The sequence below is a fragment of the Erpetoichthys calabaricus genome, chromosome 1 (assembly GCF_900747795.2).
Source record: "Erpetoichthys calabaricus chromosome 1, fErpCal1.3, whole genome shotgun sequence".
Taxonomy (NCBI): Eukaryota; Metazoa; Chordata; class Cladistia; order Polypteriformes; family Polypteridae; genus Erpetoichthys; species Erpetoichthys calabaricus.
This window is the reverse complement of record NC_041394.2, coordinates 241,974,294-242,118,472: the sequence shown is the minus strand read 5'-3', so window position 1 is coordinate 242,118,472 and position 144,179 is coordinate 241,974,294.

Here is a 144,179-nt window from a genome sequence, read left to right as displayed (position 1 = left end):
AAGAGAAGACCATATACCCCTATTTACAATATGCATGAAATTTGATAGTTTTGTTCTTTTTTTAGCCTCTCTTTATCTTTCAACTGTTTAATTCTAAGGGTACAAAACCTCTTATATTACATTATTTACATTCCACATTCTAGGGGCCTCGTGTACAAAATTTAGTAATGCATGGAAATGTGCATAAGCCATTTCTTATTTTAAAGTTGGGATTTATTTGAAACAGAAACTCGATGTGAAAATTAGTATAACATTACAGAAAGTTTCAACCATCTGTAAATCATACACTTACACTTTTTGAGTACTGCCATTTTAGTGACAGCAGGTGGCAAGATAATTGAATGAACAAAGAAATCTCATTTTGCTGAGCATTTCAGTGAGGAGTAGCTCTGAATCTGGTGTTCTTGAACTAATTGTATCAGTTAACTGACATGTTCTTTCAATGCAGCTCTCTTCAATGTTGACAAAAATTCCTAATGTATACACTTAATAGTTATCTCCATAGTGTTAAGCCTGTTTTGTTTATAAAAAGGGCGCACTGTGTGTTGTAGATCATAACCAATAATAGCAGCATTTGCTCTTTTGGAGGATATTGCCAATGGCAGGATATGCAAGGAATGAATTTTCAGAGATTGCAATGATTTTTTTGGCTCATGGTGATGTTCTGGAGCATTTATTACAGGGACCATCACACAGAAATAATGTGATCACTGTTCAATTTCCAGTCATTGTCATGTCATGCTAAGTCCTCTATGCAATAATAGTTCTTTAATGCCACTTTATGGTTGTTTAATGTGTCGTGTGATTCCTTGTTAAACTTTCCTTTTACAAAGCACCATTTCATTCTGGGAAGGTTCTTTGTGCTTTGAAAAATGTTATAATATTTAGAACAAAAGTTTTAATGTATGGTAGGCTACCTAACAGGACATTGTCAGATTAAAAAAAAAACCTTATATGGCCTGTGTTATTGTATGCAATGAATGTTCTTTTAATACTATATCTCATTGATATTATACAAATTTATTAAAATCTATTCATGGCTATTTATTGTATAGAGTCTATTACCAAAGTAAATAAATAAACGTTCTCTCTGGAACCTTTATGTAGATGGGTCTGTTAGGAATCAGTATGAGCAAGCTAAGATCAGAAAGCAATTTGCAGCAATTGATGATTTTCCTAATGTATTTAGCACAGTTGACTGCAGACATGTTGTGATAAAAGTTCCATTACAGAATGAAGTTGTTTTTGTAAAAAAAAGAAAGCACTTTCATTTTATTAATATCCAACTTATATGCTCAAATGTATCTGATTAATGTTGCTGCAGGGTGGCCTGCCTTGTGCAGTGCTGTACAACATAGCGCAGAAACATGGACTGCCTCTGCCACCTGAGTTGGGCCAGGATGGGCACATGAATGACCCAGACCTTGTCCCTCAGGACATCAAGGCAATAGCAATTCAAAGAATTTTGGATGTTGTATGTTGGATGTAAAAAAAATAAAGTATGAATCGCAACATTGACATTTACTTGGTAAAATTATTACCTTTTTTTAGAAGTTCAAGAAGAATGTTCCTAATATCTTACACTTCTGTGCATATATCCTGTATGATTACAATAAAATCAGTGCACCTGTGTTTGACACAAAGCATAAATAACGTGTATCAACACTTGTTGTGTCAGCAGCACCTCGTCAGTCAACACGCTTGTAAGTCTCATGGCACTGTTAGAGGTTAGAGCACTGGATGATGGCACATTGCTATTGCTCTCTCCATTTGGCAAATTGAACAAAATTTGACAAAATGATAAACAAATATGTAGAGGCACATGTTGGCCATGTGTGTCATCATTGGAAACTTGTACAATTGTGCTGTGGTCCATTTGACCATGATTGGTGTAGTAACCTACAGAACTGTGATATTAAACATTTTTAAATTAATGTACTCAACCACATCAACTTGAGTCCTTGCATTGTCTGGCTGTTTCTCCTATGACCGCTGCAACTTGCAGGTAAAAGGAATTGTATTCAGGTGTACCAGTTCCCCCACCAGTAGCATGTTCACTCTTCAATGTTCTGTAAGTTTCTTTATCACTCCAACTTTTTTTTCATTTCTGCAACAGAACACTATTCATATGTTGTAGCATTTACTGCTGTTGTTACTTACACCCACCCTTGATTTTTTTCTTTTGTTTGTGATTCCCACAGAGGGACTAGAAAAACAAATATTTTTGCAGTTATCCAGTTTGGTCAGTAATACTTCATTAAATGCACACTTGAAGTTTATTTTTACCTTTTTTTTTAAATTAATTTTATTGTAATCATTTGTACAAATCAATCAATTTTTACAAATAATAGGATTGAAGAAAAAAAAACAAAACAAAAAACAAGTCGACCCCCGCCCCAGAGAGAGAGAGAGCATGGCCAACAGAGTAAAACTTAAGGCTTGTAGACATACCTAAATTTATGAGTTTAACAGACCAGTAGAGATGCATGGAGAGGAAAAAGAAATGCAGAGATAATTGCTTCCTCTGTGCTTTAAGAGCTTATTCTAAAATTTTACTGATTACTAGTCATTAAGCCCGTTACAATAACGGGCGCTAGAACAGTAGTACATAAACATTAGTAGGAACAGTCTATATTAAATGGCAAGAGACCTTGACCTCATTCTGTCTGTTGTTCGTATTTTTCTTTGTCTTTCAGCCTTTCTTTTGTTGATGTTTAGTTGCTGAGTTGACCCTTCTTCGTGGGCTGCCGCCGTGTATTGTGTGTCTTTAATTTTCTGTGACAGTAATACTGTCTTGTACGTCCGTAATACACCTTTAATTTTCTCTGGCGGTAATACAGGCGTGCGCGTCGGTAATATGCCTTTAATTTTCTCTGACAGTAATACTGGCTTGTATGTGGCTGTAATATGCGTCACTGTATTGTGTACCTTTAATTTCCTCTCGCAGTAATATTGATTTGTATTTCTGTAAAATGTCTGTAATTTTCTCTGACAGTAATATCGTGCATCGCACCGTGCCCCGCACATACGCACCTCACCAGAAGACACACACACACGGACACCTGGACGCACACAGGGATTTTATTAAAGAGGATATCCTGCCAGGTTTTAAAAAAATTCTGTACAGAACCTCTAACTGTATATTTGATTTTTTTCCAATTTCAAATAGCATGAAACATCGGTTACCCACTGACGTAAAAGAGGAGAGTTAGGATTCTTCCAGTTTAGCAAAATAAGTTTGTGTGCGAAAAGTGTAGTGAATGCAATCACAGTTTGTTTATCCTTCTCCACTTTAAACCCATCTGGAAGAACACCAAACACAGCTGTTAATGGGTTAGGAGGGATTATGACACCAAGGCTGTCTGAAAGGCACTTAAAAATTTTGGTCCAAAATGATGTTAATTTGGTGCAGGCCTGAAACATGTGACCCAGTGAGGCTTGACTGCAGCATTCACAGGTTGGATCTTGCCCTGGAAACATTTTGGAGGGTTTTAGGTGAGACCGATGTGCTTGATATATAATTTTGAGTTGAAAAATTGTATGCTTTGCACATATGGAGCTAGAGTGAAGTCCCTGCATTGCTGTTTTCCACTCCTTTTCTGATATATTGATTCAGAGATCTTTTTCCCATTGTCCTCTTGGATCTTTGAAAGGGAGGGACTGTAAAATAATTTTATATATTGCAGAGATGGTGTCTAAGTCCTTGAAATTGAGCAATATTTTTTCCAGCATGGACGAGGGTTCAAGATGAGGAAAATCGGGCAGGTTCTGTTTAACAAAGTTCCTAATTTGAAGATAGTGAAAGAAATGTGTAGCTGGAAAGTTAAATTTGGAATGTAATTGTTCGTAGGATGCAAAGATGTTGTCTATATAAAGATCTCTGAGCAATTTAATCCCAAATCTTTTCTAGATATTAAAAACTGCATATGTTTGCGAGGGTTGAAAGAGGTGGTTCTCTTACAGAGGTTCCACAGATAAAAGCTTCTCCATCTTAAAGTGCTTTCTACATTAGTTCCATATTCTGAGTGAGTGAAGCACAATTGGGTTATTAGTATATTGCCGATACTTTGCATTTATTGGGGCACAAAGCAGGGAACATAAAGAAGTACTGCAGGATTTTACTTCTATTGCGGACCAGGCCTGTGTATGTTCATCTATTTGTGTCCAGGTTTTAATAGCTTGTATGTTTGCTGCCCAGTAATAAAACTGAAAGTTAGGTAGAGCCATGCCACCTTCTGCCTTAGGTCTTTGTAGGGGCGCTCTTTTGATATGTGGATGTTTTGAGTTCCAAATAAATGAGGTTATTGTTGAATCTAACTGTTTACAAAATGATTTATTGATGTATATTGGAATGTTTTGAAATAAAAAAAGAAGCTTAGGAGGAATATTCATCTTAACAACGTTAATTCTTCCAGCTAGAGTGAGATGAAGGGTTGACCATCTATGCAAGTCTTGCTTAATTTTTTCCATACAGATGCCGAAATTTTGTTGATAAAGAGCTTTGTGTTTACTTGTGATGTTTACCCCTAGGTATTTAAACTGATCTGCAATGATAAAAGGGAAGGTGTCCAATCTAATATTGTGTGCTTGAGAATTCACTGGAAATTTATTCAAATTAATTCTGAGACCAGAGATCTTTTGAAATTCTGTAAGTGCTGTTAAGACTGCAGGCACAAAATTTTGTGGGTCTGATATATACAGTACCATATCATCTGCATATAGAGAAATTTTTTGTTCCAGTACTTCTCTGATAATCCCATTTATCTGATCAGCATTTCGACAGTGAACTGCGAGTGGTTCAATGGCGATTGCAAGTAGCAGTGGTGACAAGGGGCATCCTTGTCTGGTACCACGTTCTAATTTAAAGTAGTCTGAACAAATGTTGTTAATACAAACTGAAGATTCTGGATTGGTATACAGTAGTTTGATCCATGCACAAATGTTCGGGCCAAACCCAAATTTCTCTAATGTAGTGAAAAGGTATTTCCATTCTATCATGTCAAATGCTTTTTCTGCATCCAATGATAATAATATTTCTGGGGTGTTTGACTTTGTTGGTGAATATATTACATTAAGCAGGTGTCGAAGATTGGAGGATAAGTATCGACCCTTGATAAATCCAGTTTGATCTTGTGATATTACCGAAGGCAGCACTTTCTCCATCCTTCCAGCTATGATTTTTGAGAGTATCTTAACATCATTATTCAGAAGTGAAATTGTTCTGTATGATGCACATTATAATAAGTCCTTATTTTGTTTAGGGAAGATGATGATTAATGCTTGGCGAAAAGTTTGAGGTAGAATTTGATTGTCTCTACCTTCTGTAAATGTTACTAATAGGAGGGGAGCTAGCTGAGTGGAGAATTGACTGAAGTGACTTTATAGCATCTAGTAATTCTGATAGCGCCAGAGGTTTATCAAGTTCCTCCACATTAAAAGTATCTATTTGTGGTAACTGTAATGTATCCAGAAATGCATTATATGATGTGTTGTCTTCTTTGAATTCAGTAGAATATAAGGATTTATAGTAGTCTCTAAATGTGTGCATTATATTTTTATGGTCTATGATTTCATCTCTGTTCGTGTTGGTGATTACTGGGATTGCATTGCGAACTTCTCGCTTGTGGATTTGTTGAGCTAAAAGCTTACTAGCTTTCTCTCCGTGTTCATGGTAATGATGTCTGGATTTATAAATTAGTTGTTCAGTTTCTTTAGTTGTCAAGAGATTGAGTTCTAAATGCAGAGCCTGCCTTTTCTTATGTAGAGCCTTGCTTGGAAGCCTGGCATGTTCTTCATCTATTCTAGTAATTCCACTTTTTAGTTCTGATACTTTCTTGGATTCTAATTTATTCCTGTGGGAAAGATATGAAATAATCTGTCCTCTTAAGAAGGCCTTTAGAGTATCCCAGAGTATTCCTGCAGAGATCTCTGAGGATGTGTTTGTCTCTAGGAAGAAACTGATTTGTTTGGATATAAATTCTGTACAGTTCTTGTCTGTCAATAGAAGTGGGTTAAGATGCCATCTACGAGGTGTGTGGGGCATAGTGATTTTAGCTCCAAGATCAGAGGTGCATGGTCAGAAATAACAATAGCATTGTACTTGCAAGATTTAATCGTAGGCAAGAAATTATTTTCTATAAAGAAATAATCTGTTCTTGAGTAGCAATGATGTACTGGTGAGTAGAAAAAATATGTTCTTGAGTTTTGGTTTAGAAACCTCCAGGGGTCTGAAAAGTTGTGGTCAGTTACAAACTGTGTAATTATCTTTGCAGTGTTATATATCATCCCCCCTGTGGCAGGAGTCCTATCTAAGAGTGGATTTAAAACACAATTAAAGTCTCTGGCCATTATAATTTTATGAGTGTTCACATTGGGGATGGATGCAAATACGTTTTGTATGAATTCCTTATCATTGACATTAGGTACATAAACATTTATCAAAATCATTTTACACTTAAATAAGTTGCCCATGACCATCACATATCTCCCTTCCGGATCAGATACTACATCTGATGCTACAAATGGAACTGTTCTATGTATGAGAATTCCTACCCCTCTAGTTTTCTTTGTAAAGCTAGAATGGAACATTTGGCCAGTCTAGTCCTTTTGCAGATGGAACTGATCCTTGCTTAGTAAATGGGTCTCCTGTAAAAATACTATTTTAGCGTTTAAACCTATTAGGTGAGAGAGTACTTTCTTTCTTATTAATTCGTGATTCCGGCCTTTAACATTCCAGCTCACAAAGTTGACTGTCCCATCATGGAGATATTGATTCTGAGTTTTTGATGTCATTTTATAGTCTTAACTGGAAGTGAGACAGTTTTAACCATAATTTACTATATCCCCAAGAGTTATTGCCATGCAGCCTGTTGTTACGTTGGTAGTTATAATTATAAGGATTAAAAGGATAGATTAGATATAGCCTGCTCTCTTTCTTCACAAAGTCTCGGTCCTCTGACATACCTAGAGATAGAACACATCCCAAGCAAAACAAGCCCCCATGCAGCGGTGTTTTAGGATTAAAAAGATAGAGATATCTATTGCCAATATAGTCTAAATATTATATGTGTAAAATATAATCATTAACAAACTATGATTAAATATAATCATTAACAAACTATAATCTTAAAATATATAAAGTTCAGCAATCTTAAAGTAATAAGATAATAAACCCAGGGGATGGTGTTAGAAAGTGGTCCAGGATAAGCATAGTAAGTCTTAATGCAATAATAACAATAAACCAAGGGTATGATGTTAAACAGTCTCCTTTAGAGTAGTAAGAAAAAAAAAAGGGTTAATTTCTTCCCCACACACGTCTATAACTGTAATTAAAACATAAATAGAAAGCGTCCAAGTAATGAAAAGGATGTATAATTACAATACCCGTATCATTACAAGTGGATCAGATAGCAGGTGATATCTCCTTGCCATGCCATGACAGCATGCGACTCACTATTGTGTTTCAGAATAGTGTCGGGATCAGCTTTCTTAATTCCTTTTCTGCTTCCTCCTTGCTTGAAAAGACGTGGTATTGGCCTTGAACATCCACTTTCAGTTTGGCAGGGTACAAGAGGCTGTATTTGATACAGCCGTAAACACTGTTTAATGTTGTAGAAGGCTGCACGTTTAGCAGCTGTTGCGGGAGAGAAATCAGGGAAAATACGAATGTGGTTATTTTCAAATATAATCTCTTGCTTGTGTCTGAGGAGTGCCATCACATCTATCATACATAATAATCTCCCGAGGCGGATAATAAAAGACCTAGGTCTAAAGGTATTTGATCCGTGTATGCGATAAGCTGCTGCTATCTCAGTATCTGATTTAAAGTCCTCTCCAATTATTTTAGAAAAAAGTTCAGCTGCGAATTTCACTGGGTTTGGACTTTCACGATTCTCAGGTAGACCTTCGATTCTAATATTATTCCTTCTGTTTTCATCTTCCAGAGCAGCAAGTCTGTCTCCGAGTTTTTTGCATTCGGAACTGGCAGCTGTTGCTTTTCCATCAGCGGTGGATGCTAGATTTTCGGCTATTTCAATTCGTGTCATGAATGCCTGCTTAACATCCTCCAGTTGATTGGCAAGTGTGCTCAGTTTAGACACGCTTTCCTGAATGTGTTCCACACATTTTATCCAGCATAGCATTAAAGGCCGTCTCAAAGCGGATATATGCGCGTTTCTCCGAGTCTTTGTTATCCTGCCGCAGCTCTTGCAGCTCCCGCCGTAGCAGCTTCTCACTTGCCTTCTCGCTTTTCTTTATATCATTCTTTATCTCTTGCTTTAGCGCAGCGATCTTCACCTTCAGTTCGGACAGGTCATTTCTGCTTTTGAACACTTCGAAGCAGCAGGCTCTATTATAGCCGATATTCCCGGCTTGCGTGGAGTAGGTGAAAGCGCGGACTGCAAGGCCTTTTCTAGTTTCAAATGATCTTCTCCAATCGGCAAGCTATTGTGACCTGCGTCACTTGCACATTCACTCCCCATTTCGCTCTCAACTAGAGACGATGCAGCGGACCATGGTCCTGAGGAGTCAGGGCTTTCGCCCATCTGTTCCAGGTCAGTCTCTGAAAGGTCGTACCTTGAATTTGAACTTGGACTTGCTGCTCTGGGTTTGGATGTAGCTTTAGTTTTCTTTTCCATTTTTTTCTGAGCCCCTTTCTTACCGACCATGTTTATATATGCTTGCATATACTGCAGTAGAACCCTCGGGTTGGATAAATACAGGATATCTCAGGATAATAAAGAAATAATATTAAAAAATAACACCACTGCTAACAGAGCTCCGCTTCAGACGTCCATCTCTCGCAACGGACGAGACCAACTCTATTTTTACCTTTATTCCTGTGTTCTTCCATGGTTTGTGTTACAGATGTCACTCAGGAACCTGGCCAAGTTTATATGGTGATTTGATCATGAATATTCAGAAGAGGTGTTTTTCATGCCACACATTGTTATTGGTGAGAGGTGGTGGGTAGGGGCTAAAGGTGTGTGCATAGTTTTAAGCAGATGTGAGATCTAGGAGCTTGGCATGGCACATGACATATTGACAGTTTTATAATTTCAATTTTTTTGTGCATACACCATTTTCACCTTTCGAGTATAAGCAAAACTTTAGTATGGAATCTACTCAAGGTTTTATAAATGAGGCCCCTGGAGTCTGTTATTAAAGAGGATAAGCATAATCACTAGGAATTTTCATTCATACACACTTCCTAGAAAAATTAGCTTGGAAAAGAAGGGAGAAATGATCACTTGTTAATTAATAGACCTATTTAATTTCATCAAATGTATAATCCATCCCTTTTAAACAGTTGGTACAACTGTGCAATATTGAGCACTGCTACCCCACAATTCTAAGAAGAACCGAAGGTTTGAGTTCTGAGCTTGGTTACTGCATGAGGTTTATGTGATTTTTTCCCTTCTTCTTCTTTAGAAACTGTTTTTTCCCTTCTTCCCTTTAAGGTATGAATGTTAAGCTGATGACAACTCTAAACTGGTTCTATAGGGTTGAGTGAAAGTGTGCTTTAATTGTGCAATATGATGTACAGTACTAATGTCTAATTCAAGGTTGGATTTAGCCTTGCTTATGATGCTGTTACAATAGGCTCCAGCTCACTATGACCCTGGAAAATGAATATGTTGGTTTGGAAAATGGATGTAAGGATAGACTATTCATTTGGCTATGTAAATCAAATTTACTCTATGATTTCACATCAGTGCTATAATTGCAAATTTTCAAAGCATTGAGCAAATGGAAATACACTGCTTAAAACACAGAAGGAATAACTAAAAGTCTGCACTGTGGCACAATTTCTGAAATTCTGCTTGTTTAAAGCTGGCATTCCTCTTCCTGTTAGATATGCAGTGTAATTACTTAGGTTTGTGGAGGATTATAGCTGCAGTCCAATCATTTGCCTTCAATATTACATTTAACTGGGCAATATTTATAGTGGTATTTAATTAAGATACTCACAGCCACTGTAACTGTTTGTAACAAGCTATATAACTCTTCATGAATAGTAATCAATCGCTGCTGGACCCCCCTGTTGGAACAGGAGGTGACAGCCAAAAGAAGTATTTACAAAGCCCATTGTTAATACTTTTAGAAAAGAAGTGACAAGAGAGCCAAAAACATTCAACCCAAGATACAATAGTGGTAAATATTCTTTTATTGGTTACAATGTATAAAAAATACTTAAATGTTTTGAAAATACATGTGAGCATGTGTATAGTTCATAAAATCATGGGTATATATGATAATTTGACGATACTGGTACTTTGGGACCACTATGGCTGCATGTTTTCAGTATTTCTTTCATTACAGGAGAAATGGCAGGCAAAGTGTTCCTCTTTATTGGAAGTTTAATTAAGATATAGAAGATTGTGTCTTGTAGTATCTACTGCTTAGAACTTCAGACCTGAAGGTTGCTGGCTCCATCTCCATATTTAACATAGTGTACTTTGACCCTGAGCAAATCCCTTAATCTGCCTGGGCAGTGAGTGTAAAAAATAAATAAATAAACAAGCAAAAAAAAAAAACAAAACCTAAATAATCCTGATTTTGATAAGTCCCCTTAGTGTAGGGTGCATACTGTATATAGTTTAATGATAACTTTTGTATTATGAAGAAGAGTGAATTCGCTTAAAATATTTTGCTCTCACTTTTCTTTTTAGATATTTTGTTACATAATTATTTGGTGATGAGCACACGCATGGATAAATAATATGGAATTTGCACCACTCTGGTAAAATAAATTATTGTTTGCACCTGTGCCTGAGCTCAAATAATTAAAATTAAATGAAGCAGAAATATAAAAAAATGTGAAATATTTTCTAACTATGATAGTATTATAAATATGTTTAAATTCTTTGAAAAGTAAAACAAAAGGATATTTTTCAAATTTTGCTAATTAAATGTAGTTTAAAAATACCCAATTTAATTACACAGGATTTTTTTATTGCTAATACAGGTTAAACTGAATAGCAGCAGCCCAAGTGTGGATATAAAAATATTGGCTAACATCATTGTTTAGTACATTCAATGACATGACTATTATTTTAATGGATACAGGTGCTTCAGTCATTTCTTTATTTAGATTTATTAATATTTAACATGGGTGGCACGGTGGCACAGTGGTAGCACTGCTGCCTCGCAGTAAGGAGACCCGGGTTCGCTTTCTGGGCCCTCCCTGCGTGGAGTTTGCATGTTCTCCCCGTGTCTGCGTGAGTTTCCTCCAGGTGCTCCGGTTTCCTCCCACAGTCCAAGGACATGCAGGTTAGGTGCATTGGCGATCCTAAATTCTCCCTAGTGTGTGCTTGGTGTGTGTGTGTGTGTGTGCCCTGCAGTGGGCTGGTGCTCTGCCCGGGGTTTGTTTCCTACCTTGCGCCCTGTGTTGGCTGGGATTGGGTCCAGCGGACCCCCGTGACACTATTAGGATATAGCTGTTTGGATAATGGATGGATGGAATATTTAACACAGCTTAGCAGGGATAGATTTCAAGTAATGGTAATATTATGTAATTCCACAATATCAAAATGATAAACGGCCTTATCACTAGAATCCCTCAAGCCTACGAAAAAATGTGTAATGCCGGGCCACCTTAAAGTCCCTCACACCTCCTCATCGGCTTCTTTTGTTTTGCAAATGTGTTGATCAGCACGGACATCAGCTAGCCTGCTGCCCCATTACCCACCGACGCAGCTTTAGTCCTAACAAAGTTCTCCCAGCTGAAGTATTTTTATCTGGGTGTGAGGTGCCTTGAATTGTATAGGGTAAGTAATTTATCGTTGTATGGACACAGACATGCTGACAAAGTACATGTGCAATGCTACTTCTTATTCAGGAAAAGATCCCAGTCATCCCACGGGAGAAAGTCTTTCTAAGACTAATTTCAGAAAGCTTATGGCACGACTGGGATCTTTGTCAGCATGTCCGTGTCGAACAAACAAGGAAGCTCTGCCGTCCAGTTGTGACTTTAAGCTGTAGGAAGATAAGTAAATAAATCATGGTAAATAGGTAAATAACATTCAATCTTGCTTTTGTATAAGTAAGATATAAATGTTTTTTATATAAAGACACTGCACTGCACTCAAGGTCATGTAAAGAGAAATAAATAACAGAAAAAATGAGCACAAAATCCTTAATTTTTGTATTAGATCACCACAAGAATCACATTTTCTCACTCAGAGCAGACAGCTCATTTATTTATACTCAATGAGCAATCCATGGAAACAAACACATATTAGCTGTATTATTGATGGGGGCATGGGCTTCATCTTTTAGTAGCATCACAAAATAAGAGCAGTTTTAAACAACATACATGTTAAATACCCAGAATTCTTATGGAAATCTATTCTGCTCAGCAAGCTAAATTTTACATCAGATTCATAATTAACTGAAAGTGCTCCTCAAATATTGTGGTGGTTGTAAGAGCCGTAATAATCCTCTGATTAACACCTGCTACCAACACTAGTCTCTATATAAACTACACTAAACTAAACTAGGCACTTTAACTTAGCTTTTCTTAGGTAACTCAGGATCCTGGTAACAATAAGCATTTTTTCAACTTTTTGTGCACACCGTTTTTTAAACTTTTTAAAAGTTTTTTTTACAATTAAAACATTTCTTTCACAATTTTTTACCACTTTTTCTCAGTTTTTTCACCTTTACACTTTTTTACAATACACCATTGATCCAACCTGTTAAAAAGAAAAAAATACTTACCTATATATTACCTCTGCTTACCTTAGATCCTGGTCAGTTGCTCCTACATCCTGAGATCCTTTGGCTTGGTGAGTAGTGTCCTTTCATCATTTTATTCTTTCTATAGTGTTGGTAGCGCTCAACTGTGACCTGGGTCTGCTCATTTTAATCTTTTATCTTTTTAGTTTCCTCTTTAGTACTTAGCATGCCACAGTCAGCACAGAACTTTATTATAAACTTCTTCAAGCCAAACATCATGCAAGCATGTTGAATAAACCTAAACCGCCTAAAGGTATGCTAAACTATTTTAATAGGACTGCTCAATTTTTTAAACCTTCTTCCCCAACTCTGAGATCACCCAAAAATTAAAAGAATTGACTCAGAGTTGGAGGGAACAAGAAATTGAGGTTCTAAAGCAGCATTATATGGAGGTTATAAGTAAAATTATTGATGATTTACCACCTTTGGATGAAGCAGCGCTACATAGGGCTGTGTTGTATGTTAAGAGAAGATATAAAAAAACTAACTTCCTCTGTTTTATATGCTTTTAGGGAATTGGTGGCAATTTATGCAGGAGTTGCAGATGATAATTCAGAAACAGATACATCTCTGAATACTGCCGAAGGTTCTTTGGACACTTCTCAAACCATAAATGTGCCAAATGCACCAAAAATGAATGTACTTCTTTCTTCTCAGCAGCCTAACTCATTTTTACAATCTTCAGTGGTTAGTGCATCTTCTGCTTTGAAGGACAAGACTGGTAATGAGAATTAATTTTTCCGGGGCTCCTGACATTCAAGTGAGTAAGCCAAAGAAATATATAAAAAAAAACTGTGGTTTTGAGGACAATACAAAACCTTTTATTCTTCTGGAATCGAGGCAGTTCCAGACAAGTGGTGCTAGTGCATTGAGCAGGGTAGAGACCACATTGAGAAATGACATTATCAGTTTTGTTAAGATTTGTTCCATTTTCTAATATATGTGCCACTGTATGCAAGTAATGCCAAAAACTCACCTCATTTAAAAGTTAATTGGCCATTATGGAAATTATGTCTGCAATGGAGTGGCTGTTAATGTCTTCCATTCTGCAGAGGGAGGAGAAGAGAAGGCATTAGAACAGAGTCTCAACTCCTGGGGCTTCATGTATAAATGGTGTGTACGCACAAAAAATTTTGTATACACCCGTTTCCATATTGCGATGTATTAAAACTTAACTTGGCGTAAAGTCACGCACATTCTCATGCCAGTTCAAACCGTTGTTTATGCAAGTTTTCGGCTGGGTTTTGCAAACTGGCAGAACCCAGCGTCAAAGCAGTGCTACTGTTCTTGTGTGGTTCCCCCCACTTTTTTTTTTTTTTAAATTTACATCCCTGATGCAGCTTTATCAAATATACTGAAATTAACCACATATTGTTTACTAGCAAAATACCCGCGCTTCGCAGCGGAGAAGTAGTATGTTAAAGAGGTTATGTAAACATATATATACATATACATATATACATATATATACATATCTACATATACACATATCTTTGGTTTCCTCCCACAGTCCAAAGACATGCAGGTTAGGTGCATTGGCGATTCTAAATTGTCTCTGGTGTGTGGGTGTGTGTGGGTGTGTGCGCCCTGCAGTGGGCTGGCACCTTGTCCGGGGTTTGTTTCCTGCCTTGTGCCCTGTGTTGGCAGGGATTGGCTCATGTATTTAGGATATAGCAGGTTGGATAATGGATGGATGGACATTTGTATGCATAGCCCTATTTGCCCGTTTTCATTTTTTTTCATTCTTCAGTAATATTTCAGCAAACCCGGAGCTTGTCAGTTCAAATCCTGGTACTGACACCACTGTGTGACCCTGAGGAAGTCACTTCACCTGCCTGTGCTGCAAAAAACAAAAGTAATGTAACAAATTGTACCTCAGATGTTTCAAGTTGCTGGAATAAAGGCATAAGTCAAATAGATAAATATGTATTATACACATAGGAACTATTCATTTATTTTCAGTTAAGTCATCTGCAGCAAACCTTTATAAATGAGGGTTTCTCCTTTTTAGATAGTGCAAACTGTTTCTTCTTCATTGACATTTTCTCTTGGAGAGCTTTTTTCATTTAATTGAAAATTAAAGCAGCAGCTGCCAAAATATGTAGCTTTCTTATTAATTTTTCAACATTGTGTAAAATAAATTTATAAAGTAACATAAAAGGTTTAAATACTGGTTATCCTTTTACACTAAAATATTACTAAAGAGATACAAAAAAAGTAAAATGGATATGTTCTTTTTCTTTAAGGAGATCAAATATTACTGAAGAAAGAAAAAAAAAAATAAAACAGCCAAATGGGGCTATGCATACGAACTTAAAAGGTTTAAATAAAAAGAAATATATATTTTATTTTTACTTGCTTAACTTGTGGAGGGTGTATCCTGTAGCAAAGCCCTAACTTTTTTCGTGAAAGCCCGTTTTAGTCAATAAGTCTTAAAAAAAGGTGTAAAGATATTGACAATGAGCTAAGCAAACCCAGGAAGACATGGAATTGTTTAAATCAAGTATCATTACATCTTCCTTTCTTAAAGAGAAGTAAGGCAGTACTTATAAGCTTACATATTTATATATAGACATACATACATACTGTATATATATATCTATATCTGAAGCCGTGCAAGCACACTCTTGAGAATGCAACGTATAGTTGTACAGAAGAAAAGCAATCTTGCCTCAAATGAATGGCAACCTTTTGTAGGTCTATGAACTTAATTTAAACTTTAGGTTTACACGGTGCTTTCTTTCCGAAGTACCTGCACTCATGAATATGTCTGTATGTGTCAGTCGGTCAAATCCACACGCTTCGCACCGGCGAAGTACCGCTTTAAAATTTTTATTAAGAAGAAAAGAAAACCTTTTTAAATTGAGGGAAAATATACTAATAACAGTTTGTTAAGGATCTGTTTTTTTGTGAAGAAGCCTTCACTCGAGTGATCACTTCGAGCTGACTTGCTGGCCAACTATAAGCATTACCTGGTAGGTAACCACCCATACAATCAGATTGTGAATCAGACTACGAATGCTGTGAATGTAATTACCCCGATCTACATGTTGTCAAATAAACGAACCACACACTGTGGCGCAATTTTAGGGGCTTCGCCTGTAGCGCTGACGTCCGAGGTTCGATTCCCGTAAGGGAGTGAAGTGAGTGGCTGGTTACCTACCAGGTAACGCTTATGGTTGGCCAGCAAGTGAGGTAACATCAGCCACGGTGCCTTCAGTTGTGAGAAGCAGATCATAGAATGGTTGAAAATAGTTTACTGTCAAATAATGCAAAGAGTACACGACACGTCTTTCCCCCTTATTCTTGGCTCATCAGGCGTACACACTCACTGCACTCGCTTACGGTAATCGAACCTCGGACGTCAGCGCTAGACGGGCTTCGCAGCGGTGAAGTATTGCTTTTAAATTTTAATTAAGAAGAAAAGAAAACCTTTTTAAATTAAGTCTTAAAAAGAGGTGTAAAGATATTGACAATAAGCTACGCAAACCCACCAAGAAATGCAATCGTTTAAATCAAGGCGCGAGTCGAAAAACACCATCCCATAATATTAGTTAACGATTAACACATTTCTATATGTATTGTAAGCATACAATACAACTGATAACATGTTGCGCTAATTTATCTGGTGTACCGACATTTTTGCGCGTTTAACGTCTGAAATCTAACGTGGTTTGTGCCCTTCAGAATGAAAACAGTTTGCATTTACCTTTTTAATAAAAGGCGAGCTTTTAGGCCTGAGAAATCACCCCGTAAATGCACACGTTTAATTGCACATGTGTTAATATGTATGCTTACACAGTATTAAAAGACACTCAAAAATTAACGTCGTTTACCTTCGTTCCCGCATTTGACTCGTGCTGTAAATCTCTTCCTTGTTTTTAGTTCACGTGATTATGTAGGAGGCGTGATGACGCGATACGTGACTCCGCCTCCTCCATTAGAGTATATGGACAAAAAACAGGTTCCAGTTATGACCATTACGTGTAGAATTTCGAAATGAAACCTGCCTAACTTTTGTAAGTAAGCTGTAAGGAATGAGCCTGCCAAATTTCAGCCTTCCACCTACACGGGAAGTTCGAGAATTAGTGATGAGTGAGTCAGTCAGTCAGTCAGTCAGTCAGTCAGTGAGGGCTTTGCCTTTTATTAATATGTATAGATTAGTTTAAGGCATCTGATTGCAACCTGTAACAATATAATGGTCCACGGAGTGGCCAAACCATTCCAAATACCACAGCTGCTTTAGAGTTGTTACTCTCAGTGCACCATTCAGAATATTTTAACCCACTGTATTGGATCACAACTCTACAGCAGAAGATTGGAAAGAGGATTATCAAGATACAGTATCTAGCACACGCTGCCTCAGCCCTGCACACAATATATTTGAAATGCTCCCATTCTGCAAATGCTTCTGAGCCTTTCCTGTAAAGCCCTTACTGTTCAGAAACAGTTTCATCCCAAGAGCTCTAAGTGCACTCAATCATTCCATCTAGTGCTCCTGGTAGAATTGTTTGTATTTATAAGTACAATTACCTCAGTGTAAACCTGAACTAATGTTTGTAATATTGCACAACCTGAGCCACTTTATAAACCATATCGCTGTCTGCACTATATGTACATGTATATTGTACTTATGCTTTCATATTGTATATTTTTCATTGTTTTTTTATCTTATTGTTATTGTTATTTCATTATTTTATAATAAAATAAGTTTATGGAGGATTTTCATATTGAAACTCATTGTACCATACAATAACAATAAAGGAATTCAATTCAATAGAACAGAGCGCATATCTTAATACATAATTCGCCTGCCTCCTCACTCACTCACTCACTCATGTCCGTCCGAAGCCGAATGCGCAGTCGCCTTCTGCGCACGTCCAAAGCCGAATGCGCAGTGGCCTTCTGCGCAGCTGCCCGAAAAACCTTATGAGACCGACATCCAACCCCAACATCATGGCAGGCGGCAGATTTATGGCCGCAAAAATTCAAAGAGAAAGGCGACTTCGATAAAAGCTCTAGAGGCCTGAAAGGCGATTTCGACTACAGCTCGAGGCCTAATTACGCATTCTGATTCAATTACGCATTCATTCAATACACCTATATCAGGTTTGTGGTGCTTATACTTATTACTGTTCCATATTGTACTGGAACATTCATCATTCAATATTATACTATAGGCCTGGAAAATTCATCAACTAACAGTACAAGCCTGTACAGTAATGAGTAAAGCGGACTATAATCATTACAAAACAACTTCTTCGTTACTTATCATTTGTTCTTCATACACTGCTGACACAAACTCGTGCCCGTTTCATCTTACGTTATCGAAACAGGCTCTTTGTCTAGTTTACAGATAATGACGACTGGCTTCTAAGTTAGATTTCCAAGCGCTGTCTTCTTGGAGCTCTTGATATCATTTTTAAGATGAAATGCAGTAAAGTATGTAAATTACATTATACAGATACATTTTTAACTTCATTCAATAATGTATACTGTAAATAATTAAACATGTGTGTACGGTGAGCAGCGGTAGCGATGAGCTAGCGTACCATTCAGGGATTGTTCCTGCCTTGCGCTGTATGCTTGCTGGGACTGGAGTGACCCTGAACGGATAGATGGATGGAATAATTAAACATATACTACAAGGATATTTCAATGTTTCTTAAAAGTTTTGAAGAATCAGCTTTCTAAGCTTACAGATGGTTTTACATTTATTAAAGAACTTATTGTGTGGTGATTGGTTACTTGGAGAAATAAAAAGGAAGGACAGGAACTGGGGGTTAGTACATTTGAAAGAGACATTGCTGCTGCAGTAAATGATTTCATCGAGGGTCGTGCAAGGTGCAGCAAGCATCTTGCAGGAGGCAGGAACAATCTCCGGACAGGTGCCAGCTCATCGCTACCACTGCGCCACCATGCCCCTATGTTTAATACATGCTTTAATTCCTAACATCATGAAAATGATATCAAGTATACATCTTAGTATTTAAATTGCTCAGAGAGCTGTGATATCATGAATGGAATGTTTTCTGTGTCCTGTCAGCATAATAGAAAGCCCATTTAAGAAGCACATAGTGATTAACACACATAGAGTACATAGAACAACACATAGAATACAAAGCATTTAATGTACTGCTTTAGTTATGATGGGATTTGAGAAACTAGTAAATTAAACAATTTAAAGATGAAGTTTATGACGTTCTACTTTCATGACAAAATAAACTATATGATTAAAGTGGAAATTTCAAGATTAAAGTTGACATTTCAACGTTTTTCTCCCACCATGTCCCTATTTTGTTTTTCTTTTCTCTGCACCCTAAAACGCTTCCATATAACACTCAGATGGTGTGCTACGACTCGCCTTTTCACGGTGACTTTGATATCTGACCACTTCTTTTTTATTTTGGCCACTGTGCGACTTTCTGAACTTGAACTTTTGAGTTTCTCCACCACTCTCTGTCACTAGATCAACTTCCTTTTGTTGTTTATACCACTGCTTAAACCAACAAATAGTACTTTTTCCTTGCATCTACTTGGTATTTGCTGAAATTCTTTTTTCCCTGTGCTTTTGCTATTGTCTTTTTATAGAACACAAAACATAAGAGGCTATTTATATTGATTTGCATATTCAAAGGGGCGTAATTATGGGAGGAGTCTGGCATTTTCTTTTTTCAGTCCTAGAAATTAACAGAATATACAGTTAGGTACCATCAGTTATTGCCAACGTCAGTATTCTTTTGTACTGTAAGTGGTGTTTTCTCTCCTTTTTCTGCAATTACAGTATGTACTTTGACTGTGCAGGTTAAGGATATGATCAGTCAGACTCTTTAATTATATCATCATGCATTTTGTGCATATTTTTGAACAGCTGCTCTGGCCACCCTGCTGACATGGCATATTTGTATGTCTTCTTCTAAAGACACTTGGCCATAAACAAATGCAATGGGAACACAAATCAAGTTTTAGTTCAGAAAATCTGTGTCTCTTTTTTTTTTCTTCAAGTTCTTCTAAGTCTTTTTTTGGTGTTAAGTGTGCTGGCAGAACATTTTATTGGCCTTATTATTGTTCCAAGAACATTGTGCATCACATTTCTTTAATATCACATTACATTTTTCAGGTTGTCATTTGGATCATCAATGTCAAATGTATGGAATAGTTTGATAGCCCATAGGCTTGTTGTTATTAGGTAGCATTACTTTTTTGGTACTGTTTTACACCCAACATTTTTTTCTATAACATGCAATAGCAACATACTATTACATCCTTCCGTATTTTGTTCATTTAATGTAAAACAAGCCTGTGAAAGTTAAGTACGTTTTTTACTTCTGTCAAAAGTTTTAACATAATATAACCTAATGCCATTACCACCTGTCATATTTTGTTTAATATTAATAGCAAGAATCCATGGAAAAAATAAAAGTAATCATAATACTATTAAGGAAATCTTTTAAGGGTTAAAGGGCATAACACAGGGTATTCAAGTTTATATATTAGATAAGACTATCCTTAAATCAATCCATTTGTATCCTTGTCTGCAATTGGTGCTGTTCTCTCATGAATGCAATACAACTAGAGCGTTTTTGCTTTTGCTTATTGTGCTTTTACACTCATGAATTAGCAGTATTCCATTGCTAGTACTTATTTGTTTATCTGTATGGCAGATACATCACACTGTACACTAACAATCAGGCCCTTACAATTCTACTGATCACCAGTCAAACTTTTCAAATGTTTTGATGGGAAGAGCACCTGCACCACTACAACTTTGTTGTCTAGTTCACTCAAGGAAGACAGAATGCAGTGTCTGACATGTGGTCACACTCACTGCACAAGACAGTAATATAATTTAATCTGGACATGGAATGAGAGATCTGGTACACTCACCGCTTGAGAATATTGTGTCCCCACAGGAACTGCATAAGGTTTCCTACAGTGACACATTTTCATGACTATTTGCATCTATATCATTAATGATTGTCCTTCTATAATCTACTCTAGAGCTCTACTCTACATTAAAGAATGATCTGTCCATCTGGAATAATTTGTGTATTGAGAAAGGAAAGGAAATGTCATTATCATCCTTGAAACACTTGAAGGTTGTGTTTTGTAAATGGTGTACAAGGGTCATTTTAGGATTGTCAACTTTGGGATTTTTCTTCAACACAGAACTTCCAGAGACTCTTTTTCACTAACAAATAACCCCACACTCTATACCACAGGTGTTTTCACAACATCTCTGATGCTAAGATAAGATCTACAGCTTCTCTATAACATAATAAAGTCTAAGTGTATGATCAAACTTATCTCACCCTTATAGACCTGAGTCAAGGGTAAGCAAACCGAAATGATAGAACAGTTGACAAAATTCACCAGTGCTCATTGTCATCAGATACAGCTACATGACTGGGTACGAAAAAGAAGAAATATAGTCAGGTCCATAAGTATTTGGACAGTGACACAATTTTCATAATTTTGGCTCTGTACATCACCACAATGGATTTGAAACAAGGCAATCATTACATGGGACACTTGGAATCAATTCCAGACCTTCCACCTGCTTAATAGTTAATGAATTAATGAGGGAACTATTCCCACCTGGCTATGGAACAGCTTATCAGTCAACTGTCCAAATATTCTTTACACAGACCATATATAAAACTATCTGTCTTTTCTAAACAGCTCATGCAAATTTTTGTTAAACCCCTTGAATTAAAGCTGAAAGTCTAACCCTTCAATCACATCTTGATTGCTTTGTTTCAAATCCATTGTGGTGGTGTCCAGAGCCAAAATTATGAAAATTGTGTCACTGTGCAAATACTTATGGACATGACTGTAGCTGTTACCTTTCTGGTTATTATCACTGCATACTTTACACTATCTAGGACCTGTAACTCTTTTATTAGAGGACAGTTCAAGCATGCTAACTACTGTACCTCAGGGAAGGCTCAGTTTATGTGTCACAGGAAATTACTTCAGTTTTAAGTCGCAACTGGAATGCAGGTCAGGTCAGGTCAGGTTGGGGACCATGCACTGGTACAGCATGTTGCTGCACCCACCACAAGATGAAACAGCTTGGGATCCCGGTTGGCAACTCCCAGGGAGACATGAGGTCCAGTCCCCCACCTCGGAAATGACCATCTATTTGCCACAGCCAGGTGTTACATCGGTGTCCTCTTGGCCTGGTTCAGCCGCTCGGGTCCTCAACAATGAGGATCCTATGAGCCGGATCAACCTCGGAGAATCGCGCCACATGCTCCTAGTGTTGTAACTAATGCTCCCTCACAATGCAGGTAATGTGGCTAATTTGGGAATCCATGAGCAATTGCTCATTCGCGACAAAGTCAAACCAGCGATACCCAAGGATTCTCCGAAGAGACACAGTACCTTAGGAGTCCAGTCTTTGTCTCAAGTCACTGGATAGCGCCCATGTCTTGTAACCATATAGCAAAACTGGAAGCACCAGGACTATAAAGACCACGGGGGTATTTTTCGTATGTGGATTACTCGTTTAGCCGGATGTAATTGTTGACGATTTGGCCTGATCCTGGATCTGTTGGTTTTTCAAAACTCTTGGTGGATGTGTTGTCATAGCAGCATATCCAAATCCTCAAACCTGCTCAGAGCAGGTTTGTTCTTTGTAAACAAGGATTAGCTCACACACTTAATTAGTGTCCGCGTGTGGAATTTATTCAGTCTTGGCTTCACCGTTCATGAATGAGCGACCAATTGATATCGGTGCGCAAATTATAAGAAGAGAATTTCACATAGAGAGGGTTTTGCGTGATCGGCAAGATCCTTTATTGCTCCCAGAGGAAATTCTTTTCGAAAGATACCGCTTTAGCCGAGGGGGAATATTATACCTCAAAAATTTATTAGGACCTTATATTCGAAGTCAAACTCGGCGAAGTCGGGCTCTCACAATCACACAGACAGTATGCATTGCTTTGAGGTTTTTTGCAAGCGGCACTTTTTTTTATATACTGTAGGCGATGCGGAAAGTCCATCTAAAAGTGCAGTTTGCCAGGCAATTTGTAAAGTCTGTTTGGCTCTGAAATATTTCCTTCGAGTTTTCATAGTGTTTCCTGGACACCTGCGTGTGCAGAAAATAAAAGAGGCGTTTCATGCCATTGCAGGTAGGTAATACACAGGTAAAAACACCCACAGTTCCATAAAGAATCTCACAATCAACCTAACATTCTCATTACCCAGGATTTCCAAATGTGATTGGGGCACATGGGACTGATCACTGTGGAGTTTGATTTGGAAAATGTACCTCTCCTCCTTATGAATAATCGGACACAGTGTCTTCATCAAATATTTGACCTTCGTCAATATCTCTTTCGTCAGACACACAAATATATGCAATGACCATCCTTTACCTGAAATGAAGTGACCACTGCATGAGCTTCCCCCTGGAATGCCCTCAGAAACAGGGCGATGGGCATTTTGCTGGAGAGCCAACTCTTCTGCAGGGGTTAGGTCTGGATCGCGTGGACCTCCACCTGTTTTTTGCTTGTCTGCCTTCTTATTAGCTTTAAAATGAATGTTCTTTACATTATATATGATTCTTTATGTCAACAATTCTTTAAATAGTTATATACCAATTTTTACCAGTTTGAAGTATATCCTTGTACTTCACTTTAACCTGTTCCCGTGTTCTCCTTGTTTGATCTGGAATTATGACATATTAAATAATTAATCTGACACATAGGAAATGAAACGCCGCTTTCAGTAAGTACAATGCACACACGTTTAACACTAGAATTACCAGAGTCTACAAAAAAACTCGTAGATCCGGCCCACCTTAAAACCGTTCTCACCTCTCTTTTGTCTTCTAAATGTGCCGATTAAGAGGAGCAGCGAGCAGCCGACTATTCCATCCCCCACAGTCGCAGAACGTTCACTAAGTTTTCCCAGCTCAAGCCTTGTTTGATTACCTGGGAGTGACTGAATTGCTGGAGTTTTAGAATAGAAATAATAGATCGCCATTTGGAATACATGCATTTCACGCGTGTTCCGTTTCTACAGTAATCTGTGTAAACACATTGCTAAAACAGAAAATTTTTAATATTTTAGTAATAAATGTTACAAAATGTAGGCATAAACTATAGAATGTGTAAAGCCTGAGTTCCTAAGATCAAATAAACACTTCCACAAAAGCTTCACACACCATATAACAGCTTCTGTGGCGTAGCGCGCAAAGATTTGCCTCTCAGACCGAGTAGCTTTTCTCTGCCTCACAAACATGAGTTCAATTCCCCGCTGGGGATAAAGTGTTACTTCTTTTTTTTCTTTTTAACCTGAAACGGACATAAAATTTGTAAATTGGTATGCACTGTCAGTTAATGAGATCGTTATATTTTCATGTGGGATGCTCCTTTTAAAATATTGTTTTAACAATTGAGACTGCAATTAACATGAACAACTGTCCTTATAACTTATTTTTTTCAAGATCCATAACACACATACAGACAGAGCACTGCGTAATACAGAGACAGACAGGCAGAGATATACAAACAAACAGGGAAGGCACATGTACTGAAAGAAAAAAAAATCAACATGCGCGTTGTTTCTGCAGCACTGAATAAGCTCACCCGCTCTAACATCACCCCTCCCCCGATCTGACTCTCTAAGTAACAGCGCAAGTACAGACGCAAACCAAGTGTAATCAAGAGTCCTGGTTCGATCCCCACTCACTCCTATATTTGCCGTTTTCAGTAGTAAGCTGCTCTTTTTGTTAATATTATACAGTACACACATGCACTTGATTTGTGTCTGTACTTGCGCTGTTACTTAGAGAGTCAGAAGCAGTGATAGTTAAGTCATGTCAATGTCTCACACTAAGACGGGTTTTTTTGGCGGTGGCTTTTTTTTGTACCTTTTGTGAAAGTGTTTCTTTGATATTTGGACTTCAGGCTTCATACATTATATAGTTTATGCCTACATTTTGTCATTTGCTACTAGAATATTGTAAACCGTTTCTGTTTTAACAATGTGTTTACACAGATTACTGTAGAAATGCAACACATATGAAATTCGTGTGTTCCAAATAACAATCTTATTATTTCTACTCTAAAACTCCACTTCACTCCCAGATAATCAATCAAGGCATTAGCTGGGAAAAGCTTGTTTACGTTCTAAGTCATTGGGGGGATGGAATAGCCGGCTGCTGGCAGCTTGTCTTTATCAGTACATTTAGATGACAAAAGACGCTGGCGGAGAGGTGAGAAAGGTTTTAAGAAGCGATTTACGGTGGGCCGGATCTACGAGTTTTTTCGTAGGCTCTGGTAATTCTAGTGTTAATTTGTCGGACACTTTTTGCCAGCCGTCTTTTCTGGTTTGGTCTGCTTTTGCAGTGTTAACCCTTGTGCATATTAAATCTTGAAATCCTTGAAGTAACTAACTAACTAACACCCACCCACACACACACACACAGCCTGTGTGAAAAAAATGCGCCCATTCTTTCGTCATTTTGTTGCAGCCAAAGACTTGCTGATCATGTTTTCTAGACTCAGTATATATGGGCTTTTCACTCAGCACGGGCGCGCACATTCATCTCGGATCACTAGATCCAGCTAGACTAATCTACTACGCGGCTGCATTTGAAAAACCGACTTATCCCAGATTAGTTTCACTGGCATTAACTCATCCCAGATCAGGCATCTGATCTGGGATGATTTAAGCGACGTACGGAAAATACCCCCTTGGACCTTTGTCCTTTTATAAATATACCGGGAGTACCACACACCCCTTTCCAGTGACCTCATGACCCCTCATGCTCTCCCAATCTGTCCACTGACTTCAAAGGAAGAGTCACCAGAGACATAAATGTCACTGCTGAGGTAAGTAAACGTCTCAACAAGGTTGACACTCGCTCCGCAAACAGACACTCTGCTGATGGCTATGACCAAGAGGCCATTAAAGGTCTGGATCTTGGTTTTTATCTAGGATGCTTGCACGCCTAGGCACTCCGACTCCTCTCTCAGTCTCTCGAGATCCCTGATCAGTGACTCCATTGACTCTTCGAAGATCACAGCATCATTAGAAAAGTCAAGATCAGTGAATCTTTCTTTAACAACAGATGCCCCACAGCCGCTGGACACCACAACCCTGCCCAACACCCATCCAAGCAAGGACTGAAGAGAGCAGGAGCAAGAAGACCCCTGATGTGTGTATGACAATATACTGATGCAAATACCCAAATTTATCTGAGCCTCAGAGCCCAGGCCTTCTTGAGCCATCTCTCTATTGTGCTTTTCACCTGAAAGGCTTTTTCTATTGCCTGCTGATACATTGACCAACTCGGAAGGGACTGTTTACCAGTTAAGTCCAGAGAAGTTAGCCTATTTGAAAGACTATATGCCTACATTTTGTATATAGTTATTGTATAAAGTTTTGAGGGGAGGTAAGATGCTGGCAGGGCCCCTAAAATATGCAAACAGGAGACTGAATGTGTTGTATGCTTGTAAGTCCCTGGACATGCTCTGTAAGAAAGGAAGCAGTACAATTTTGAGTTTGAAGAAGTAACATGTCATCTTTCTTCATAGTCGACATGACAGATTAATACTCCGTGTGTCAGTCTACTTAAATATTTAACTAAAGCATTAACAGTCAATTAATAATAACATTTTAGAATGGTAGATATCTACAAAATAAAATTAGAACATTCCTATTTTTAGGAAAACTGAATGTGAGAAAAAAGTAACATTAGCAAATTACTAGCTGCTAAATTTAAAAATACAGAGAATAATAAAATTCCAAATGCCTTTCCTGTTGTCATCTGTCATTCTTCTAAACCAACGAACTTATTCCTTCCAACATGTAATCTTCACATTTGAAGAGTTATTTGGCTTGAAAAAAACTGACTCCAATCAAAAATTATAAATGCTGGAAATCCTGTTCAAACTCCAAGCATGATCAGACAATGCAGAATATGGCATAGTTAATTTTATTTATATTTGAAAGAGCAATATATCAAGTTTAAAGGACTGTAATTAGTTGTGTCTCAAGGGGCTTTTATCAATGATTGAGATACAATTTTTTTTAATTATTGGCTTTGTGATAAAGCCCACAGACAAATTCTTTTCACAAGATCAGTCAATTTTGTTATGGTTTTTTATTTTGTATGCTCATGCAACAGAATGCTTCACAATAAACTAGTACTTCTAGAAATGCAGAAACAACAATGAATTAGAGAATACAGGATTTGCATTGCAGCTAGATTATGCCATAGTGCAGTGAGTAGTTTAATAGGGATAAACCTGTCTTGGCATTCTTGGCATTGCAATGGTAATTATATCATGTAAACTTCTTCACTGTTTTTAAAAGAGCACTAATGATAACCTAAAACTAAAGTCAGACATGTTCTACAAAATAGATGTGCTGTTAACAATCCATTTATTTATTTCTTCCATCTAAAGTCGATGTCACATTACACAACTTCTAGTCAGGTGTGATTTCAAACTAAATGGCTGAAGTTGCTGTTCAATGTCAGTTTACATAATTAGATATCACTGGGCATGACAAATTATGCAACTGCATCACAATTTCCCAGCACAATTTCACACTTCCAAAGAACTGTGAGATTGCCCCTTTTTTGACAGCCAATAACATGCTGCCTGACAGAGCAGGTGCCATATGAAGGATTCACAGGTGTGACAAGTTTAGACACAATCTTTTCTTTTCTTTTTCCATTCCATCGAGGTGTGTAAAACACAAGACACCAGACAAGCGAGACTGTCTTCTGTTATTTTAGTCCAAAACACCCGCATTCCTTATTCCTCATCACTGCATTATATGCATTGTTTTTTCGAATGATTGCTCATTGGTTGTCAGCTTTTCACACATACACAAGCTCATCCCTACAACCGTCTGGTTTTATCAGGGCAAGTCGTGGAATAGGCTTTTGGTGTGAGGTAATTAGGAAGTTGTTTATAGACTATATGTTTGTTAAAGTTTTTCTTTTCTAATTTATCTTGTTTGTTTTAAAGCATTGCTGGGTTGGCCACCCGTAAGGTATGACAGGGTGCCTGCATGAAGTGTAGCTCCAAGAGAAGTGCGCATTTGAAAAGAAAAGAGAAAGTAAACTCGTGGCAGATATAAAGAGAAAAGGCTGAATGAGCTGTCAACCCAGAGAATTTGTGCAGGAAAGGGGTTACTTATACGATGTTCAAGAAAGTGAATAAATGGGAGCACCATGTGGGTGCATGAGCATGCATATGTAGTAAAATCTCCTAAAATAGAAGTGTGCGCCTGCTTGAGGTATGCATCATTGCTAGTGTGGTGACGTCTATTTCGATTGGCAGGGACTAATGGGAAATCTGCTGGGATTAGCAGCAGAAATCCCAAGGGTGTTTAAAACGGAGTTACAGATGCTAGGTAGGTATCTTCATAATCATCTTCCGAAGTTGCTTTGCTGTCTGTGTTGCAGTTTCCCTTTGAATATTTTAAGTGAGTGGGACGTTGTGAAGTTGTTGACCATACGTGTCAGCCTCCTGACGTACCTTAAATAGAGAAGATGGTGCAGTGCTGGGAGCCGAGGAGACCTCAGAGAAAGGGAGGTGTGAAGTGGAACAGGCAAAGTGAGCTAGAGAGCTGAAGCAGCCTTCTGAATGAGAGTAGGTGGTGTTGAGTGGAGAGAGAAGACCTCCAATTTATCATAAGAGTGGAGCTGGAGCTTTTGCATTAAGTGTAGTGAAGTGCAAGTTAGTGACTTTATTTTAAGCTTGGATTTTTATCCACAAGATGCCTGTTCTAGGAAACCTTTAGAATACAAAGGAGGAAAAAGGATTGGAGGCTTTAAGTTTCCTTTTCTCTTTCTTTATTCCTTTATGATTTTTTTTAAACCTTTGAGTTTGAACTGAGTGATCTACTGTGCCAGCATTGACACAAGACTGTGTGACTTTCGCACCGTTTGTTTTTTAAAAATCTGTTTGTATTTTTGTGTATCAGATGTCTGTGTCCTTCTCTGCCATCCTGGTTTTTCTTTCGTCTTATGAACTACAAGAGGTTCAAATTCCATATGTGCTGCTGTCTTGTAGTGTGGAGTCACACAGCTCAGTATGGCAGACAACTTGAGTAGATGTCATGGGACCACAAAGTGACTGCCTCTAACTCGCTAAGGTTGTGTAAATGAAATCTACAGCTGAAATTTGCTGGAAAAGTGGTGTAATGTGACATAACTTTAACCATCAAATTATGACATAACAGGAAATTGTGGCTTACATTCTCAGCAACATAAAGTTCAGGATACGAAGCCGACCATTATTTGGAAAGCAGGTCATTATAAGGACACACTCATATGAGACACATCTTCAAATATGAAACAGACTTGAAATATCGGCCACCCATACCCACTCATGATTTAATGCCATGTACTTTATGATATATTATTTGTGGTATAATTTTAAACTCCATGCTATTACCTACTTGACTTCTAAGGTATTAGGAGCCCTAGATCATTGCAAAGTCTCAAAAGTTGTACAAGTTAACAAAATATTCTACAGGAAATAATCCATTTGTTTGTGTAAAGGTTTTGCTATATGTTTAACATTTAAATTTCAAGTATTCTATTGGTTAGGAATTAATTGACCTGTTTTTGTGTTTTTGTGCAATTAACCGGTTAATCAATTTATGTTTATTTTGCATAACACCCTTCACAGAGCACAGAATCAGAAGACACTTTACAAAAAGCAGCACGGTATAAAGTAAGACAAACGATAGTACAGTACAAGATCATTTAGTACATGATAAACTACAAGGAAGCAAAAGGAACATAAACTGACAGTAGTACATGGGTGTTGATTAACAGCATGAGTTAGCAGATCTAATAGAATGTGGATCAGTACAGTAGGGCCATAATCAGAGTATAATTAATTATATTTTAATTAAGATAGTTGCTGAAATGCAGAAATTTGGGCAAGAGAGCATCATGGCGTGTACTACCTTATTATAACAACCTCGTTTCTAAAAGCTATGAGAACAACAAAAAAAGAACACACATTTGCTCTTTACCAAGAAGTTCCTTATTGCTACAATATATAACAGCTCTGTCATTTCACTCTTATTTTTTAAAGTGTTTTCCAGAAGGTGCTTCCAGTTTCATAGATAACTGTTGGTGATGAATTGCTTCCTGGTAAAATAAAGTACAGTGACTTGTGCAGACTTACTGGCTGGAAATCTTCCCATTGTTATTTTAAAGAGATTGATATTCTTTTCACTGAACTTATTAAATTGTGCCATTTTGAAAAAATAATTGTCTTATGTTGAAAATATATTAGTTGCTTACAGTTGACAAGATTGCCAACGTGTGTAGTTTTCTCTTCTGAGACAAAGTAGAAAGAGATCTTGTGGACACTCTAGAAACAGAAGTTTATCTTTAAAATATTGGTTTAATTTTATTTGATAAAGTTACTATTTTGAAACACGTCAACTTTTAGCTTGACCAGTTTTTATGATTGCATGTGCTGAGTGAGCGTGCATGATTGTGTCCAGAGAAATAGTGGTGGACCATCCAGGTCTGCGCTGCTCTGAGCCCCAAGCTGCAGACACCAGTTTTACAGTTTTACATTATTTCCAAGGAAAACTTTCTTGTATATGTTCATCCAATACAGTCATGAGCACCTGAATTAATGCCCTTCTGCCATTGCATCGATATATCTGATGCCCTTTTACTAGTACAGTGCACTGTATTATTAGCAACAGTTTATTCTGTATTACTTTTAATCTCATAGTTCAAACACTAATTTTAACAGTTTTAAATTGAAACAACAGAATTACACATTCTGTACAAAGTGTATAAAAATACACTTGGGAGGTCTGTAGACTGGATGAACGTTCACTATTATTGCCGGCATGAACAAATCACAAAATCATGTAAACATATAAGATAACAATGCCTCATGGACTTTAAAGACTTATTTAGTTGTTTACAGCAGTGTGGAGGCTAGGTCCTATTTAAGAATAGTACTCAGTTGCCTAACAGCAAATGTCGACCCTCTCAAACCAAAGTGCAACTTTATAAAACTAAAATGAAGAATTGTACTTGCATTGTTCATTGCTTAAACTTTCCAGTAAGATCAGAATAAGCTTACTGGACAGCCAGTGTCCTGAGTTATTTAATCAGGAGTTTAGACCAGTGAGAAACTGACCGCTGATTTCCTGCACTGCATGATGACTAATTCCATTGCACTCTCCATTACTCAACAGGAACATTTTATTTTTCTGGTTTAGCCAGAGTCTTTGCTCTAGCTCATGTTATTTGATTTGTTTATATCATTTTGTAAATGTCATTGACTTTGTTTTTGTTGTTATATGCATTAATGGTTTTTATATTATTTTGTATTTTGTCCTTTAAATCATATTCCTTGTGTTCTATATGCAGTTGTAGAATCTCCCCAGTACCATTTAAGAAGATGCAGCCCATGCAATGGCTGCTGTGACCATTCAGGTTGTCCTCCTCTTTTTTGGGATTGTGTATTGCATTTTGTTATTTAACTCCCTGATTTTCTGGCTTTCTTAATAAGGTACTGTTTTTGAATTCTGCACTGGATGTTTTCACTATCAAATATGCCTACCTTTTTCATTACATCTGTCTATATTCTATATATTCTGTCTTGGTATAATTTTTGAGTTTAAACCTTCAAATATTAAATTGTCTTTGTTCTGTTTCCTTGTGACAGAGTTTTTTTTTAATGGTTTTCTTATCTTTCTTCAATTTTAATGCCTTTGCCCCACTTTTGGACCTGTGTAGTCTATAAGCTTGCTTTTTAAGTTTGGGGCTAGGCTGCTTGGAGTGGTGAGGCCTAAACTTTTGGTTTAGCTCTGTGATGAAGTGCAGATCTGTCTTTTGTTTTTAAGGCCTGTCACCCTTTTTAAATTTATTTAATTGACACAACTATGACAGATAAACTAAAACTAGAAAAAATAAAAATGTCTTAGCTTGGTACTGTGCAGAGTTTTTTTTTATATAATTTGGCTAGAATTCATTAATGTTATTCAAAGACAACTTTGCTGGGCTTCTTCTAGAGTCCCTGCTAAACTCTTATTGTTTTAATTATTATGAGGTTGTATGACACAATGGGCTCTTTTTATTAATAATTATCCCACTGTTCTGGGTGAGGGTGGTGGTTTTATTATGGATTATGATTATATATCTTAAATGCTTGATTGAACAGTCTTAGATTTTTTTAATCTTCATTCACTGAAATGTACAATTTGTTTGTGTTTTTGTTACATTGTAATATTTCTGTACTGCATATCTTTGGAACAAATATAAAAAAAAGCATATTGGAGAAAAAAACCTGATATTCATAAAAAGTCTCTTTTAATCTCTTCAAATGAATAATAACACTGCACAACAATTTTTTTGAAAAATTTTGCTTCCTGAAAAGCTTTTGTGGATTGTGACAGGTACCTACTGGGAATGCACTAATATAGTTTTGGTTTTACTGCATCACATAGGAACTCTGGAAAATAGACATTTATATGTTTACTGACAATAACGTTTATACAGTAATCCCTCGCTATATCGCGCTTCGCCTTTCGCGCTTCACTCCATCGCGAATTTTATATGTAAGCATATTTAAATATATATCGCAGATTTTTTGCTCGTTCGCGGATTTCTGATCCTGACGTAGGGGGATTGAGCAGGGGGGCTGTTCGCACACTTAGACGATACGGACACTCGTCTAAAAATGCTGAAAGATTATCTTCACGTTGCTATCTTTTGTGCAGCTGCTTCCTGAAACGACATGCTGCTCGGTGCTTCGCATACTTAAAAGCTCGAAGGGCACGTATTGATTTTTGCTTGAAAAACAAACTCTCTCTATCTCTGTCTCTCTTTGTCTGCTCCTGACGGAGGGGGTGTGAGCTGCCGCCTTCAACAGCTTTGTGCCGCGGTGCTTCGCATACTTAAGCCAAACAGCCCTATTGATTTGTTTGCTTTTCTCTATCTCTGTGACTTTATATGCTCCTGACGGGCACTCCTTTGAAGAGGAAGATATGTTTGCATTCTTTTAATTGTGAGACGGAACTGTCATCTCTGTCTTGTCATGGAGCACAGTTTAAACTTTTGAAAAAGAGACAAATGTTTGTTTGCAGTGTTTGAATAACGTTCCTGTCTCTCTACAACCTCCTGTGTTTGTGCGTAAATCCGTGACCCAAACATGACAATATAAAAATAACCATATAAACATATGGTTTCTACTTCGCGGATTTTCTTATTTCACGGGTGGCTCTGGAACGCAACCCCCGCGATGGAGGAGGGATTACTGTAGTCACATTTATGTTTCGCATAAGCTATTAAATTCAGCAGAATTAAAAGTGTTTTGCTCCTGATTTTCTTTTGTATTCAATGTCTGGTGCATCACCTTGCTGTGTCCAACAGTAGTCAGCAAGCATTGATGGATTCCAGTTGCCCTGGTATCATTTCTCCATCGTAGCAATGTCTTGGTGAAACCTTTCACCGTGATCGTCACTGACAGCACCAAGATTTGCAGGGAAGAAGTCCAAGTGTGAGTGGAGGAAATGTATCTTGAGTGACATGTTGCACTTCATTGTCTTGTATGCTTTGAGAAGTTTGTCTACCAGCTGAATGTAGTTTGGGGCTCTGTAATTGCCCAGAAAATTGTCAACAACATCTTTGAAGGCTTTCCAGGCATTTTTTTCCGGCCCAACTAACAGATCTTCAAACCGCTTGTCACTAATAACATGTCTGATATGGTGTGACAGGAGTCTGGTCACACTCACAGGAAATCTAACTTAGACACCATTAACATATCCGACAATGCCATCCAGTTTTATTAAGAGACTGGGAACTCTTGAAATTTACTGATAATAGCACACAGGTTTCTTTAAATTGGGCGGTGAGTAAACACACAATGAAAGACACAACAGTAATTTCAGAAAAAAAGCAACAGTAAGTTCTATTACACAAGACAATATAAAATACATTAAAAAGATAAACGAACATAACAAAATCTAAACATATCAGGAATGAATTTCCTTTTTTTAAAAGGAAAACACATAGTCCACACTCTAAATGTCCGTTAAAAACAAGAATTGGAGGATACAACCTTTAGTGGTGCAGAGTTCAGTTTGCGCACTGTGTTACCCCAACACTTAATTGTTCAACTGTCCACGGATGCACTCTGTTCACCGGACACTCATTTCCCAACAGAAGTTGTGTCAAATCGTTGAATCCCTGACATCATCTCTTCGTCGTTTCTTTTTTTTCCACTCTGGGCTCCTTGTGTTGCTGTGACCTAGGCACGCCTCATTTCTTGCCTGCCAGCTTTGCTTGGTCCTTTCATGCGGCTTCCCTCTCTCACTGGACCCACAACTGCCGTTTCCTTGTGGAGCTGTCTCTTCCTCCCTGGAAGTAAGTGTTGCCGTCCTTGTGCCTCACGTCGTGCCAGCCAGGTACCCTTATCTGCCTACGAGCCCCTGTGCTCTGTCCGAGTGTCTTGGCAGCGTTCTCAATGGACCGTCCCTCCTCTCTGCCTTCTCCTGCCCAGGAGTTTAAATCTCCTTTAGTCCCTGCCGTTGTCAGTCCTGGACAATCAGTATAATCAAAGGCACATCTAAATTTCCTGGGTTTAACAATTAATGAAAACACAAGTTAACAAAATGTATTGTTACTAACCATTAATGAGTACAGATCTGCTGATTAGAAACCAATATTTTCAAACATGTTAATTTCAGGTAAATACAGACGTCCTCCAAGGAAGGAGCAGTTCTGTTATCACAATTTGGTATTGTTTGTGATCCTGTAGACAGCCTTTTAACTTCTCACCCCCAGTCCTAACAATGGGTGCCTAATGGAACCACCCAGTGCACAAAAAAATTTCCCCCTCTGACATGGGGGCCAACAAAAATGCCCTCTTTGATCTTGGCGTCAGTTATTCTTGGGAACATCTGTCTTGAATAACGAAAACCTTTGCCTTCCTTGTTCAGTGCTTTCACGAAATTCTTCAAGTCCCAGTTTTATGTGAAGAGGAGGTAAAAATATCTTTGCCTGGTTGACAAGCAATTCAAGTGCCACATTTTTCTGTCCTGGAACTAACTTTTTACAGACTGGCCAGTTCTGTTGAGAATAGTGTGACTCTTTGGCATGGCTGTCCCATTCACAGATGAAACAGCAGTACTTTGTATAGCTGAGCTGCACTCCTAGTAACAGAGCAACGACTTTAAGATCTCCACAGATATTCCAGTTGTACCTGCTATACTGGACGTGCTTCAGCAACAGTTCCATATTCTCATATGTTTCTTTCATGTGTGCTGCATAGCCAAAAGGTACTGAAGGATAAATGTTGCCATTGTGTAGCAGAGCAGCTTTCAGGCTTAACATTGACGAATCAATGAAGAGACGCCACTCTTCCAGGTTGTGATCACAACCCAAGGCCGAGAACAATCCTTCAATGTCACAACAGAAACCGAGACTGTCGACTTGTGCAAAAAATGTGGTTATATCATGATGTCGGCCTCGAAACACAGAAATTTTCATACCTGATGACAGCAAACACCATTCTTGCAGTCTCGAACCCAGCAGCTCGGCTTTTGCTTTTGACAGACCCAAATCTCTGACCAAATCGTTCAATTTGGACTGTGTTATCAGATGTGGATCACCTGATGAGCACAGTTCAAAATCCAGGTCAGTGTCACTGTCAGTACCCTGCATTGCAGTTTCTTCATCTGGTTCGTCTAAGGTCCAATCCTCTGGTGGTTTTGGAATTGGAAAACTGTCGTCATGTGGCACAGGTCTCATTGCTGAAGGCAGATTAGGATATTCAATTGACTTCTTGTTTTTGGCAGAGAAATCAGACACATTAGTCAAACAGAAGTAACAGTCCGTCACATGGTCTTTCTGTTCTCGTCATATCATCGGAACAGCAAATGGCAATGTCTTTTGAGTGCCTGTGAGCCAGGTTCTCAGACTGACAGCACATGTCGCATAGCAAATGTGAGGTGCCCATTCCTTGTCTTGATCACCAATTTTGCAGCTGAAATACAGATGATAAGTTTTCTTTACAAGAGCAGTCATCCACCGTCTCTGAGGCGCAAGTGTATATTCGCCACAGATATAGCAGAATGTATCGTGGCTGTTATGACATTGACGAGACATATCGCCCGACACCAGAAAACGTCTATAGCGTCAAGCTTACTTACTGTTATATTGATACAGATACTACACTTTACTATGTTGATACTATACATACACACTGACTATCTATATTAACCAAATGAGCAGGATCGGTGTATGCAAGCCACCTTTATAGCATGCCGAGACAGCGTCAAGCTTGTTCAGACTTGCCCAGGCATGCCCAGGATGTCAACTTCCACAGAACAGCTTCCAACCTGGCCCGATTCCATGCCTAGACATGCCCAGGCTGCACAAACCATTGTTGATAAATTACTTACGGGACTGAAACGGTATGTGATGGGTAAATTTTGATGTGATATTCGTGATCAGCACCCAAAAATCTATAAGAAACACTCAACAGTGTTCAAGAAGCGAAAACTTTGTTGTGCAGTGTAATGGAGCAAATGCTATTATGTGGTAATGTGAAACAAGGTGAGAAAATGTTATATTTTGTCTTGATGAATTGGTCGTCTTCTTTTCTTCAAGTGGGCAATTTTCTTCTTCACATGTTTTAGGGCCTTTACAGTTATTATACCCTTTTTAGAATCCTGCATCTACACTCTCATGTAAATGTATCTGTTATCTTTTTGGTAGCACAGTCCATTTAACAGTTTATATATCCTGTTTCTAAAGGCTTTCTAGAAAGTATAGAACTTACTGAAGATGACAACATTTTTGCATCCAATGTTAATAATACATTGAAACAATAACTGCCAACAGATAATACAAAGTTGATTTTGTCATCATAACATATCAAACATTGCTCCAGCATCCATATAATGCACTGACATATACAACCAAAACTGTTGTAACTGTGGTAACAGTGACAGCGCACCAAAACTGGAGGACAACAGTAGTGCAATATAACTTTGCAAGTAAAAGAATGGAAATTTCATTAATTAATTTACCACTGTAATAGTTTATTAGAGCTGATGCCTACCAGTTTCAAAATAGTTACTTTTTTAATTCTAGCCCAATCCAACTCTGTGTGAAGCTTTATGTTCTTTCTGTGGCTGCATGTTTCTTTCCTTCCAACAGCTGGATTTTCCTCCCAGTTCCCAAAAGTATACATATCAGGCACATCCCACTCCTTATTTTTGAAACTTGCATATCTATTCCAGGATTGTGAGAAAGCAGGTGCTTATCTTGGCAGCATTGAGTAAGAATCAGTCCTGGACAGAGTGCAAGGAAACTGGCAACTGTAAATCGGTCAGTGAATGTGTGCTGTGATGGTGTGAATTTGAGTACTGCTAGAATACTGCAGGGTTTTGGCTGTGGATTATCCACTACATACAGTATTCCTTAAGCCCTTTATATTTGTTCTAGATATATAACAGACTACATGCATCAACAAGAAAGCAACATAATTTGTGAAATAACACACTTTTTTGTTTGAGTGGTGGGTATAAGCTTCTGTACTATACAGCATGTAAGTTGTATTTAAAATTTTTACATTATGATGTATTAGGCATTCCAAACTGACCTCCAGCTTTTTACCAACTGTATTTATCACTGTGTTTAAAGCTCAAAGTAGTACATTTTTAGCATATACATCATAATTTAAGTGTTACTTTCTTAATTTCAGATAATGTTGTGTGTTATTGTGGAAAGTATGATAGTTTACTGGTTAGCACTGCTGCTTCATGCATCCAGTGTCCAGGATTCTGTCTCTGAAACAAATTAATGTTTGTGTGAAAATTGCACATAGACATTACTCCAGGTACTCCAGTTTTCCTCACACATCTCAAAGTCGTGTACCTTAGGTTAGTTCGGAACTCTAATTTGTCGCCAAGTGGATTTGTGAATGAATGAGCTGACATCCTATTGGAATAGATTCCTGCCTTGTGCCTACTGCAGCCTGTGACCCTTAATTGAATTAATGGAGTTTGAGAATATAAAGTTCTGTGCTGAGGGGCTTAATCAATTAACAGACAGATTCTATATTGGTGAAGTGGACTTAGACAGCTCACTTAAGAACACCACACCAACATTAACTCAGTCACTTCTGTTTTCTAAAAACTCAACACCTTGGTATATGACATTTAATAGTTCAAAGCAGTCTTCTTACAACATCTGTAAACAATGTCTGGATGCAAAATGAAAATCCAGAACCTTTGATTTGTGAAGTGACAGTTCCACCCACTGCACCAACATGCCACAATCATGTAATACAACACATTTCCAACAGAAGAGAAAAAGAAACACATATCAAAGGACACAGGTCTTTTCAAGGTCTTTAGCTTCACAGTCAAAACACCATTCATTTATACATTACTACAATCACCAAGGCTACACCAAGTGGCATTTGAATCCTTTTGTTCTTACTCATGGCCCATCAGCTCTGGATGCTCTATACATTTCCCTACTGCCCTTCCCCCCAAAAACATAGATAACCTAAAACAGCTTGACTGAACAAAAAATAGTAATTTCATGGCACACAGCTTCTTGTTTGCCTAAATTTATACACACTTACGCAAAATAGTCCACATTAGCAGTCAGCACAGATTGGGACTCTGTGATACAAGCAGCTTTCCAATGCCTCTCTGCTGGTTGGCTAAAAACCAATTCAGTACATATTCATAAAAAGGAAACCACTTTTCAATTACACGGAAAAATAAAGTAAAAAATGAAGTAGAAACTAATTTTGCTATATAAATAGTTTATCTGCAGTTTATCAGCATCTGCTTGCTTGACCATCTCTTGCCTTGTGTTGCCTTTCACAATGCAATGGCAACTCCCATCTCATTTTGCTTACAGTCCAGTATGGTGTGGCAAAGAGATTTAAGAGTTCTGTGGCAGTGTGAGATTTTAGATAAAAACAGTGTGCTAAGGCTTGGGGGTGTTGGTGCATGCAGTAGCAAAGCTCAGGTGGACCCTATGGTGTTGATTGATTGAAACTGGCTGATTGTGCATTCACATTTAGACACATTCAGTTCAGACAATTTCCTCATTAGCTCTCTGGGGGTTGTAATTAACGCACCTACATCCACAATAGTATAAAGGAGCATGGTTAAGACAATGAAAGGAGATTGGAGAGAAGAGTGAGAAATGAGAAAGAAAGAGAGAAAAAGGTGAAATCAAAAGAGAAAAAAAGAAAGAGAAGGAAAGAAAGGATCTTGACAGAGCTTATGCACTGGTGTGGAGGCTTGGTGGCCGAGGGCAAATGCCCTGGATGTAGGGTCATTCTTTCTGAACTTTGCAGAAGGGCAAGATTGTCCAACCACTCAGAGAATCCTATGGACATCAAGGAACAGCGGTGGGAGAAGGAAGCAGGGCTGGCAGGGTCCCCACAGACACCAGGGTTAGTGTGGGTCCCCTTCTTGCCTCCAGAACAGCTCTAACCTGTCGATGCATGGACTTACTGAAAAACCTCTGAAGGTGTCCTATGGTATCTGGCACCATGGCGCCAGCAGCAGATCCTTTAAGTCCCGTAAATTGCGAGGTGGGGCCTTCATGCATCTGATTTGTTTTTCCAGCACATCCCACAGATGCTTGCTAAAATTAAGATCTGCAGAATTTAGAGGCCAAATCAAAATATTGAACTATTGTTCCTAAAACCATTCCTAAACAATTTTTGCAGTGTGGCAGGGCGCATAATCCTAAAGAAAGAGTCCACAGCCATCTGGGAATAAATTGTCATGAAAGGGTGTATGTGGTCTGCAATAATCTTTAGGTAGGTGTTACATGTGAAAGTAACATCCATCTGAATGCCAGAATTCAAGATTTGTCGAACGGAACATTTCCTGGAGCATTACAATGCCTCTGCTGGCTTGCATTCCTCCAAAAGTGCATCCTGCTGCCACCTCTTCTCTAGGTAAAAAGCAATCATGAACAAGGCTATCCACAGGATCTAAAAGAAAATGTGATTCATCACACTAGGACACCTCTTTCCATTGCTCTATGGTCCAGTTACGACATTAATGTCCCCATTATAGGTAGCTTTGGTATTGGACAGGGGTCAGTATGGGTACTCTGACCATTTTGTGGCTATCCAGCCCCATAAACAGCAAGCTGAGTTATACTGTGTGTTCAGACACCTTTCTGTTATGTCCAGAATAAAGTTTTTCCGCAATTTGTACAACAGTAGTTTTATTGTGGAACTGGAACAGATTGGGCTAGCATTTGCTCTTTCCATATGTTGCATGTATCACGCATAAAACAACAGAACATCACCTTTTACAAAGAATATTTAACAATATCAGTAACATTATTTTTAGAGAATTCATAAAATATGAAATGAAAGACAGTACTAGGACATTCTCAACTTTAATAAGCAAGAATGGTAACTTAATATATTATTTGAATATTAGATAACTGAATAACATACAGTAACTAGGGCAAAATACTATTTAACTCTGTTCTAACTGCTTAATATTTTAATACCTGGTTTATACAACACTTTTAAAAACATGCATCATCATATTGTGCTTTACAGAGCTAACCAGAACAAAAAAAACAAAAAAAAAACAGCAAATATAAATAAAAAATACAGCACTGACTGCAGGTATGAGCTGGGAATTGTACCTCAAAAATATATGTAACAATATGAGGAAAACATATTAATTTTGGGTGTAGTTTTCAAAGTTATCAGTCCAGTTTAAATACAATCATTTTAAATATAGAAGAAATGAAAGAATGAGGTGGATGCAAAAAAGGCTATTAAAACATGTTTCTTTAATGCAACAGAAATTAAAAGACTAGTCATTTCCATGTTTAGTTTAAAAAAAAATATGTCACAAACATCAATAAAAAAAAAATCATGAGACAACTTGGGTAATAAAATATTGAAAGAAAAAACACATCTCAAGATCTCTTGGGAATAGAAATTATCTTAACTGAGCAATAATTTATAAGCAAAAGCATTTTGTTTTTACAGCCAGAAATAACTGGGGTTAATGACAAAAGACTTTCTATATTTAAACCTCACATCCTCGTCATTGCTCTGTTATGAAGTATAACCTACAGATGCAGCTGCTTAAATCAGATTTGATTCAGACAGCATGTCTGTACTTTGGTGTCTTCTTTATGACTTAATTTCAACTTCTTACACTGTAGAGCATTCCCACGAGATACACACATCTTCCTTATCATAATTCATATTAAACTTAATAAATAAACTTAATAAAAATATTTTTTATGATGTGCTGATATTGTTTTAAATTTAAAATACTATTTTGTTCATTTATTGAACTATTTGTGTGTAACAAGACCCCTCAGATTGATTTTACGTACAAAAATCCAAAGTAAAGAATATTATACTTTATTTCTCTATAGCAAAAGGCAGAGTCAGTTATTAATCACTATGATGATAAAATCTGTTAAAAAAATGTTAGGAGAACAAGTAAACCTTAATCAGAGGGCAGAAAAAATGTTGCAACCATTAAAATCAAAAACTAACAATACAAAATGATACAATTTTTTTTTCTTTCAGGAATGTAATTTTGGACTAAACTCCCAGCAATGTGATCTTGCATTCTAGCAACGAGTCTCAAAGTCATATATACAGTATGTATATATATATATATATATATATATATATATATATATATATACAGCATATACAAGTAGGCCCTGACAACAATTACCTGTACAATATGTGCCATTGCATCCCCTACACAGTTGTCTAGCCCTTTCCTTAAAAATGGGCCAACTATGTCTGACCTGCAGGTGCTTCAGAGAAGACCGGAAGTGACCTTTGACTTAAATGAGGCTAGTGGGCATTACTATGGCTAACTTAGTGTCAAATGGAGAGTGGATGAGAGTTCAACTGGCAGGAGAAGGAAGAGAGGTGCAAGGAACAAAGGTAGAAGATGTAGACAGGGTTGTAAATGATCTTGTTATTTTACTTTAGTGATATATATAAAGTATAACTTTACAAAGACTTTAATCTTTTTTTCAAAAATTGAAAATTAAACCTTTGCTGAGAGGCTCCTTAGTCATGAGAATTTTCTTATCTCATACAATATGTTTTACATTTTTGTAACTCCACTGTGAAATGACAAATGTTATAAAGTGTGCTTTATGTGTGCTGTCTAGACATAACAAAGGATAGTCTCTCAAGGCTATTAATTTGTGTAAGGCCATCAGGTGCTACTACAGGGAGAACTAGTCTGGTTATCTGTTAGCCACTGAAAGCCATCCCTAACCATAACCAGTGAATCCATATCTTAACCAGGAAATGGCATTAAGATGGGGATTAATTTGTTGCTTGTGCATATGTTAAAAAGACCAGAATAGAGCTGCAATGAAGGCTCATAAGTGGTAGACTATAGCTCACAGGAGTGAGACTGGAGAGAAGAGAAAGTGCATTTGCTTGGTGTTAGAAAACAGAATAGAAGCCATTTGAGAAAGCCCAGTTTGGAATTCCTTTCTTCTTTTTGATTTCAAATACTTTATTTTCTTTGTTTACCCCTCTCTTGCATATGTATATCAATAATTATTAAATAAAACATTATTTTTTTAGTTCACTTCTGTCTTCAGTAGTTTCAGTGTTCTCAGTATGAAGGGTATAATGCAATAATAGATAATATAATGTGATTCCCAGTGTGAAGCAATAACTCTTCTTTATATGGTTGTGTGATTCCCTTTTACAATTGCACATACCTGTTTTCCATAAGGAAGATTTTGATCTTTGCAGAATGTTCAAAATATTCTATGGCATTGATAGGCGTAGACATAAGGGTTTAAACTCTTAAATTGTTTCTTAAAATGACACACATACTATTTAAATAAAGCTGGTTTCAAATTAAAATCACGCCTTAACAGAAAATATAAACAAATAGATATTACCTTAGAATCATCTTGTGGCCTTTCCTTCAACCTTCATTCAAAGAATGTCAGTTTAGTGCCGTGGATTTTAAAGTTTGTTTTTTTTTTAATTGTATCAAATGAAAACATATTTTGGCCAAATGGACAGGATAAACTTAACAGTTAAAGAGGCAGGACATCAAAGCATTATGTTTTCCTGAATTGTACCAGTATCAATCACAGTAACATTTTTTTAAACGAAGCAGAAACCCAGGAGATGCTTCAAGGAGTATTGATGATTTTCTTGCCTGTGAAGAGATGAGCACATAGAACTAAATTGGTTTACAGCTTGGGAAAGGAAGACATGCCGATGCGTCAAGCTGTATCCGATTACTTTATAATTTGTGAACAGAAGGAGATGCAGTGGGACTAGAAATTGCCAAAACAGTTTACAGCTTGGGATAGGAAGGCTCTTAAAATATCAAAAACTTTATTGTTTGGAAATTGGTCGTACTGAAACAGATTAAAGAGTTTGAGCAAATTCATCCATCATATTGACAGCCTGCCAATCAGGTCTATGTAACAATCATGTGTTGTGAAATTTTCACAGAATTTTAAAATAAATACGATGGACTAAACAACAAGAAGAGGGAGACATTAGAAGAGGGCAAGAGCGACGTCAAGAGGAGAAGACAGAGCGACATCAGGAGAGGGCACCAGGGACATGCAACATTTTTCATCTGATCATCAGCTAAAGCATTCCATGAATATCAAATGCTAAATCAACGCCACCCTGGGACATTCATCTTAGACATCCTTACCTTTTTGTAAGCTTTTTCTAAATAACTATATATATATATATATATATATATATATATATATATATATATATATATATATATATATATATATATATATCCATGCTATCCACATTTTCTTTTATGCTTTTCTCTACTGGTATTATTGTTCTTTAATAAATACCATGGCTTTTAACTTTCTATACTTTGTCTTCATATCTAGAGTGACTGAAGTAATAAGGTGAATTTTTAAGCAATAAGATTAATATTTTGCTATATGATGCAAGCTGCAAGGTTTATTGAGCTGAGGACGAAGAGCTCTGTCTAATAATGAACAGTGCATTAAAGTAAAACATTCACTGGTTAATAAATGGCCTATAGCCAGGGATGTTGAACCTTTGTATGTTCGAATATATTCTTGTAGGCCAACATTAATATTTAGTTCTGAGATATATCTAAGACAGCATACGTTGTTCGTGCCTATTATAAATAAGTCTCTTGGAGTATAAGGAAAAGCGGACTGCACATGTGTTTTTTTATACGGAAGTTGTGTGGATTAAAGTGCTAGGGAATAACATGCATGTGCATACGTCTTTCATATAGTACTTTTATGGTTAGGGTCTCTATGTATGTGTATATCTATGTACAGTATGTGTGTGTTAATCTTAAGGTGCGACAGTAGAAACACGATGAGTACACTTACCCTTAAGAAAATAGGTAAAGGATGAGGAGAGGAAAATATCACAATAATACAGCTAGGTATTAAAGAGAGGCTGGCAGAATGCACCAAGGTGTGGATGCAAGTCTGCACAAGCAAACAGGACTGAAGCCGTAAGAAACAGGTATAGATTTGATATTTGTTAACAGATTAGGTAGACCTTTATTTGCCCCAGGGGGAGGTTTGTTTTTATAGTAACTCTTTTAATAAATAAATACATAAATAGATAAATATACGCACACACAACAAGATGTTCTCAACACACACCAGAATGAAAAATTTTAAAGTAAAGAAAATCTCTCACTTGGCAGTCAGTCACAGAGAGGCATTGCACAAGCATACTGCTGTTTCTTGACAGACTTCTTCCGAATAATTTGTTGGCTGAAAGTATTCAGTGTTAGTGTGTCAGAGAGGGGATGTACTACAACATTATTACTACCTCCAGTGTGTACAGAGTGTGTCCCATAACTGAGCCTGCCCTTTTAATTAGCTTGTAATTCTTGAAGTGATGTTACCAGCCTAGCACACCACAGAGTTGAAATCGCAATGGCCATTAGAGAGTTGTGGACGATGTGAAGGATGTCACTTCCCACATTAAAAGAATGCAGTCTTCTAAGGAAAATGAGCCTGCTCTACCCCTTCTTAACACTAGAATTACCAGAGCCTACGAAAAAACTCGTAGATCTGTCCCACCTTAAATCGCTTCTTAAATCCGTTCGCACCTCTCCGCCATCGTCTTTTGTCTTCTAAATGTGCAGATAAAGACAAGCTGCAAACAGCCGACTATTCCATCCCCCCACTGACTTAGAACATGCATGAACTTCTCCCAGCCCATGCCTTGATTGATTATCTGGGAGTGAAGTGGAGTTTTAGAGTGGAAATAATAGATCATTATTTGGAACACACGCATTTCATGTGTGTTCCATTTCTACAGTAATCTGTGTAAACACATTTTTAAAACAGAAACGTTTTTTCATATTCTAGTAGTAAATGACAAAATGTAGGCATAAACTATAAAATGAATGAAGCCTGAAGGCCAAATATCAAAGAAACACTTTCACAAAAGGTTCAAATATAACAAAACAAGTGCCCTTTTATTCAAAAATATAGCTCTGAGTCAGCAAATCTCAGCGTTACACCACGGAAGGTGTTGTGACATCCTTGAACCTTTTGTGAAAGTGTTTATTTGATGTTTGGCTGTCAGGCTTCACACATTCTATAGTTTATGCCTACATTTTGTATCATTTATTACTAAAATATTAAAAAGTTTCTGTTTTAACAATGTGTTTACACAGATTACTGTAGAAATTGAACACACATGAAATGTGTGTGTTCCAAATAAAGATCTATTATTTCCACTCTAAAACTCCAGTTCAGTCACTCCCAGATAATCAAACAAGGCATGAGCTGGGAAAACTTAGTGAACGTTTTGCGATGGTGGGGGATGGAATAGCCGGCTTTTTGCTGCTCGTCTTAATCAGCACATTTAGAAGACAAAAGAGAGGTGAGAACGGTTTTAAGGTGGGCCGGATCTATGAGTTTTTTCGTAGACTCTGGTAATTCTAGTGTTAAAAAAATGCCAAATGAGAGACAGTAAAATGGAGTTCAAGCACACCATGTTTGATGTGCATATACACATGCATCAAAATAAAATAACAATACAAATACAATAAATCAACCAAAAGGCCAAAAACCAAAATTGAGTGTAAAATCCATGAAATTGTTCTCAAAACATACATGTTTCTGTTCTGAGCCCTTTATTGTTCTGAAAATTATGGTGTGAACCATGACCATATGGACGTGGTTCTGGTATTCCTCTAATAGAGACATCCCATTCATTTGTAAATATTTCCAGTTTGATGTGTCCTTTTGATATTTAGCAAGGAATTTAGGTTTTCCCTTTAATAAGGCTTGAAATAAAGACAGCCTTTATTGTTGACAGTGATTCCATGTAGCACTCTAGAACTTACACTCAGTCACATAAAATATATATATATATATATATATATATATATATATATATATATATATATATATATATATACAACCTGGAATGTATTAAGGAAAAAATAGTGCTTTTTGTTCCAGTAACCAGTGATTGACTGTGGCTCAAACATCTATGGGAAACTGTAGTCAGCCAGTGGATACTGGAAGAACATGGAAGCTCCATGCAGACTGGGTTAATTATCAGTTAATCTTTTATCTTTATTTTGTAAAGCACCTTTCATTCATGCTCTTGCATCAAAAACCACATTTTCAGCCACCACAACAAACATAAATAAACATTCTAATGCAAAACTTCAGCAGCAGTAAAAAAGTGAAAAGAGTAACGCTTCAAGTACAGTAAGAATAAAACAAACATTACTATTTTCATTTTAGACCAATATTGTTATTTGGAAAAGTAAATTTACAGATTTTAGAAAAAAACAAAACACCTATTGAGTTGCACAGTTCACAGCTGGTATCAATAAAACAGACCCTCACAAAAATGACCCTCTTACCAAAAATGCTTGTGTGATAGGCCAGTGGAAATAGTCAGAAGCAGCATGCTGTAAGATCTATCTAGTATCTTAATAGTCAAAATACAATCCTAAACTTATATGATGTTGATTGGTTTGAAGAGCCTAAACACATGCAGAACACAGTAGGGATGTGAGAAGTGGCTGCTTATTCAATTGGTCCAAAACTAAATTGCAATAAGATACATTGCTTGTGGAACTGGAAAAATAGTTTGAAATTTTATATGGCAAAGTATTCCCCCATATAAATAGCAGTTCCCCTTTAATTATTGCCCTGAGATACACAGTGATTAATTTTCACTATACATTTAGTACATTTCTGTTATCTTTATTAAAACAGTCAAGGATCACATTTATGAGTTCTTATTAAAAGGTAGTGCAAAAGTAGTGTTCAAATACATGTTCTTAAATCGAGAAAAAAAGCAGACACTCCTCCAACAGATTTTCTTTCTTTGTAGGCCATGATTTACTGCTTTATAAATTTAATATACACATCTGTCTTCAGATATCATTGTAAGTCACCTCTTAAAAAACAATACAAATGTCACAATGTAACAAGCATTCTAATATAAAATTGTAAGATATTAAAAAATAAATGGTAATTATATACAACTAGCTGTGTAAGCCGGTGCTGTAAAAAGTCTGGGGTCCTAGAAACTACTGAAATCGTCAGAAAAAAACTGAAATGTAGAGATGTCAGGTAATTGAAAGGAACTACTCTGGGCGTCTCTCTCCTAGGAGGATTTGTTTTGCCGATGTGCTCGTATTGCTTGTGCATTAGCGGCAATAGGAAAAGTAAAAGGGATACTGTTTTGACGATGTTAGTGGCTAAGCCACTTTGCCTTTCTTCTGAGGGTTTATTTTGCTGATGTGCTCCCCTTGTTTGTGTTATTAGCGGCTAAGAGAGCTTTCTGTTTCCTCAGAGGTGGAACTCTTACCCTGACTCCATCTCTCACTTCCGGGCCGGACATCACACACACTTCCACACGTAGACATTTATATATGAGATATTCTGAAACTTGGTTCTTACATTCTAATTTCACTCCTTTGAATACCATTGAAAAAGATCCTAAATTTATTGTTTACTCACTGGTTTTGTATGCAAATTCAGTGTCCCAGGGTGTATTCTGGGATCTTAGGAAAAAAAGGAGAAGCTAATTGCGAACATGGTGCGAGTCCACCAAATGGCATGCTCACTTATACTGGGCCAGTTTAGAGACACCAGTCATCCTAACATGCATGTCTGTGTTATGAAATTTGAAGTTCTAGTAAAAGTGCTTGTGGACACTTGGTGAACACGCAAACTCCACACAAATAGTGAACTGGAGTTCCTGAAACTGTGAAAAAAAATTATTAATCACTCTACCATCATGTCACCCTGTATGACTTTTTTTTGAGTATTACCATGTACAGCTGGCACAGTGGGATGGTTTGTAAGGAGTCTGTACATTGACCACTTGTAGCTGTGTGTTAAGAGTGTGTACTGCAATGAGCTAGTGTCCCAAAAAAACATTGATTCACCATGACCATCTAATAGGCCAAGCAGGCTCTAAAGATACATGAATAAAATTATTATAACTAATTGAAGTTAGCTAACACAAACATATTCAGAATCCTATAAATAGAGAAAACCATGAACTCTGGAATTATAAACTTAAATCTAATTGGACACTCCAGCTTTAAATATCATAGTGAAACAGAGTTTATTTGTGTTGTTTTCTAAGGCTTTAAATAAAAATACTTTCATTTACATTCGCTGTTTTTTCTGGGCTATGGAGCTCTAAGAAAGTAACACATAAAAGATAGGGTACCAGCTTCTAATAAGGTATGTTAGCCCCTTACAGGCCACATTTAAACATCCAAGCATGGCCTTCTAAAAGAGGAAACCTGAGTATATGGAGGAAACCCCTGACAGTGATAGGAAGATCCACACAGCTAGGATCAAATCAGCATCAAGTGATCATATTACCTATTAAATTGGTGGTCTTTTTACCATCTTTATATAAAAGTACGGTATGTAAACAAAATTAACAAACTAACAAATTTGTCTTTTGGACATAGCGAAACCAGATAAAGAAGAAACTGTCATTTTAACTGTTGCTTATATATGGAACTCTTTCTTGTTTTTGTCATTTTTCATCGATTGCCCTCCGAGATGTTCATACTGGATATATTCTAGGGTTATTACATGAATTGCCATTCTGAACTGGATTAACAAGAAAGATAAAAGGAAGGATGAAGGTATTGACTATTAGGCAATTCTTATTGCAACTAAAGTAAATAAAACATGGCCAGCATATCAGATTTCTAAGGTCTTCAGTTCTGATTGGTCATATTCTTTTGCATTAATTCACGTGTTCTATATTAACATCTTGCCTGAAGAAGGGCCTGAGTTGCCTCGAAAGCTTGCATATTGTAATCTTTTTAGTTAGCCAATAAAAGGTGTCATTTTGCTTGGCTTTTCTCTGTGTTCTATATTGTAATGCATATTTTTTTAGAATGGTATTTGATTCAGAGTGACTTCTACCTTGCATCCTCATTGCTACTGGATAAAGCCAAAGCTTCTGTGACCCCAAATGAGAGACATGACTGAAGTAAAAGAACGAATTGCTAATAACATTTAATATAATACATTGTTCAATGTTAATAAAAGAACAATTTATTCATCCATTTTCCAGATCATTTTTCCCATTCAGGGTCATGAGGTGCAATTTTGTATATAGCACAGATTTTGAAAATAATTTGACTTAATTGCATAAATATATTTTAATTCAAGCACATCTTCATTAAATTTATTCCCTGTAGAATTTATTGGCAATAGGTGGATTTAATGAGTATCTATTAAATACAACACTAATAGAATCCTAATGATAAGTGAAACTATCTTGGAGTTAGATTGTATTTTTCCTCTGTGGGTTTTCACTAAGTGTGGCTATTTTTCATTAAGTTTCCACATGATGGAGAAAGGCCGATTTGAAACTGATGCATGCGCCACTGTATTGTCATTTGGTATCCAGGTACCAACCTAAAATTGAATGTTTGTCCTCTTTCTACTCCTAATAATTGTTTATTGCATTTACCTTGATGGTTGGTGAATTACAATTCAGGTAAAGATGTATCAGCAAGTCATCTTGTTACTTTAGAATAACTGAGTACGTAAAGTGGTTAATTCTGCCATTTGAGATCATCACTGGAAAGGCAAATGCCATATGCTGGTATATTTTTTTGTATATAGGTGAGGGTCTCAAAAACACATTATACTCCTTAATCAAGAGGGCATCTAGACAAAGCCACTTGGGTACCTCCCACAGCACGTATACTGGACATGGCCCTTCAGCAAAAGATACAAGACATATTGGAGAGATTGCTCTGTATTTTTTACTTAGTTTTGGAGTGACTAAGAATTCCCCAGTAGGAGTTTCAGATTATTGCCCTGGTTTAAAAGTCTGGTCAACTTAGTCTTGCCACAGTAGTGATAATATGAAAGTGAAATAAGATTGAGGGAAATACTGTATATTCATCTTAACAATGTTAAATTTCCAATCTAAGGAGAATTGAAAAGATGGACAGCTATTAGCATCTTGTTTGATACTTTCCTCCATATTGCCCAGATTAAATATAAACAGATATTTAGGTTATCCTATTGACTAAAACTATAGGTATTTATAAGATACCAAAAAGTCAGGGTAAAGTAATCTAATTTTGTTTGACTTGCAAGACAATTCACTGCGAAAAGTACATTTGTATTCAAGATAACTTTGAACCCAGAGGTTTTAAGAAATTTGTTAGATAGATTAAATAAGAGTGGCATTGATAAACATTGATCAGCACTGAACAGAACCATTTTATTACTACAGAGGGCTATTACTTGTTCAGGTCCTTCGCTTATTATCCCCTTTATCTCCCAAATAACAACAGAGACCAAATAAACAGAAATTGCAATAAATATTAGTATCTTTTTCAACATTCTAGTTTGAAACATTTGGAACAGAAACTTCTTTGGTCATGTAGCAAGTAACAGACATATTGAATGTAAACATCTAAAGACTGTTACAGGAATATTACAAAACAAACATAAAAAATGAAACACAGCACACTTTTGTTTTAAGTTGATACTGAAACTATTATCTTTCAGCTTACAAAATGTATATGATTACATGATTTTTTTGTACTTTAGGGTTCAAAACGTAGTATGCAATTCAGAGTAAAGTGCATTAATTCCAGTAAATGAATTGCATTTTTCTGCATATGATGTGTGTTCTGGGCAGCACGGTGGCGCAGTGGTAGCGCTGCTGCCTCGCAGTTAAGAGACCCGGGTTCGCTTCCCGGGTCCTCCCTGTGTGGAGTTTGCATATTCTCCCCGTGTCTGCATGGGTTTCCTCCGGGCGCTCCGGTTTCCTCCCACAGTCCAAAGACATGAAGGTTAGGTGGATTGGTGATTCTAAATTGGCCCTAGCTTGGTGTGTGGGTGTGTTTGTGTGTGTCCTGCGGTGGGTTGGAACTTTGCCCAGGATTGGTTCCCTGCCTTGTGCCCTGTGTTGGCTGGGATTGGCTCCAGCAGACCCCTGTGACCCTGTGTTCGGATTCAGCGGGTTGGAAAATGGATGGATGGATGATGTGTGTTCTGTGGTGTGTGCATTTCAACACAGTGTGTACCTACTATCGAGTGGCAATTATTTCTGTATCTACATCTTACAGCAAATCAGCTGTCCTTTATTTAAAGTAAACAAATAATGTTTTTCTCATCATTGAGACTGACTTCTTTCCAAGTTTCACAAATAAAGAAAGCATGGTTCTTTTCTTAATAAAAAAAGCACTTTCTGTTACAGTATGTGCAGAAAGATACAGTATATTTTGATATCTCTAAACCACATCTATAACAATTTTGCAATGAATGATGTGTGTCTCTGTGGCCATGTACCTGTGTGTCTTTGGTAAAAAAAATTGTGGACACTGTAATTTGAGAATGAATAGACCGATTCTTGGGATATTTTGTGAACAAATTGCACTTGTTGGTTTTAAGAGCTGATTAGGTTTTGGTTGAATTCTAACTATTCAGCTTCAAGCTTTTAAGTTATCATGTTTAAAGCAGATACCAAGAAGGAGCTAACCACTGCTAACAAGTTCACAAAACTTGAAAAACACATTTTTAAAGAAAGACATTTGTGAATTTAGAGTTCAATCCAAAGCTGGCCTTTCATTAAATTATAAATTACTTGTTCAAATTTATGCCAAAAATGTCAAAATTTGCATATTTTTATTAAAAAAATAATTTGACAGATTTTCCTTTAAAACTAAGTAAAATGTTAAAATGTGAAAAAGTCAGTGGTGTTGCACCTTGCATATCTCATCTTTCCTTCTGCTTTCCCTGGTGAGGGTTGCAGTGGCAGTAGGTCAAGCAGGTCAGCTTAGATTTCCCTGTCCCCATCTACAGATTCAAGCTTATCCTTGGGAATATGCAGGCATTCCCAGTCCGAGAAATATAATACCTCCAGTGTGTCCTGGGTCTTCCACAAGGTCTTTGCTCAGTCATATGTGACCAGAGCTGGCTTAGGGGGAGTCGCCCAAGGGGGCATTATTTCGACATAGCCAAACCTCCTCAAGTGTCTTTTCTCGATTTGGAGGAGCAGCGACTCTACTCTGAGGTTCTCCCAAAATGCTGAGCTTACTTACCCTAATAAATATTGTCAGCCCAATCACCCTGTGAAGAAACCTTATTCTGCTGTTTGTGCTGAAGATCTCACTCTTCTGGTCATTATTCACAGCTCATGACCCTAAGAGAGGACAGAAATTTAGACTGAATGGTAAACCGAGTGCTTTGTCTTCAGACTCCACTCCTGCTTCACCACCACAAACCGATATAGTGCCTGCAAAACACCCCAAGACATCTGAACACCTCTACTAAGGGTAATTGTTCTCTGGGCCCCCCACCTGGAGAGAACAATCCACTATTTTCCAAGAGAAAACCATGACTTCAGACTTGGAAGTGGTGATCTTCATCCCAGCCTCTTCACATTCAACAGTGAACATGTTGAAGGTCCAAGTCAAAGAGGACAACATCATCTGTATAAAGCAACATTGCTACCATTAGCCTCTCCCAAATGGACATATTCACATCCTCCACTGCACCTTGATATCCTGTCCATGAACATCACAAACAGGACTGTTGACAAGACACAGCTTTAATGGGGTCTGACACCCATAGTGAATAAATCTGACTTAAATGGCAATTTTGCACCTTGCATAAATCAAATTATATAATGTACTCATGTTGCAATAATAAAGAAACTCATGCGCCGGCCACATAAAAATTTTTTTAATACAGAAAGTGGCCAGGATAGGCTTTGACCAGTTTTTGTCAGAGGTCATGAGAGACCACACCCAAGATCACTGCTTTGTTGATGTCCAAATGGTCAAATACAAAACAGATACGGGGATCTTGGCCATCCATTGCAAAAGTCTATGAACTATGGACTATATAGTCATTTGGACTATATGAACCAAAAAGTATATACATTAGAATGGAGCTGTAGTTCTGGGCAGCTAACTGAAAGACCACAGTTGATCACAAAATCTGAATGTTCTTCTTTAATTCTTTTTTTTCCATTCCAGTAGATTTTGCTCTGCAATGATTTTCCAAAAAATTTCATTTTAGCAAAAACATAGTGTGCATTACACCAACATAAAAATGTGGATGCTGCCTTATGAGGACAGCTACCTGCATATCAAGCAAGGCATACAACTCCTAACTTCACATGGCTGCTTACTGGGCACAAAAACAATACAGTAAAGCTAAGTCAACTTTATATATTAAACTCTTTTAAAACAACTAGCATGGACTGTGGTATAGCGGGTCCACAGCTCATGTCAAAGGCCACTTTTTAAATAAATAATTGCTGCATTCGCGGCTTAGTAAGGGGGCATGGTAGTGTGGTGGAAGAGGTTCCCGGGGGAGTTCGTGATGCGCGCGGTTCTTGCTTAAGCCACAGCTGATCCACATCCCCATGATATTAAATAGAAGCGCGAGGCGGCTAGCGGGGGTGAAGAAAAAGAAGAGAGAGAATAGAAAATAATGGGAGGTTGCAGGAGAAGGCAGGAAGAGAAACCGGTGCAGGAGAACGAGCGAACGCAGGCTCGCGTGCAGCTGAGCAGGAAGCCTGGGTGTGTGGCTGGCACCCAAGGAGCAGTTGATTGTGGTCGCTCCCGCTGAACATTTAGTGAAGAGCGGGAGTGACCGGAAGAAGGATGGCTGGCCGCGTAAGGCTGAGAAGGCAGCGGGAGTCGGGACTTGGGACGTGGATTCCCCAGCGTGGGTGCCCTGGTCGCTGGGGATCCCAAGTTGCTGTTTGGTGGAGCCTACCAGAGCCAAGGATCGGTGAGGTGAACCAACCAGCAGAAGCAGGCAGAGCAGGTCAGCTGCAGCTAGGGTGACTCCCCTGATGTACTATATTGCCTGGATGGGAGAAACAGGGGAGTCGCCAGTCAGCAGTAGGAATACACCGGACTTTATTTTTAAAGGACAGCTTCCAGCCATTGTTTTAACCTCATTGTTTTTAAAGGATTTTTCTATGGTGTTTTTACCCTCCACCTTTTCACTCGTGTTTATGGATTATTTATTTAATGATTGACGTTTTGATTCATTGCACTTTATTTAATGTGGACTTTGTTTTGTTGGCTTTGTTTTTAATAAAAGCACTTTGCACTTTTTGCACCATCCCCTTGTTTCATTGTTATGCCTCACTGCCAAGCTCATTGGTGACATTACCGACGGTGTCGGGTTCAGGGCTCCCAGAAGCAAGAAGGGAGTGTGGAGAGAACCCGCATCGTCACATGGACCAAAATGCTGAACTAGATAAAAGTAAATACAGACATAAATCATTATAATAAACAATAAAAGAATAGGCTAGACAAGGCAGAAAACACCACCAAGAGCTATAAAAGCAATTGAATAAACATTAAGTTTCTCAACAGGACATCGAAACCTCAACTATAGGTGTAGATCTAATATTAAAGGAATGCTTCACACAAAATTGATATTATGATATCATGTTGTTTGTAGTTATGGACAAGAAAAAAATGTCAATGCCATGCTTTCATGTGAAATGGAGATAAACTTTCTGATTGAATAAGTATCTATGTTGACCACCCCTAGACAAAAAAATATTTTAAAAAATCTCATATTACTCATGCAGAAATAAAAGAATAATCTCCATGGTATTAAATTGTATTTGCTATTAACTTGAAATATTTCTGCCTAATTGAAAAAATCAGGAGCAATTTGCTTTCTCTCTTCCCCCATTTTAACAATATCCATTGTTTAAAAGAACTGGAAAACAGAATATATGGAATCAGCAGAAACCATCTTGTTTTCCCATTCTGTTGCATATCAAGCCTCTAAACCAATATGTATTTTATTATAATGTCCATTCTTATAAGACTAAATATTAAAGGCCTCCTTTTATGGCTTACTTTATCTTCAGCACTCATGTCACATAATCCACATGTCAAATCATCCAATTGTTGGCTCACAACATCCCAAATACATTCTAAATTGAACAAAAAAGCAAAGATAAAGAATTGGGGTACCACCTTGGTAACCTTGTATAATTTGACAGTTATTTTGAGTAAATTGTCATGCATTTAATTGAGGGGATATCTTTACAGACACAAGTCCAAACAGAACCGAAGTAGGTGACTGGCTTGCCGGTTTATGATGGAAGATAATAGGAAGGGGCTGTCCAAGAGGACGGACACCAGAGATGACATCAATGATGGTAGGGCCATCAGACACCCAGTCTGCAGAGGAAGAGAGAGACAGAAAGGATCAGAAAACATTGCCAACTCCTCGCTTGACATTTAATTATATTTACTAGAACCCTTAAGCTGTCTCCCATGTGCACACAGGTGACAGCATGTATTTTTACTACAATATTGTGAAAAAAACAGTGCTCTTATAAATGGAAATGGAACATGCTAAGATACAAACAAGCTTTTGAAGTGCAAACTTTGGTACATTTATATTCATATCCACAACTGGAGTACTTTAGATTTATTTAGCAGTAGTCTGTAAAGAATTGCACAGGTGAATTGACTTACTTGTTGAAGCATCTCAGGCAAACACAAGTGCAAGGCATATTCTCTTCCAGATAATGGTTTCATCTGTTTATTTTGAACTTTTACTCTTTAGTTGTATATGTTTCTTAGTGAAGTTTGTATCGTTGATATCATGTGAAATGGGTTTCAGCCTATTTTATCCAATGAACAAGTGTTGCACTCATGACCAGTGAATGGGGCTGGGCACTGGCCTTCAATTCAAATGCTTGGTCGCATTTTAGTACAATCTGTTTTAGTTCACAAGAGCATTTTCTGGAAGCAGTATTTAACAAATATATTAGTAAAAAATGCGCGTTTGGGATGTTACAGTTATACAACAGGATGACTTAACATGTGTATTATACAACATGAGTGTGAAAGAAAAACTAAGATATAATAATAATTAATGGAAGGAAGACTTTAATATTTAATCTTATAAGATGATTAATTTGGTAAAGAATGGACAATATTATGAAATATACCTTCATTCATATACAGTTAGATAAATAACAGAATGGGAAAAACAAGATGGCTTAAGCTGAATCCATGTACAGTGGTACCTCTGGTCACAACCGTAATTCGTTCCAAAACTCTGGACACGACCCGATTTGGTTGCGACCCGAACGTAATTTCCCCATAAGATTGTATGTAAATACAATTAATCCGTTCCAGACCGTATGAACTGTATGTCAATATATATTATAATTATACCATAGAATGCACAGTGTAATAGTAAACTACATGTAAAAACATTGAATAACACCGAGAAAACCTTGAACAGAGAAAACTAACATTGTACTGTAAATATTTATTTATGAATTACAGCATTCTAAACATTGTCACCTTCTATATACACCCCTCCCGATCTATACAATGCTCCATATGTATTTTCCATTGATTGAAACAGTGCTTGAGGCTCTTCAACAGGATTGCCATTTCTGTCTTCACTTTATTGATTCAAGAAAAATGTGTTCCCTTCAGGTCACTTTTGATTTTTGGGAATGTTTCGTCTTGGTAGAGTAATATTTTACTCTACTTTCCTCTATTGTATTATTAATATGTAGCCTTTGTCAGAATGCCTCAAATCTCACAGACTTACCACTGTTTATAAGGTATTATAGTATATAGCTTCTCCCCACCTTCCCTTCTACATCTATAACCTCAGGCAATTAGGCATAGTAAAAGACAAGCAGGAGTTAAGTTACAATTTAAACAATGTATTATTGATAATATTCATAAATAATAACAATATGCAAAGTACATTTGAATATTGGCAACTATACAACCTGATAAATGGTGATGTGTAGTTTCAGGCGGCACACAGACTTGTTAGTTACTTAAAAATGTCTCTAGTTAAAGCATCATTGGTGGTCAGCTTTCTTTAGAACAGGCCGCATGCCTGTCTCAATATGGCTGCCAAGCTGTGCTCTTCATTGTGTTGTCTTTTTCAGTTCATGGTGTGAGATGGTCATTCAGCAGTTTGGTAAGAGAGAGATTAAGTGTGAGGTAAGCAAGCAAATTTATAGATTTTCTGTCCAACCCCTAGAACCAATAGGATGTCATGATACTTAAAGGCATCTGATACAAGCCAGTTCCTAACAGCCTACTTCAGACCAATGGGGCAAAGAACATCTTAACACCTGCCATCCCCCAAAACCATATGTTAAAGTAAAGCTTGGCAGTTAGGCAGTCTGGCATTTCCTGTAGGAGTTGAGAGACTTCAAAGACACATTTACCAAACTTGTTTCAGGAACTCCCCCCCCCCCCAACCCTATTATAAAATTCAAAGAGACCCATTCCTAAAACAGGGGGTGGGGGGTAAACATAAATGCTTCTCACTAATGTACAGTAATACTAATATTACATTGCTTTACCTAAGTTACAAATAAAGGCTTACAAAATATTTATCAACTTATATGCAAAATCTCACATCACAACAGGGAACAAGTAAAAATCACACAAAGCTAAATTGGGAGAATAGGGAGGATGATCAAGAATAGGAATGTTTTTGTCAGTCAAAAACTGCTTTACGGAAAAAGCATTGTGCATGGGAGCGCTGTCTTGTCTTGTCTCGCTGTCTGCTTTTTTCACCTGACATTGTCGTGGCAACTCATGTAGCGATTGTTCTGCAAATACTGACTAGGCTATTCACAGGATATACCTAGACAGTCGGCGGTTTGAGAGGGTATGTAGGAGGGGATATAGTTCTATGATTCACATCCAGCCGACCTCCAGACGGTTTTTCAGGAAAGCCCCAAGTACAGTCCGGTTATTTTAGTGTCTCACCTCATATAGCATTAACTATGTTGAACAAATCTTTATGTCTATGAGGATTTTTTATAATAATATTAGAGAAATAGTACTCTTCTGCAGCCTTCAAAGCCTCTTAGTATCTAACCAGACAGTTTTTCAAAATGCTATATACAGTACAGATTTACAGGGTCATTACTGTCACATGTACAAGGTACTTTAAAATTCTTACCTGCATGTGCTAATCAACATGTAACAAACTATCACTTTCTAGTGCCATGATTAGTGAGTATAACAACCTTAACTTGAAATTGTTGTATTCTTCACTTGAAATAACTTAATTACCTTGATGACAAATCTGAGAATCTATTATAACGAAAAATTAAAGAAAGATATAAGCTTGGCTTTGTGTCCTGGGAGCCTAGTGCAGACATGCAGTGAATGGAGTGCTGTCTGAGTGAAGACAACATAGTTACACAGGTGCTCCTTAACATTCAGGTCATATCACCAAAGTTGCTTCAGTTGGTGGAAGTGTTCCTTCTACTCAGTTCCCAATGTTACACTGTAGATGCTTTGTGCAGAGTGCAAACCAGAGTTCATACCCCCAGGAGCCCATTGTGTTTGCTCAATAGCCAAAACATGAAGGTCAGAATTGAGAAAACCCTCTCAGTAAACCAAATCATCTGCATAAATTACTAGTAAATCAATTATTTCTTTAATTGAATACCACTTAATGAAAATGAAGACATATATTATATATATCCATCCATCCATCCATTTTCCAACCCGCTGAATCCGAACACAGGGTCACGGGGGTCTGCTGGAGCCAATCCCAGCCAACACAGGGCACAAGGCAGGGAACCGATCCCGGGCAGGGTGCCAACCCACCGCAGGACACACACAAACACACCCACACACCAAGCACACACTAGGGCCAATTTAGAATCGCCAATCCACCTAACCTGCATGTCTTTGGACTGTGGGAGGAAACCGGAGCGCCCGGAGGAAACCCACGCAGACACGGGGAGAACATGCAAACTCCACGCAGGGAGGACCCGGGAATCGAACCCAGGTCCCCAGGTGTCCCAACTGCGAGGCAGCAGCGCTACCCACTGCGCCACCGTGCCGCCCTTATTATATATATATATATATATATATATATATATATATATATATATATATATATATATATATATATATATATATATATATATATATATATATATATAAATAAAATAAATTTAAATAGATAGATTGTTTAAAAAAGAACTCGTTAATAACTACTAATAAACAAAAAGAACTAAACAGAAAAAACAATGATATAATAAACTCACAATTGTAATGCTAAAAATGTAAAAAAGCAGAATAGGTAAAGCAGAATTTGACAAACATTCACTCACACAAGAGTAAAATAACTGAAAACCAAATTATAGAACAAACCAGTTAATTAAAAAAAAAAATGGACGTCGATCTGATAATGTTATAAAAATACACAAAAAGCAAGAACAATAAGAAAATGTTTTGAAAGACACAGAGACATGGCTAAATGCTTTCCAAAACTAAGTTGAAAAAAGGATTTTAAAGGAGCTGAGAACACAGTGCCCCAGCATAATGAGGTATGGAGGAATATCCAATAGTCTTCATGGGTGACTGCAGTGCTGATGACTTTGAGTTTAGACTCCTAACAAAGGCCTGCAACATAGAACAAAACTGAGAGTCAGTGAGTGGGGAGAATCAAAACACAAACAACACAACACAAAACTAGGGTGAGGCACTGCATGGTCTTTTCATGGCACCTCTACATTATATCAAATTTCAGTCCAGACTGTTTCATGTATAATTTTTAGCTGGTGGAATTTGCTATGCACCTCCATTTGAAATTCTGACTCCCTGAGTGTGTTTAAAAAGCATCTGAAGTCTCTTTTGTTTGCTGAATTTCTGTCTAAACTGATTGTGGTATTTGTAATCTACAAATTGTAACTAACGTTTTTTTTCTTATAACCTGCTCATATATGGTGATCAATTTTGTATCTTTGTCCTGTAACATTTTTGTTGACCTCTTTTGTAAGACCCCTTGGATAAAAGCTACTGCTAAAGCAAATAAATGTACTGTAAATGTGCAACACCAAATATTGGAGACATTTTGTGCAGGGGGAGCTGGTTGAGCAAGGAGGAATGTTCTGGATACGAATCGTAGTTTTGTTAACAACTTTGGGTTTTGCTGTTACCCTACAACTTTGACAAATGAAAGAAGGATATATGAGGATTTTCCATTGTCCACTTCTGCACTTCTTTCTTCAGTCCCATCTGATTGCACAAGTTGCTTTGTTCAGCAAGAGCTGAGCTTTTTTTATTACGGTGCCTAGTTTTAAAAAGTGAAATTAAATCCAAAATGTCCACTCAATTAGCACTGAAAACACTAAATCGTCTGTGTTATGATCACAGGATAATGCTTCCATAATACAAAAGTAAGCAGCAGCTACCGTATGTATGCATTTGAACATTGGTTTGCAGTAGAGGAGTTAAACAGACAAAAATAATGTCATGGTGTATTTGATGTGGAAACTAAGAAAGGCAAATCAGGGTAAAAAAACAAGAAGGCTATTATTAGATTAACAGATTGGAGAGATTAAGATTCAGTGTATGCCCATGTTAAATAGCAGAACCAGTAACAAATTGAGAAAGATAAAACCAGTCATTAAAATGTAGAATTTCTCTAACTAGAGATTTAGAAGGGCAGCAGATGTGAGTATTAAAGTCACATAAATTAAAATCCTGTTACATCTAGCTATAACATAGAAGAGAAAAGTCAGCAAACTCTTGGATAAACTGCTTGCTTGATTGTGAAAGTCTGCAAACCAATGTACATGTCATGGATTTTGGCAAGGATCAACCTTAAATATCTGCACCTCAAAACTTCCAATCAACAATCAGTAAATGGCAATTAAATCATTTTTCAAAAATCACTGCTAAAATCCACACCTCATCCAGTATTCCTGGGGTGCCAAAAAACATTCAACTTTTAGGCTGTTTCTCTGAACCAAATCATCCAGCCACAGCTAAATAGTCAACAACTCAGCAGCATACGAAAAGGTTGATCATGATTTTGTTTTACCTGTTGAACCAGGCACAAATAATTAATATTTCTGATGATATGCTGCATTCCTGTACTTTAGCAGGTGTTCATTTCTAGGAGTCAAATTAGCAATAAACATCAAGCTAAGTGCTATTTCTCTCAGACATGTTACCTCTATATCATCAAAAACCAAACAGAATTCAATACAGAAATTAGCCAATTTATATAACACACGTCTTTTCTATTCTACATATTTTGTAAGCACAGCTAAGGGCCTCCCAGTGAGGAAAACTACATAGGCCACTTTAGAATATTTGTGGCAAAAGAAGACTGAAAAAGATCCAAAGCTATTTAGCACTAAGTGAGGAAACCTTGAAAGGTTACAGAGATCCATGTTTTGCAGATGGATGTAAGCATTTGCTAGCTGTGTTATGTGCCAAGAAAAGCTTCTCCAGTGTTCAATGCTGAATTCTCCCTTTGTTTCACATGCATTACTTTGTGACTTAGTCTCCTATGACTTTTCATCACATTGAAATGCACAAATTTCCTTCTGTAGCAATCAGCTGCACCTTCATTTCAACATCTGGTGCAAAGTTACTGCCTATTTCTTATCTGAATATAGCAAAAGAAAACTTCTCTCTGAAACACTGGATTTGGTAGACTGAAGCAGAAGATTATACAGTAAAAAGGAAGATAAGGACATTTTTAGAAAGTGGCAAAAGCCAATACCTGGTTTGGCAAAGAAAACCAAATAAAGAACAGGATTAAATGAAAGGATATACTGTAAAAATAATGAGTTTCCGATATAAAGCCAACCTTTAATGTTAATTCATGTAAAATGGCTTTGAGTTTAATCAGTGTCTAAAATATATGTTCCCTTAATTGGTGACCCCAATAAACAAAAGCATGTCACAAGGGAAAATGCTACACAGAAGAGCACACCAGAGGATAAGATCATGGCAAACATTAGTGATTCTGATTTTTACCACTTTGGCCGAAAGTCATTTGTAACAATGGATCTGCCGCTCCTATGTTTATTTAGACTGCATTCTAAACAGTACTGTACACAGAATTTAAGACTTGCATTCAGATCCGACATTCTTCAAATTGTAATGTTCTACAGAGTCTGACTGTCATCAGGCTTTGTTTTAGTTTATTATTTCTGAAAATAGCACTTATATTAGCAGGTCATGGCATCATTCAAAAGTCAGGTTTCACTGTGTGCCTTTGTGTCTGCAAAATACAGTTTTCTCTTTTATTTAGTTGTTTGTTTGGCCACCTGTATCATTGCTTCCAGGCATTTGTTGATTTCGGTTGTAGATTGATTTGACAGTTTAATAGACTTGTCAAACATAGCTTAGCTCACATTGGTTATGTCTAGTTGTTGATTTTTCTCTATTTTTCACATGCAGTGAGTTTATATTTTTTTTATGTTTTCTTTCTTTAACGTTTTTATATTTTTTTTTCTGGATAGTTTTAATTAACTGATAAGCACTGTATTACATGTGTGCAGAGAGCACAATTTTTGCAAATATAGGACCCTTACTGAACAAACCTTTACTTACTATATAATATTTACATATTTGTTATTGTAATTAACCATTTCAGTAGGCTAAATATCATGAAGGTGTACTTAAGTTTATGTGAAAAGCCTGTGCTTATAAAATTAATAAAAAAAACACAATGAATTATCAATACATAATTCTCAATTTCATGGAGAAAAAACATTCACACAGTAAGAGTTCAACTCTCCTGAGAAACTACATTTCCACTACAAAGGATATTATTCTTTTTGCATGTAACCACTGGGACTAAATGAATATCAGATACTTGGCTTTGACCTTGTACTGTCATTACCCTCAGTGTTGCACAAATTTGTGTTTTAACTAAAATCCATTGAGATTCCTCTGGAATAAAATATAATTCATAAAGAAAAAGTTGATGTACTTTATCAGTGAATAATTAGCTTTAATAATAGCTACAGCCAAATGTTCATCAAGATGTATAAAAAATAAGCTATTGTAGCAACCAAGGTTAAATGATGTTCAGTTTAACAGCTGATGGTACATGAATGTGTAGTTGCATAGGGTTTCATACATGAAATGTCTCGCCATATTACATAAAAACAATGTAATCCAGTATTTTATGAACACACTATAAGATGCAGAGTAGAAAAAGTAAGGAAACCTTACCCCTGACAATTTTCACTCAATAAAAGTGTCATAATATTAAGTGTGTAGTTAACATTATTTCAGACATATGGTAATATTTGCTAAATATTTGCTAAAAAAGTTTTAAACATTCATAAAACTAGAATTGAAATAAATATTCAAATGGTTGACATAATTAAGCTCTCATAGTTCATTTATCATTTTATTATGCATGTTTTTGGTTTCCTTTACTTTCATATATTGTTTTGAAAGAGGCAAAATTCTATTCACTTCAAATACTTTTTGGATCTGTTTTTTTTTTTAATTTTATTTATTAATTTTATTGTAATCATTCCATACAAATAGATCAATTTATAACAAAAAAAAAATTGAAGACAAATCAAACCCCACCCCTGAGAAGGAGAGCTTAGCCAAAGGAGAACTGTTTAGGGCTTTTTAATAAGGCAACAATAAACAAAAGAAAGGAAGAAATATATATAGGTATATAAAAAATGGAGAAGGGAAATAAATGCGGTAATAGTTATTTCTCTTATTCTAAAATAATATTGATTAGATCCTAGGTTTTGAAAAAATTCTGTACAGATCCTCTAACTGAGGATTTGATTTTTTCCAGTTTCAAATAATATAAAACATCGATTTCCCATTGACTTATCAGAGGAGAGTTAGGATTCTTCCAATTTAACAAAATAATTCTGCGTGCCAAAAGTGTAGTGAATGCAATCACCGTTTGCTTGTCCTTCTCCACTTCAAGTTCGTCTGGAAGAACACCGAACACAGCTGTTAATGGGTTAGGAGGGATTGTGATACCAAGGCTGTCTGAAAGGCACTTAAAAATTTTGGTCCAAAATGATGTTAGTTTGGTGCAGGCCCAAAACATGTGACCCAGTGAGGCAGGAGCTTGGTTGCAGCGTTCGCAGGTTGGATCTTGCTCTGGAAACATTTTGGACAGTTTTAAGCGATACAGATGAGCTCAATATATAATTTTTAGTTGAATAATTCCATGCTTTGCGCATATGGAGCTTGAGTGAATTCTCTGCTTTGCTACCTTCCACTCCTTTTCTGATATATTGATTAAAAGATCTTCTTCCCAATGTCCTCTTGGGTCTTTGAAAGGTAGGGACTCTAATAAGATTTCATGGGGATTTTTGAAATTAAGATTAAAACTGCCTCACTACCAGTTAAGACTATAAAATGACATTAAAAACTCACAATCAATGTCTCCATGATGGGACAGTTAACTTTGTGAGCTGGAATGTTAAAGGCCTGAATCACGAATTAAAGAGAAAGAAAGTATGCTCTCACCTAACAGGCTTAAACGCTAAAAAGTATTTTTACAGGAGACCCACTTACTAAGCAAGGATCAGTTCAGACTACAAAAAGACTGGACTGGCCAAATGTTCCATTCTAGCTTTATAAAGAAAACTAGAGGGGTGGGAATTCTCATACACAAAACAGTTCCATTTGTAGCATCAGATGTAGTATCAGACCCTGAAGGGAGATATGTGATGGTCATGGGCAACTTATTTAACAGTAAAATGATTTTGATAAATGTTTATGCAGCCAATGTCGATGATAAGGAATTCATGCAAAATCTATTTGCATCCATTCCCAATGTGAACACTCATAAAATTATAATGGCTGGGGACTTTAATTGTGTTTTAAATCCACTCTTAGATAGGACTCCTGTGACTGGGTGGACGACATCTAACACTGCAAAGACAATTACACAGTTTTTAACTGACCACAACTTATCAGACCCCTGGAGGTTTCTTAACCCAAACTCAAGATCATATTCATTGTACTCACCAGTGCATCATAGCTACTCAAGAAATGATTATTTTTTTATAGATAATAATTTCCTGCCTACGATTAAATCGTGCAAATACGACACAATTGTTATCTCCGACCATGCCCCTCTAGTCTTGGAGCTAAAATCATCAAGTCCCTCACATTCACCTCGTAGTTAACCCTCTTCTATTAGCAGACGAGAACTGTACAGAATTTATATCCAAACAAATCAGCTTCTTCCTAGAGACAAACACGCCCACAGAGGTTTCTGCAGGAACACTCTGGGAAACTCTAAAGGCCTTCTTAAGAGGACAGATTATTTCATATCTTTCCCACAGAAATAAATTAGAAACCAAGAAATTGTCAGAGCTAAGAAGCAAAATTACTAGAATAGATGAAGAACAAGCCAGGCGTCCAAGTGAAGCTCTTCACAGGAAAAGGCAGGCCCTGCATACAGAACTCAACATCTTAACAACTAAAGAAACTGAACAACTTATTTATAAGTCAAGACATCATTACTATGAACACAGAGAAAAAGCTAATAAGCTTTTAGCTCAACACATTCACAAACAAGAAGTTCGCAAAAACACCCACGTATCCGAAGAGCGACCTTACAAAGACCTCAGGCAGAAGGTGGCATGGCTTTACCTAATTTTCAGTTTTATTACTGGGCAGCAAACATACAAGCCATAAAAACCTGGACACAAAAAAAATGAACATACACAGGCTTGGTTTGCAATAGAAGTAAAATCCTGTAGTACTTCTTTATACTCCCTGCTCTGTGCTCCAATAAATGCAAGTTATCGCAAATATACTAATAACCCAATTGTGCTTTACTCACTCAGAATATGGAACCAACTTAGAAAGCATTTTAAGATGGAAAATCTTTTATCCGTGGCACCTCTGCAAGAGAACCACCTCTTTCAACCCTCGCAAACATATCCAGTTTTTAATACCTGGAAAAGTTTTGGGATTAAAATGCTCAGAGATCTTTATATAGACAACATATTTGCATCTTTTGAACAATTACGTTCCAAATTCGGCCTCCCAGCTACACATTTATTTTACTATCTTCAAATTAGAAATTTTGTTAAACAGAAACTGCCGATTTTCCTCACCTCGTACCCTCCACCACGCTGGAAAAAATACTGCTCAATTTCGAGGAATTAAACACCATTTCCACATTATATGGATCTGGTTTTTTAAAACATTAATATTTTTCCATACCTTACCAGTTCCATTTTGTTTTCACATAGGCTGGTAAACATAGAAAGCAGCTCTTGAAGCTGTTGTCATTGACATGAGTGCATAAAGGTCAGTCCTAAGGATTGCTGGGACTATGCTCGGTTGGTGTGGGCTTTATAGAGAATTCTGGTTAGAAGAAATTTTGCATTAACCACAATGATTTTGTGGTTACGATTTTTGATGCAAACAGTTACTGATTGGGTATATATACAGGTTAAAGTATGTCTTACATTTCTATAAAGAACACAATCCCAGGGACCAAGTGTCCCATGCTGGAGACAGGAACATTTAACTGGATTTACCACTGAGAAGGCTACAAAACTAGAGCTGATAGAACATGTGTTGATATGAGTGAATGCCTTTCAGTTGCTTATCTGCCAACAGTGCCTATTTTTTTTTGTACATGTCCTGCTGGGAGCCTGGTGTCATGCTTCCTGGATAAATAGGAAGAAGTGGCATTTACGGTGACCAAGTCACAACATAATGGAATTCCACTATAAGTAACCGGACATTAGTCTGCACTACATTAAATTGTAGAATGCTCAGGGAGAGCAGCCAGGTAGTCTAGATCAACAAGACTTAAATATAAAGTAGTCAAAATGAACTTGAGCTACTCACGATCAATATCAACAAGAGTTACTTATGCTTTTATTTAAATCTGTTGCCAGTTTGCCTGATTTACATTATGTTGACTTACTTTGTAGGGCTGGGCATATTGAAATTTAGTTAATGCTCTTCTTTGGTTATGTGTGTAAATGTTGCAAGATACTTTATTACTACTACATTTAAAAAAAAAATGCTTGTGTCTTCTAGACCTGCCTTCTTAGAATATTCATATACGAGAATAAGTCTAATGATACAATTTGTTATACAGAGGAAAGATCTGGAAAAGTGGACCATATCTGTCTTAAAAAGGAGGACACAGCAAAGCGTTTTATGTCTTTTGCTCAAAGCTTGTAACGTCAGGGTGAACTGAGGTATGAGGCAAGATGTTCAGCTATCATTTATATACTGTAAACCTATTAAAAACAAGCTGAGAATTGTTGTTTGCCAACTATTAAAATATAAAAAAAAACTATGAAAGCATGTTCTAGGGTCTGGCTCTTAGATAATGCTGACAATGAGATAATTCCATCCATCCATCCATTATCCATCCCACTATATCCTAACTATAGGGTCAATGGGGGTCTGCTGGAGCCAATCCCAGCCAACACAGGGCACAAGGTAGGAAACAAACCCCAGGCAGGGCGCCAGCCCACCACAGGGCACGCACACACACACCCATATACCAAGGACAATTTAGAATCGCCAATGCACCTAACCTGCATGTCTTTGCAAAGATATGTGGTATGATTTATGCCATTGTACTATAAAGCCATAAAAATATGTATTTTCAATGGTGTGTGTGTGTTTAAATGCAGTTTCTTTCATTTCGGTATTTTTATTAGCATGTTTAGTTATTGCTTGGCTATGTCTTGTGTTGTTTGAAACAGTTCTATATTGAAACAGAGGGGACACCGGAAACAAACACATATACAAAAAAACAATAAAAAGGAAAAAACTCTGCTTACCAGCTGCTCAATAAATAATGAAGATGTCTTCCAAAAATGACAATGGGACCAGTATTATAGTATAAGGTGAATACACAGTACATATTGACTAAAGGCCACTTCCATTATTGCACATTGGGTATCACAGTTTTACTTTTAATTTTCATATACAAACAAGCCTGCGGTGGGTTGGCACCCTGCCCGGGATTGGTTCCTGCCTTGTGCCTTGTGTTGGCTGGGATTGGGTCCAGCAGACCCCCGTGACCCTGTGTTCAGATTCAGCGGGTTGGAAAATGGATGGCTGGATGGATACAAACAAGCATGCTTCACTCTGAGTTGTTCTATATAAAGTTCTCACTTGCAAAAGTACATTTAATTATTTATCTATAAATCCTTTAGTTCAGGAAATATTTGTGATTAAAATCTTTTTATTTACTTCTTAAAGAGTGGGTGTGTGATCTGTCGTTTCAATGAGAAAAAAACTGCAAGTTCTAAAAGAGGTTTGAGCAGATTTGAGTGAGGGTTTATAACTTGCAGAAACAGATATATTTTACCATTTTATTTCAGCTTCCTATTATTACAAGATGCAAACCTTTAAACTGAATAAATATTTAAACTATTTTTTCATTTTCTGCAAGTTTAGAGATAATGAAAGCACAAAAGCAAATAATAAAAGATGATGAATTAGTTTTATTTTGACTAATATTCATGAAAAAGAACTGTGTATATTTTATGAAGAGGGTAAACATCTATTGTGTTAAAAGAAGCATTTAATTAACTTCAGTAACTTGTCTCTAAAACAGCTGTCATCTGAGTATATGCGAAAAATTGGAAATAAAATGTCTGTGTTCACATAAAGTAGTAGATAAGGTGATATTCATCCATCACCTTTTTATTCCTCCTATATTTACATTCACACAAGCACGGGCGAAGCTTTAGGCATAAATTTATACTACTCATAATAATGAGGATAATCCAGCATTTCCCAGATAATGAAAGATAAAAAGTGTTAACAAATTAAAAACATGTAAGTAGGCAATATATACAACAGCTGAAAGAAATCTAAACTTTGAAATAGAATTACACATAGACACTACAGAATAGTTGTTGATCTGAGGCAAGGATTGGTTACTCCCAGAGTATAGCAGGAATTTAGAAATAAATAAACATCCATCCATCCATCCATTTTCTAACCCGCTGAATCCGAACACAGGGTCACGGGGGTCTGCTGGAGCCAATCCCAGCCAACACAGGGCACAAGGCAGGGAACCAATCCTGGGCAGGGTGCCAACCCACCGCAGGACACACACAAACACACCCACACACCAAGCACACACTAGGGCCAATCTAGAATCGCCAATCCACCTAACCTGCATGTCTTTGGAATGTGGGAGGAAACCGGAGTGCCCGGAGGAAACCCACGCAGACACGGGGAGAACATGCAAACTCCACGCAGGGAGGACCCGGGAATCGAACCCAGGTCCCCAGATCTCTCAACTGCGAGGCAGCAGCGCTACCCACTGCGCCACCGTGCCGCCCATAAATAAACATAAATAAATGAATTATTTTACATTATATTTAAAGATTAAAAAAAACAGTGATATTAGAATGTTTTTTGCAGGCAGGCTATTCTACCTGATGTATACAAAAAGCCTATAAACAAGAGCTTTACTCCAACATGGGTCTCCTTCTTACACCGTGTTAAACACAACCACAAGTCTTGAATGGCTTGTTCCTTAACATATTCTCAACATGTCAATGTCATAACACAATTCACTCTCAAACATTAGCATATTCTAATGTTTGCATTTATTCGCAATCGGAACATTCGTGATTTGGTGTTTAACACCTCTAGGACTACCTGTACACCTCCGTCTATAATACAAGCTGTGTGTCACGCACGCGCACATAGGGAACCGCATAAAGACCTGACGAGCAATGTAACATATCGTGCCAGGGAACAAAGATGGTGTACTAACCTTTCTCTCTTTTATTCCTACAGAAACAAACAACACCGCAATAACTTTGACTAGGTTCCCTAAACCACGCGCCACCACTTCCGCATTCCATCCCTTCCTCTGGTCCCATCTTGATGATGTCACGGCACCCATACAGCACCTCAGTTCCTTTCCAGCATTCCATTCATCTATTTCCAGTCCCACCCCATAAATGCTCCCTTCACCAGATCCAAAATGTCTGCTGTTATGATCGAATGTCATATGTATGAACGTATTCTTTATTTTTGCAATCTGTACAGTATATGGGGCCGGAAACCCCAAAACTTTATGAGATTTTGTGTATTCTTTACAGTGGCATAGCTGGCAGGATACTTTTGTCCGAGAAATGTCTGAAGGACAGGACCTCAACACAGTGTTGACAAGTCTGGTGGGCCAACTCCAGGTGTTGCAGTTGGAGCAGGCAGCCATGAAGCAGGAGCTAGTGGAGACCAAGGCACGGCTCATGGCGGCAGAAGCGGCTAGACTGGAGCCCGCACAGCCTTCACCTCCCCCGATTGTTCCGCTTTCAGAAGCGGACGACATAGAGTCGTACTTACTGATCTTCAAGAGAACCACCTCTCGGAATCAGTGGCCGCGCGCGGAGTGGGCGTCCATACTGGAGGCGTACTTGAAGGGAATCGTGCAGAGGGCCTATCATGACCTCCCTGTCGAGGAAGCCGCTGATTATGACCTCCTGAGGGTCGAGATCTTAAGCCACTATGGTGTCACGTCTGACCAGCAGGCAAGTGAGTGGAGGCTCTGGAAATTTGACCCTGATCGCCCTGCCCAGGCCCAGGGCTTTGAGTTCTGCGGCAAAATGGGGCGCTGGCTGAGACCTGACATCAACCAGGCTCGCCAGGTAGTAGAACAAGTGGCTTGTGAAGGGTTCATTAACTCAATGCCGGAGTATCTCACCCAGCAGGTCCAGCAACATCCTTTTAAGGATATGAAAAGCCTTCTGGAGGTCCTGCAGCGCCAACTAGCGGTGAACCGAGTCGGGGGGTCGGAGAGGTCCACTCACTGCCCCAACAGGGACGTGTCACTACTCCCGAGCCCTTCCATCGTACTGCGGAAGCTCCAGGCAATCTTAAAGAGAGAACCCCGACTCCACAGTGCTGTTTCAAGTGCGGCGAAGTCGGAAAAACCTTGCCCGCCTGCCCTCAGAACGTCGAATCGATGGACAGCACCTGGGTCAAAGGAGAGAGCTACTGTGTTCTGTCTAATCCCCTGGCTGTCCCGAACACGGGAGTGGTCTTAGTTAATGAGCATTAGGTTGTGGCATTATTTGATTCCGGGAGTAACATTACTATTGTTGTTTTGTACTACCGCAACAATGGGCACCCCGGCATGTGAACGTAACCTGTGTGCATGGAGAGACCAAGTCATATAGGTCCGCTGACTGTTACATAACCTGGAAGGGTGAACTGAGACGGCTGTTGGTGGCCGTGCTGCCCGAACCGCCCTTTCCAGTTATTCTGGGACAAGACTGGTCTGAAAGCAACTGTGGTAGAAAAAGCACCACTCCTATTGCCGAGTTGGGTCTAGTTATGGACAGACAGGGCGCCGTCCAAGCGGCTCCCACGCCGTGCAACCCGGAAACCAATGATGACCAATGATGACGTAGAGAGCCGGGGGTAAGACTTTTGGGCGACAGACCTTGACCCGGAAGTGCAACCGAGTGAAGGTCCGGGTCAGGCTGATGACAACCCCCTGGCTCCACCAGACCCCTTGAGCGGCATGAACTATCAATTTAAGTTCATGCCAGCATCATTTAAAAGAGAAGAGTGGAACAATGATTCCCTAAAGTTTGCTTGGAATGCTATTGTTTCTGTTAACGGCAATACACCGGACATTCCCATACCACCAGGACCCTATTTTGTACTGGATAATGATCTGTTGTATCGAGTCACGAAGGCGAGGTATGGAAGTTGCTGCTAACACCGTTGACCTACTGGCGGGAGGTCTGTGAACTGGCTCATGCCCACCTCCTTGGCGCCCATCTAGGTGCTGAGAAAACGCTGGAGAGAATAAAATTATTCTTTCTCTTGGCACTCCGAGTATCAAGCTGCTGCTATTATTATTACTATAATATGATAAAAACATATATTTGATTTAAGTCTGTAACATCCGATGTAAATTTTGGGTACTTGTAAAAGCGTTTGTTTTTTTTATTATTCAGCTTTATTCTATCAGTGACGTTCATGTGATACAACGAACTTGCTGTTTGTTGATAAACTGATGCCGTTTATCTCCATTCTTTTCATAAGAGCAGCAATGACCACAGTTGGTGCTGTGGATGATGCCTGCTCCGAAACATTTGTTGTACCGGCAATCAAAGATACAATGTCCTGTGACTGCTATCAGACTACCATACTGCATTTGCGCTTTGAAAATAAAGACACTCATAAAGAAAGTGTGAAAAATGACAGATTTGCTGCGGTTTTGGACATCTGGCAACATTTTGTTGAGAACTGTGTTTTAAGTTGAAACCCAAGGCAAAGATTTTCCAAGTCTGTGCTCATAAAGCTTATGGAGCCGTTTCTGGACAAAGGCAGAACCATAACAGACAGCTTCTTCACAGGGCTTTCCCTGGCTAATAGACTGCTGCACCATGACACAACTCTGCTTGGCACCAGAAGTAAAATGGGACTTCCACCTGCAGCTAAAGTCACTTTAGTAACCAAGCAATTCACCACGCTAGTGTTTAGATCTGGCAGTGCCATGCTGATGGTGTATATGCCCAAAAAGAAGAAGCCTTTGATTTCAGTCTGCAACAGCCGGTGTAAAGTTTTGCAACCTGTTAAAAATATTCCTGAAGGGGTATAACCAGACACACAAACGCTGGTGAATCATGTCTTCTTAGTATCTTGTTGTCACTTGATTTTTTTGTTATTCAGTTTTATTCTTGAATAAAAGCACACTTGTTTCATTGTACCTTTGCAAAAGTGTTTATTTTATATTCCAGTAACCACTTGAATGAGATCTGTCTCAGCCTCTCTTGCTCACGCAACTCATTATTTGAAAACGCTATGCCAGATCTTGACTGTATTGGTATGGTGCATGATACTGAAAATGTAGACAGAGCAGAGCTCTGTGCTGCTTCATACACATGCTAAATAATACTTAAAAAATAGTTGTACTTAGGTCAGACTGGCATACTTAATGCAATTATTTGCAAAATATCTCAAAATATGTGGTATTTATGTTTTTATTCTATTTTCCCTAATAAGAGTGGCAATATAGTTAGTGCTGCGTGAACACTTCAGGTTTCAATTCTTGGTCTATCTGCATAAAGTGAACCTGTGTTCACATTCTCCCCCATTCATTTTCATTTTCTGTACTTAAACCTGTTTCCTCCCATATCGCACAGAAATACATATGGATATGATTGGCAAGTCTAACTCAGCTTTAAATAGTAAGTTTAACATGTGTGTGTCTACAATGGACTAGAATTTTGCTTAGGGTCAATTCCTGTCCTAACTTGACATTCCAAGATAATATCCTGTTTTTCATAACTTTATTAAAGTGAATTAACACCATGGTTGAAGTGATATGCAATTCAATACAGTAATCACACAGTTTATCTAGCTGAATACAGGGAACAAGCCAACATTGACATGGATAAAGTGTGTCAAGTGACATTGACTCAGATTTTGCAGTTAGTTCAGTATTTCTTAGGCCAGGAACAGGTATGTGCATTTTGATATTTGTATTTATTATTTATATATTTCTTTTCTAGATTTTTGTTTATAGTGTTTTGTAAACATGTACAGAGTATATTAAAATCAGTGTAATTAGAATTGCCTTAAGCTATCCTTATCTGCTGTATCAAGCTCTGCTTCACTGATAATTCTATTCCTGTATACATAACCATCAATTTTCTTTGGTTTACACTCTTTTCATTTACTTATTCATGTACTGATTTCATGGTCTTTGAACCTCATTATTAATATTTTGACATGTGTAGCTAACTGCAAAATTATTCTAATGTTCTACAAGTGAAAACAAATAAACTATTACATTTCTGTGATAGGGTCAAAAAGGCTTTGTAGGCACCATCATTTAATATACACTAATACAGATCTTTTTAAGCATTTAGTCTAATGCTTGACCTTCTCTTTTCAAAGAGCAGTACTTAATACTAGTTTATATTAAAAAAACAGAAGTATCCAAGTCAATTAAATGCAGTAATCATGTTGTGTACACAACAAAATGAAAGTTTTGTTATTTCTGACCTAACAATAGTGCAATTTAGTAAAAGAATGAACAGAAAAAAAGAAAATATTGGTGGTACCTAATTATAATATTTAAAATGTTCTATAATATTCAAACATTGTATTTTTAAATCTCAACTATCTAGAATATTAATTTTTAAGATGCTGTTTTATATTTTTCAAGAATTTATTTGACTGCTTTTGCCTCTATTCTCTTATGTCTAAGTGAGTGTTGGAGGACTTATGGAATTTCAGAAAAGTTAATTTTTTGAACTTTATAAGGAAAAAAATTCACATGTATCCTTCCAACATACTAGTAACATCAGCATAATATCAACAATTATTCTCAAATTTGGCCATTGGAATGTTTCTGGGTTGAAGGGCAGTTGTATGATATAAAAAGGTGAACTGAATTTAGGCAACTAAAAAAAGGTAAAAAAATATTGGCTGAAAATATGTAATATTTAATTTTAAAGATATAAAAACTAAGATATTAGTATGTGAATTTTCCCTTGGGATTAATAAAGTATCTATTTATCTATCTGTTGCATTTCTCTACTATAAGCGGTTTTGTACAACTACCTTGTCATCACTTTGTTCTGGCTTAAAACTTAAAATGGCTCACCTAATAATAATAATAATTCTTTACATTTACATAGTGCTTTTCTCACTACTCAAAACACTTTTACATAGTGAGTGGGGAGTGACTTCAGCTACCGCTAATGTGCAGCATTCATGTGGATGATGCAACAGCAGCCATTTTGTACCAGCATGCTCGCCAAACATTTGCTATTGGTGGTGAAGTGGTGACAGAGATAGCGAATTAGAGACAGGGGATGATTAGGGGGCCAGAATAGCCTGGGCATAGAGGGGTATTAACCTGGACATTGGAATACACCCTGCTCTTTATGAAGGACGCCCAGGAATCTATTATGACCACAGTGAGTCAGGACCTGGGTTTTGTCTCTCATTTTAAGGACGGTGCCATTTTTACAGTACAGTGTCCCCATTTCTGCACTGGGACATTGGGATTCACATTCAGACCACAGGTAAGAGGCCCCCATTGGCCTCATTAATACTTCTTCCAGCAGCAACCCCAGTTTTTCCTAGATGGTCTCCCATCTAAGTACTGGCCAAGCCAAAAACATGCTTAGCTTCATGTGGGTGCCCTCTTCTGAAGTGCATATAGTACATAACAACAGAATGCATTTAGCAAAGAACAGAAAAACAATGAATCAGAAATTGAAATATTTGAAATTAGATGCAGCAAAATGTGTAGAAATAACTGAACTATTCATGCCAATGCCTTAATTTTCATATATGTCAGCTAATGTTGCTAATAAAACCAACTGCTTTGTTGAGATCCTCAGTCGCAATAATCCCACAGTAAATTGTAGACTTCTAAAAATTAGCCTTATTCAGGTCCTTTGCAGAAAGGGCTATGAGCACTCACTTGGACTAAACTTTTATTTTAAAAAGCAACTTGAAGAACTGACAGTGTAATGTCAAGTGGACTGTACAGCGAAACTCACTTTTCAAAAAAAGAGTACTTATAACAGAGAGAGAAAGACACTTATTAAATAAATCAACAAATTCTTAAACAAACACACGTCCTCGCAGATGGTTTTCTTACCTACTTAGATTTTATTACCCTAACACATGACATGCCCCTGAAGCTATGCAAGAAGATTTATTTTCTTATGACCACCTAATTTCATGCTTTGGATTTCTGCATTTTAAAAAGTAAATATTCAGGTTCTGACAAAATATTACAACTGTTTCAAACTATCTTTCAGTGTAAATGTTTTTTTTCCATAATGATGATATTGTTTACTTCTGTCAGTGTTGTGATTTAACATAGCAGAGAGAGAATAGTTGACAACTCTGAGAAGATACATAGAAAAACATTTGATTATTAAATACATGAGATTAATCGAGTAGCTTTTTGGGATGATTTTAACTTTTTTGCATCATACGCAGTTTAACTTAAAACATGCATCTCCTTTCCTGCTTTTACCTGATGAATCAGAACAAAAAAGCCAGCTGAGCTACAGAGGTCAGTGTCTCTGTTATTATCCATGTTTTTGAGAAGTCTTTTTGTAATATTATCTAATTTGTTATCCATAAAAATGCTTGGCAGAGGAAGTCAGTGCGGCTACAGTGTTTTGTTCTCAATTGAACACTCTTTTTCATCTTCATTTCCAAGCTTTTCTTATCTGGTTATTCCTAGTTGAACTATGCCAGTAGTGTTGGCTGAACATTTTATTGGCAAAATCAACTAAATATTTAACTTGCTAAATCCTGGTGAATCAAGTATCTGAAAGGGGTTGGCAATCATATTTAAAACTATGCACAGGCACAAAAACAACACATACGTCTGCAAAGATCAACATTCATCATTCAATGTATCACTGTCCAGCACAATGATGGTTATTTAAAATAACATATCAAAATAAATACTTATGCTTTTACATTTAACTTAGAGGTTTAAATTTAACTATAATGTTTAATATATAGCTTTTTTTTAACCTTTTTTCTCAATCTAGGGTTTATAAAACAAATTATGTAAAGGATGTGTGAGTATGAAGACAGCTGCTGGCACGGTGAGTGTCAGTTTAGATGCTCCAGAAAAAATAACAGAGGAAAAACAAATAACTTTTTATAAAGTGCAGACAAGAGTAAGGAGAATCAGTTCAGTGAGCCTCTCAAACGACGAAGGAAATGAAAATGTGCCTGCAGTGCATTGCTGCCATGTCTTAGTTTTTGAGTCAACACCTACAAAAAACAGGAGAAGAATGCAAAAAGTCTAAAAAGGCTAGGATATTCACTGTACCGAGTTGGGAAATACATACCATTCCATTAGAATACTAAAAAAAAGTTGTCACCTCTTCCAATTTTTCACAAAATCCACACTGTGTCATTTTAACAAAAATATTTTCAGGGTGACTATATACAGGTGAGACTGGGGTTATATTTTTATGCATACACATAAATCAGTACACTGTTATACCTTAATTTTCCAGGATACTGGTTCAATGAGATGGTAGCACAAATAAAGTATTCACCTATTTTACTAAATATACAACTATGAATCACAGTGCTTTTTTTAATTTTCAGTGAAAAATAAATTTTAATAAAGTGGAAACAGAACTCATTGTATAGTGAAAATGAGCAAAGTGAAATTCTTTCTTTCAATTGCCAATCTACGTTCAACATATCACCAATCTCCAGTGCTATGATTAGTGAGTAGAACTACACCTTAAACCTTATGTCTTCCTTACCTGAAAAATCTCAGATCATGTTTGTCATTAGTGAGTGACAAATCTTTAAATGTAACAATACTAAACTCTTAACTGAAAATGTTTGGATGAATTAACACAAACCATTAATTGTCATATCTCCCCATAGCCTACTATAAATGATGCAATTGGATTTATTTCTCTTTAAAAAATTTCCTTCAACTTGCATTCTTGCATTTTTTTAATGACTCTTTTCAGTGAATCATATGAACTGATTAATGAGCATAAACAAATTGATTCAGTGGAGCTCAACGGCAGTGCTAAAGTGCACGCATGTTCTGCATGAAGTTGTCAGCATCTTTTGTTTTGGTGATAGATGTTTAAAGGACATTCGTAAAACCACCCGATTCATGAGTCTTGACTTATTTTACTCGAGTCAAAACCAAAGAACCAGTCTAATGATTCTTGTTCATTGAATCACGAACAAATCATTATGAGTTGCATACATTCACTTGATTCTGTAATGAAACATCTTATTTTAATGATGCATCTTAAATGTGGGCGGCACGGTGGCGCAGTGGGTAGCGCTGCTGCCTCGCAGTTGGGACACCTGGGGACCTGGGTTCGCTTCCCGGGTCCTCCCTGCGTGGAGTTTGCATGTTCTCCCCGTGTCTGCGCGGGTTTCCTCCGGGCGCTCCGGTTTCCTCCCACATTCCAAAGACATGCTGGTTAGGTGGATTGGCGATTCTAAATTGGCCCTAGTGTGTGCTTGGTGTGTGGGTGTGTTTGTGTGTGTCCTGTGGTGGGTTGGCACCCTGCCCGGGATTGGTTCCTGCCTTGTGCCCTGTGTTGGCTGGGATTGGCTCCAGCAGACCCCTGTGACCCTGTGTTCGGATTCAGCGGGTTGGAAAATGGATGGATGGATGGATGGATCTTAAATGTATTATCATGCTTTGTGTTTGGAAACTGTACAATGGCATATAAATTACTATTTTACATATAAAATTATCTCTTTATATAAAAATGTTATAATTATCTATTTATATATAATTAATAAATAAACAAGCAATGAGTTTTTATTCTTTATATACACACATACATACATATATATATTTAAAAAGTATGAATTATTAAATTTATATTTTTGATGCAAACAGAGGGAAGAAGGGAGGGACCCAGACTTCCCATACACACCAAACTCTTAAGGAACATTGAGTAACACTCAACATCAGTTTTGCCCAATGCGTTTCAATGGCGAAAACAAGTGAATTTGACATGTTGATGTTTACCTTGAGTAACACTTAGGAAACCATCCAAAGAGTTATTACCCATTAGAGAACAATGTATTACATCATTTGGAACAGTTTTACATTAGTATTTTCACGTGGGACTGAGATATAGTTGAATGTAACTTGACTTCACAATGGCGCGTTTCAAGAGCTGAAAAACACTCCAAGTGATAACAAGTGTTACGGCTGGTTAATCTATTAGAATCTGATCTACACAGTTAAATTCTGTTAGAATCCATCATTTCACATGTGATACAAGTGGTTTCCACACATAGAAGTTAAGGAACATTGAGTAACACTCAACATCAGTTTTGCCCAATGCGTTTCAATGGGGAAAACAAGTGAATCTGAGATGTTGATGTTTACCTTGAGTAACACTTAGGAAACCATCCAAAGAGTTATTACCCATTAGAGAACTATGTATTACATCATTTGGAACAGTTTTACATCAGTATTTTCACGTGAGACTGAGATATAGTTGAATGTAACTTGACTTCACAATGGCACGTTTCAAGAGCTGAAAAACACTCCAAGTGATAACAAGTGTTACGGCTGGTTAATCTAGTAGAATCTGATCTACACAGTTAAATTCTGTTAGAATCCATCATTTCACATGTGATACAAGTGGTTTCCACACATAGAAGTTAAGGAACATTGAGTAACAATCAACATCAGTTTTGCCCAGTGCGTTTCAATGGGGAAAACAAGTTAATTTGAGATGTTGATGTTTACCTTGAGTAACACTTAGGAAACTATCCAAAGAGTTATTACCCATTAGAGAACTATGTATTACATCATTTGGAACAGTTTTACATCAGTATTTTCACGTGGGACTGAGATATAGTTGAATGTATCTTGACTTCACAATGGTGTGTTTCAAGAGCTGAAAAACACTCCAAGTGATAACAAGTGTTATGGCTGGTTAATCTAGTAGAATCTGATCTACACAGTTAAATTCTGTTAGAATCCATCATTTCACATGTGATACAAGTGGTTTCCACACATAGAAGTTAATGAACCAAATGTATCAAATGAATCAAAACAATCGATTCATATAAACAGATAATTTGAAAGAATCAAATCAGTAAAGTGTGTAAAGAATTGCCCATCACTTTTGGATTCATAGGTTTCAGCCTGATACAGTTTAGTAATCATATCTGATTTGTGGTTGGTGGTGCAAGTTATCAGTTTTGCTAAATATAATAAAGAATGACAGATAGATAGCCTGATAGGTGTTCCTTTTGGAACATCACATGTATAATATAAATACAAATGCATCAAAGTTAAAGATACAGTTATGCCTGTTGAATTAAATTTGACCCTCCAGTTTTCTTTTTAGAATTTTATACCAATAATCCAGAGATCATTTAATTAAACTTGCATAAAGATCTATGTTGTGGCTAAGGGGGGACTTAGTTTCCTACCATAACATGCATAATTCATTTTACAAGCAAGCCCATTTGACATCACTACTGTGGACACATGACACTCAGAAACATTGTTTTATACACTATTTTTGCTTCTTTGTACACTTTGCAAGCATTAAAGGAGTTGGAATTAATGAAGTTGTGCCAAAGACAGCAACTGTTCCAAGTCACTGACAAGAACAATCCATACATCACACTGCACCACTTAATAAGCCTGTAAGTTATTATCCAAAATGTGAATATGGAATATTTCAGTGCTGTTGCACAGTCCCAGTACACCAGGGTAACCAAAATTCAAACCTTAATAAACAAGTATGCTAATGTACTCTCTAAGCATCATATCTTCTATGTAACACTTTTCATGTTTCAGAACACTAATGTCCCAGCTACAGTATTAAAATACAATGTATTTTATATAAAGGAAAATATAAAATGAAGAAATGAAATATACGTAAATTATCTTTTCAGTAGCAAAAAGCTATGCAACATTTCTAACAATTTTAACTATACAGCAATTTCATAGTACTTACAATCTTTCCTAATATTAGAAAAATGATCAAAATGTTATTACATAAAAGGTGTGAAAATTTTATTAAAAAATTACTGGAAACTAACTGTGCAAAAAACTATTTAATGGGATATCTGCAGTAAATGAGTACATAGGATCAGTTCAGCTTTGTACTGCTATGTCATTTCTTATTCAGTTTAAAGGAACAGTATGCCTGCAAGCTTTGACAAATTAGGTTTAATAACTGTAATTTCATAGTTTATTGATTAAGAAATTGGCCTTGAAAGCACTAAGTCACATTCTGAAGTCACAATTGGCACAAAATGTATTTAGGAGCAAGCCAGCTAGTCTGTCTACCCCTGAAGAATTGGATTTTATTTATTTATTTATTTTTTTGCTTTTTCTATGATGAGCTTTTCCTAAAAGCCACTATACCAAAAGACCAATTGATTTATAATTCTACTCGTCTGTGTTATTGTTGTAAACCCACATGCATTTAGCACATGTGTTGGACCAAGATGTTTTTCTTCCAAAGGTACAGTATAAACTGTAGAATTGTGACTCAACACATCAAAGTCAGAATACTTCTTTAAAGTGACAGTACCCTAGTGCTGTGAAGCTTCGATGGCCCAAGGACAGCTGGCTGACTGGTGCAGAGAGGAATTTGAAATGGAGACAGGGAGTGGCCTCGATGTGTGTTACAGTAGCTCCCACTATCACTTGCCAATGCTCATTCATTGGGAAACGAGTGTTAAAATAAGCAGAGTTAAATAGTATTTAGAGCCAAATTTTAATTTGTGGAAAAACATTGCACTGACATGGACTAAACTGCCTTTGGCCTTTGCCTGTTCACCACTGCAGTTACTGTCACCAGACCAAGTCTTAATCTTCCTAAGTGAAATTCTGTCTTGGCCCCCACCACCCAACGTATTTAAGGACTCTTCCAATAAATAAGATAATGCTCTGATCAAGCAAAATAACATGATATATCTATACAGATCTATCATCATGCAAAGTTATTCCTTTTAGGAATATTCCAAATACTACTGTAAGTGCATGAGGAGTATTAGTGGTTCCAGTAGTGACAGTTAGGCAAACAGTATTTCACAGCAGTATGGACCTAATTTGGGCCAGCTGTAAAACACCTTTTCACTTTGTTGATAACATGAACCAAGACAAACTCATACAGTGCAGGTGTTTATATTATTATTGTTGAATTACACTACTCTTTGCACACATTCATGAGCAGTGTATCTTGTCAATGGTATATGGAATTCTAATAGAAAGTTCTCTTTGTTAATGCTGTTTCAGTTCATCCAGGGGTAAAGGTTTTGAAAAATATGTGCTTTCTATTTTCATTATTGTCAAATAGCACAGCTTATATTATTGAAATAAAAAGACCCAAGGACCTTGGCAGATATCTTTTTACATATTTTCTGACTTACATATATTAGAAAAATTGGTTGCTGGAAGATTTCAGTTCAGAAATGAATGAACATTCATTAACATCATAGAAATCTCTAAATATCACAATAATGAAACTCTTCAGTTGAAAAAGATAAAGACATTCGGAAAAGATTATCGTCATCCAACAATTTTTTTTGGGGGGGGAGAGACAAATGTAGTATATCTATCTAACTACCTATCTACCTAAATTGGCCAGAAGAAGTAAAACTTAAAATATTCACAAAAAGGAGAGAGGGGCCTACAGTAATAAGAATTCTTTATCTTAAAAGGGTGTATTAACAAAATAAAAAAATAATGAACAAGGAGGGTCAAACATAAATCAAAACAGGTTATGCCTAATACAAAAGCCTATGCAGACAATCCCTGTCCATAATCTTATAATCTAAATTTCAAAGAATTAATTAATAATGTTGAAACCAGACATTTAATAGAATACTTACAATAGCGGAATTTTAAAAATCCAAGAGACAGGAACAGCAATAGTTTTCACTAGTAGCACACTGTTAGTACTGAAACTTTGCAAGTTTATATACTGTACAGGCCTGGGGGATGGTCTCCTTAAGCTCAACATTAAGAGGACAAAGAACATACTGTATACTGTATATCATTGAAACAATAATATTCCATGCAACAATATAAAATAATTACCAACCAAACATTTTTCTCTAAATGTCAGTTTTGGAATATTTGTTGCTTTTTTTAAATTTGTGAATTTTCATTCATGCAATTGATGTAATATTGTATATTGACGGCCATATTGTTGTTAGTAATATGGAGTTGTTGCTATCACGTGATGGCAGGAAGTAACACTTTGTGATGTCGTCTCCGGGAAGTATAAAAAGAGACACTGTGTTACTCCTGCCATCCATGATTCTGGATTCATGAAAATACTTTGATTTTGGTTTGCATATTGGGCATTGGTTCTTTCAGTTTACTGATTGCCTTGTTTTGAACATAGCCTGCTTCTTTTGTTTTAATTTTCCGGCTCTTGACCTTTTGCACGTTATTAGATTATATTTTGCTTTTTCCATTTCCTGGTCTAATTTCAAAAGTATTCTCTGCCTTCTCTTTTTGGCAGAACACCCAAACACCTGCTCATTTACAGATACAGCTAGTGAAAGAAAGTGGTAGCAGTCATTTTATGTTATTTAGCTGATTATGTAGACAGCATAGTGTAAGGTTTCTAAACTCTTTTGGTGCTACCCCCAACAGGATGACACACTGAAGAGCATCCCAAAGTACGATCGCTCCGTCTATGGAAGATAGCCTATCAGTTGCCGGGGCAACTGCATGCTCCCACTGCTGTAGCAGCTCGCCGCGAAAACAAGTCCGAAAAGATCGTGGTCATGCTATGAGCACCTGCTGTCAATGGGTGATGCAAGGAACATTATAAATGCAGGGAAAAGTATTACTTGGCCACTAACCTGGCCACAACCCTGACTGATTGCTGTGTCTGTGTATAGGAGAGTGGTAGATCCTGTTACAATAAATAACCGTGCTATTCCTGTTTCAAGCCGAATAAAGCTGGTTTTGCTAAAGTACTGAGACTCAGCCTCGTGTTTTTGTGTGCAAGACAGGGACTCACACGTCACAATAGAAACAAGACAGGTGCCTGTTTATTCCATTGATGACCACAACTTACGCATGTAATGTAGAAAAACAACTATCTAAAGACTGGCTGGATAAATAATTGAAAGACAGCTGACACAATGCTAGATGAGTGATTGAACAGATACAAAATAGCACACACCTTGCTGGACAACAAGATCAACAGAGATCCATTCATATAGATGCAGCCATCTTGTAACACATAAAGTAGCTGACAGGTTGATGATCTATTGGAAAAAAAAATTATAACACTTTACAATCTTGGACTCTTAGGCTTAGAAGATTTTTGTAACTGTGTTAAATAAGTAACTATTGTTCTAATTTATGTTGCTGTGTTTAATTTACCATTGAAAGTGTAAATTACTAGGTATTCCTTTTTTACTTTTTCAAGTAAATGTACTTGATTATAATTTGCATGTTATCAGCTATATGCTAAAGATGCTTTTATATATTCTTATCTATAAAAACTTTGTCTTAACAAAGAATCATTAGCATATACATGATTGCAATGCAAGAATATCATCTGCCATGGTATTCTCCTGACCCGTCTTTGTTAAGTAAATTTCCTATATACTTGCTGGAGACCTGAGAGCCCCTGTATAAAACTGACAAGGTGAACCAGATATCAAGAGGAATCTGGGATCAAGAATTATTCTCTATCACAATAAAACAGAAACAGTCTCTTCTGCTTTGTAGCTTAATAGGGAAAACAACATTCCTCAGTATAACATTATACTTACAAAACAGGAGGAAAAGCCTACTAATACAGTCTTATAGTCTTATATGTGGTTATTCACAGCCTTAGAATCCCAGGGAGGCTTTCCACCAAGTAAGCTTTGCTTAAATTGAGACGCTGTGCTTTTTTGAGCTGGTTTCGATTCCACCAAAGAGAATAAGGTCAAGTCACGCTTGCCTAAAGGCTAAAGAAGAAGCTTAGCAGAGTGTCGTGGATTGACAGTTTATGTAATTCCCATTCAATGAGAAACAAAACCTTAGAGAAAGCTACTTTTTTTAGCATATCTAATATTGCAAAAATCTTGCTGAGTGTCGCATTTCTAAACCAATTCAACACCTTATGAAGGTGGTGCTCAAAGTAGGATTGGTGATTTTGAACTGCAAAGATCAGAGTTGCTCTCCTTAACCTGGTCCAACCCATCTACAGCTGATTGTCTCTTTATAATATCCCATTAGACATACAAGTTTATGCTTTATGTTAGAGAGCACATTGCACATTTTAAAAATAAACGCAACCTGTTTTAAAAATAAAGTTTTTTGGGGAAAAACACATCTGTTTGTTTTTGGGAAAAAGATAAGGATTTTTCCTAAACAATATAAATCAAAGACAGAGAAAGGCTTTCTTTGAGTGAAACACATGGAGGTACACTACAGACATAGGAGGCACTGGGGGTATAATTGTGGATAGTTTAATCATAAGCATTTGAGAGGATTTTGCAACAGTGCAATCTATCACAAGGGATGTCACAATTTCTTTGTTTCTGTAAAGAATATTAAGTAATTATTTTTGACAGCTTGAGAAGACTCATTTTAACAAGTGTTTTAATTGATCCCACAACAAAAATAATGTTTTTAAAAACAGGTTACAACCTCCCTATGTTATTTTACAACCGTATTTTATTTTGCATAAGTAGCCAAATTAGTTGCCTGTAAACATTTCACTTTTGGAGTCAAAAATAGTATCTGTACAAAGTACATCATTGGTACTTGCCACGCCTTTTCATCCCAGTGCTGCTAGGAACCTTGTCCAGGGTTCCACACTTCAGAAAAACTTATGGCTTATGTGGTGCCCTGTGAGCAGACTGATACTGTGCAACATTTCAGTGCTATGACAAGATTACTGTAATCCACTCTTAAATGGACTACCTAAGAAAGACATCATCAGTTTGCAGTTAGTTTAAAATGCAGCAGCAAGAATCTTAATCAGCAAGAATCTTGCCAGTCTTAGAATTGTCACATTGGTTTCCTGTGGCCTTTAGAGTTGATTTTAAAATACAATTAATGGTTTATAAAGTTCTTAATAATCTTCCTGTGCTTTGGAGTGCCTGCCCCCTACATTCTCAAATTGTAACCTTAGATCTTCCAATAGTAGACTGCTTATTGTTTCAAGATCCAATCAGAAAAGAAGTGGTGTGGCAGCCTTATGCTGTTCTGCACCAAACATCAGGCATACTTTACCAATAGAAACAGACTTCTCTTGCTCAACTGGAAGAATCCTAGCCCACCTCTTTTTAAGTCACTATTTGAAATTGTAAAAATAAAATTCTCACTTTTTCAAACCTGGCAGGATCTAATCAATAACATTTTAGAATAAGCTTTTATATTGGGGTAAAGGATTCTTTTCCGTCTTTTCCCTCTTTTCTACTCTTAAGGTTTAGTCTTGCTGTTGGCCTTCCTCTCTTTCTCTTGGGTAGGGGTTGCACTGTGCAACTACCTGTGATGTTGCAGTGAAAGCCGATACTCCAGCTGTCGATGAGACCCACTGCATTAAATCTTCTAGGATTAAGATTAAAAAAACAAGAACAAACTAATTAAGAACATGTACAGTATGTTAGGTGAAGGGGGCAGGCAGGTCATTTGGCCTGTAAACCCCTGCAGATTTGTTCTTTTTACTCCCGCCTTGTGCCCCTTTTTCTGTACTCCCTGGCCATTCAACCATAATATCAGACTTATCTTTAGAGGCTTAAAAATGAATCAGTATGTAAGAACTCTTCTGTTCTTTTAGTTATATATTTGTGTTATGTAAGTGCACAATAATTCATTCTTATCTACTATTTTAGTATGTTATTTATATCTTCTTATTCTTATTTACTTCTAGTTTATTTAGCTTTTTCTTACATCATTTTCTTTGACATCATGTAAAGCAGGTTCTTAGTACTGTCATTCTTTGTATGAAAATGTGCTATAAAAAGAGATGTTGTTGTTGCTGTTTCACTGTTTGAGTTCACAGTTGGTATTATATGAGCTCTTGGAAGAAAAGAACATTTTCAATGAATTTCTATAAATGTTATTAATTAGGGTTTAAAATGGTGAATATGGTTCTAATTCCATAGAAGATTTATATAAAATACATATGTTCTTCCTACAAATAAAGCATTTGTTGCCTTTTGCAAAGTAAGTACCGGTAATTGAAATGAATACCCTGGTGTTTTCTTTTAGAGTTCATCAAATGTGATATTGTAAAATATGAACCAGCATTTGCAATGGAGAATTACCATCATTTTGGTGTTAAGGAAGCATTTGTTAACTGTGTACACAAAAGTAAAAGGAAAACAATTATAATTTGATTGTTTTTGTAATCCTAGCAAGATTATTAAGAGGAGATGTAGTTTATTGTAAGTGATATTTTTTCGACTATCCATTACACTTCTGGACTGCATTTGAAACCATAGTCCTTGTTGGATTGGGCTTGACTTCTTAAGAGGGACATCACCTAACCTAACCTAACTGGACTGGATGTTTTGTTTTCCCCTGAACTATGGCTACAGTACTTCCTTTTCACTGTTCAAGACACCATCCAAGTCACAACTTTGTGACATTACATTGCACACTGTGTAACTTTCCATTCTTAGTTTTGCTTTTTGCAGAACATAATCACAAATTGGCTTTAACAAATGATTCAAAATCAACAACAAAAAAAATAACTCTAGGAGATACAGTCATATGAAAAAGTTTTCTGAACCCCTATTAATTCTTTGGATTTTTGTTTATCATTGGCTGAGCTTTCAAAGTAGCAACTTTCTTTTTAATATATGACATGCCTTATGGAAACAGTAGTATTTCAGCAGTATGCAATATGCATCATATAAAATTTAGACAGGTGGATAAATTTGGGCACCCCAACAGAGATATTACATCAATACTTAGTTGAGTCTCCTTTTGCAAATATAACAGTCTCTAGATGCCTCCTATAGCCTTTGATGAGTGTCTGGATTCTGGTTGGAGGTATTTTTGACCATTCTTCCATTCAAAATCTCTCCAGTTCAGTTAAATTTGATGGCTGCCAAGCACGGACAGCCTGCTTCAAATCATCCCATGGATTTTCGATGATATTCAAGTCAGGGGACTGTGACGGCCATTCCAGAACACTGTACTTCTCCCTCTGCATGAATGCCTTTGTAGATTTCGAACTGTGTTTTGGGTCATTGTCTTGTTGGCATATCCAACCCCTGCGTAACTTCAACTTTGTGACTGATGCTTGAACATTATCCTGAAGAATTTGTTGATATTGGGTTGAATTAATCCGACCCTCGACTTTAACAAGGGCCCCAGTCCCTGAACTAGCCACACAGCATGATGGGACCGCCACCAAATTTGACAGTAGGTAGCAGGTAGCTTTCTCATCACCCTGCCATACAGATGTTCTTTGTGCAAATTGCGCTGAATTGTAGAACAATGTACACATACACCATCTGCAGCAACATGTTCTTGCAGGTCTGTGGAGGTGATCTGTGGGTTGTCTGTAACCATTCTCACAATCCTGCACATGTGCCACTCCTGTATTTTTCTTGGCCTGTCAGACCTGGGTTTAACAGCAACTGTGCCTGTGGCCTTCCATTTCCTGATTACATTCCTTACAGTTGAAACTGACAGTTTAAAATTCTGAGATAGCTTTTTGTAGCCTTCCCCTAAACCATGAGACTGAACAATCTTTGTTTTCAGATCTTTTGAGAGTTGCTTTGAGGATCCCATGCTGTCACTCTTCAGAGGAGAGTCAAAGGGAAGCACAACTTACAATCGACCACCTTAAATACCTTTTCTCCTGATTGGACACACCTATCTATGAAGTTCAAGGCTTAACGAGCTAATCCAACCAATTTGGTGCTGCAAGTAATCAGTATTGAGCAGTTACATGCATTCAAATCAGCAAAATTGCAAGGGTACCCAAATTTTTGCACAGCCAGTTTTTCACATTTGATTTAATTTCATACAACTAAATACTGCTTCACTAAAAATCTTTGTTCGGAAAACACCCCAGTACTCAGATGTTCCTAGGAAATGAAAGACTTACCGCTGTTATCTTTTTATGTTGAAAGTAGAGTAAATTATTATGCTGACTGAAAGGGGTTCCCAAACTTTTTCATATGACTGTATGCTGAGATTATAATTATATTTTAAAAGAAAGCAATGTCTTCAACTGGAATGGCCGTTTAAATAGTCTATTTACCTAAAATAAAACTTGACATTATTTTTGTGTGGTTCCTAGATGTTTTTTTATTTGTTTTATTTTTTAAACACTGAAGTGTAAGTCTAGAAAGTGGATTATGAATGAACAATCAATGCACATCAAATATTTAAAAAAGACTATGTAATAATACAGAATTTGAAGTTAAATCTGAAAATATATTTTGATTATGAATTTACTCAGTTTATTCCTCATTCTTTATAGAATTTAGCAATGTGTTATGTAATGAGCAGTTAATTGTGACAAGCTTAATTTTATTAGATATTATTCCCATACATGTAGAAACAAACATCCTCAGTAAATATTTGTAATAATTGATTGAATATGTAGGGTTTTTCAAATTTTTAAAAAAGCTCTATTTCACTTTTATAATCATATATTAGATGTAGCTCTCAAGTCTATATCTCATTTTTGATTATCATTGATTTGCTCCTGCACCTACTAATAAATGCAAGGTTAATAACCAGAAACATGGAATGGAACGGCACACATTGATTACTACTTCAGATTTTGACATGCGAATCAGTGTCTTGCACCCAAGAGAAAACACTGAGTCCAAATGCTTCAAGAAAACCAACTTATAGGAACAGTTAAGGTATTTATTTAATTTATTTACCACTTCAATACACACAAATACAGTAAATAAGCAGTGATGAGGACATGTCAGTGGCTGGGTTCCCCGCTTCAATCATTGGGCAATGCAGTGCTCTGAACTTGCAGTTGCCTTGGAGGCACCGCAGACCTATGGCTGCCTCAGTGATGGACAAGCAAACCTAGACAGATGTGTCAACTGCATTTCGGCATGAAGCACAGTTGGGGAGGGTCTCAAAAATCTCACACGGTGAACAGAAATAGATAACCTATTAACAACCTTCTAATTTATTTAGATTTATAGCTATTCAGAAAATTTTGAAATGTTACATTATTAGTAATATATTGTATAAACTGTATTGAATAGACTTAGTATGAGGCTGTCATTTTGTGCATTTAGTTTAATGTCAATGTCAATTTATTTATATAGCACATTTAAACAAACATAGTAATGCTGTGGCCAAAGTGCTTTACAAAAATAGAACAAATTTACATAAAACATAAATAGAAATAAAATATTTGAACATAAAATAAAATACATAATAAATAGAAGTAATGTTATATACATAAAAAATAGAAGTAATGTAATATAATCACAAAGAGGAAGTCATCAGTATTACTGAAGGTAACTGAATGCAATTGTGTAGAAATGAGTCTTTAATCTTGTTTTAAACAGTTCAATTGTAGACGACTCCTTTATATGATGAGGTAATGAGTTCCACAGGCGAGGTGCAACAGTTTAGTTGGGGAGGGTCACAAAGGGTCTCAAAAATCTCACAGCAGCTTTGTTCACACTAGTGTGGACAAAGCAACAGTCCAGCCGGGCTCGGCCAGACACAAGAGAATATCAGCGTTGATGTACACAGAACCAGGATGGTGGTGAACATCAAAAGCAAACAGCTGCAGCCTAATAAACCACTGAGTGTACCAGGCATTCACATCCTTCTGTCTGTAGAGTCACTGGAGCAGAGTGTTGTCAGTCACCAGGGTAAACCACTGACCCCATAAGTAGTAGCAGAAGGTTTCCACTGCCAACTTAATTGACAAACGTTCTCAGATTACTAGGAATGCATTTTTTCACTTAAGGAATATTGTGAAAGTTAAACCTCTTATAACTTTACAAAACACTTTTGTTTTCAGTCTGTTAGATTACTGTACTGCACTCCTTACAGGACTACCTAAGATTGATATCAATCTGTTACAGTTAGTGCAAAATGCAGAAGCAAGAATCTTAAGTAGAAAAAGAGAATCTGAGCACATTTCACATTCTTCCACTTGCTTTTCTTGTCATAATTGCATTTTTGCACCTCCTCTTCATGCTGCTGATGCTCCCCCCCTGATAGATGACAATTTTGAAATTTGTTCTTGGAGCGAAACAGCCCTGTCAACAAATCTCTCCCTATGAGTTGCATTGCAAACCCATGTCCATTCCTCTCAAAAAAAAAAAAAACACCCCTTGTGGTTGGCGGCCAAATAACAGTTTTAATGGACTCAAGCCAGTAGATGCCAGGGGAATTGCTGAGCAGTGAACAGGAGAGATGTCAGGTCATCACAGGCCACCTGCTGAATCATCTGTTTCAAAGTCTTGTTAAACTGTTCAGTCAGGCCATTCGTTTGCACACAATAAACAGTGGTGTTCAATATTTTAATTGCAAGGAAGCTGATTCATGACGCGGGAAGTGAAGGATGTACCAATATGTTTAAATATTTCTGCTAGAGGCTAAGCAACAGCTTGTGCCTTCTCCAGAGCGGCCACCTCAGGGTATCTTGTTACATAATCAACCAACATGAGCATATACTGATAATCATTCTTACTTTTGAGAAGTGGGCCAACAATGTCTAACCCAGCCCTCTCAAAAGGGACATCCAAAATAGTTATAGGTGAGAGGGAAGCCCTAGCAGGTCTATAGGCGGAAACATATTGACACTCGGGCAAGGCCTACAAAACTCCTCCACATCTTGGCCGATATTCAGCAAATAAAAGCATTTTGAAATGTGATACCTCATTTTCTCTGTGCCGAGATGACCACCCCATAACATGGGCGTGAGCAATTTTTAAAACCATCACTTTATGTCCTCTCAAGACCACCAACTGTTCAATTAACCCTTCCCTTATACAATCAGAAATCACATGATATAGGAAACCATCCTTAATTACAAACTGTGGTGTTTTGAAATTTAGGCCTTCACACTCCCTATAGTAAGAGTTGTTTGTGACATGTGCTTGCTTAAATTTAAGTCTAAGCTACTGTTGGCCTGTTGGAAGCATGCAAACTCTGTCAGAGTGTCAGTCCCCATATCCCCTGGGCCAGCAGCAACACCCCAATCTTCTCCAGCCATTGTTTCTCAGGGGCCAGTAGCCACTGTCTGGCTTGTGGAGGTTAAAGGTGTGAGTGCCTCATATGAAGAGTCCTCCAATTGTTCTGGACCCTGAGGTGGACAATAATGATATCTATCTATATGAAGATTTTTTTGTTAACTGTTTTGAAAGAAAGGAACATGTTATGAAATACTTCATTTAAAACTTGGTAGACAAAGCAAAAATTGTTTTGTGTAGATAATCTGATTCAGTTTCAATTTTTTGACTTACATTCAGCACTGGAGGGTAGAAATCAGCTGCACCGATATAGAAATGGATTGATTGGGCAACAGGAATCTAGCAACAAGTAACAGCAGCACGAAGAAGCATTTATGGTGATGCTAATATGGGCATACTTCTTATTAAAGAATTAACCCAGTAGTCCAATTAAGAAGTCTAATTAAAAGGTAAACTTTGCTGTTAATGACAGAGTGAGGAAAAGCCTGAGTTATTGTGAGAAGTAACAAGTAGATTAAAGGAATTAATTAAGGAAACAACTAAATTTGTGGTCTAAGCACTAGTCAAGGTCAGAAATCAAAAAATTAGGATCAGCTTCCAACTGATAAAATGAAAAGAAACAACCAAAACTCAAAGAGAAAATAGCAGACAAAGGATTCAAAAGCCAAAACAGTCTAGCACTAACTTGGGTAATAGTTCCGTAACGTAACTACTCTGAAGAATTGTTCTTTGATGTTTTGTGGATCTACCAACATACACCTGAGGTGTTTGGCCACCACCATTTTATAGCAGAATTCATCCATCCATCCATCCATTTTCCAACCCGCTGAATCCGAACACAGGGTCACGGGGGTCTGCCGGAGCCAATCCCAGCCAACACAGGGCACAAGGCAGGAAACAATCCTGGGCAGGGTGCCAACCCACCGCAGGACACACACAAACACACCCACACACCAAGCACACACTAGGGCCAATTTAGAATCGCCAATCCATCTAACCTGCATGTCTTTGGACTGTGGGAGGAAACCGGAGCGCCCGGAGGAAACCCACGCAGACACGGGGAGAACATGCAAACTCCACGCAGGGAGGACCCGGGAATCGAACCCAGGTCCCCAGATCTCCCAACTGCGAGGCAGCAGCGCTACCCACTGCGCCACCGTGCCGCCCACTAGCAGAATTCATATAACTCATTATTGACCATCATGTGGTGGTAACTGGTCTTGGAAGTCAAAACATAATGCTGGCATACAGGAATAACAGTGGTACAAAGTGGAATCCAAAACATTTTAATCAAAAATTGAAAGAATAAAAATAATAAAATACATTTTAAAATATTCACTGCAGTAGTATGCCTTCTAAATGCCATACTATCCAATGTTCAGGCTAAACTTTATTTTCTTGCTGAAAATGAAGCCTTCACTTTGTTGTTTCCTGCCAGCACTAACAATGTCTTGTTTTCAGCAATCAGATGTTAAAGAGAAACTTCCTTTCCGATATGAATATCATGAAATCTGAATTCAGAACGAGGCTGACAGATGAACATTTAAATGACTCTACAAGAGTGAACCTAAATGGTTATACCCCAGCATGCTCCTCTCTTGCAGAGTTAATGCAGTGTCAGTCATCACAGTAGATCTAGTATTTTTTGTTATCCTATGTCATTGTTTTTAATGTGTTGACTTGTAACACTGTTTGGGCATGACAAAAATTTAAACATGGATATAAAAACTGCTCTCTTTTAACTTTTGGTTAGCAACATAGTATTCAAATAAAAACATAGCTTTTTATAATAATTTATGCTATTTCCTAAAACAATCAAAATTTTTCAGGAGCGCTCTCAACACTTGCTTGTAGGACTTTTCTATTTTATCACACAATATGGCAACAAAAAGGCCCAGCTGACTTCTTAGAGCACCATATAAGTTACAAATGGTGTGGTATTGTATACAGCAGCTCAAATTATTTTCCACCTATAGTACTTGACTGGCTATTCATGGAGCATACTTTTCTGCATAGAAGTAATTGTAGAATTTTATGTGTTTATTACTATGTTTGGTGTCACATTTCATTTTACCATTTCTTTGATAGCATTTGATTGGGTCAAAATTTTCCCTTGTTTTTATCTGATTAAATATTTATTGAAGTTTAAATAACATTAATGAGCAACAGAAATAAAAATAAAAAGCATATTTCTCATTAAATAAGCAGTCAAAGGAAAACAATTGTAAAGACAATAATAACAGAAAAAACCTACTACCAACCAAATACTACCAACCCATTCCCCCTTCACCCGGACTTACCCACAAAACTTGCCGTGTTAAAAAAATATAAAGAAAACCTCCTGGGGGAAAACTTTGCAGGGAAACGCAGCCCAAACATCTTACACCAATCAGGTAGGATTTAGGAAGCAGGAAGTAGAGCACGACTGTAACCATACACCATCTAGCGCCACAGATTTTCCACCAGAGCATGCCAGTTTGTAATACATGAATCAGATAACCCCATTGATTACCATCAGTCAGAGCTCCAGGAAAGTAAGACTGGAAAATTAAGCTTGCCAAAATGCAAAGCAGATAGAAACGTGGGATTCCCAGCCAAAAGTTAAGGATATCTTTGAAGCTATTGTGCCTAGACAAAACAGCTTCTGAGAGAAAGAGATTGGTCAAAAAGGAAAAAAAATGATAAAAGGAAGGGATGTTAATGTGGAAGACAGTAGAGAGAAATTAAGTGATAGACAACCACAAAACCAAAAATGGGAAGAACTCCCAAAACATAAAAAAAAAATACTTGCAATGCTCATTTGGTAGAAGGGGCAACAAGGGTGACTGGTCAGACCCATAGCAAAATGCAGTCAGGAAGTAAAATAAATTAAGAAAATTTAATTCCTGTGTTTTCTTCATCCAAGATAACTTCTTGATGTCATATAGTGGAAATGGCCATCTTGTGCCTTTTCTGACTATTTTACTATAGAAATGGAGAAATGGTTTAACTGTTTTGGTCAGTTGTTTCAATCCTTTGTGACAAAATTCACAAACAAAATTTTAGCTTTAGGTATTTGCTATAGAATTTCATTATTTTTATCTTATGTGTTAATATTGTTTTGTGCTTTATTTTGCTGACGTGTTTTGCAGCACAGTGGTCTATTTTGTGGAATCAGAATTAGCTGAATACACAGGTACTTATGCTGGCTACAATGGATCAGGTGACTGAAGCTATCCTTTAGGCTGAATTATAAGATCATTGGTTCTAACATTTGTTTTTGAGGCTGAGAGTAGATTTTTCTTTTTGTTTTTGTTTTCATACTGTGTGCGTTTGTGCCATTTTATTTTCATGTCTCCCTGCTTCTGTTTCTTAAAAGGAACTCAATGGTGAAACTTATGATATTTTATACAGGAAGATTTTGTTTATTTTTTCTCTGCCTATGATTATTGACTTGTTTCATATGAAAAGAAAAACATAAAACTAATTGTTTCCCTGAAGATTTTCTTACAAAGTAGTGAAGTTGTTTTGGTTACTGATATTAGAATATTGTTAGATATTTTTTACTCACCAAAACTTACCTTAGCAACACTGACACCATTGCTTGAGGCCACATTAAATAATTTTGTCTTCTTCATAAATCATGAAAGTGTAAGTATAACACTAGCATCCATATCTCTAGTACCATACTCCTTATTTATGGCTGAGTACACTTGATCCATCCTAGTTACTCTATAATCTGTGATAAACGTAATCTTCATGCTTTCATATTCACAAGTGAGGGCAGAGATGATTGTAAAATTGATTTACGAATCTGCAACATTAATAAGCAATCATAACTACTTGTCTTAAAACATGGAAAATTTTAAATTATATTAATTGATGAAAAAATAGCATGCTCATTTAATAATATTATTTAATACTTCTTTCTTTAGATAAGAAATATAAGCAAATTAGTTCTTTTTTTTCTCATTATAATTAACTTTTTTCTGGCATAATTGACTAAAGCAGTGTGTTATTCACAAGCTGTTCACTTTGTTTAGTTTTCCCTGCCTTCAGCTAATTTCAAATGCTGCAGTAAGTATCATTACCAGAACATGGTAGTTTACTGATTACAAAAAGGCAGACTGTCCAAAACTTAGAATAAGAATCAGGAGAAAGAATGGAGTCAAAGGGCAAAGAAAAAGACAAGACCAGAACAGAAAACCAAGGCCAAATTGCAAACAAAAAATAAGTCAAAAAGCAGAGCTTGCTTCTAGAATCAATAATCAAAAATCAAAAGAATTGCAAATTGCCATTGTCCAGTCTCCAATTGAAAACCTCACCAACTGACTACTGATGTTGTGACCCTAGAGACCATTCCCATAGCAACTAGGATCCATATCATGAGGATGAGATCCACGAAAATGGAAACGCCTGTCATCAAAACTAAATGCCAAAAAAAGACATAAAATATTTAATACACTCCGCTTTCATTTTCTAAATGTCTCTTATTGTTTCAAGGGTTGCAGACATAAGGTAGCCTTTTGGTTCCTCTTTGCGACTCCATCCAAGTGGTACCCACAAAGACAGTGTGTTACTTTCTAAACAACAAGCCCTGGATAACTATGGAATGAGAAAAAGGGAGTATTCAAATCTGGAGACAAAGAGGCTCTGAAAGACGTGCAGTGTGTGCCAAAGAAAAAGCTGAAAGAACAATAGGAAGCTTACAAAACTAAAATAGAAAACAAACTCACTCGGAATAGCATGAAGGATGTCTGGAGTGGACAGGGCATAATTACTAAACTCAAGCAATCCAGGGCTCAGATGCTAGAAGGGGATGAAGCTAAGACCCCAAACCAGTTTTTAATTTTTCCCTCTCATTGCCTCCTATTTTCAATGACCAGTCTCCCTACATCATCCCTACTACATTAACAACTCCTACCATGTCAACTGGAATGGCCAGTGACAAGTCCATCTCTGCATGGGACTACGGTATCTGTAACTGAAGAGCAAATAAGGAGACAGCTGAGGAATCTACACACAGGAAAAGGTGTGGGACCTTAACGGACAAAGACTGAATTGCAGGCTGCAAATATCTATCTGCTCCACGAGGCTTATTCTCACCAGGACAAAGCTGGCATCACTGTGAGAATTATGCTTTTTGATTTCTCCAGCACTTTTCTTTCTTTTCAATTTTCTTGCTTTATAGTCATTCCGGTGTGTGTTCAGACCAAAGCATGCATTTATTTATTTACTTACTTATCTACTGTGCCTATTTATGTATTTACTTATTTAAAGAGCTTCTGTAAAAAAACAAATATTCCCCTGGGTACAAATAAAGATCTATCTATCTATCTATCTATCTATCTATCTATCTATCTATCTATCTATCTATCTATCTATCTATCTATCTATCTATCTATCTATCTATCTATCTATCTATCTATCTATCTATCTATCTATCTATTCTAGAGGTTAACTGAAAGTATCTTCAAAGGTCTACCAGTGCCCATACTTGTAAAGTGTCTCAGAATAGTACTGTTAAAAGTAGGAGTAAAAGAATTTTATCAATTTTCCTAATTTAGGAAACTACTTCTGACTTCACAAGGATCTAGGACAGCTTGTGAGCTGTTAAGTGCGAAATGCAACTTTGCAATAGTTATGTTTTGGGTATGTCACAACCAACCATTTTTTGAATTTTGCACAAAACTTTAAATACCATTTCAACTTGTGTGGTAATGCTCGGATTTACACATCTCCCCATCACTCCACATGAGTTAATATGGCAAACTGCATTCATGCAAAGCAGCATATACATAAAGATCTTAGCCCCAAGTATAGATAAGCACTCATATGTGAACTGAAAGTGATATCACAGTATCACCACACAGGCGGTCATGGCTGCAAGCTGTACTGTGGTAGCAAGTATATTATCCTGAATATAGGCAGGGCTGGATGGGTGATTGACAGCAAAATGTATCAAAGGTATGCCAAGCTCTATATTTCATGAATCCTCTAGATCATTCCCATTATATTTTATGAGCCCAGGAAAAAGTTCAAGAAAGCTGGGGGAGACATTTTCTAAGCCCACTTTATCCTGAACAGTGATGGGGGAAGCTGGAGTCTATCCCAGAAAGCATAAGGTGCAAAGCCACAGCAATCCTTGAAGCATTCACTATTAAATACACGTGCCTGTGAAAGGGAATAACTCTCATTTGGTGTGTGTCTCAGTCTTTACATCTCTGTACTCATTATAGTATTATTTTTCATGTTGCTGCAAAATGGAAATAATTACTTGCAGCTTAGTGCAATATCTTACCTTATTATGTTTTTCTTCTTCAACTACTACTACTTTGAATGTTATTATTACTCTTAAAATTTTTGTGGTGAAGCCTTAGTGTTAGTATCAGAAAACTTCAAAATGTTATCATGAGTTTCAATTTGCAGCTTGGGGTGTTTTGAAGTCATGACATCATTCATTGTAAAATGTGAACTCCTACTCCTCGCTGGGAGCACATGTAAAATGCTTTATAAATACTTCTTATGTTCTGCTTTGAGAAAGGACAAATTCTGATCCTAGTAAAGACTTTTACTGCAATTCCTAGGAGTAAGTCTGAGGCATTTAATAATTACAAGCCCTAGAGTCCAATACTAACTGGATAGGATAATCATAGGGAAAACAAGAGTGCAACATGATCACTATTTAGCTGCTGTGTTGGCATTCCATTAATGCAGGAGGACTGTCTCTGGACTTGATAAAATGTAAAATAAAGCTAACCAAACTACCATGTTGACAGTTTTTGGGCCTTTGGATTTGGGCTACACAGAAATGGAGGACTTACCTGGGACTCAAATTTATATTATGCCCTGAACGTATGCCACACAGCCTCTTGCTCTCTCTCAATGACCTGGACGAAGAAGGAATGTGCATGGCCAGATGATCAGCATCGTAGTTCTAATTTTTTAAGACATGGAATGCAAACCTAGGTCTGAAAAATTAGCTATTGTTAGTGCTACATTTCCATGCAAATAGACAAATCACTGGACTGTTATTAGTATCTCCAAGTGACAAAGCAGCATGTCTAACATGTCCTGTCCAAGCAGAGGTATGCAGCTTAATAACCAAATATTTAGATCCTTCGCTGTTAGTTTACTCCCAAGTCTGATGAAGCACTCCAGTGTGAATGCCCCATGTTATGAGGGGCCAGAATAGCTTCTTGGCTTCAGAGATCTGTTGTTATTTTCCCAGAAAAATACTATTAAAACAATTCTTGTATTTCAAAATTTACACAAAAACATGCAATTTTTGATGATTAACTTCTGACGTACATAGTGAATATAAAATATAAACACCATTTATTTTTCCATATATGAATTCTTTCAAATAAAGAAAAAAAAAACTTACTTTAAATAGTACCAATGGTTTGATCCTATCTCATAAGACTGACTTTTTGTGAAATGTGAGCGTCAGCTCTTCTAATATGCCAGTTTGTTAACAGCCCCATGAGGCATGGGATCAAGGAATGCTGTAAGAGAATTATTTACATTTTTTATTTTTTAACCTCAAGCTTCCCATGCCACACATGCATTCTAATAATAATCATTGTATGAGTGTACTGTTTTTAACATCACAGAATCAGTAGATTAAGCAACAGAATGTTAAAAAAAAAGACACTCCAGAGCTTAAGTACCGGTGCATCAGCTGTGTACAACTAAATGTTCAAGTCTGCTAATACAAATGAGAGTATTTCAAAGGAAGAGCCATATGTTTACTGTAGGCTTTTCTGCTATGGTTGTGGACTCACTAAGGAGTTGTTGCTTATTGATGAGTTCTGTTATAGAAAATGTGAATTGTATAGAGGATGCTAATTAAGTGATGTTCTGGAATTGGAGCATTGCTAAAAATCTTTGAAGATAATATTGAGACATTTTTAACATCAGCATGTCAAAATTAAAACTTAGCAGATGACAAGAGTGACTGAGCATGGCTGTAGTTTGTTAAAACTGGGACATCATTTCCCAAGTGTAACTCTGAATGCATCTGTGTTGCATTAGCAATAGATTTCAATTGCATAAACAATTTTAAGAATATTATTTTTCATACATTTGTCTAATAAAAGATCATTTGTAATAATAACTATTTTGTACATTTTGAATTAGAGTTCATGCTTCATGTCAAAAAGAATAATGTTATAATTAACTCCATTTTAGTGAGCCTTCCAGTTGAAAGATTATTTAACTAGTCTGTTTTCAGCATCCAGGGAAATAATTGCTTTTTTAATTGTAATAATCGTATGAAACAATAAAACCTGAAGGAATGAAAGGAATAAGATAAAAAAACAAGCTGCTTATTACACAAAAAGTAAATAAGAGAAAAAACAAAATATTGCATGTGGTGAACTAAAAAAATAAACAAATAAAAGCACTGATTTTTATTACAATCTTATAATAAAAACAGGGAATATTATCGTTGCCATAAAAATGGTAAAAGTGTGAAACTGTACTTAAGAAATATATTCCATCCAAGCATAAATTCATTTCTTGACTCCCACATGCAGCAAAGAAGTAGGGAGCAAGCTCACTACTTTAGGCACAAGACAGGAGTCCAGCCAGGCAGAGTTCAAGTGTGTTATAGAGAATTAAGAGGAGCTTATTGCACTAAAAGATTATTGGAAGAGGCTGTGCTGAATTTAAAAGGAATATTATTAGATATTATGAAAGAGCATAGTTGTCATTTACAATATGGATCATATCTAAACAAAGACAACCATGGATTCCAAGGTACAAAAATATAACAGAAAAATTACACTTAGTTGGTGTAGGTCGGTGGGGAGAATACTTCGAAGACCTCCTCAATCCCATTAACATGCCTTCCAATGAGGAAGCAGAGCCTGGGGACTCAGAGGTGGGCTCCCCCATCTCTGGGACTGAGGGTCACTGAGGTGGTCAAAAAACTCCTTGGTGGCAGGGCCCCGGGGGTGGATGAGATACGCCCGGAGTTCCTCAAGGCTCTGGATGTTATAGGACTGTCTTGGCTGACACGCCTCTGCAACATCGCATGGACATCAGGGACAGTGCCTCTGGATTGGCAGACTGGGGTGGTGGTCCCCCTCTTTAAGAAAGGGGATCGGAGGGTGTGTTCCAACTACAGAGGGATCACACTCCTCAGCCTCCCTGGAAAAGTCTATTCAGGGGTCCTGGAGAGGAGGGTCCGTCGGATAGTCGAGCCTCGGATTCAGGAGGAACAGTGTGGTTTTCGTCCTGGTCGCGGAACAGTGGACCAGCTCTATACCCTTAGCAGGGTCCTGGAGGGTGCATGGGAGTTTGCCCAACCAGTCTACATGTGTTTTGTGGACTTAGAAAAGGCATTCGACCGTGTCCCTCGGGGAATCCTGTGGGGGGTACTCCGAGAGTATGGGGTACTGGCCCCCCTGATAAGGGCTGCTCAGTCCCTGTACGATCGGTGCCAGAGCTTGGTCCGCATTGCCGGCAGTAAGTCGAATCCGTTTCCAGTGAGAGTTGGACTCCGCCAGGGCTGCCCTTTGTCACCGATTCTGTTCATAACTTTTATGGACAGAATTTCTAGGCGCAGCCAGGGTGTTGAGGGGGTCCGGTTTGGTGGGCTCAGGATTGGGTCACTGCTTTTTGCAGATGATGTTGTCCTGTTTGCTTCATCAGGCCGTGATCTTCAGCTCTCTCTGGATCGGTTCGCAGCCGAGTGTGAAGCGGCTGGGATGAGAATCAGCACCTCCAAATCCGAGACCATGGTCCTCAGCCGGAAAAGGGTGGAGTGCCCTCTCAGGGTTGGTAGCGAGATCCTGCCCCAAGTGGAGGAGTTCAAGTATCTCGGGGTCTTGTTCACGAGTGAGGGAAGAATGAAGCGTGAGATCGACAGGCGGATCGGTGTGGCATCCGCAGTAATGCGGACGCTGCATCGGTCTGTCGTGGTGAAAAAGGAGCTGAGCCGCAAGGCGAAGCTCTCAATTTACCAGTCGATCTATGTTCCTACCCTCACCTATGGTCATGAGCTATGGGTAGTGACCGAAAGAACGAGATCGCGAATACAAGTGGCTGAAATGAGTTTCCTCCGCAGGGTGTCTGGGCTTTCCCTTAAAGATAGGGTGAGAAGCTCAGTCATCCGGGAGGGGCTCAGAGTAGAGCCGCTGCTCATCCGCATCGAGAGGAGTCAGATGAGGTGGCTCGGGCATCTGATCAGGATGCCTCCTGGACGCCTCCCTGGTGAGGTGTTCCGGGCACGTCCAACCGGGAGGAGACCCCGGGGAAGACCCAGGACACGCTGGAGGGACTATGTCTCTCGACTGGCCTGGGAACGCCTTGGGATTCTCCCGGAAGAGCTAGAAGAAGTGGCCGGGGAGAGGGAAGTCTGGGCATCTCTGCTCAAGCTGCTGCCCCCGCGACCCGACCTCGGATAAGCGGGAGACAATGGATGGATGGATGGATGGTGTAGGTCATTTAGATTTGATTGACCTTTTTTAAAGAGGTGTATTTTTCTCCTGGATCTATTTCGGTTGCCACCTGTTCTTACTTTATTTCATTAGACTAAACTTTCACAAGCATATTATAATAGAGAAGAAAAAAAATATTAAACATTAAATATGTATATATTTTTACAAGGTCTAAAGCTGTCCATTAAGAAAAGCACCATGTAAGTAATAATTGAATTAAAATGAAAAAATAGTAAATTGCTTTATAAGTAACTGATGTTGAAATGCCTTTTACTCAAGCTCAAACATTTTAGTATTCTGAAGTGAATACTGCAGTTTGCTAAAGGAAAAAAGCTATTAAATGTGTGCCAAAACATGACTTTTGCTAATGCTGCACATATTCAGTTCTGTTATGTCTAAACTCTGTGCTTGTAAACCAGTAAAAATGTATATGTTTATTTCTATTTGTATCCGAAGATGAGAACAAACTTTCCCATTCTTCATTTAAATTAAAATATGTTAAAATATCTTGAGGGAGGCTGCTTGTTTAATTTTGAAAATGGGAAACTCTTGTCATCCTTGACAAGTGATAGCATTGTCAAGTAGTTTATATCGCTCACTCTTGCCTCCAGCCAAACATATGAAGTCAATTGAACAAACAGTTAAGACTCAATCTAACTCTGAAGTATCTCATTTGCCTTTAAGGTACTCAGTTTAGATGGCAAACACTGCACACATCTGACAGGCATTACTTACAAAAAATGAATGTAACTAATTATAATAACACACCTGATGGATGCAGCTGCTTCAATTTCTGTTTTGCAATAAGTAACCTAGATGTGTACTGAAGAAAAAAAAAAGCAGAATAACCTATTACTCGGCCCCAAGTGGGATAACCAAAAAGTCCAGCATTGGCTGGCAGATGGGCAACAAATGAAATAAGGATGAATCCAAAACACCCATTATGAAAATAGATAACAGGTGGAAGAGACCTAGTGGTTCTGTTATAGAGATTTTAGAGATAAAGCTAGATGAATACATTGAAAAAAACTGATTTAATTTAAATGTAATGCATAATAGGCATATTTCAAAAAAGCTGAAAAATATACACTTGCTAAAAATACACCCTATTTGAAAAGTTACAAGCTGGCATTTTACCTACATCAAATCAGAGAAACCACCTTAACACATTTTTCCAAAATCAGAATTTTGAATGAAAGTTAGTTTGTATGATTTTAATATCCAAAGAAGTTTCATTTTTGCTTGTGAAAGACTGACACAGAGTTTTTAGATAAGGTTTCCCTCTCTAACTAGAAGAAACGGAGCAAATATTACAAATTAATAACTTGGAAGAAAGTGTATTTTTTATTAAAGACTGGGCTTTAGAATAACACTAACAATAGAAAATATGAATACAGAATACTCATATTTAAGTAACTTCTATCTTTTTTCTCTAGTCACATTTGATGCACTTTACCTCGTAGGTAGTGGATTCAGCATCCAGAATGTGAACATCTATAGCCAAACTGGAGAGTCACAGAAGTACCTAGACAGCCATTGAAAGTTTTTTTTCATTTGAAGTCATATTTACTGAAATAAAAGCAAACCAAGTATCCTCTAGCAGCCCACTGAATTAAACTACAAGCAGAGTATTTTTGCTTTAACAAAAATAGAAGAGAAAATACATCAGGCAAACACCTGGTGTTACATAGGAATTACTTTCATCTGTCCTGTATGTATTAAAGACACGCCATTTGCAGACCCAGATTACCCACAACAGCCTTTTATGCGATACTCTTTCCCACTGTCTCTTTTATGCCTGGTGTTCATTATGGCATCTGTATTGCTCAGCAGTTTGTCTATATACAGTGCATATCAGGTTTTTGTATATATATATATATATATATATATATATATGTATATATATATATTGTGAAGCCAACCTCGACACAGACAGGCAGGACACACGTTTTATCGCACACAACACAGTTTATTTACAGTTCAGTACACAAATCACCAAGACAGAAGGCTCACCGAGCCCAATACAGTCCCTTCCTTGCCACCAGTCCATCTGCCTCCACTCTTCCTCAGGCTTTGTCCTCTTCCTCCTGACTATGACCACTGAGTGGTGGTAACTGGCTTCCTTTATAGGGCACTCAGAAGGACTCCAGGTGCCCAACAAGATTCTTCTGGCAGAACTTCCGGGTGGAGCGGAAGTGCTGTCAAGTAGGACCCTGCAAATGTCCAGGCACCACCTGGTGGTGCCCACAGGCCCCAGCAGGGTTGAGCTTCCAGGCTCATAACCTGTGGCTCTGCTGGGAGCCAAGGGGACTGCCCTCTGTCAGTCCAGGGGAGAAACGGTTTTGAAAATACACTCTGCCCTGGTCCTTCCATGTTCGGGGCATCCCAGCCGGGTAAGGGCCCTGGTGGTCCATCAAAATATAAATACAGTAAACCCTTGTTTATCACGGTTAATCCATTCCAGACTCTACCTCGATAAATGAATTTCCGCGAAGTAGGATTCTTTATTTATAAATCGAATATTTTCCAAGTTAGAGCATAGAAAACCTGTTTACAGCCTTCTAAATACGTTTTTTAACATTATTAGAGCCCTCTAGACATGAAATAACACCCTTTAGTCAAATGTTTAAACTGTGCTCCATGACAAGATAGAGATGACAGTTCCGTCTCACAATTAAAAGAATGCAAACATATGTTCCTCTTCAAAGGAGTGTGCATCAGGAACAGAGAATGTCAGAGAGAGAGAGAGAGAGAGACAGAGAGAGAGAAAAGCAAACAATCAAAAATCAATAGGTCTGTTCGGGGCTTTTAAGTATGCGAAGCACCGCCGGACAAAGCAGCTGCAAGAAAGGGAGCAATGTGAAGGTAGTCTTTCAGCATTTTTTAGAGAAGCATCCGTATCCTCTAGGCCAGTGTGCGAACAGCCCCTCTGCTCATACCCCCTCCGTCAGGAGCAGAGAATGTCAGAGAGAGTGAGTGAGACAGAGAAAAGCAAACAATCAAAAATCAATACGTGCTGTTCAGGCTTTCAAGTATGCAAAGCACCGCGTGGGAAGCATATCGTATATCATTGAGGAGTTTTATTTAATACGTAATACGTGCTCTGGTTGGGTAGCTTCTCAGCCATCTGCCAATAGCGTCCCTTGTATGAAATCAACTGGGCAAACCAACTGAGGAAGCATGTACCATAAATTAAAAGACCCATTGTCCGCAGAAATCCGTGAACCAGCAAAAAATCTGTGATATATATTTAGATATGCTTACATTTAAAATTTGCGATGGAGTGAAGCCGCGAAATATATGATATAGCGACGGATCACTATATATATTGTAACGTGTGATTCCCTGTCTTGCACCCCAAAACATGAGGCTGAGTCTCAGTACTTTAGCAAAACTAACTTTATTTCACTTGAAACAGGAACATCACGGTTATTTGTTGTAGCAGGATCTACCACTCTCCTATACACAGTCACAGCAATCAGGTGGGGTTGTGGCCAGGTTAATGGCCAAGTAATACTGTTCCCTGCATTTACAATATTCCTTGCATCACCCATTGACAGCAGGCGAGCTGCTACAGAGCTGGGAGCCTGTGGTTGCCCTGACGACCAATATGCTGTCTTCCACAGATGCAGCAAGAGTTTAGAAACCTTACAATATATATATATATATATATATATATATATATATATATATATATATATATATATACTTGCTCAAACAAATTCAGGGAACACTTAATCATCACAGTCTATCACCAAGTGAAGTTACACTTCTGGGATATCAATCTGTCCAGTTAGGAAGCATAAGCAATTGTGAATCAGCTTAACCTGCTTTGGTGCCAATAACAGTGACAGCAGGTGCACTGAGGAGGCAACAGCAAGACACCCTCCAAAAAAGGTAATGTTTTTGCAGGTGGTGGCCATGGCCAATTGCTCTCTCCTTATCCTTCTCTAGTTTTGCATTTTGCTAGTGTCTTTGTCACTACTCGTAGCATGAGGCGGTACCTGCAGCCAATTCAGGTTGCCTCCAGGACGGCACATCCATACATAGCATTGCAAGAAGGTTTGGTGTGTCTTCCAGCACAGTCTCAAGAGCATGGAGGAGGTGCCAGGAGCATACATCAAAAGACCTGAGTCTCCTTAGTAAATACAGTCAACTACAGCCACTGTATTGTCAGACCAGTCCAGTTTGCTGTTCATGTGAAGCCCCAGGTACTTGTTCCTCTGCACCACTTCCACGTCACCCCGCTGAATGGTGAATGGTCTCAGAGGCTGCTTGGCACACCAGAAGTCCACCACCAGCTCTTTTGTTTTGCTGATGTTTAGTTGCAGGTAGTTCCCCTTATAAACACTTATTCAAAACAAAGTAGTTTAACAAAGGGGATGTGATAAAGTTTATTTTTTCTTTGAAAAATAAAGAAAATGAAAAAATAATTGATAAAGAAGGTAAAGGAAATGTTGTGGCAATGCCTTTTCCTTGGAGGCATAAAGTAATTTACAGTATGTATATAACAAGGCAATAAACAGCTGTGCAGACTGTCCACATTTTAGAATTGATTGCTAAGAAAGTAACAATGTATTGGTAGAATTCAAGTCAGTAATGTTGTTTCTAAAATGTTTGTAGAAACTGCATTCCAAAAATTAGGACTTCTACTGATACATTACTTTGGGCAACCATCAAGTAAACATTTTTCTTTTTTTTATTGTTTGAAATTTGACAATAACTGTGCCCGTGTATTTTTTTGGCAGAATTGCCTGTGTGTTCTTTTCCCTTAAATGCACTCTGGCATTTGCAGAATACTGACACTCAGTCCTTTATACCTTGTTCAGCACGTTACATTATTCCGCACACTAGTGCAGTTGTTAGTATGGCTTACACACAGTTGTGAGATTCTACTTCTGACTTTATGGATTTTTGTTCAGGTTCTCTACCTTTCCTCCCATATCTCTGATATGTAATATTGTTTATTTTTGCCCCGAAGATAACTCAGAATGTATAAGTGTGTTTTACAATGGACTGGTACATAATTCAGTTTTGGTTTCTGACTTGTGCGTGAGGCTGCCGGGGATAAGCTACCTGGTTGCATAACAGATGGCCAGAAGTACAGTATACTGTAGCACAACTGTATTCCCACCCTTGTGTGGCAGCTTTAGGTAATAATGTTTTGATATGAAAAGATTTTATATTAACTATCAAAATAATTTCTTATAAAGAAATAAAATGTCATATGTAAAATTAACTTGAAAAATTAATGGTAACATTATAAAGTCTGCGGTGGGCTGGCGCCCTACCCAGGGTTTTGTTTCCTGCCTTGCGCCCTGTGTTGGCTGGGATTGGCTAGAGCAGACCACTGTGACCCTGTAGTTAGGATATGGCGGTTTGGATAATGGATGGATGGATGGACATTATAAAGTTTGAGTTAGTACAGGTTTACACAAATACTGTGTCACATGTGTGTGCTTGGGAGTCAACTTCAAGGCTCATCAAGTAGTATATCCATTCCAAGCCACAGGTTGGCACTGTCGCTTAATGCCTTTTCTCTTCCTTATTCTGCAGAAAGGATGATTGACGGACTTCCCAGTTCCAACCTCCCGAACCTGTCTCTTCCTCTCTCTGGATCTGAAAACCGCCTCCACTTCCATCTTGGAGTCAGCCAATGACAGACTCGTATCTGAAGAAAACACCACTGAAATTACTGCATTTTTTTCTTTTTCCAACTTACTTCAGTTATACAGTGAACACCTTCAGATTCCCTAAGGCTTCATTATCTCTTTTGGTTATTAATTTTACAGCTATTAATAAAAGATCCATGACAGCACAATACCATGGGCTGGATTTTCGGCTGCAGAGACTAAAGTATAGGATAGAAAGTTCAATGATTTTTGAGAAATCTCCTTAATTATGCATAATAAAATCTTTGACTGGGGCACGGTTTCAATTTCAAAGAGGTCACAGGAACCTCATAATGCAAAAGCAAGCCTGGAGTAGCTTCAGAACAAGAAGCTTAATTCCTTTGAGTGGTCATAGTAGTAGTAGTAGTAGTAGTATAACTTGAATCCAATAGACAAATGGTCAAGCCATGAAATCTGTACAGATTCTGTACTGTAGATTCCTAGTAACTGCCCTGATGGAGCTGCTACCAGGGGTATCATTATGTTACATTATCTCAAGGCAAAAGCTAATGGAATGATTTCTTTCATCCATCCATCCATTTTCCAACCCGCTGAATCCAAACACAGGGTCACGGGGGTCTGCTGGAGCCAATCCCAGCCAACACAGGGCACAAGGCAGGAACCACCGCAGGAATGATTTCTTTACTCGTAATATATACATCTCATGACTATTTTTGGGTTCCAAACAAAATACATGGGTTCATGACCTAGTAGCCCAGTAACTTTAAAGGGCAACCTCAAACCTTAAAAGTGATTTCAAAGAACATTTAGGAACTGCTGCTCTGACTTAACATGGCCACCTCACCACTAGCAGAGTACAACTAATACTTAGGATGAAGAGGATGACACCAGTGTAGCAAGAACAAAGATAGCAAGGCATTTGAAGTAAGACTTAAAAAAGGGGAGACAGAGAGAGGGAAAGAATATGAAAGAAGCACCTAGTAGGCCATAGAAAGAGGAACAAAAGAGCAAAACAGTCTACAAGCCTATCGATAAGGACAGTATGTTTTTGGCTTAGTTTTTGTTTGTTCTGATGTAACCCTTCTAATTTTAAATAAAATAATTCCGGTTTGCACTTTCAATGTTTATCTGGGTGAATTCAATTAAGTTTATTCTTCTAACAAAAACCGGGAAATGCGTCTATTTAAACGTTTTGATGCAACCTTTAAAGGCATCTTGGAGAAATTAGAGGAACACATTGAAGAAAATAGATCCAAACTGAAAAAACTTGCTGATCAGATAAATGACATTACAGATCAGCTGGTGGATGTTAAGCAGGCATTCATGGCTCGAATTGAAACTGTGGAACAATTGCCATCCAACGCCAATGAAAAAGCTACAGCTGCGAATTCCGAATGTAGAAAACTCGGAGACAGACTTGCAGCCCTGGAAGATGGGTGCAGAAGAAATAATATAAGAATTGTGGGTATACCTGAGAAACGAGAAAGCTCAAACCCAGTGAAATTTGCAGTAGAATTACTCTCTAAAGTAATTGAAGATGACTTTAAATTTGACACAGAGATAGCAGCAGCTTATCGCATACTCAGATCAAGCACCTTTAAACCTAGGTCTTTTATTGTCCGCTTCGAGCGACTACAATGTAAGCTTGATGTGATGGCACTTCTCAGACACAAGCAAGAGATCATATTTGAAAATAATCTCATTCGTATTTTTCCCGACTTCTCACCATTAACAGCTGCAAAACGCGCAGCCTACTTTAACATTAAAAAGCTGCTACGGAAAGCCGATATCAAATACAGCTTCTTGTATCCCGCCAAACTGAAAGTGGAAGTTCAAGACAAATATTATGTATTTTCAAGCAAGGAGGATGCTGAAAAGGAATTAAAGAAGCTGTTCCCGACACTCTTTTGAAAGATAATAAGGAGCCGTATTCTGTCATGGTATGGGAAGGACCTATTATCTGCTGTCGGATCCACTTTTAAAGAGACTGGTATTATAATTATACATCCTTTTCTTTACTTGGACACTATATGTTTATGTCTTTATTACAGTTATAGACGTGAGTGTGTGGAAGTATGGAAGTAATTAAAGTAGGGTTTGATTTTTTTAGGGTTTTTTTTTTTTTTTTTTTTTTTTTACTACCTTAAAGTAGACTGTTTAATATCATACCCTTGGTTTATTGCTATTTCTACTATTGCATTAGGATCTACTATGTTTATCCTAGGCAACTTTTTTTTAAATCATTCCCAGGGCTGATTATTTTATTACCTTAATATCTTAAAATTGCTAAAGATTATTTTAAGCTTAAAGACTGTTAATGCTTATATTTTTGGCAGATAGTATTTAGATGTTAGCTGCAATAGATATCTCTACTTTGTTTTAATTCTCAAACGCCGCTGCTTGGGGGGGGGGCTTGTTTTGTTTTGGACGTGCTCTGTCTCTTAGTATGTCAGAGGACTGGGACATTGCGAACTGGAATTTAGCCTCATGCGGGGAGGCAAAATGGGTGGGAAGGGGGGAGAGGTGGAGAGCAGGCTATATCTAATCTGTTCTTCTAAACCTTATAACTATAAATATCAACGTAACAATAGACTATATGGCAATAACTCGTGGGGAAATTTGAAATTAAGATTAGAACTGCCTCACTACCAGTTAAGACTATAAAATGACATTAAAAACTCGGAATCAATATCTCCATGATGGGACAGTTAACTTTGTGAGCTGGAATGTTAAAGGCCTGAATCACAAATTAAAGAGAAAGAAAGTATGCTCTCACATAACAGGCTTAAACGCTAAAATAGTATTTTTACAGGAAACCCACTTACTAAGCAAGGATCAGTCCAGACTACAAAAAGACTGGACTGGCCAAATGTTCCATTCTAGCTTTAGAAAGAAAACTAGAGGTGTGGAAATTCTCATACACAGAACAGTCCCATTTGTAGCATCAGGTGTAGTATCGGACCCTGAAGGGAGATATGTGATGGTCATGGGCAACTTATTTAACAGTAAAATGATTTTGATAAATGTTTATGCACCCAATGTTGATGATAAGGAATTCATGCAAAATTTATTTGCATCCATTCCCAATGTGAACAAAATTATAATGGCTGGGGACTTTAATTGTGTTTTAAATCCACTCTTAGATAGGACTCCTGTGACAGGGAGGATGACATCTAATACTGCAAAGACAATTACACAGTTTGTAACCGACCACAACTTATCAGACCCCTGGAGGTTTCTTAACCCAAACTCAAGAACATATTCGTTCTACTAACCAATGCATCATAGCTACTCAAGAATTGATTATTTTTTTATAGATAATAATTTCTTGCCTTCGATTAAATCGTGTAAATATGACACAATTGTTATCTAAGACCATGCCCCTCTAGTCTTGGAGCTAAAATCATTAAGCCCCTCACACTCTCATCGCAAATGGCGTCTTAACCCTCTTCTATTGGCAGACAAGAACTGCACAGAATTTATATCCAAACAAATCTGCTTCTTCCTAGAGACAAACACACCCTCAGAGGTTTCTGCAGGAACACTCTGGGAAACACTAAAGGCCTTCTTAAGAGGACAGATTATCTCATATCTTTCCCACAGAAATAAATTAGAAACCAAGAAAGCGTCAGAGCTAAGAAGCGAAATTACTAGAATAGATGAAGAACAAGCCAGGCGTCTTCATAGGAAAAGGCAGGCTCTGCATACAGAACTCAACATCTTGACAACTAAAGAAACTGAACAACTTATTTATAAGTTAAGACATCATTACTATGAACACGGAGAAAAAGCTAATAAGCTTTTAGCTCAACAAATTCACAAACAAGAAGTTCGCAATGCAATCCCAGTAATCACCAACATGAATGGAGAAGAAATCATTGACCATAAAGATATAATGCACACATTTAGAGATTATTATAAATCCTTATATTCCACTGAGTTCAAAGAAGACAACACACAATCTAATGCATTTCTGGATACATTACAGACACCACAAATAGATGCTTTAAGTGCTGAGGAACCGGATAAACCTCTGACCCTATCAGAATTACTAGAAGCTATAAAGTCACTACAAAGCGGGAAATCAGCAGGCCCTGATGGTTACCCCGTAGAATTCTATAAGAAATTCTCCACTCAGCTAGCTCCTCTCTTATTGGCAACACTTACAGAAGCTAGAGACAATCAAATTCTACCTCAAACTTTTCGTCAAGCATTAATCACCGTCTTTCCTAAACAAAATAAAATGTGCATCATACAGACCAATTTCACTCCTGAATAATGATGTTAAGATACTCTCAAAAATTATAGCTAGAAGGATGGAGAAAGTGCTGCCCTCGGTAATATCACAGGAACAAACTGGATTTATTAAAGGCCAACACTTATCTTCAAATCTCCGACGCCTATTTAATGTAATATATTCACCAGCAAAGTCAAACACTCCAGAGATATTACTATCATTAGACGCAGAAAAAGCATTTGATATGATTGAATGGAACTACCTTTTCACTGCATTGCCAAAATTTGGGTTTGGCCCGAATATTTGTGCATGGATCAAACTACTGTATACCAATCCAGAAGCTTCAGTTTGTATTAACAACATTTGTTCAGACTACTTAAAGCTAGAACGTGGCACCAGACAAGGATGCCCCTTGTCACCACTGCTGTTTGCAATCGCCATTGAACCACTGGCGGCTCACTGTCGATATTCTTTTCAGATAAAGGGGATTACCAGAGAAGGACTGGAACAGAACATTTCTCTATATGCAGATGATATGGTTTTATATATATCAGACCCAGAAAACACTGTGCCTGCAGTTTTAACAGCACTCACAGAATATCAAAATATATCTGGTCTCAGAATTAATCTGAATAAAAGTATACTCTTTCCAGTGAATTCACAAGCATATAATATTAGACTGGACACCCTACCTTTTACCATAGCAGATCAGTTTAAATACCTTGGGGTAAATATCACAAGCAAATATAAAGCTCTTTATCAACAAAATTTTGCCATCTGTATGGAAAAAATTAAGCAAGACTTGCATAGATGGTCAACCCTTCATCTCACTCTAGCCGGAAGAATTAACATTGTTAAGACAAATATCCTTCCTAAACTTCTTTTTTTATTTCAAAACATTCCAATATATATCAATAAATCATTTTTTAAGCAATTAGATTCAACTATAACCTCATTTATTTGGAACTCAAAACATTCACGTATCCGAAGAGCGACCCTACAAAGACCTCAGGCAGAAGGTGGCATGGCTTTACCTAATTTTCAATTTTATTACTGGGCAGCAAACATACAAGCCATAAAAACCTGGACACAAAAAAATGAACATACACAGGCTTGGCCTGCAATAGAAATAAAATCCTGTAGTACTTCTTTATACTATCTGCTCTGCGCTCCAATAAATGCAAGTTATCGCAAATATACTAATACAGTAATCCCTCCTCCATCGCAGGGGTTACGTTCCAGACCCCCCCGCGAAAGGTGAAAATCCGCGAAGTGGAAACCATATGTTTATATGGTTATTTTTATATTGTCATGCTTGGGTCACAGATTTGCGCAGAAACATAGGAGGTTGTAGAGAGACAGGAACATTATTCAAACACTGCAAACAAACATTTGTCTCTTTTTCAAAAGTTTAAACTGTGCTCCATGCCTAGACAGAGATGACAGTTCCGTCTCACAATTAAAAGAATGCAAACATATCTTCCTCTTCAAAGGAGTGCGTGTCAGAGAGAGAGAGAGAAAAAAGCAAACAGTCAAAAATCAATAGGGATGTTTGGCTTTTAAGTATGCGAATCACCGCCGGACAAAGTAGCTGCGAGGAAGGGAGCAAGCATTTTTCAGTATTTTTTAGAGGAGCGTCTGTATCCTCTAGGCCAGTATGCGAACAGCCCCTCTGCTCACACCCCCTCCATCAGAGAGAGAGAGAGAGAGAGAGGAAAGCAAACAATCAAAAATCAATATGTGCTGTTTGATCTTTTAAGTATGCGAAGCACCATGCGGGAAGCATATCGCTTCCAAAGCAACCATATATAAGCCCAGCAAAGAAGGGAGCACTGTGAATGTAATCTTTCAGCGTTTTTTGAGGACCGGCCGTGTCTTCTAGGGGTGCGAACAGCCCCCGTGCTCACAATATATTTGAGAAGTTTTATTTAATACATAATACGCGCTGTGGTTGGGTAGCTTCTCAGCCATCTGCCAATAGCGTCCCTTGTATGAAATCAACTGGACAAACCAACTGAGGAAGCGTGTACCAGAAATTAAAAGACCCATTGTCTGCAGAAATCCGCGAACCAGCAAAAAATCTGCGATATAGTGAAGCCGCGAAAGTCGAAGCGCGATATAGCGAGGGATTACTGTAACCCAATTTTGCTTTACTCACTCAGAATATGGAACCAACTTAGAAAGCATTTTAAGAGGAAAAATCTTTTATCTGTGGCACCTCTGCAAGAGAACCACCTCTTTCAACCCTCGCAAACATATCCAGTTTTTAATACCTGGAAAAGATTTGGGATTAAATTGCTTGGAGATCTTTATATAGACAATATCTTTGCATCCTTTGAACAATTACGTTCCAAATTCAACCTCCCAGCTACACATTTCTTTCACTATCTTCAAATTAGAAACTTTGTTAAACAGAAACTGCCCGATTTTCCTCATCTTGTACCCTCCACCATGCTGGAAAGAATACTGCTCAATTTCGAGGAATTAGACACCATTTCCTCATTATATAAAATCTTATTAGAGTCCCTTCCTTTCAAAGATCCAAGAGGACATTGGGAAAAAGATCTCTTAATCAATATATCAGAAAAGGAGTGGAAGGTAGCATTGCAGAGAATTCACTCGAGCTCCATATACGCAAAGCATAGATTCAACTAAAAACTATATATCGAGCTCATCTGTCTCGCTTAAAACTGTCCAAAATGTTTCCAGGGCAAGATCCAACCTGCGAACGCTACAACCAAGCTCCTACCTCACTGGGTCACATGTTTTGGGCATGCACCAAATTAACATCATTTTGGACCAAAATTTTTAAGTGCCTTTCAGACAGCCTTGGTATCATAATTCCTCCTAACCCATTAACAGCTGTGTTCGGTGTTCTTCCACACAGACTTGAAGTGGAGAAGGACAAGCAAACGGTGATTGCATTCACTACACTTTTGGCACGCAGACTTATTTTGTTAAATTGGAAGAATCCTAACTCTCCTCTGATAAGTCAGTGGGACTTTGAAATTGGAAAAAATCAAATTCTCAGTTAGGGGATCTGTACAGAACTTTTTCAAAACCTGGCAGGATCTAATCAATAATATTTTAGAATAAGAAGAAATAATTATTTCCGCATTTCTTTCCCTTCTCCATTTTTTTTATTTACCTATATATATTTTTTCCTTTCTTTAGTTTATTTTTGCCCTATTAAAAAGCCCTAAGCAATTCTCCTTTGGCCATGCTCTCCTTCTCAAGGGTGGGGTTTGATTTGCCTTCAATTCTTTTTTTGTATAAATTGATCTATTTGTATGAAATGATTACAATAAAATTAATAAATAAAATTTTTTTAAAAAGTTTATTCTTCTAGAATGGTCTTCATTAAAGATAGGCGCAGAACATTTACACAGATTTAGAATCTGAAAAAAATATCAAGGTGAATGAACACCAAAATAGAAATTATTCACATTGGTTATAATATGATCAAAGTCACACCAGTAATAATGTCATTTAATATAAGACAGTAGAAATGGCAACACAGAAAAACTCAAACTTCAGTTGGCAGGAAGCATAGTGAAAATAAACATCTCTAGGGTCCATGGTTATTTATAACAGGAAAGGTTTGCTCACCTGTGCAAAATTAAATCTTTCCCCTTCTGGGTAATGACATATGCACATGCTGAATTTCACAATAAAAATGGTATTAATGAAGTAATATTATATGATCTGGTGCTGCATTATTAAGAAGTGAAGCCTATGATTCCAATTTACTATCTCAGTTCATGGAAGAAAACTGTAGCTTGATAAAGTAGTAGAACTGGATACTGAGAAGAGAAATGGAAAAGGATCCAGAGCAGTTTTTAAGGAATAAATACGTCACATGTAGTAATAATTAACTGTAGTAAAATATGGTGGTTAATGTTAAATGTGAAGGATTGAGATGGTCACCTAACACTCACTAATCACCAAAATCCTCCTGTGCAAAAAAAAAAGTTGTAATTTATAGATATGAGATGTACTGAATTCATTTCTGAAACTTGAATTTTTCATCCACAAACAAATTCTGTGAGATATCTGATTTAGTTGAAAATGCTGTTTTAAAAAAAAGTACTTTTTTTAAGTATATTTTGACCTGAAAAATTGCTGTCTTCAACTATCTTAAAGCTAGTTGAGGTGGAAACAAGCCAACATTTTTTGCTTACAATCTGTATTTTTCTTCTCTCTTCTTATTTCCTCAACATGGCCAGGAATTTACATTTAGAATGTATTTACAGAAATAGACAAGGTTGGGTTGATCTATGTATTATCTTGACCAAGTAACAGGTAAGCAAACAGTAAAAGAGAACATGGGAGTGGCTTCTGATGAACGCTGGCCAAGGTTCCTTCAGGATGTTGCTAAAATGAAGAGACATTATGGTCCAAAGTGGAGTTAGTCTATGTTGCCAGGTCATGGTCTATTTTGTTAGGTCATTCAACCATGAAATACTCTCAAAGTATTTTAAGAGGGGAAAAAAAAATACAACGTGACTACTTTTTTTAAGTAACAATTTTATTTAAAACAACTATGTGCAAATTAAAATCTTTCAAGTGTAAATAATTAATTTTTAAAAATAGTGCCTTTTTTTCTAAAATGCTATATTTTATTTAAAAATTTCTGATGGTGTATAGGCTCTTAAACTATGGGCTTTGCATGATTTGGGTTATGCAGACTCATAAATCACAATTGTAATCAAAGGGAAAGGGTCACATACAGTTAGTGGATTGTTTTGTGATGGTTTGCCATAGGTGGTTTAAGCAAATGGTAATTCTCTGGTAATTCACCAACGGGGAAATTCCCCCATGGGATGATTGTCAGAGACGATTCTGGGTCTTGAAGACACCAAAAAAGGCAAAATTTGGCTGTAAGAAAACAAAAGCCACAAAACGGTGGCAGTCATTCATGCCAAAACTAAACAAAATGCATATTCACATCAAACAATACCACAGAGCTAAGAACACTTGTAGTAAGAATTTAGGGGTAACTATTAACTCTGACCTGAATTTTAAATCACATATTAATCAGATTACTAGGACAGTATTTTTTCACTTAAGAAATGTAGCAAAAGTTAGACCTCTTATAACATTGCAAGATGCTGAGAATTTAGTTCACGCTTTTGTTCTCTGTCGGCTAGATTACTGCAATGTATTCCTCACAGGTCTACCCAAAAAAGACATCAATCGATTACAACTGGTGGAGAATGCAGCTGCTAGAATCTTAACTAGGAGATGAAAATCTGAGCACATCTCTCCAGTTTTGATGTCACTACATCGGTTACCTGTGTCATTTAGAATTGACTTTAAAATACTGCTTATGATTTACAAAGCCTTAAATAATCTCATTCCATCCTATATTTCAGAATGTCTTTCACCTTACACTCTAAATCATAACCTTAGATCTTCAAACGAGTGTCTGCTTATTATTCCAAGAGCTAAATTTAAAAGAAGTAGTGAGGCTGCCTTCTGCTGTTATGCACCTAAAACTGGAATAGCTTACCAATAGAAATTCGCCAGGCTAATACAGTGGAGCACTTACCGTACTAACCCTTACTTCTCTGTTGTTCCTTATCAGGTTTTCTGTTGTTGCGATCTGCGCCACCACCACCCGATCAAAGCACCATGCTGTCCTTACATTGATGGATTAAAGGCCAGAAGTCCACATGACCGCCATCATCAAGTTCTTCCATGTGAACCCTGAATACAATGAGGACTGATTGAGGTCATCTATGTTAGGTAGAATGCCTAGAGAGCGCTGGGCGGTCTTGTGGCCTCAGAACCCCTGCAGATTTTATTTTTTTTCTACAGCTGTCTGGAGTTTTTTTTTGTTTTTTCTGTCCTCCCTGGCCATCAGACCTTACTTTTATTCTCTGTTAATTAGTATTGCCTAATTTTATTTTTTATATATTTTGTCTTTTTTCTCTTTCTTCATCCTGTAATGCACTTTGAGCTACATCATTTGTATGAAAATGTGCTATATAAATAAATGTTGTTGTTGTTGCACTACCCCATTAACACAACATAACAGATATATTTAAAGTTTTAAATGTTTAATTAGTTTTACCATGTCATAACAAGTACAAGTCTCTTGCGAGGTCCTTCCTTTAATTGCCTAAATTTGAGACATTAATGTCTGAACTCTGCATAGTTCTTTTATTGTGTGACTATAATGACATCACATGCCGTTCAGCATCTAAATCTCAAAAATGGTGGTGACCATGTAAATCAAGTATACAAAATGACAATGTAATAATTTCAGTAAACTAAGAATGAAGTAATACAAATAATCAAAATTAAATATGTATGGATACTAAAAACATAGAAGACTTGCAAACAATCATCAACATGTCCCTGAGAAATGCTGTTTACAATACAACCTAATATTTTAGTTCCTTTTTAATTGGTTCTCCAAACTGCCTACAAATTGCCTACATGCTGAGACTGTTGGGTCATTGTAAACCCCTAAAATATTCAGCCTTTTCTTTCTGTAACAGAGAATTGCCTAGCTTGTATTTATAAATAATATTAATTTTACTTAAATGTTTGCACATTTCTGCATTTAATTACATTTTCTGTTAAGTTGTTTTGCTGCCTCCTCAGTATTTGCTACCCCCATAACTTCTGTGTCATCTATAAATCTCACAAGTTTGTTAGATATATAAGAATATATGTCCTCAACATAAATCATAAAGAGTAGCAGTTAACTAAATACTATTGTCTTTGAAATGTAGGGGGAAGCCTGGATAAAAAGATGTCAACCATCTTACTTCAAGCAGACAGCAACTGGACTGGTAATTGAAGTTGGACCTCTGGAGATGGGAATCAGCAGCACTACCAACTCTACTGCTATCTGTTTTTTTCTGTACTATATGTCTGGGAATATTTTATAAATAAAATATTATTATTACTGCTCTTTTTGTAACAGCACTGTAACACTGACAGCAGTGGGGATGGATGCTTCCAGTTGAAATAGCCTTAAGTAAATGAGAAGATAAAGAAGGTTACAAAAATTCCAAAGGTGCTGTACTGGATTGTGCTCTGGGAATTGTTCAGGCCATTGGAGTAAAGTGTAATTACTATCATGTTCATGAACATGAAATGATATGTCCTTTGTGACACAGAACATTATCCTGATTAATCCATTTGATATAGTATATACTGTGGCCATTCAGTGATGCAAATTGTTAACAATAATACTTAAGTACACTGGGACATTTTCATGATGGTTAGTTGTTATTAGGAGATCCAATGTGGGCCAAAAAACTTCCCTGCTCACCACTATCAACATCAATCTGTATATTTAATGCAAGTCAGAACAGATTCTTGTTGTTCATGCTAAAACATGACCCAACCACCTGCATGTCTCCGCGATATCTTAATTCTTCACAGAAAACTTTTTTTCCCATCTTCAGTCATTCTGTTTCGATGATCAAATGCATAATATCCTATAGCCTCATCTTCTGTTCTTAGCTAAAAAAAACGGAAGCCTTTCATGGTCTTCTGCTGCTGTAGCCCATCTGCTTCAGTGTCTGATATGCTATGTATTTAGAAATGCCATTCTTCACAATTTTGTTGTAAAGAGCTGTTATTTGAGAATTTCTAGCGTTTTCTGTTGCATTGAATGTGTTACACCTTGTGAAGCTGAAGTTGAAACCAGAAATCTGACCTGTCGTTCTCTGATACTGAAATGCTAAAAAACAATTGTAATAAAGAGACAATGCACACAGACAGAAACAAGGAAGTCTTTTTTGAGGATATTCCCAAACTCAGATAAGGACGTGTCTGATGCACTATTTATTTTGTTGTGACGATTATGTTAATTATGATATTTCCAGAGATGTGCTCTGTAGCAATTGATACCACATCATAATGATGGCAGCGCCAACTGAAAAAAACTAAACTGTGATAGAAACAGCATTATTATTAATAAATAAAAACAACAATAAAAGCTGAAGAGATGCTCGGAAAATATTAAAGTACACAGAATCGTAACAGAATGAGTCAGGCAATTTTATACTGATCTTTCATCAACAAGGTGTATTTGCCCACAGAATTAATCACTTCATGTTTTTTTTTTAATTTATCAGACCATGCTCGGTAAAGGGTAAGTGTTTCTGGAGCATTAGAACCACCATGTCTGGGACCATCCAAAGTCACTCGGATCATGTCATGTTTGGTCAATCAACAACTTAAGCTCCTGATCATTCTACTGAGTTGCAGCTTTCTGATTTATTATTTGAAAGTGATAATGATTTTTAAGAAATGAGTGGGTGAATCCGATAAAGTGACAACAAAGTATAATTGGCTTTTCAAATCCTTTTAATAAAGTACCGCATACAGCTAAATTAAGAGTAAGAAAAACAATCACTGACAGCATCTCTTTTCATTCAGAAATGAAGAATTCCTTGCATAACCTGGCTCGTCTTCTTGCAGTCACTACCTTCTCAGCTAAAAAGATTAGACAGGTTTCATGCACAAGTGAGATAACAGAAAGTGAACACCTGGCCAAGTCAGCGGTCGGTTTTAAACTGTTCTCTGTATCAACCATTGGGTGGCCGACGTGTTACACGGCGAACCTCTGAACTTGCAGTTGCATCAGCGATGGCGGACAAGCAATCCCTGTCTGTGTTAACAGAGTTTCAACGCACAGTGCATTTGGGGAGCTGTCAGGTTGTCAAAAATCTCAATATTATACATTGTACAATGTTCGTAATGGCTGATTGATGATGCCATTGTCAATATAAATATAAAATTAAAAAGTATTTTTAGTAACACCAATTTGCACTGAAACTAAATCTGAATAGCACAGATTTGTAGTATATTGGTAAGTTTACTTACTCAGGAGGATCCTCATTGGCACTGCTCTCCATATCACAATGAAAAATCCGTTAGTTCTTGATCACTGTTTTGGCCCATTGCCACGAAAACGTTACTTAAAGTGTAAAAGATGCAAAAACAATCCAGTTGATCCTGTGCATAGAATCCAATGCTCTGCTGCGCAGCCTTCCCATTCCCATTTGCTCTGCTGCTCCACATCCTTAAGTAGGCACAGCTATACATCAGGCTCCGTATGCCCATATAAAGACAGCCACATGCTGTTGGATAAGTCTGACTCTCTGCTGTCCAATAGTAGAATGTTTTTAGGTGTATATGGATTTATAAGTCAAAGTCAACAACCCAGGAAGATAACATGATACTTGCCAATGTAGCATGTTGTATATTTTTGGAAGATTTTTTTATGATTCGTGCATTGTATGTGATGTTGTATTTGGACTTGTTTTGCTTAGGACAGTCTACTGTAAGCACTCATATGCCATTTTTAGCTCTTTTGATACTGTTTTAAGGAGTAAAATGTGAATGCAAACAAAGAATCAGAAAAGTGATTCTAACGGTGTTTAAAGTTTTCAGGCTAGAGCCTTCCTATGTTAGCTTGGCGGAAAAGTGTATTGCATTATTTGCATTCTACTGGTTAAGACCTTTCAAATGATGAATAACACTTGGGTATCCCCTATAAAGAATATTTATCATGATTTCTTAAAAATATCTTTTCACAATGTATGAAACAACATACTTTAATAATAATAATAATAGTAACAATAATAATAATTTCATACCAAATTAAAATGAAACTATAAATATTGTAAACAATTTGATTTCCAGGATTGTGACTTTAAATAAAAAGTAATTTGTGCCCGACTGTATTTTTCATTTTCTGCCATTTTAGCAGATAAATTGTACATTTTTACTACTGATGCAATGGAATGTTGTGGTTGCCAGATCAGATATACTAATTGGGAGTTCTTTAAAATTCAACTGTCATTTCTAAAGGAGAAGTAGAAGTACTATAAGTTACAGTCACAAACACCCCCAAACTATACATCCACAAAAGGGTAAAGTGTTTCAGTCAATGGAAAAAACTAGAACTTTTAATTATGTACTTACTGGGAAATTTTTTTGTTGCTTTTATGAGAGAAGGAAGCTGATGATATGGGATGGGTCAGCAGGTGATTGGTGGATATTGGTCAGGTGGACCGAGGCACATGATGTCATAGCTGCACTTTGTCATGAAGCCCAAAAACTACCCAGGGATGGTAGAACAAAATAAACAAAATGTTGATGGGGATGTGTTCATCAGAATTTTAGACAGATACAAACAAAAATTGTTCTACGTTTAATTGCAAGTGTCCAGCTGCTTCAAAGCCCTACATCTGGTTAACAGAACTGATCTGAAGCATGCTGATGCCTTCTCTGGTACCAGATAAGCTAGACAGTGTCACTTGAATAGATGTTCAATCGCTTCATGGGTGAAAATAAATGGAAGCTGATAAAACACAATTGCACAGCCAGCTCTACTGACATCTCAAAAAATGAAACAAAACAAAAATCCTCTTGATCTGGAATCTCTACTTAGTCCACAGTCCAAGCCCAAAAGTAACTCCCCACAGGAAATAAAATTTTGAATTTTTTTGTTATCGCAGACTTAGCTGTAGTAAAATGGTGAGCATGATTTCTTACATGTACAAGCAAGTGCATGGTAGGGTCAGACATTAACATGGCACATAATGTTGCATATTTTAGTATTACAGTTTAGATATTTGAAATTTTATTAGTTTGATTCTCATGCTGCTTTGTGAGATAACAAATCTAACTTGGTCATATCTGCACATCTTTTCCAGGTACTCAGCTTATTCAGATTTTTTGTTGGGTGAGTACACTTATCAAAAACAAAACAGACATTTCTTTCCATTGAAAAAAGAAACCTATTCCTTTTCAAATGCATGTATGACTCCACACTCTCTGTCATGCAGAGGAGACAGCCAATGTATAATTTTCTAATCTCATCTGTTTACACCATGCATGAAAATTGATTTATGTTTTATTCTGACACAAATTTCATAAGCTCAATGCACACAAACCTGGAAAAACCAAAGAGCACAAGGAAATGTTTACACTCCTGAGTATGGGCTGTTCTTCTTCCAGTTGCACAGAAGAAGGCTGGAGGAACTTCCCTGGGGACATTGCTAGGGATGAGTCAAACACATTATGAGTGGCTGTTGGCCAGACATTAAACCTTCCAAGGGTACAAACAAATAGTTAGGTTTGGCCACTGCAAATTGGGTGCTGTTCAGGGCAGGCTGAAAAAGTGTTGAAATTCTTGTGAAAGAAATAAGCACAGGTAAAAACCAAAAAGATTAAAGTAGAAAATGAGAGTCAAAAAGTCAAAAGAGGAAAAACAAACAGTCAAACCCAAGAACCTTACTCCAATAAGAATTCTTACCAACTGACGCTAGGGAATATTTTTCAGACATTTCCTAGTTTAACCAAGGGATACTGCAAAAACTGGAGCTACCATTTTATATTGGAACCCTGATGATGTCATGCACCACGTCATTTATGTTCACATGACAGCAATGTCAAAACAATGTGGCAGCCTCCAGAAACAAAAGGAAGCCAGAAATGGATTCCAAAAAATGTTAAAATATTTTAAAGTTTATAAAATTCACAATTAGTTCATAAAAATTCCAGAAATATAACAGGTGCCTTTATCCACAAGAAGTAACCTAAATGTTAATCTGTGGCTAAAAATTTACAAGTCACACTTCAATGAATTATTTTTTAAATAGTGTCATTAGTTATCTAATTTGTCTTTGTTTACCTCAAACTGATAAAGTATGTAGTTGTATACAGAACATCATATTGGCACACAAATTATCATTGCTGCTCAAAGAGGCATAATTGAAATTACAGTATTCGGTTTGTGTGGAGTTTGAACTTTTCTCCAAGTGGCTGCATGGATTTTACTCTGGATATTCCAGTTTTCCTTCCATATCCTAAAGATGTGCAGGTTAGGTTAACTGATGACTGACTTTAACTGATGACTAGCCCCAAAGATACTAATTTGCATTATGCCAGTTTGAAGATGTATGAATATTTATATATGGTGTAAAATACCGATGTTAATCATCAATTGATTCAATCTTAAATCTGCAAGGTAACTAATAAAATACATCCAATCACTGTAATGTATTGATCATCTTATTCATCTGCAACCCTGGCAAAACCGATTATCAAATTAATTTGTAATACAGTATACCACAAAGCAGCAAAGTATGCCAAACCTCATCATAATAAATCTTGACAAATAAATATCAGGATGTACTGTGTCTTACTTTCTCCTATGAAAAGAATTTGGGGTTTATGTTGACAAAATGTTTTCATCATCTAAGCAATATGCAGAAGCGATAAAAAAGGCAAATAAAATGTTAGGCTATATTGTAAAAACTACTGAATGTTAATCAATGGATATTATGATTAGACTATGTAATGCACAAGTGAGACTGTATCTGTGTGCTGTTCTGGTCACCATGATGCTAAAAAGACAGAGCAGATCTTGAAGTTGTGCAGAGGAGCACATCTGATTCCATCCCAGGACTTAAGGACATGTGCTACTCTGACAGAGAATTAAACCTTTTTAGTCTTGGTCAGAGGAGACTGCAAGGGGACCTAATGCAGATCTTTCAGCTTAAGGATGAATCACATACTGGAGGACATCAATGGAAATTAAGGGGAAGTGCATGCAGGAGTGTGCCTGGAAACACTTCTTCATGCAAAGAGTCGTGGGTATCTGGGACAAACTACTGAGACATACAGTTGAAGCAGAAACTTTAAGAAGTATCTGGATAAAGTATTGGAGAGCTTAGCTATTAGCTAAACAATCTGCTTCTCCTTTATCAAATTTCTTATGTTTAAACAACTGTCATTTTATATAGAAGCTGGGCCAATTAATTTAGATCAGCAAAGTTTTATACACTTTAGTACTGAATATACTACCTGGAGGCAAAACATGCCAGAAACAAAAACAACACAGAACTTTGCCCTCATGTCACGCTGACAACCTTTATGATTCCATTTATGTGTTCTTCGGTATTTACTGAAAATCTGTCAAAATCACACTATTACTAATCTACTCTATTCACATATTTCTTAGATTCATATAGTTTTTTTTCATTATTTCATTTTTAGATGAGATTCTTCTATGATGAATAGTTCTTCCAATATAATAGCTAAAGTGCAAACATACAAAATAAATTGCACAAAACATGTATATGTTTTTGCCCATGTGTCTTAATTTAACTTGGTTTCCCCTTTAAAACTTACCCTACAATTTCTCTTTTAATATTTAAAAAAAAAAAAACTTAGTGGAAAATATCTAATGCAGGTCAAATCCAGTATTTGCCAGAGGAATTTTTCAAGTGCATGTGTCTCCAATGTCCCCAAGTGATACCTTGCCGGCTGTAATTATCACTCTTATGCATTCAGCTGGAAACTCATTCTCAGCTTCCACACGGAACACTACTTTCGGCTGTACTGCTCATCTTCAATAAGGCATTTGGGATGTCTGCCACTTATAAGTACCACACTGAAATCATAACTCATATCTGAAGATAGTGTCAGGGTACTGAAAAAAGTGTAGTCTAATTTTGACCCCCCAGAGCTGAATACTATATTTTGATTAAAAAGTTCATAACTATGCACGTTTTACTTGCACTATGCCCTGTATAACCATTTTCTAAACATTTAAAATTAAATTCCCTTTGAAGACTTTACTTTATATGAGTGCCCTTAATATAATTTAACAATGGAAAAATATGTTATTTCTGTTTAAGACACAACTTTTATTTGAGGCAGCATTAATCCGTTTTACATTTTGATAGAATCTCTAACTGCCCTATTTGCTGCCTAACAGTGCATAATAAAACTGATATATTATCTGTTATATGTCAGCAGTTACACTATTTTAGAAGGCTGCACCCAAGCACCACATATTGTTGTTTGCAGGTTGTGCCAACGAATCACTAAAATTGGTTGTCAGACTCATAAAATTAAATTAATTTTCCTTTTTCTCCTTAGAGATCGGATGAAGCTAGTCAATGAAAAAGATTACCTTAATGTTATTTTTTATTTTATTTATATTTAACATATATTATATATATTTATTTAACCGTGGTGGACACTGGCAGTGAGGGATGTTGTCAAGCTGAAGAAGGAGTCCTACCAGTCCCTTTTGTCCTGTGGGACTCTGGAGGCAGCTAATAGGTACCGGCAGGCCAAGCGGAATGCTGCTTCGGTGGTTGCTGAGGCAAAAACTCGGGCAAGGGAGGAGTTTGGGGAGGCCATGGAGAACGACTTTCAGACGTCTTCGAGAAGATTCTGGTCCACTGTCCGGCATCTCAGGAGGGGAAAGCAGTGCAGTGTCAACACTGTATATGGTGGGGATGGTGCGCTGCTAACCTTGACTCGGGACGTTGTGGGTCGGTAGGGGGAGTACTTCAAAGACCTCCTCAATCCCACTAACATGCCTTCCAATGAGGAAGCAGAGCCTGGGGACTCAGAGGTGGGCTCTCCCATCACTGGGACTGAGGTCACCGAGGTGGTCAAAAAACTCCTTGGTGGCAGGGCCCCGGGGGTGGATGAGATACGCCCGGAGTTCCTCAAGGCTCTGGATGTTGTAGGGCTGTCTTGGTTGACACGTCTCTGCAACATCGCATGGACATCAGGGACAGTGCCTCTGGATTGGCAGACCGGGGTGGTGGTCCCCCTCTTTAAGAAGGGGGACCGGATGGTGTGTTCCAACTATAGAGGGATCACACTCCTCAGCCTCCCTGGAAAAGTCTATTCGGGGGTTCTGGAGAGGAGGGTCCATCGGATAGTCGAACCTCGGATTCAGGAGGAACAGTGTGGTTTTCGTCCTGGTCGCAGAACAGTGGACTAGCTCTACGCCTTGGCAGAGTCCTGGAGGGTGCATGGGAGTTTGCCCAACCAGTCTAGATGTGTTTTGTGGACTTGGAAAAGGCATTCGACCATGTAACTCGGAGAATCCTTTGGGGGGTGCTCCGGGAGTATGGGGTACCGGACCCTCTGATAAGGGCTGTTTGGTCCCTGTACAACCGGTGTCAGAGCTTGGTCCGCATTGCCGGCAGTAAGTCGAATCCGTTTCCAGTGAGAGTTGGACTCCGCCAGGGCTGCCCTTTGTCACCGATTATGTGCATAACTTTTATGGACAGAATTTCTAGGCGCAACCAGGGTGTTGAGGGGGTCCGGTTTGGTGGACTCAGGATTGGGTCACTGCTTTTTTGCAGATGATCCTGTTTGCTTCATCAGGCCGTGATCTTCAGCTCTCTCTGGATCGGTTCACAGCTGAGTGTGAAGCGGCTGGGATGGGAATCAGCACCTCCAAATCTGAGACCATGGTCCTCAGCCGGAAAAGGGTGGAATGCCCTCTCAGGGTTGGGAGTGAGATCCTGCCTCAAGTGGAGGATTTCAAGTATCTCAGGGTCTTGTTCACGAGTGAGGGAAGAATGGAGTGTGAGATCGACAGGCGGATCAGTGCGGCATCCGCAGTGATGCGGGCTCTGCATCGGTCTGTCGTGGTGAAAAAGGAGCTGAGCCATAAGGCAAAGCTCTCAATTTACCAGTCAATCTATGTTCCTACCCTCACCTATGGCCATCAGCTATGGGTAGTGACCGAAAGAACGAGATCGAGAATACAAGCGGCTGAAATGAGTTTCCTCTGCAGGGTGTCTGGGCTAACCCTTAAAGATAGGGTGAGAAGCTCAGTCATCCGGGAGGGGCTCAGAGTAGAGCCGCTGCTCCTCCGCATCGAGAGGAGTCAGATGGGGTGGCTCAGGCATCTGATCAGGATGCCTACTGGACGCCTCCCTGGTGAGGTGTTCCAGGCATGTCCAACCTGGAGGAGGCCCTGGGGAAGACCCAGGACACGCTGGGTGTCTCCCGGCTCGCCTGGGAATGCCTCAGGATTCTCTCAGAAGAGCTAGAAGTGGCCAGGGAGAGGGTATCTCTGCTCAAGCTGCTGCCCCCGCGATCTGACCTCGGATAAGCAGAAGAGGATGGATGGATGGATGGATGGATGGATGGATGGATGGATGGATGGATGGATGGATGGATGGATTGTATTTAACAAGTTATCAAATATAGTAAAGATACATTCCAGTGTTATGCATGTGCGTCTGTGGCTCATCTGAAGTCAGTACAGTGGAACCTCGGTTCACGAACATCTCGGTACACGTACAAATCGGTTTACGACCAAAAAGTTTGCCAAACTTTTGCCTCGGTTCACGACCACACACTCGGTATACGAACAACCCACTTTCCCTTTCGGTTTGTACATGTTCAGTCTCTCCCTGTGCATTTCCTGTGCAGTGAGCAAGAGAGAGAGCGAGAGAGCACGACACACACACACACACACGCACGCACACACACGCACACACACACACACACACACACACAGGCAGCGTGAGAGAGAGGCAGTGGGAGAGACAGAGGCACATAAACAGGCAGCACGAGACAGAGAGAGCTGCGCGCACACACACAGGAGCAGTTGAGAGAGGCGCACACACACAGCAGCGCGCTAGAGAGACACACACACAGGCGCTCCAGGCTCACAAAAGAGAGACGCACGCACGCACACACACACAGGCGCGACCGCACGAGAGAGAGCGAGAGAGAGGGAGGGACACATAAGGTAGAGAAGGCTTGTTTTTGTTTTCAGTTCTGTTTACAGTGATCGGTTCATAGCCTGCATTGTTGCAATGTTAATTTTCTTGGTGGTTTATTAAATTACGGATTTTTCAAATGTTCATTTTTTCCCCAGTGCTTAAAACTCATTAACAAAAGTGTTTTTATTGAGCGGTTCCTAGCACTATATCGCGAACTATTGCAGTGTTAGTTTTCTCTGTTGTTCAAGGTTTTCTCAGTGTTATTCAATGTTTTTACATTTAGTTTACTATTACGTTGTGCATTCTATGGTATAATTAACTATATTTGTGCTTAAAAGCTAAAATATATATATATATGGAACGGATTAATTGTATTTACATACAATCCTATGGGGCAAATTGCTTCGATTCACGACCAACTCGGTTTACGACCAGTTTTGGAACGAATTATGGTCGTGAACCGAGGTTCCACTGTACTACCACCCATGCTTGAGAGGTGGCACTCATGCTAACCATCACCTCTTTTTCTTCCCTTCACAGTAACAAGAAGATGCCCAGTGCTGTCTAATTGACTCCGCCCCTTGCATTATTCCATCTATAAAGTCTGCAGCTGCCTGAAGGAGGCGGTCGGTTGTGAACAGACTGCACTGGAGATCCCTATAACCTGAAAAAAAAGAAATGAATCTTGTTATCCTAGGCAGATAGCTGTTATGTTTTGGGATTTTTCTTTTGTTGTTTATAATGGCATGCACAGCAGCCCTTTTCATTATATTTCCTGCAAAAGAATTAAATGGGGAGATCCAGGTGGATCCAGGATCCAACCCTTTCAAAAAAGGTTTCTGCATTACCTTACTCAACTATGCAATATGAAACACCAAGGAAAATAGATAAGATTAGATTAGATGACTATTAATCCCAAGGGGAAATTTAAAAAAAAGAAAAATTCTGATTCTTTATTTATAATGTAGAGTTTTCGATAGCTTCTCAACTAACCTTAATAGAAAAGGGGGGATAAGGACCAAGACACCTATTCTTTTTTGTTATGCTGAGAAATATCTGAGGTGCTCAAAAATATTCCCTTTTATTATCCTTTTTTCATATTGTTAGATATACAGTACTATATAAAAAACGTTCATTATCAAAGACATCTATTCTTTTCCTGTTGTCCTGAATTTGTGCATTTTAAGGCAATATTGGAGTTATAGTCATTTAAGGACACAAGCAAATTGGAAAAAAGGATGGATTAAAAAGAGAAGTCTTAATTACATGTTTGAGGTTCACCCATGTTAACTGAAAGTAATACTGAATTAAATATAAACTCGATCAGTTCAATTCACTAAACAAGTTGTATTGTAGTAAAACTCACTAAAGTGTCATTGATATGTGACTCTTTCACTTACTGTATATAATTAGTTTAAATAAAATAGTCTAATACAGAGGTGACTGATTACATGACTGCTGGTGTAATTGCTACATACTCTCCATGCATTTTGATATGTGTTTGAAATTCTGTTTTTCCTTATATCATAATACCACATTCAAATTTTCTGTTGGAATACAGATTTTATTAATTAATTACTTTAACATATTGAGTCAGAAGCAGAAAATATTGTATTCATAAATATTTTGCTGTGCAAGACTTTGTTGGTAGCAGAATTCCAGTGCAGTCAACCATAGCAGTGTAGTAAATAATATAATAGTCCAGTACATCTGCAAAACTTACTCCATTGCACCAGTTTGTTGAAATCCCCACATTCACCTCTAACCTCACGTATGATTAAGATTCTGAAGTATTTGAACACCTACACTTGGGGCAGCTGCTCTCCCCATATCTCAAGAGGTCAAGCCGTTTCTTTTCAGTGATCTCATATTTTGGGGTGTCAACTCTTATTCCACCTGCATCACACTCGATTAGAATTTGAAGTTGAAGAGGATCTTTCATTAGTTTAGCATAGTTTTAGATTTTGGGGCTATTGTATGACCTATCTATGTTAACCTCTGCCAAGGGCAGGAAAATTACTGTTAATGGACAAAAGTAAAATTTGAAAAACTTTAAAGAATTCCCTGCATGGTGGAATTGCGCAGTTGAACAACTGTAAAAATAAAATTGTTTGCAAAGTTTCAGGCTGTGCCTTATGTGAAGGTAATGTGAAGGTAATAAATAACTTCGTGACCTGATCACATTTTACCTGTAAGATAAAGAGCTGGTTTCTGTATGATTCAGATTGTTTACCTAAAGATCAATTATTTAATAAAGTCTTTTTAGAATTAAATTACAGCCTCTTCATTCTATCACCTGAGAAGACTACCCAGAGTGACTTAGACTAACTTCTAGTCCCTCTTCAAAGCCAAAAGAACATTATCTGAAAACAGCAGAAATGCAACTCTTTGTTTCCCAGGCTATCTACTCTTCAACCCACAAGGTGTCTCAATGAAAATCATGAACATGAGAACAGGCATTATGCATTTTTCATGTCTTCTGTAAAAGTAAATAGTAAAACTTTTAATGCTGTTAGAAATAATATCTTACTAATATAGCTGAGGTTAGGGAATCCCAGACATTTCCCATTCCCGCATTCCCGGGAATGAAACTGCTGGAATTTTCCGGCTGAACGGGAATGGCCAAGCTCACATATATAGCGTGTAAAAGTGTAAAAATCGATCAAGAAATAAGAGAGTTATAGCTGAAAATAATTAAGGTGGCGCCATTGCTGCAGCTAGCACTTCATCAAACAACAGCTTTGAACAGCAACTTGAAATTGCAATGCGTCAGTCTGTTGCATCCGCATTATCTGTGCCAAGAAACTTGCCATCACAGAATGATGACAAGAAACTGGATGCATCAGTAAAAGCTGAAATGGCGGTGTTTCAGAACAATGGCAAGCGCGGGCGTTGTTTAGAACAAGTATATCAATATCTGATGACTGTGCCGCCTTCTTCAGTGGAGGCAGAGTGTGCTTTCTCAGCGGCTGGCGTACTCTGCACGAAAGTGCGCTATCGACCTGACGACCGCACGCTCGACACGTTGTGCTTTCTACGCTGTTATTACCTCAACTAACTAGATACATATACTTACATGACAGCATGAACTGTTTGTAGTTAAGGTTAGTCTTTTATTGGTGTCAACATATTGCAGTAGTTTTATTAAAAATAAGTGTCACTCGCTGTAAAACCGTTCACATGTGAGATGCCCGTGCACTTTGTCATTTCCGGGAGCCCGGGATTCCCGGGAATGACATGCAGGATTCCCGAATTCCCTGGGAATGGATTCCCTAGCTGAGGTGCAGTTTTCAGCAGTGAATGATAAAATTGCTTATATACATCACTGAATTTATTTAAGTGGGAACAAGTATTGACCGAGAGAAAACAAGCCAATTTATAGTGGAACATTATTATTAATATTGTGAAAATCATTGGCAAATCATAAACATGTCAAAGAATTTTAGTGGAGACAAAATGTAATAATTTAATGAATTCTACTGAACCACAATAATATTTAAATTTTATTTCTGATTTATAAATCTAATATCATAGAGGAAACCCACGCAGACACGGGGAGAACATGCAAACTCCACGCAGTGAGGACCCGGGAAGCAAACCCAGGTCCCCAGGTCTCCCAACTGCGAGGCAGCAGCACTACCCACTGCGCCACCGTGCCGCCCAATACCCCTTCTATTCCTATAAATTAAATTATATACTATTTAATAGTTTCATATAACCCATTATAATGACTCTTGAAGTGGTCAGGTATTTATTTTGACATTAACGTAAACAAGTAAAAGAACCTTACATAAAAACATGCAATTTAATAGTACCATATAAAGGTATAAGGGTCCTTCTTGTACATGTGCATAAGTGGATATGTGTATCTGTTTCACAAAAGTCATTAGTTATTAATACATGGTGTCACACACGTGCGACTAAGAGGGAACTGAGTGGACCAAGTGGAGGTAATTACCTACCAGGCCAGGGGGTGGCGGGACGCACTAAACCTCTGTTATCTCTGCAGGCCAACTATGGGAAAACCTGCCTGATTCAAAATCACTTCCATTTCTGAAGCCCACACTCACATCACTTCAGGTTTCTGGTGCCCAGACTGATGTCACTTCCATTTCCAGCGCCCAGAATGATGTCACTTCCGGTTCCACCCAGATGACATCACTTCTGCTTTACGACTTATAAAACTGCCATCTTTTCTTAACCTCATCAGTTCAGTTTGGAACTCAATGAGAACACATTCTATTTCTCATACCCTTTCGCAGCCAGGGACAGTATATGGGTGGCTGCCCCAAACCTTTTTCGTCTTTTGAGACTGATTCTTTCACAAAGGATTTCACATTTTTTGACCTGTGTACTTTACTTTTGCAAGATGTGCTTTATTATATGTGCTTTGTATTGTCTCCTCTGTTATAGTCAGAGCTCACATGAGCAGTGTGTATATCACAATTATTTTAACTTGTACTAAGCTGCTTCTAATATTTCATATTTCAATTTTAAACATTCTTCATATAGTTGCAAATAATTACAAATGCTTGTTTAGCTTGGAGTGAAGGCTGGATAATTAAAAACATAACCAAAATTTTTTTAAAATGTCAACAGTTATAGTGTAAATATCCCTGATTTTTATTAATGAATGTCGATTATTAAGCTATCACAACCAGAGGACATGTAACCAGGAAAAAAAAAAAAGGAAGATGCAAATTTGTATTTGTCTCATCCATTACGGGAGCTGGACATCTGAAGCAGAACTCTGTTAGCAGCGGTATTATTTTTTCTCTTTTTTTATCATCCCGAGGTTTCTGGTATTTACTCATCCCGAGTAGGTTCAATTACAGTATATGCAAGGATATATAAACATGACCGGCAGAAGAAGGGTTCAGAAAGAAATAGAAAAGACAGCTAAAGCTTTGTCCAAGTTTAGACAGGCATCAAATCCAAGCTCAAGGTACAGCCTTTCAAAGACTGACCTGGAACAGATTGGCAAAAGCACAGATGTCCTGGGATCTCAAACTGCTGCATCATCTCCAGTCAAGAGCAAAAAGTGTACAAGCAAATCGAGCCAAGATAACTTGTCGATTCCAGAAGATTCATTGAAACTGAAAATGGCCTTACCTTCCGCGTTGTCAACCACTCCTCGCAAGTGCATCAACCAACATTTGGGATTAAATCACTTAGAGATCTGTACATAGACAACGTCTTCACATCCTATGAACAATTACAATCCAAATTTAACTTTCCAGCAATACATTTCTTTCACTACCTTCAAATCAGAACCTTTGTTAAACAAAATCTGCCCAATTTTCCTCACCTTCTCCCTACCTCTATGCCGGAAAAAATATTGATCTGTCTTGAGGACTCAGACAGCATTTCTGTAATATATAAAAACATTTTAAAGTGCCTCCCGTTTAAAATTGTGCAAAATGTGTCCAGGGCAAGAACATTACAATCAAGTTCCAGCCTCACTGGGTCACATGTTTTGGGTGTGTACCAAATTAACATCATTCTGGACCAAAATCTTTAAATGCCTTTCAGACAGCCTCGGTGTCACAATCCCTCCTAATCTACTAACAGCTGTGTTTGGTGTTCTCCCAGATGGGTTTAAAGTGGAGAAGGACAAACAAACTATAATTGCCTTTACTTCACTCTTGTCATTTATCTTGCACAACTTGCACACAGACTTATCTTGCTCAACTGGAAGAATGCTAACTCACCTCTTTTAAGTCAGTGGGTAACTGATACTGTATATATTATCTAAAATAGGAAAATCTCAAATTCTCACTTAGAGGATCTGTACAAAACATTTTCAAAACTTGGCAGGATCTAATCAGTACAATTTTAGAATAAGCACTTAAATTGAGGAAGTGGATTCTCTCCCCTCTTTATTTTATTCTATTTATTTTTATTCATTCATTTATTTACATACTTTTACTATTGTTAAAGTTTTGCTCTGCTGGCCTGGCTCTCTTTCTCATGGGTGGGGGTTGATTCGTTTCAAACCTAGTTTGGTCAAACTTGACTTGCTTGTATGGATTGTTGTTTGATTCTAATAAAATTAATAAAATATGATCATAGAGGCAACAAGGTGACAAAATGCTGAAAACAGGACATTAAATATAAGGGCTTACCAGGTCCTATCTTTAAATTTGACACAACTTGGATCCCTGGAAACAAAGAAAAAACAAATATTGAAAATATACAACTACAGAATAAAGTAAACTCAACTGGTTGATATATATGACAACGACGAAGAACGTTTCTTTGTTTATTGCTTTTAAGTCAACCTTGACACCAACCTCTTTTCTAAAAAAGACTGAATATTAAAGTAGACCAGCTAGTGTATTTAATAGACAGTACATTAGGCCTTGAAGAACTTCAGTACGAAGGAGGTTTTTTGAGCAGATCCTATTAAAAAAAATCTTTTGAGCCTATTCTATAAACTATTTATATTCAGCTGTGCGATTCAGGGAGTCAGAAACCATGTTACTCTTGTCAAAAGCCCTCTGTTTGACATTAATTTTTAATATACAGCATTTAGAGTCAGCCTGGTATGTACAATATATTTTCAGCATTGAAAATATACAAGAAAGAAATCTAAGAATATTTAAATTGTTGCAAAAATTAAAAATGATTTTATGGTTGGCCACATGCTAGCATGATGAACTTCACCTTAAAGACTCTGCTAGGAACTACGAAACAGCACATAAGTGTAGCTTTTTAACAGCATACTTGCTTAAGTTTTAGAAGGACATGTAAAAAAGTAAAGGGACAATTTACACCTAAACTGTCAGAAGCTGAATAAAAAACGCTAAGCTGTGGCATAAAACAGAACAGTTCTTTTAATAGATGTACTTTACCTACTTATACTAACAGATGGGATCTAGAAGTGCAAATGACATTGAGAAACCGGAGCGAAATGATAATTTTGCAAAGCATGGAAATGTGGAACACTTTGCTTGGACAACTGCATAGAACTAGTAAAACCCAGTTATAGGTGTTATTAAAGAAACAGTAATATAATATAATATAATATAATATAATATAATATAATATAATATAATATAATATAATATAATATAATATACAAAATAAAAATATTTTAGAAAACAGAAATGCAATCAGCTAGTCCAGTGATTTTATCCATCCATGCATCCATGATAAAACCCATCTAATTCAGTTTAGAGTTTCCACAAGATCAAGCTCAAACCAGTCTTAGGGCATACTCGAATACACATCCACACTCAGTCTAATGTTATATATATAATTTAGTTGGGAGGGTCAAGCTTTGGCATTGCATCTAGGTTTTAACAATATCAAGCTTCTTTGGTAGACATCCTGAGGAATCAAATAAAGACCATATTTGAAAGGCATTCTGGCAGTATTAAACAGCTACAAACAGAGGCCCTGGCCATATCTCATAATTCTGTTGATCGTTTTTCTAAAGTTGCTGTAACATACATTAAGGGCTACAGAATTCAGGAAATGGGAAGACCATGTGACCTCTGGTTGCAGATGGAAGGCTGATTGGTGGCTCCTCGGCGCTGTCTGCTTTTTCCGTCTCTGTTTTCTACTAGAACCCCTCACACTACATTATTGATTTTACATAGCAAACTGTACTCACCCCACACTCTGAATATGTCAATTGGATACTGGAAATCGCAACGTAAACCTGTTAGTCCAGGAAAGAAGGTACTTCGTTTTGAGGGACCTGCAGAAATTATCACAGCAATTAAGGATGGACTTTTTAGAGAACATTAAGTCATTTGTATATGAGCAGGTCGCTGCAACCCGGGACTTGTTTCAACAAAGTTTTAAATTTGAGGTTCGTGTTCTTCAGCAGACCTTGCAGAGATGAATGGTTAAACAGGCAAAACTTTCTCAAGACTTTAAGATATTCGTGAACATTCTGGACCAGTTCAACAAATAGATCCATTCAGTGGATGGCCACGTTTGTCATTAACTGCAAAAGTCATTGATCTGAAGGACAGAAACAGGTGCTGCAATGTACGCATCATAGGAATAAAAGAAAATTTGGAAGGAGTTAATGCAATTGAGTTAGTGAAAAAACTGTGGTGTATCATTTTCCCATCTTTATCCGGGTTTGATCCAATAATTCAGTTGTGCCAAAGGATCTACTCCCTGCGTCAAGATTCTTCTTGCCTGAGGCCATTGATAGTGAATTCCTAAACTATAATGATTGCCAAGTGAGGAAAGATCCAAACCTTTCTTATGAAGGTTATCACATATACCAATTTGCTGACTACGCCGCTTCAACTGCATCCACAAGGAAAGCAATGCAGCCTGCTATTCATCTGCACGAGCAGCTGGGCTACACCCATTCTTCCTTTATGCGGCTCGTCATCAGCTATCTCACGCTTCAGGTAGCATTACATGATGATCCAAAACAAGCCATAGAAGCTGTCGACAATTTTCCGCTAACTGGAACTTTCCCCTTGTGATCTGCACCATCATGCCTGTCTTGATTATGTTATTCACTGTGCTTGGATGGTTTGCGCCAACAGGCATCCTACGTAGTCTAAGAGGTTCCTGTGTGTCAGCTTCACTGTGTCAGGTTCTCATGCCTAATATTTGTAATGTTTAGCTTTTCCGCTCGCTTTTAGTTTAATCATTATCTTTCTCACTATCTGTTTGATTGCCTTAATAACAAGAGTGTGGGTGCTGTATATAAGCTAAACTGCTGTTATTTACGATCGTGCTTTTCTTATTAGTTATGCATTGTATCTTTTACATATATATTTTTTTTCTTTTTGAGGGATGAGGGATTTGTGTATATGTTTACTTTTTCTACTTTTTTTAGTTATATGGGGGGTGCTTTATTGTTCGTGGGTGAATTATGTCTTGTGTTCTTTTTTCTCTACATGGAATATATGATGCCTGGAGTGGAGATGCAGCATTTTCTTTTCTTTCCCTCTATCTATATATTCAAGATTTATTCTTTCAGTTGTCTCTTCTCACCTTTTCACATATGTTCTTTATTAGACAAATTACCTCCACCATTACATCAGCGTACCCCCTCACTCCACCTGATGCCTCTGCAAATTTGTGTCTGACCTAAATTTAATTAATTCTTTTCTATTGCTGAACCCCTCTGCAAAGGAGTATTCTGTTTACTCTAGCAGGCACTATTCCCATTCAAGAATAGATTATATTTTTATTTCACGTTTACTCGCACCATCTCTTTCAAATGCCTGGCTTGCATCAACATCACTCTCCAACCAAAAGTCTGTTCTCTTCCAGTTTTACTTTTCAACAGCCCCACCTCAAGCAGCCTGTTGGTGATTTAATTCATCACTGCTTCGTGAATCTATATTCTTTCAAAAGTTATCAAGTACTCTGGAAAAGTTTATCAGTATTAATTCTGGCTCTGTGGAAGATACAATTGCTACAAAATTAGCTTTAACCTGTTACTGGAAATCTCCTAGTTTATTATCTTTTGATTAATGGAAAACCTCCTTTTTTAATCTTATTTTGCTTGAATTAACTGCAGCACAAATTAATGGATCATCTAGCACCTGTATTTTAAACTACCAGTCAGCCTTGCAACTTGTCCTAAGTCATATAGAGGGAAACTGCTTTCCAAAATTTATTTAGGATATTTAATTAATTATTTAGTTACCCTTTTTTTTTACGTTGTGCCTTTCACTACTGGGCTATCTTTGTTCATATAAGGCCATGGGTGGGTGGGGTCTTGTTTTTGTGCTTTGGGGAGGGTATTTTATTGGTATGTTATAATGTACCTTTCTGTGAGCTGTTGCAATTGTTTACGATTTATACTTTGTTAATAAAAATTTGATCTAAATAAGGAGAATTCAGGAAACGTTCAGTGTAGTTGAGCCTGATGACATTTCCCTTTTGTACACTTTAATAATATTAATAATAATTCATTACTTTATATAGAGCTTTTCAAAGTACTCAAAGCACTTTACAGCAGTAAGTGAGGACCCACTTCAACCACAACTAATGTGCAGCACCCAACTTGATGGTGCAACAGCAGTAAATTTGAACAAGTACACTCACCACACATTATCTGTTAGGTGGGGAAGAGGTGTGAGATAGTTAGCCAATGAGAGACCAGGCCATGGTGAACAATTTAGTCAGGACATCAGGATACACCCTACTCTTTATGAATGACACCCAAGGATCTTTTATGACAACAGAGTCAAGACCTCAGTTTTATCTCTCATTAGAAGGAGGGAACCATTTTTACAGCACAGTGTCCATGGGTCATTGGGATCCACATTCAGACCACAGGGCAGGCACCCCCTGTTGGCCTCAGCAACAACTGTTCTAACAGCAAACCAAGCTTTTTCCTGGTTGGTTTCCCATCCAAGTACTGGCTGGGCTTGAACATGCTTAGCTTCAGGTGGATAACCTGTACTCAAGTGCAAGTGGTATGGCTACTTCAAAGGTTCTTTCTATCAAACTTAAATGTTTTTAGTATGTACTTTATTCAAGAGTTTGGAACAGTTGTTTTCTGACTCAAGGATTTCTGCCATGGTACCATAAGGAGCAGGGAGCTGTACAGATGGAGTTTTCAATGACATATGTGATTAGGACCTTACTAAGTCATACTTTACAGTTGATTTTGTATACTGATGAAACTGAAATTTATTATCCCCTTGGGTCTCATACATCCAGAAACAAACTCTTGATGGTTTACTATACATTGGGTAATATAGATCCCAAACATTGGTCTAAATTGGCTGCAGTTAGACTTCTTGCCATAGCTAATAGTAACATTTTTGATAGTGGTGTTGACAGAATTTTAGACATAATCCAAAAAGACTTGATTGATTTATATCATGGCATAAAGATTCAGACTACAGCTTGACATTTTAGATGCTTTAATATCTGTGTGCAGAGACTCATTAGCTCATCATGAACTTGCTGGATTTAAGGAAAGGGGTGGGTTTGTATACAGTAAATGTAAGCACCACGAGTGTACCTTTGAAGATGTTCAAAAGGACTTTAATAACAGTTTTATTACAATGGCCCTTAACCTGCACATGCACTACTGTCTTGAAACAGATTTTCTAAAAAATAATCTCAGAACAACTGATTGAATCAAAAGAAGAAAAAAACTTGTTGATTTCCCAGTTTTTTATGTGATACAGCAAACACCACAAGGTATTATGCTTGAAGGTGTTGCGTCCTTGGAAATAAAATGGGTGGTGAAATATTTGATTCTTTCAGGGCAAATAGAATTGGACTCCTTGAAAGCAGTCATGCACAATTTTCCATACTCCCCGAAAGACACGTGAGATAGACCTTGCCCAATCACTGCCAGCACACTAGCATCAAATGACAACAAGCTTCAGCAGTGGTCTGGACAAATGATCATATGTTTGAAAAAAAAGTTTCCCTTTGTTTTAAATATTATGAAAAAAATGAGCATTACCAATTTATTTACATTATAGATAGATAGATAGATAGATAGATAGATAGATAGATAGATAGATAGATAGATAGATAGATAGATAGATAGATAGATAGATAGATAGATAGATAGATAGATACTTTATTAATTCCAAGGGGAATTTCACAAACTCTAGCAGCAGCATATTGATAAAAAACAATATTAAATTAAAGAGTGATACAAATGCAGGTATAACAGACAATAACTTTGTATAATGTTAACGTCCCCCCCCCGAGTGGAATTGAAGAGTCGCATAGTGTGGGGGAGAAACGATCTCCTCAGTCTGTCAGTGGAGCAGGACAGTGACAGCAGTCTGTTGCTGACGCTGCTCCTCTGTCTGGAGATGATACTGTTCAGTGGATGCAGTGGGTTCTCCATGTTTGACAGGAGCCTGCTCAGTGTCCGTTGCTCTGCTACAGATGTCAAACTGTCCAGCTCTGTGCCTACAATAGAGCTTGCCTTCCTCACCAGTTTGTCCAGGCATGAGGCATCCTTCTTCTTTATGCCGCCTCCCCAGCACACCACCACGTAGAAGATGGTGCTTGCCACAACCATCTGATAGAACATCGGCAGCATCTTATTGCAGATGTTGAAAGACACCAGCCTTCTAAGGTCGTATAGTCGGCTCTGTCCTCTCTTGCACAGAGCATCAGTATTGGCAGTCCAGTCCAATTTATCATCCAGCTGCACTCCCAGGTATTTATAGGTCTGCACCCTCTGCACACAGTCACCTCTGATGATCACGGGGTCCATGAAGGGCCTGGGCCTCCTAAAATCCACCACCAGCTCCTTGGTTTTCTGGTATTCAGTTGTAGGTGGTTTGAGTTGCACCATTTAACAAAGTCCTTGATTAGGTTCCTACTGTATACTCCTCCTGCCCACTCCTGATGCAGCCCACGATAGCAGTGTCGTCAGTGAACTTTTGCACATGGCAGGACTCCGAGTTGTATCGGAAGTCCGATGTATATAGGCTGAACAGGACCGGAGAAAGCACAATCCCCTGCGGCGCACCTGTGCTGCTGGCCACAATGTCAGACCTGCAGTTCCCGAGACGCACATACTAAGGTCTGTCTGTAAGATAGTCCACGATCCATGCCACCAGTTATGAATCTACTCCCATCTCTGTCAGCTTGTCCCTAAGGAGCAGAGGTTGGATGGTGTTGAAGGCGCTAGAGATCTCCAGAAACATAATTCTTACAGCACCACTGCCTCTGTCCAAGTGGGAGATGGATCGGTGTAGCATATAGATGATGGCATCCTCCGCTATTATTTACAAAATTTATATACAGTTGATTGAAATTACCCAAATATTTTTGTACCTGTTGTTTCTCTTCAAACCATATGCAGATTACAATCATTAGTTGAGCAGAATTTGAAATAATATAATCATCTTTACCCAGAAGTTAATGTAACATCTAAGCAACATTACTTGATTGATATTCCAACAGAGATTAAGTTACTAGTTCCGGCCATGTGATTTTAATCAAAGCATCATCGTTTTAATGGTGCTCATGTAAGCTGAACTTCAGAAATGTGTGCAAAGCACTGGTAAAAAAACAAAACAAACAATCAACTATTTGAAACTTCCCAAAATATCAATGTTTTAGAACATGTCATATTTGCCAGTGAGAAGGAGTTAGGTCCAGTTACAGAGGTTGAAAATGTGCCTTATCTTAATACTAAACTGATAGATCTTGGCATTTGATGCTTTTTCAGTAAAATGGCTTGTCTTAGATGAGAACAATTAACACAAAAAGTCATTAATTGCCACCACAGTAACTGATGATGTTCCTGACTTATCAAATAAATTGTTGCAGTTAGCTCATTTTATTATTTTGAGTACCAGTCCTGCAATAATTTGTGCCTAAACACAGAATATTTACCATATGAAGTCAGTGCACCAGTCTCATTCAGGCCAATTAAATAGTGAATAGAGGAACGCTTCCATATTTTACTCCACACTACATGGTCAACAGCAAAGTTTATATTTTTTACACTCTGGTTAAATATTGCATTTAGAACAAATTATTTCACAGATGTAATAACTATTAGGAGATGTTCATTTCCTATGATGGGCTTCATCTAAGAAAAGAATGTTGGGTTAGGTGTGAAGGCTACATTTATGTTTTTTATTGCAGAATTGAATATTTACAGTGTACAGTATGTGGGTGGTATGGTTCTGTCTTGTTTTATGAAGGTTAAGCCCAACAATGATCTACAGTTCTACAAAATACAAATTATAAGCATATACTTGACCTATTACTTATTCTTAAATAAACAATTACAGGTCTGATTCATAAAACAGGAATGTAAATTTTGAGTTTTCTTTTATCAATGAGGACATCTACTTCAAAATGTTTTTATCAAATTAATCACCCTTGTTTTAACTTCAAAACCTGCTTTTCTATAAATTTGTTCCTTGTTAAGACAGCACAAGGCAGACTTTCTGTCAACAAGCAAAGCATGCTTAATTACTAGATATTTAATAAGTCAGTTCATTCTTGAAATAAAAAAAATCATACATACTTAGGTTTTTATTTTTGGCAATGTAGGAACATTCATGCCTGCAGTTCACAAGCAGATCCCTATGTTACAATACATAGCTGCCTTCTTGATTTCCCAGTCACTTCTATGTGGGGTTGATGTACTTGATCAACCTTCTCCAGTTCAGTCCTGCACCTTCTCAAAACTTCTTTTACTTTATCCCTCCACCTCCATTTTGGCCTCCCTTGCTTTCTCTTCCCCTATACTTCCATTTCCAGTGCCAGTCAATCATATGGCACACTGACAGACATGTGTCCATTCTAGCTGGGAAAATTCAGAGTTAATCAATCTGCTATGGTCTTCTTTGGGATATGGAAAAAAAAACAAACTATTCAAATAAAAAAAAAGCAAGAACCACAGAAAACATGTGCAAACTCAATGCAGATGACAAAAAAGGACTGGATTTGAACATTAGTGTTCTTCTCATAAATGTTAAAATGGATGGCAAGAAACTTGTGGCTTGTTTTCTTGACAGGACTTCCTCTGTTTTCAATGATCAGTTCCATCATGAGATAACACGCCACAGGGATTATGCTCCATTCAACAAAATTATGTATTATATCTAATTGCTAACCACAGTGGTTTCACACAGCTCTTAGTGCCTTACTTATATTATGAGAAGTTTTTAAGATCAGTAATTGCATGCTGGCAACTTGAGAGTAGACAAATTGGCACAAAATGCTTATGCTGTGTTTTTATCTGGCTGAGGACAGATGGGAAGGTAAAGTGTTTAAGTGCATCCTGTCGTTTCACCTCTTACCACTGGGAGAAATTCCATTTAAATGGATAAAAATTAACATTGTCTAGTTTGAGGATATATACATACTTATACACTTGTATATATATATATATATATATATATATATATATATATATATATATATATATATATATATATATATATATTGACTTAACCGCCCCAAAAATTTTACATTAAAAGGGTAAGGATACACTCCAGTCAGATGACTTGGGAACAAGAATGGACAAGCTTCTCTCACAAAAGACCAATAAGATATGAATATAAATTGTGTTGTAGTGGCTTTCAGCAGTACACTAATGTGCTTTCCTGTTTCCCTGATGGATAAAACAAATGGGAAGTCTCGAATGAACCCTCAGTGCTTTGTTCTTGCCTTTGCATAGCAATTTCACACCTGATAAATCTAATATAAGGCTCGGGAGATATGTACTAGGCCTTTCATAAGGAATTGATAAGTACAGATAATCTTCATTCTATTATAGAATGGATCATTGTCCATTGTATTGATTTAGATTTTGATAGCACATAATAGGTAAAAACTGTCAAAAAAGAACAAGCTGCCACATGTACTGTCATTTTAAGCCTTTTTAATTTGTTACTGCATTTGTAAGCAGTAATATATGTGTAGCACAAAGGATTATAAGAGAAAAACATGTCTATTGTGTATTCTGTGTTATATCTTTTTTGCCAAGGGCAAGTTTATTGTCATGTGTACACAGAAATATGGCATTTATATTTGCATTTCTCCTCAGATAGTTGATAAAAATACAATAGAAAAAATTTAAATAAATAAATAAAAATTATACTTGGGATGCAATATATTGTGATGCATATGCTGGAGAAAGCTGGAGTGCTTTTGACTTCCAGTTTCCTCTCAACTGCAGCGTTCCCAGCCCTCTTCAGGGGAGCAGTTCTGAAGAAGATGC